Source organism: Dermacentor variabilis, chromosome 11 (genome assembly GCF_050947875.1).
Source record: "Dermacentor variabilis isolate Ectoservices chromosome 11, ASM5094787v1, whole genome shotgun sequence".
Lineage (NCBI taxonomy): Eukaryota > Metazoa > Arthropoda > Arachnida > Ixodida > Ixodidae > Dermacentor > Dermacentor variabilis.
In genome coordinates, this window is record NC_134578.1 from 30,562,991 (window position 1) to 30,706,727 (window position 143,737).

Here is a 143,737-nt window from a genome sequence, read left to right on the forward strand (position 1 = left end):
GACGTGACCAAATGCATGTTGCGCACGTTTGTGTAGTGTGTCACGCTGTTTCTTTTTTTTGTATTTTGCTTAATTGGACAATTATTCAAGATTGATCAACCAAGTTCTGAAGCAACGAAGGTAGGAAAAAATTCAAACTAGAAAGTTTCGGAGCGGTTTGCGAAACGTCTGAATGAACAGTTTATGTTTTTCTATCTATTAAGTATTAGTGTTTTTCCTCTTACTGCAGATGCCCGCGAAATACAAAAAAAAAATACCACGGGACATGCCCGCTTGCGCGTCGTGATTGCAACGCTCCCAAACATTTCTCGCACAAACGAACATAGCACCTAGCAGGGTGTGCTGCCTCTTAAAAGACGGCGGGGCAGGCGTTGGCTATGCGATTTACGCCACCGATGTGCTTTCCTCGCGGCGTTTCATGATAGCAATAAGCAGGCGCAGGGGCAGCACATCCGGCTAAGTGTTATGTTCGTTTGTACGCCGAGCGTTCGGGAGCGCCGAAATAACGGCGCGCAAGCGGACATGTCACGTGGTATTTTTTTATTTTTATCTGCAGTAAGAGGAAAAACACGAATGGCCTAATTGATAGGAAGTTATAAACTGTTTAATCGGGCGTTTTGTGAACCGTTCTGCAACTTTGTAATTGAATTTATTTTCTCTAGCTTTGTTGCTTCAGAAAATGGTTAAATAATCTTGACTAATTATCTAATTAAGCAAAATACAAAAAATAGCGCGATACGCTACATACAAATGTGAGCAACATGCATTTGGTCGCGTCGTCTTAGAGTGCATCGGCATATTTGTAAACTGTGGCTAAAATTAGTTGAAACACTCTGCATATTTCACTTCGGTTCATCGCAGTCCTCAGCCTAGTTTTATGTCCCCTGCAGCACAAAGGCCGCTCCCAGCAATCTCAGTCACCGCTGTCGTGCGCTAGCCGATTCCAAATAGATCCTGCAAATCTCCTAATTTCCTCGCACCCCCTAATTCTCAGCCGTCCTCGACAGCGCTTTCCTATCATTGGCGCCCACTCCGTAACTATGATGGACCACCAGTATACCTGCCCTACGCATTACACGGCCTGCCCAGCTCCAAATTTTTCCCTCTTGATGCCAACTAGAATATCGGCTACTCCCGTTTGCTCTCTAATCCCCGCACCTTGTCTTCCTGTCGCTTAAGGCTATACGCCTAATAGTTCTCGTTTTATCGCTTTGTTGCGCAGTTTATAACTTCCCCTCGAGCTTCTCTGCTAAAATCCAAGCTTCTGCCCCATGTTAACATTGGTTAGGGAAGAAGAAGAAGATGGACGATAATAAAAACAATGGTCCGGCAGTTTTGTTGGTTAGGAAAGGAAAAATATTCTATATTCACTTCCATATTCCAAGGACTGTTTCTCTGATATTCGTATTCGATTCGGTAATTTCGCTACTCTAACACCCCCAGATAAAAGTGACGCTCACTGCTGCTCTCGGGCAAACCGGATGGCTCGGTCTCTTCAAAATCGGTACTCGATCCGAACGCACTGGTTGACGTTGTGGGCAAGGTGCTTCCGTGTTCTGCAAGTAATAAAAGAAAAGTACCACGCTTTCGATCCGCGCCAACGCTATGCTCTCGAATACCACAAAATCTCACGTAATCACTTACTCTGCTTTGGGAGCACAGAGACGGGGGGCTCCACGAAATCGGCCATGGTGCTTCTGCCTCGTCGTCTTAACTCCAGGACGTTAGCAATGACGATGGCGACGATGATGATCTAAGCTTATGGTACGTGCTCAATGAGGAACCTAGGAAAATCATAAGGCAGCTCGTAGAAATGAAAACTCGTCCACACGTGGCAGACCAAAGGCCTCGCGGGTGAAAGCTCTGCAGGACTACGAATAAAGTTGTTACCAACCAACCAATTCTAAAGACAGACTTAACTGCACTGAAGGCTAACTGCGATAATATTTAGGGGCGCGTAGAACGCCCCGTTTCGAGTAGTGTCGATGAATAGCAGGCTCCATGCAAAATTTTAACTTTGAGGTACGAGTTGATTTGTGAAGAAGAGCGCATAAAAATTAACGTTTTTCATGCGGAAGCTACAAAGGAAACCTATGCGGGTTTCCGCTTCGCAGTTGACGAAAAATGTGTACTAGCTCGCGATTCTAAGCCGGGACTACCGTGCCCGGGACCAACGCCTTTCCGGAACAGTCGCTCTACCAACTGAGCTAACTAGGAGGCTAGCTGATCCCAGCTCGAGGGCGAATTAATCGACAATTCGAAGCACAGCGACACCCAATATGGCAAATCAGTTCTACAGAATGCCGCAATGTGGAGGAAGTATAATGAAAGAGAAAAAATTGTCACCCACCCAAATGCAGCACGAAGCTACAAAGAAAACCCCCACGGGTTACTCGGAGAGAACGCTTTGCAGTTCTGCTAGAGTGACCACCCCAGAAAGGCGTTGGTCCCGGGTTTGGGTCCCGGACCAGAACGACTTCTTCGTCAACTGCGAAGCGTTCTCCCAGAGAAACTAGCGTGGGTTGGCTTTGTAACTTCGTGCTACATTCGGGTGGATGACAATTTTTCCCTTTCGCGATTTCCGAGATGCGGGGGTGCCCACGGCTGTTGGCGATACACCGAGAATTTTCGGAGGCAATGTACTCAGACATCAGTCCTACCGTCTAAGCGCTAAGTGCACTTGTCTGCTTAGGCGCTACTTTGACTTTGGCTTTATTAAACTTGAAGACTCATTAAACTTTATTAGACTGAAAAGCTGCAAATTATAAAAAATGCTAGCAATTACCAGCTCAGGCGCTTCGCAAAGGTTGCTTGAGTAATATGGGCTTCTCATTTATAAGCAATTAAACCAAACAGAAACTTCCTTGCAAGTTGTACTTTAATTGCACATGCACCACGCATCGTGTAGTTTGTGCTGTCTGGCGTTGTGATAATCTAATTCTTGCAAGGGAAATTCAGTTCTGAGTATCCTTTCTTCCTACTAGAAAAAAAAAGGTCCAAGGCTTAGCCGAGCGCTTGTTTTTGGTTCTCGTCCATCTCTCGCCAGCCTTACTACAACGGGTCCCCGACGACTCGTCCAAATGTCAACCTGGACTGCTGCGACTTTCTGACACCCCTTTACGTCACACACCGAGACGCATATGAGCAGCCCCTCAAAAACGTCTCACTCCATTATATTTATTTGTTTGTGGTGGCGCTCTGACATGGTATGTTCAACTGCACACAAAGCTTCAGACACTCTGACGACTCAGCGTCTAATCGAGGCAAACTGCGTCCCATTTGCCGTGCTAAAAGAGAAAACGAGGAGAAAAACTACTGTTCCCTCAAGCATAACTTCCACCGCGCGCCAACCGATCTCGGAGGTCGTTCTTCACAGTATCTGCTTCCAAAGCCGTAGACAAGAGGGCGCCAGCACCTAACCTTTCCTCAATGAGAGGAAGGAGAGAAACTAAAAGGAAAGGGTTGACTCCAGAGTATCTTGCCACATTTAACAGGAATCCCTCAACTTATCATTATTTTCAGATATTTATTGGTCTTCGAGATGGTGTCGAACAGGAATGTAACAATTACTCGAACCCACCGTCGCTGAGCGTGTCTCGTGGAATGTTGAAACCACTCGCAAGACAGTGCATTTTCATATAAGCAGGCTAATTTCCTCATTCGTATTATTGTGATCCCGTTTGTTGAAAGTGCTATACATCTTTATTTTTTCTGGCGCTTCCAATTATCCTTAATTCCATGCATATCAGAATTTATAGTCGTGTTTGGTTTCTTTACATGAAAATACTGCAGTATTCTTACGCATGATCTTACAAATAACAACCTGCTACTTGTGTTTGTTTTCTGCATTGGTGCTTTTTACTGCTGCGTCACCCCCACGTCCCTTGTGTGTCTTAATTTTTTTTTATTATTGCTCCGTTGAAGGTCTGGCAAGTCTAAACCGTAGAAGAAATAGTGACTGGCCTCAGACAACAGTAAATAGTTTGGTATAACAGTTTTGTACAGACACTTTTGGTTTCATTTCCTAGGAGGATAGTGTTGTGACGTCATGACGAAGTAAGTGGACACGTGGGAGCAGAACATTGAGACGTTATGACATTTGCTTGGCCTTGCTCGATCGTCCGCTATGCTGCTACACCGGGCCCCTCAGAAAGGAGCAGCATACGAGTCTACCGAGCGAGCTGGATTGAGTCTCAAAAGGTCGCAATGTCCTTATCCCACGTGACCGCTTGCTTCCATCGTCATGGCGGATATTGTGACGCCATGATGTCACAGTATCCTCCTGGGAAACGAAACCGAAACTGGCTGCAGAAAAGCTATTGATGCGATTAGCCTTCTCAGTGCACTTCAGGCACTTTCTGTGGGCGGGCTGTCGGTCTGTCTATTTATCTGTCTATCGATGTATCTAACCGTTTTCGCATGGTTCTTTCACGGTTCATTTTTGTACAAGCCATATGCAGCAATAGTTACCTGAACTCTGGATACAAAATTTTGTACGTACGCACTGATGAAGCGTGGTGGTGTTGCCCACAGGGTCCCAAATACGTACGCTAATAATCACGAACTCCTTCGCCGTCTACAAGTGTTCGCTGCTGCTTCCAAACCTGCATCGGTTGCTTCACCGCGTGGTTCTAGACCATTGTGAGTTGCTCTTCGCCGCGCGCACATTCGTTGCATGGTGAAGCACCTTGTCGCGCATTCACTGTGTGCTTTTTTGTCAACCATCCTTTGCTGAAACGTTCACATGTTCAGGGGTCCGCGTGTGCATGTCCATGCTGTATGTGATTGATTGATTGATTGATTGATTGATTGATTGATTGATTGATTGATTGATTGATTGATTGATTGATTGATTGATTGATTGATTGATTGCTTGCTTGATTGATTGATTGATTGATTGCACACAGGCGGTTGTGTGAGCATGAGGTGCGGGTGCTTCTTGCTCATGAGCACATTTGTGTTTCCTCGTGTGCACTAATGTTTGTATACGCGCCCTTGTATCTGTGAGTCCGCAAATTTTGCACATGCGGCAGCATGTATGTGTGCCTCTGTTTGTGTGCTTGTGAACTTGACAATGCATGTGCGAGCGCAACCGCACGTTGCAGCTGGCCATGCGTGAAGACTGATGTGTTAGAATGTGCTGGAATGTTTTTATGAATATCAAAAGGTGCGATCTGTGAGGAATGCACAGGCTATACCGTGCGTTCTAACTGACGTTATCCAAGCCGTTCAACGAATACAATTGGTAAGAAAAGGTAGTGCAAGATGCACTCTTTACACCCACATTGTTGGGTCGTCAGCCGTCCTGACAAACGAACACCGTAGGACTCAAAGTCATATCTTATGCCGTGTATTTTAAATATTTTTTTTCTTCAAACGGCTTGGCTCACGTTAGCTGGGGCAACATTTGTGTAACTACTGTGGCATGCCCACTTCGACGGGCTCAAAATAATGTATAAAAGCACAAAACCTTGTCCAGCGGGCAAACACATTATGTCTTACGGATTACTGGAACATCCGAGATCTCGACCCTAACAGCGCTGGTAAGGCTATCTTGTTGCGCTTTCAACAAAAAAGCCTTGGGAACTTTTTTTTTTCGTTTTTGCAGGTGAAGCTTTGTTTACCCCTTTTCCGAAGTTAGGTGTTCGTTTCTAACCGCTGTTTACTTGATGCGTGCGCATTCCTTATGAACCACACATTCTTCAGCTTTTCCGTGCACTTAACTCGGCTCAATATCTAATCAGCATTTGACTGAAGGCTATGTGTCACATGCGTTCTTAGTACGCTAGTGTCATTCATTACGCATGCGCAAACTAGCAAGCGACCTAAACGTGCAGAAATTGTCAGAGCGCGGTATTCTGACAGTAGTAAGAACAGTTGGCTCCCGCCAATAATTGGAAAACGTTGCTCTGAACTACTAACCAATCAGGAAGAAGCAATTTACGTCATCAGACGTGTATAAAAGCTTGTAGAAAGCCCTTTAATTCTGTCGGTTACTTGTGAATGGCGCACTCTTGAGACCCACACAGCTGCCGAGCACGAAGGAAACAAACTTCCCGAAACCATGGACGCTTCGCAAGCTGTGCATCGAGAGAGCTGCACATTGTACGTAAGATGTATTGATTCAATGAGCCGTTCTCAAAAACTCAGAAAGCTTTGCCTACAAGAACAGACATCAGAGAAGCGTCGCGCTTCATTTTTTAATTATTCTTGTTTTTGGGGAGGGGAAATTTTATGTCATTTATCGCACTTGTGGGATAAAAGAAAAAAAATGGCAGCGGCTTAGCTGGGCTACGCCAGGATATACGTAGCACAAGCTAACGCATAGCATGTTTAGCCTTGGTTAATCTTGATTGCAAGTCCAGGTTAGTCTGATTGTCTAACTAGCTATGTTGCGGCGTTTAGCCAATCGTTCGGTGCGCTGTTCGTCCGTTTCCTGGGCGATTTGTTTCCTCTTCATCTCGTTCCGATGTCGATTCCAGGCCTCCTCCTGCTTATCAGAATTGTCGCCGTCCATACTGCCGCCTCAACTGCGGTTGCGGCGCACGCGAGCTCTCCTTTTCAATCCTCCTACATGTTATCAGGCATGCGACGCAGCTAATGAAGCGAGCGGAGGCGAACGAAACGACGAGGAACGCGTGTGACGTCATATCAAACGGCTGCGTAGGAAAGGCGCGGCGCTGCGCAGCGGCGAAACAGCTGTGGCTGGGTGCTACTACTGGTGGCGCATGCGCAGTAGTGACTAGGGAGCGAGGGAGAGAGAGATAAATATCTGCGACGAGGCAACAGCCCCGAGAGGGTGCTGGGCGATGCGTGCGTTGTGACGTCATGTGCCTCCTCGGAGCACTGCCACGGCGAAATCGCAAGTTCGCGGCCAGTAAAGCTTTCGCTTTAAAAGAAATTAAATCGACTATAAGCACATTGCACCGGTCAGAGGGCGCCACACGACGCTGTAATTTATCATCCCAGCGTTGCCGACGTCGGCCACTATAGATGCGAAGAAAATGAGGGTACGCTATAAACAACAAGGACTCACACTTTATCGTTCGTCTAATTGTTGAGCGCCGATCTTCGCCAAGCTGAAGGTCGGCACTGCTCACGCTTCTAATCTGGATCGCGAGCGTGCCGAGTCAAGTGGAGCATGCGCACTTGGGACATTTGCTGGTCTCGGACCATCTCCCCTAGCGATAGGTGATTAGAGATGTCGCAGCAAATGTTTCAGGTGCCCCTCCCATTTTGCTGCTCGGTATTGGCTGTGCGTACTGGTGCTAGCTGCTCTCAACTATGTAAAGCTTCCGCGCAAGGTGCTTGCACACCTACCAGCTGCCGCGAAGGCGCTCGCAGCAAAAATCGTAAGTCGAACATGGTCATTGCACTTATAATTCTCTTTGTGCTATAGTTAACGTCATGATCACAAGATTACGCCACCGGGGCTGGTGGACACGTCTTCAATGCTCAGACGTTCCGTGAACTGACACGCTTAGGAATTGGTTAAGCCTTTGTACTGGCGCGCTAACCTACGTGTCTATTTCGTGCGCCGCAATGATGATACGCCGAGAGCACCGTTCCTCTTTTTCTTTCTTGCTTTTTTTTTCTTGCTGATGTTTATTTTTCAATATGCACGTCAAGTACTCGACAGTGAACTTTGATATCACCGCTGGTCACATCCATTCGCACCTTAAACGTGCCGTTCTGAAACGTGAGAAAAAACAAATAGGAATTAAGGAACACTACGCGCTGCAGGCGCGAACATCCCGAGCTAACTGCAGCATTGCACGCTTGAAGTAGTGTCTCAAATGCAGAAAGAAACCCCAAAGCGCTCTGCCAGTAGTACGCCTAGAGACGGTCGACAAAACTACTCTCTCGCGCCCCCTGCTTCATCCCTTGTCAGAGTTCTACGCGTCGAGCTTTGCCCCGTCCCAATTCCAAGCTCGGGGTTCTTCGTTCTGCCATTTTCAAGCGCGACCGTGCTTTTCATGGCGCCACGGCCAGCATAGTTTAACATTTGCCGGTCTCGGGCACTCTTACCTATATAGGGTTGAGCGACCGAAAGCGAAATCGCAAATTGGAATTAAGTGCCTCAGATTTAGCTTCGTCCACTCGCTAGGCTATGTGGTGGGACGCTGCGGTTAATTGTGGAAAGCTTGAGCGCAAGGTGCCTTCAGGAATGTTTTTTCGGTGCGGCGCAACCAGTACGCACGCAGAGAAGGAATACACGCTGCGCTGTATGTGTGTGTCTTGTTAAAAAATAAATTCTTGGGTTTTACTTGCCAAAATCACAATTCGATCATGAGGTACGCCGTAGCGATGGCCTCCGCTATAATTTTGACCATTTGGGATAGTCATAAAGACAGGGAAGACGGGGAAGTACATAAAGACATTTCTACAATCGCTCCCGCTAGCTCGGTCATCTGCTATAGTGCGCGCTACTCATTGCGCGCCGCGACGTGGCATCGTACCACCATAACAGACCACCGAGAGAACTGAAGCGAGTGCCGAAACGTCCTGATAACCTGTTCCCACGTGACCATCTTCTGTACCGTGGTATCACAGCACACACGTAACTCCTACGAAACCGAAACCGAAAGTCGTTCGTAGAAAACTAATCTAATGAATCATGTAGAACGCTCTGAGACTTGCTAATATTAGCCTTCTTTCTATATTCATTTAGAGGGAAGGGGGTCATTGCCCCGTTACCAGAACACTTCTAAGCTCTTTCCCGCCACTATCGTCACTATCGTAATAATCATAACAGAGCTGACGCCTATCTGATGAAATCTATAGGCTCCCACGCGCACCTGCTGTTCAAAAAATACTTCCTGCTGCACAAGCGTGCACTCACCGCGAGCACGGCTTTAATTATTGGGTGGACGAAGAACACGAGTCTTGAGGAGTAGACACCGGCCGGAACAGGGCAGGTGTTGTTCCAGGGCTCCCCTACTGTCTTCTCGATGTCAGACTCGCCGTCACAGCCTTTGTATGTACTGCGCAGCGCAGTAGGGAGGGCAACGTTGCGGTAAACGAGTCAGGACGGCAGTCAATATACATTCTTAGCGTGACTGTAAATGATTGGCACAACTGTGCTCGGGGACAACTTTACCGAACAGTGGAGCCAATTGAAGCTACCAAACCGAAATACATGCTCTTCCTGCGCACACCGTAGTAGTTCCTTAGTATCATCCATAATCAGTGGCGTAGCAACGGGGAGGGGGGTGCGTGGGCACCGGGTGCGAGGGGCCAGGGGGGGGGGGGTAGTGTCATATACGCCTGAAGACACTCGGAAATTGTCGATATCCTCACCTTCCTCGACTACACCCGGGGGGGGGGGAGGGGGGAGTGACAGAAGACCTATGGGCCCCGGGTGCCAGACGACCTAGCTACGCCACTGCCCATAATCCTAAGGTTTCTGTAGCATTAAGTGTATACTTGCAAATTTAATCATTTCGAAACCAAATTCTGAGCACTCGTATATCAAGCTAAACACTTATTTATCTGACAAGCGGACTATAATTGCGTACTGATACACGTGCGCCAGCGCCGCCTCCGTAGTTTTGGCTTCATTGCCGAGGAAAGCTGCCCCCGAGTTAAGCGAACAGAATTTGCTCTAAAAACTCACTAATCTTATACAAAGTCGTGTGGTGCCATTCTTATAGTCTCAGCATCCATTTCTTGGCTAACTTTCCCGCGCTTTTTGCTGGTTCAGGATTGAACAGCCATGGAGCCAGCCGTCATCACTAAGGCAGACTGCAGCCCGTAGGAGCGATGAAATGAAAAACGTAAAAGTGCAAAGCTCAGTCATCACGAGCACCAGCATCGGAAGCATGATCCAGCGCTCTCAACGAAAATTGGCGGCTCATCCATCCTCTGGAGACGATGGGCGACGTTGAAGCGATTAGCAATATTGTGGTGGGTGCGTAACTAGTGATATATCATATATGTTATGATGACGATTGTGATCAATTTTGTGTCAACATGCCGTCCCTGAATAACAAGACATTGAGTGCTCATCAGCAGACAGACAAACGAAGTGGCAATCTCGCCACCAACCGCAATGCCCAGTGATCCTCCGGCACACTACATCTTCCTCTAGTCACTGGACCCTGGTTGAAACTTTGTAGCAACCACCGTATTCCTAGAATCTCGGCTGCAACTTCCTTGCAGTGGCTTGCCAAAATCACAATCCGGCGGCCGCACTCGAATGGGCACATACTATTATTACACACTTAGCGTCGAGAGAAAGAGAGAGAGAGAAACATTTATTGCTTAAAAGCACTTTCGTGTAATGGTGGGAGACCCTTTAGTCAAAGGCCCCACTGGACTCGGCCGCCCGCTTGACCTGTCCTTTGAAGGACTGTTCCGAAGTTGTCCGTACGTGAAGGCACCCGTTGGCCCATACCCAGTGACCCAAGTTGTATACTAGGCCCGACAGCACCGAGTTGTCTATTCGGGCACTTACCCAGAGACCCACGCTGCCTGTTTTGCAAGACCGCAGCCAGCTAGCTCGGCCCAGTGACCTGAGCTAGTCGACAAATTGGGGTCACTGGCTCTGTGAAAGAGAATAGATGCATACTAAGGTGGGAAGTTCGCAGAGAATGCTTATCTCATTAAAGAGGCATGGCTTCCGAGACTGGGCAGCGCGCACTCACGGATCTCCAAAGTCATTCCCGAACCGCAGAGTTTCCTACATGAATTATGCAGTAGGGAACTGGCGCAAATGTCTGCGGTAACTACAAGTGTTGCGCTTTAGCCAGTAAGGAAATATTGCAAAATGGAAATCTTCCGAAATTCAAGCAAGGAAATTTCGTTCCAAAATAATTAACGGAGAGTTCCTAAAGCTTCATTCACCAGTCTGCCCCTCGTGGTTTTCTGCGTGTCTGTTTGATAAATAGCCACAATCTTGCAGATGACGCCTTACTATGAGCAGAAAAAGAGATACAAATTTTTAAATTCAGCTATGTTTCTTATGCTACAGCGAAGAATACCCACCAGGAACCCATGTCTTGCACGCAAGGCATCTTCATTCCGTTCGAGTTCCACATGGTGAACTTGGTGATCAGCGGACCATGCAGTACTTCGTGGAGTTCGCCGACGTAGTGTATGGTCATGTTTCGGCCCACCTTGGCGTCCTCGATGCTCAAGTTGTGGATGGTGACCAAACTCGGCTCCGCTGCGTTATACAGACGGAGGTGAGAGTTCAGTATGCGAATATAGCGATAGGCAGCGCCGAACGCTCATGTAACCGAAGGATGTGAAAGAACGAGGGAAATGAAAAGTACATGGATGACGCTTCTAGCACTCCCTTCTTTGCGTCATCTCCTCGTTTCTTTGTCCTTTCATCAACCCTACTGTCGAGCTGTAAACAAGGAAGGATACCCTTTAAGCTGGCGCCGATGTATCCACGAGCGGAGAGCGTTAACGGCTACACTGGTCGTCCTTGCGGGTGTGCATTCGTTGACCAAGGCAATGATGACCATGAAATAAACAAAATTAACGTACATACACAACACATACACGCGCACAAACCCTCACATACGGTAGAATGCTGTGCAGGTGCCACGCAAACATCTGTTCTTCCCTTACTCGCTCACTCTTGACGAAGTCCCGAAGTGTAGTAGATGGGCAGGGGGTGCCGGTAGGTGGGGAATATAGAGCGCGTCTGTGTTTGCGAGCCTACCTTCAAGCACCTTAAATAGGCGAGGAGTGCTCCTTGCTGAACAGACAATTAGAACAGAAAACTTCAATGCTGGAACAGTGCTCCCGAGCGTTTGGGATCATGAAGTAGCAACCATACATAATAGGGAGCAGTGTTTCCCCACCAGAGTTCTACGGACACACGGGAATGCACAAGAGCGTTTTAACAAATACCAAAGGAAGCGCTAAAGCGATTATCGATTGAAACGCCGAGCAAAACACTGCAACAGCCATTTCAGACAATTGTGTGTCAAGCCGCCCCGTGATCTTCGATTCAGTAGAAACTGGGTTTAGGGAACGGAACTTGTGCGAAATCAAAATTCAGACACAATGTATCTGCAATAAGCCAAGACGATAGGCCCTTCTTCCCTAACAAAATTGCTAGCTCGAATCACATGACTACCCTCCCGCGTTTTGAGCTCGGTGAGCATAATTCGTATATTGCAAACTATAGTTTATTCGGCCAAGTTGAATCCGACGTGGTCATACGAGCCTCTCGAAAAGGCTAAGCCTGAGGTTAAATTATGGGGTTTTACGCATGCCGAAACCACGATTTCATTATGAGGCACGCCGTAGTGAGGACTCCGGAAATTTGGACCACCTGGGGTTCTTTAAGGTGCACCTAAATCCAAGTACACGGAAGTTTTTCGCATTTCGCCCCCATCGAAGTACGGCCGCCGTGGCCGGGATTCAATCCCGCGACCTCGTGCTTAGCAGCCCAACACCACAGCCACTGAGCAACCACGGCGGGTAAGGGTAATCCTGAGTATTGCCTTTATGCTACAATACCCGAATTACATCCGACGTCTTGCCACATCGCAATATTTGCAAATTGCCTGAGAAAATGTAGCACATACTTGTCGCTTGTCCCCAGTGCGACTGTAAACGGCAGACGCTGGCCTGTTCATTACCTCTAATTAAGAACAAGTTAATTGAGAAAGCTTTACAGGCATAATATCAACGAAGCGAGTATTCAAGACTTTTTTTATTTTTTGTTAACGCAGGCTTAGATTCAATGCTGTGAACGCGTCCTTGGGACGGAAATTTTTCTATCGTCGCATGCTGCTTATCCTCATCACCGCTCCTCAAAACATTGACTCCTTTTCTCCTCTTCCTCATCCCTATGGCAGAGCAGCAGGCTAGATGAATATTACATCATGCCGATTTTTCTGCGGTTCCTCTGATAAATTGTCCTGTCCTTGTAGCTTACGGAAAAATAGGGAACGGATAACTGGAGGACAGGGTGGATTACTCGGTTATCCAACTAGCCCACCTTTCAGATTTCAACTTGGCGCGCACTAACCAGCAGGCACCTCCAACTTTCGGGATAGATTTGCTCAGTTTATCGAAAGTCATGTCACGACATGAAGCTGATTGCACTGACATGGTTCACGGGGAAAGTACTCTTAAATTTTGCACGACGGTATGCGGTTTTTCTTCGCATTAGTTGTAAATCACGTCAGCTAACTTTAAGCACCTGTGTTGCTCAAAAACATTGAGCCCACGACTGAATGAGTCCAGGCCAATTAATCGTTCTGAGGCGCACAGTGCTCGCTCAAAATTGCTCACTGCTCAATTTTTGAGCTATCGCGGACAAGCGAAATACGACCAACTTAAGTTTTGACTAACTAGAACGCATTTATTTCGTTTCCGCTTTCGCCAATCTGTTTTATTTCGGGTTTGTACGCTTCCAGTCCGGTTACTACACCACCTGTGATGTCCGCATAAGCAACGGTGTGAAATCTGCTCTGGATTTGTTTCTTGCGAAAAATGAATAATTTTGCCAGTTTTCCTTCGCGTTTCACTTGACCACGGTGATGCATCAGTACATTATGTGCACAGGTATGAGCACGCGTGTATTCAATGTCTACCGGCAGACGGCGATAAAGACAAGTCGACAATGCTGCGATAAAGCACCTTGGGCTGCGAAGGTACAGTGCTGGTAAAGATGTCTATCAACGCGCGCATTTTTTAGTGAGTAGACTTTAGATCTGCGGTACCTTGTGCTGAATGACTCTTCATATATTACAACTATAACGCATAGGACAAAAGGCACGCTTGATTTACATAAGACCTGTGCACCTCTATTTTATTTATGAAGAAACGTCAAATACCCATGGAGCGAAAAAAGCCGGCGTCTGTAGCAGAGAAGTGGCACCTAAATTCCCATTGGCTGCGACGCCCCGTCACGTGGTGTTGCGTGAGGGCATCCCCACGTCACCCTCTCTCTCGGAAGCCTGCGTTATCTACGCGTACGTTGTTCGCGCAAGCTCACGCCTGTATTTCAACTTCGCCTGGGCAATCGCTAGAAAGAAATTAATGTATAAAAAGCAAAATAATTTCGAAAAGAAAAACGTTGCCAGTAATGACTTTCTACTCGCTCAGAAGCCGAGTGTCTTACCCACTGGACTAAACCCGCGCCTCGCAGATAGCAGGCCTGCAGTTGCACTCGGCTTTATGACATAATGTCACTTGGAACGGAATTTCCATTTCCAAGCCCGGCAGGACGAAAGCGGTGATGTCAAAATCACCGCGGCTTACTCGGGAGCGTCCCCATTAGATTCTATGGCAGTCGGGCAAGTAACATGACGTTATGGATCGAAGTGCACAGGCCTTGTACTATCTAGGAGGCGTTAGCGAAGCGTCTCAATGCACTCGCTTGCCCGCGAGGTGTTCATAACTCGAAGGACCGCTTAGCAGGGTTCAGTTGGACATTAGTGCTTTCGCACGCACAACTCATAAGTGTTAAGGTGTCCTCATTTTCTAGCTTTCTTTTTTTTTTTTTGCTTACGGGATGTGATGGACTGTGCTTATGTCCTGAATAGAGGCGTGTGTGCTTTGAAAGTTTTCCAAAAGTCGCAACGAACAAAAGTGTCACCACGCACCTTCCATGGTGAATATAGGTTCAGATCTGCGACGTCTTCAATCTAGTAATTTGCTCGTACACAGCAACTACACGTCACATAGTCAGTTTTACACCGTAAGCCGTTATGGGCTCATTACAGTAGCTGTTACCGCTGCCAATGTTGCCCGCCACCACCGCTACTCCCGGTGTCCGTCGCAATTATCGCCGGGAATGAGAAAAGAATACCCTGTTCCCGCCGGGATTCAGCAAGTTACGCGGCCACTGAGCAATGCCAGCGCTTGGCAGCTCGCGCCGGAAACATGCCCTATAAACGCGTCCTAGCGCGCGAGGAGCCACGCGATGTGGCATGCGCGCCGATACGCGCACACTTTGCATTGCAGTTGCGCATTATTACAAGAGGTGGCACGCCATGAAGCAGTTGCATAGCGTGCAAGGTAGACGGAGAAGGTTTGAGGAAGACAAAGAAGATTAAGGAGATACTATAGAAACATACTAGAATGAAAAATCATGTATACCTGAATAAAGCGAGCTGCCTAGCACTGCCCCGTTTCAAATGAGATGCCAATAGATCATTATCATCAACATTATCAGCACTGTATCGTCCAAATTATCTTGCGTTGCGAGATGCGCGCCGCATAGCGTCTATACGTGCACCATTTGCATCGCAGTTGCATATTATTACACTAGGTGACCCGCCATGTAGCAGTTGCATAGGTACAAGGCAGATAGAGAACTCTTGAGGACTCGCCGTGGTTGCTTCGTGGCTGTGGCGTAGGGCTGCAAAGCACGAGGTCACGGGATCAAATTCCGGGCACGGCGGCCTCATTTCGATGGGGGCGAAATGCGAAAGCGCCCATGTACTTAGATTTGTGTGCAGGTTAAAAAAAATCCAGGTGGTCCAAATTATTCCGGAGTCCCTCACTACGGCGTGCCTCATAAGCAGATTTGGGTTTTGGGACGTGAAGCCCCGTAATTAAATTCAGAAGTCTTGAGGAAGAAAAGGAAGATTTTGGAGAAGTATAGAAATTGCTGTAATGAAAAACATGTAAAGCATACCTGATTAAATCAAGCAGGCTACGTGATTGTTTGCCACCGTTTCATTTTAAGGTTGATTCCATTAAATCCTCATCATCACCATTGTCACCTTGATTAGCATCGTATCGTGCCACGCGTCACGTGATGTGAGAGGTGCGCTGCATGGCGTCGATACGTGCACACTTTTTATTGCAGTTGCATAATATTACGACAGGTGGCACGACATGTAGCCGCTGTATAGGTAGCGGTACAAGATGCATAGAGGAGGCTTCAGGAAGAAAAAAGAATATTAAAAAGATGCACAGAAGAATGCTAGACTGATAATATGTACAGAATACGTGATAAAAACAAACAGGCTTGGGGACTGTCAACGTGCCGTGCCTATGGGAATGCCAAAAATCATAATCATCATTAGCATTTTATCGTGCCATTTGCGACGAGATGTGACATGCGCGCCACGTAGCGTCGATACGTGCAAACTTTGCATTGCGATTGCATTGTTTCCCACCAGGTGTCCCGACATGTAGCAGTTGCATGTAGCTACTGCATGCTGCATGTAGCTTGACATGGTTAACTCAAGCAAGCTGGGTGAATATTTGTCACCGTTCCGTTTCAAAGGGGATGCAAATAAATAATCATCATTGTCAACAGCATCGTATCGCACCACGTGTCTAGAGATGCGACGTGCGCGTCGCGTAGTCTGGATACGTGTGTTTACTCTTCGGTACACGTTATGGCGCATCCTCGCATATTACGAACCACTACTGAAGAAGCGAGTCGTAGAGTTACACGCGCGTCTGCAACCAAACAACATCGGGCTCAGCAGACCGCTGTGCAGAGAGCGGCGCAAGCTGCAGCTCGCCGTCGACGCCAGGCGAACAGCTCTGATCGTTCTCGGGAAAACAATGCAAAAAGACATCACCGCGAAGACCCTCTAGTGCCTCCTGCCGAAAATGGAGCTCTCACCGTGACTGTGCGGCGTGTTCTGCGGAAGCCTGTGACATTTCTATTTTTTTTCACCAAAGGACGTAACGCATTCCTATTTCTTGTCTTCATTCCGCGTGCTCTTACTTCGCAGGAAGTGCTCAAAGTCTCTCGAGGATCTACCTATCTTCAAAGAAAAGTGCACCTGCCACTTTTGCGGGAACGACGAGACTGTTTAACACTCCTTGCGCCTTTGTTCTCGACGCGAGGTGTAGGGCTTCCCTCACCGGAACCGGCTGGACTCGGTACCACTTCTGGCGGCGAAGGTCCATGACCGTCGCCGTGCGCCTCAGTGGGGCGCAAAAAGAAATTAGGTTGTTGCTGCAGTGTGCCTCAGTCCGACAGGTCTCAGCGACCGCTAATGATCAATCAATGCGCGCCTTCACACGTGCGTGTAGGACGCCCGATTTCTGAGCCTTTATTTCTCTCTTATCGCCCCTTTAACCCTTTCAGCGAGTGCAGCGTCGCCCTGTTTTTCGTTTTTTTACTCTCTCTTCCTTTATGACCTTTGCAGCGTTGCCCACTACGTATATCTTCGTACATATATATTGTTTACGTACATGTATATCGTATACGTACGAATATCGCACACATTTTGCACGTATACTTTTCCCCGATACAAAAGTATAAGCACTTCATTTGTGTTCAGACAGCCATTCTTACAAACGTTCAAGTCCGACCCTCACGTACTGCTATTTGTTATGTTCTTCCCCTGTTGAAGAATCACACTTATGGAACCTTTCAGCATTACAAGGTCGCACAAGGAATGTTGCCGGCTTTGAACACAAATCCGGTTTTCCCTCATATATTGACGGAGTGTGTAAGTAATGCGTGCGTGGTATATATCGCTGCAAAATGTCTTCTGAGAGAGCTGCCTAAACACATCGACTTAGAATGATCCACGGCGTTTACTCCGGGGCAATGCCGTTCTACTGCGAAACACGAGGATCCGGGTTCGATACCTGGCCGCCGTGGTGGGCATTTCATTAGGGATGAGATGCGAGAACTTTCGTGCGCTTACATTTATGTGAAAGTGAAAAAAAAAAACTCAGGTCGTCATACTTAAGCCAGAGCCTCCACAACAATCGCCTCTCACACAAACTCAGTGCAATTGCTTCGGGACGTTAAACCGTTACGAATGAATTACCTAATTAAGCAATCAATAGGCTTACACTGGCACGATGACACGACGGGATGCTGCACGGAAGCCCAACAAGAACAGGCAATCAGCGCCAAAGCAGCGCAGCCCAACACCACCTCCTTTCTTCGCAACATTGTCAAGGTTTCTTGCCAGCGTGGCGTTGCAGACTCTCGCTGCAGGTCATTCAGGTGCTCTCTTTATCAACGGCATGAACACACACGCGATCGTGGCCTTCTTTGCCTCATTATTCTTGATTTCCAGGTGCGCCACGCAGAAGGCCTCATTTTTCGGTTATTTCTTTTATCTCCACCAGGCGCGGTCACACAAGCTCATCAAGTACGCTGCGCCGGCCCGGACCTTTGTTTAAACACGCGGCGTATGTACGGAAAACGCCATGTGCACACAGGCTGGCTTTCCTCGGCTATAAAGTTTCTATGACAGCTAAGAAAGAAATAAAAAGGAGGACGCCATCGGAAAGCGACGAGCACGACGACAACCTGCTCTAGTGGCCCCGAAAACTGTCAGACGAGGGAACAGACGGATACAGGCACACTTTCGAGCTGGGAGCGGTTATCGTCGCAAGGCACCGTTCATCTTTTTGACGCTCATCTGTTATGCGTCGTTCGCTACCTCCTTGATGTCGTGTACGGGCTTCACAAAGCCGCCCGAGTGAACATCGGGGCGACAACTAATGTGCACACACAGTAAAAGTTTATTCGCCCTTTTGGGTGCTGGTTTGTAAAGCTGTGAGAGAAAAAATCCTGTACACGACTACATCTACCGGCCAAACTACACCTGCGATGAGAAACGCTGCAGTTGAAAACTGTACTTGAGTTCTAGCCGCCTAGTTCGCGCCGAAACATGTGACGCAAACGAGAGTTTATATATTTAAGTTTATTTTATGCAGTTCCCGTCATCTGTCACTGCTATTACGTTTACTTTCAGCAAAGGTCCCCATCAAGCAAGCTGTATTTGTCTCCATCAACAATTCGATCTTACCCACGATGTTAGGTATAAGACAAGCCAGTGCCCATAAGGGCAACACCTGTTGGCAACACCTTTAAGGGTAACGATTAAAGGTGCCCTTAAGGTGCATAAGTTCTTGCTGCGCGTACATCTCTTTCAGTTCAGTGAACACATGCGCACGAATTAGATCATGCAAACCGCCGTATAAGTCGACATCAGCAATGACCTGATGACAAGCGTAGTTTTGAAAGCTTTTTGCAAACCACTGCAGATTTTTGTGAACGTGGATGGTGCGGCTTGACTGTTCTCTAGCTGCATAGGTCGTGCAGTCATGTTCACGGGGGACCTTGGCAAGCGGGTGCCACAGCAAAGTGGGCCGACACTGGAGACAGTGTTGGCCGAATGTAGCCGAAGCAACAGGAGTCTCAGAATGACCGCTACATATATAAATGTGACTTCAGCATCACAGTCTGTAACTACAATGCTTATTGCTAATAACATTACCGCAGACAGTAATCGTGAGATGGGTTCCACTATATTTTTTTTTGACGTAAATGTCGCTTTCTTTGTATGTCTCCTGAATGTTCTACAGGTGATTTAGAGTCATCATTGTGAGTCTCGAAATTCCGATCATCATTTCCTTAAATTATTTTTTCAAACAAACCTTTTTTTTTCTCTCCTGTTGTCTACAGGTGCTGGCTCTCTTGTCGAGTAAACGAAGTGTGTGGTCTGGCACAAGGTGTCGCTCAATAAAAAAATTTGCTTGCAAGATGAAACGATATGAACAAGAGTGCGTCAGCAAAATAACTCGATGCCCTACTCATCAGAGTACAAACATTCATAACACGAGTGAATTGAAAATAACGTTACCGCTCGCTTTGCCTCGCCACATCGAACCACCTTCGTAGTCGACCTAGGTTGTAATAGGACAAGTTGTAGTGTTCCTTCGCAGAATTACAATATATTACTCACCCGCCGCGGTTGCTCAGTGGCTATGGTGTTGGGCTGCGGAGCACGAGGTCGCGGGATCGAATCCCGGCCACGGCGGCCGCATTTCGATGGGGGCGAAATGCGAAAACACCCGTGTGCTTAGATTTAGGTGCACGTTAAAGAACCCCAGGTGGTCAAAATTTCCGGAGTCCTCCACTACGGCGTGCCTCATAATCAGAAAGTGGTTTTGGCACGTAAAACCCCAAATATTATTAATATATTACTCGGCACGCACCATCGCCATCGCCATTATGCTATCGTCGTCGTCAAGCCATCGTCGTCGTTGTGCCACCGTCTTACCACTGTCGGCACACAAAATTGCTAGCATAGACATAGACATAGTGCGCCACCTGATAAAAGTGCGCAATCCCAAACAATGCTAGATATTCAGCTATCTGCAAAATGCTTCGTGTTGGATCTGTATTTTTTTCTAAACACATTTAGGCCTTTGTACTCGCAACTTTACCCATGTGCCATAGAAGAGCCTGAGGTTGAGCGCAGGTATAAAATACTTTAGTACGTACACCGCTTTAGTGTTGCACCTCTTTCTCTCTCTTAAGCATTGTTGAATCGACAGTTCTTCGTCAGCGCTTAGCATAATAACAGCAACACGATTCAGGATTTTCTGTTCTATTTTTCTTCACTTTCTATCACGTCGAGCGTACCGCATTTAATACAATGTGTCGTAATATCAATTTATTCACGCGTATAATATTCTATCCTACGCGTGAATACCAGCGAAATTTCTTCCTGCGTTTGTTGCTCAGCGCCAGAGCATCAACATCATTGCATAGTCCAGAGCATCGAGTGATTCTGCATTGCGTGGGCTCAAACAAGTGAAATTGGTCTCCTTGTACATGACCACCTCTTCTTAATCTGCCTCTTTGCTTCCCACAAGCAAAACACACACACACTGCATATATGTGTGTTGTATCTGCGTCACATGTTAGAATGCTTCTCGCCGGCCAACGGGCGAACGCCATGTGTTAGGATTGACATTGCCCTCCTATGGCTTAAACTCAAGCTCTGCGACTGTCACAAGGCGCCCGCGACCAGGCGTGGGTACCCGTTCAAGCGTCAAGATGGTACTTTCCTGATAAGAATGAATTCAGTCTAAAAGTCTATTAATTTACTTTACACTGGTTTGTCTCCTCATAGGATTATCATGCGTGGATATACAGGTTGTCTCAGCTAACTTTAGCCAGAGTTAAAGAATATGCAAATGCTAGGTAGCTCGACAGAACAAAGGCAGTGTTGTTTGCCGTCGCTTGGAGATACTCAAACTATTTTTTCATTCCTCAAAATTAGATCATTTGTCTTAAGTAATTCATTAATCAACTTCTCAATTATAATTAGATGAAAAGTGTCAATAACAAAATTGCAGAGTTACATGAGAAACTCCCGATACAGCTTTCTGCTGTTCGATACGTGTTATGTAAAAGTGTTTTTCCAAGCGTGAAATAAGCCCGCGAGTGCACGCAAAGTGCCTCGAGCGGCCAGATGCTGGTGTGTCTGGCCCGTATTTTTTATAAAAAAAATATAAAAAATACATTTTGCATGCATTTACGGGCTTCTTTGAGGCTCGGCAAAACACTTTTATGTAGCGCGTCTTGAGCAACAGAAAGCTGTATCAGAAGTTTCTCATGTCGCTCTACAATTGTCTCATTGACACTTTTCATGTAAATAATATCTTTGAGAAGTTGATTAATTAATTAGGACTAATGAGGTAATTCGGCAGAACGAAAAAAAAGTAATCTTAATACCTCCAAGCGACGGCAAACAATATTACCTTTGTTCTGTCCAGCTACATGACATATGCATATTTTTAAACTGGCGAAAGTTAGCTGGGACACCCTGTATTATACGTAGCTTACATGCTACTTATAGACGAGACCTGTTGAGAAGTCTACTTTCTGCTGTCTATATTGTGGCCAACAACTCCTTTGTTTGCAGACAGGCTGCAAATATTGGCGCGTAAAAAGTGCAATATCACCCATCCACAGGCTGTGTATGCACAATATATAGACTTCACAAAAAAAAAACAAGCTTGTATAGACTTGCTGTAGAGTCTCAAGGTCTTCGCAAGGCTGTTAACCGCCTTGACATTTACGCTTGTGAACCAACTCGTTCTATACCCCTCCCCCTTGTTCGCTTGGCTTTCCGCTTGAGCGAAGCTAAAAAAAACTGCAAAGTCCCAGGAATGTCAGTTAAAGGATCATTATTTTTAGCCGTACTGCCAAACTGTCATATTCGATTCATTATCCGGGAACTCTCAAATATCACGTGCTTGCTTGAGATGTCTGCGCCTCAGAAAAAGTCCTCTGTGCACACAATGCCTGTCCGGCAAGGACACTGGCTAAACACAATTAGCGTCACACAAAATTAACCGCGTCCTTGATTTCTTCAGCCTCATCTTTTTCACCTTGACATGTTCAGCTTTCGAGCGGAGCTCACACTCGCATCGGTCACCCGTTAATTGCATGCACGATTTATTACGTGCAGGATTACTGTCTCTACTTCCTTCTTTAGATTTGAGTATAGGTCCGCCACCACCATCTACTGCGACGGCTAGATAGGGGATGATGGAAACGCTATAGATACAAATCTCGAAGGACATGTTTTCTTCATATTTTTGGGTGGCCAAATGGACCAGTCCGATCACGCCTGCCATTTCTAGGATACCATCTATTGAGATTACATGCGCCATTTTGCACATTCATTTCATAACTCATACTTCCTGCCGTTTTCTGTGTGCATCTTTTGTCAGCGCTATTAAATTGCGACCATAGCATATTTAACGGCGTCTTAAAGAATAGTTGCTTAAAGAGCAGTAGCTCAAAGTAAGAAATTATTTCCGACATCATACCTTAATCATACTTTGGTATGCCTTCCACCACACTCACCTGTTGTTTTACATCTTGGGGACTAATTTACAAACACCATCTAGTTACTGTTCAACGAATTCAAAATGAAGCTATCCATGCTATTACGTGGAGTCCTCGCAATTCTCATATCTCTCCACCTTTTCATTAACTCAGTATACCTAGGATTGATGATTTGGTTAATTACGATGTCGAAATATTCGCCTATCGTATCAATAACCGCGACCTTCTTCAATTCATCCATAATCATGAGAATAATAATTATAATATAACACCACATTCATTACGAAACAACCTACTTCTGCCAAAACACCGCATTACGGCACTCAATATAGCTGCTTTTTTTTCATTATTTAAGCTATGGAATACTTTACACTTAATGGATTAGGACTACGCTATCATTTTCATCATTTAAATGAACTCTGTCATACGTTTCTTCCTCTGTAGTTAAATTGTAGTTAGCACAACATAACTTCGTATACTTAGGACTTTAGTATGCACTTACGTCCATGTTGTATTCTGAATAATCGCCATCGTGATGTTCTCGTTAGGCATGTATAATCAGTAGGCGACCCTATTGTTAACCATTCCTTGTCGTTACTTAAAAAGATGTTGGCACTACCGTTCATTTCCAAATATTTTTTTGGCATTGCTTTACTATGGATTTCGTTTGTTTGCTTTAACTTTGCTGTTAACCTAAGTTAAAGCAAACAAACAACATTATCTCATTTTTATTTAGGCACTATTTATAAGAGGTCGCGTTACCAATATTTCAGTTTGGCGGCCTCTTCCTCTGTATAGTTTCTAACATTTATTTTTTGACAGGGAATATTGAATAAACTTCACTAGATAGCTCAAACCCTCACTCTTCTATATCATTATTCACAGTTTTAGTAAGTGGAAGTCCATGTTTGCAGTGCTCTGCCATTTACTTGTCTCGCGAAACATCGAAGTTTATTTGATTTTCATGATTTCAGGCGACATTCTAAAGTAGCTGAGCGCATAAATAATTTTCTTACAACAGGCAGTTGGCTTCTTTAGGTACAACATATTTCATGAGCGGTGGCCCGGTGAGAACATGTCAGCATTTCGAGTTTGCTACATTAGCACAACACCCACGCACATACCTGTCCTCATCATCATCAGCTTATTTTGTTATGTCCATCGCAGGACGAAGGCCTTTCCCAGCGAATTGCCCGTCTTGCGCTAACAAATTTCAACTTGCGCCTGCCCGCCTGTCATATGAGGTGGCAAATGGCACGCATGGAGAAGTCAGCCACTCGCACTTTTCGCTGGGCTCCTGCGCGCTTTGGTCAGCGGGGGGGGGGCTTCTCCTCGCTATGCTTGATCAACCACCTTGATAACCAACAAAGACCACCAAGACGTGGAGTATTGTTTCAAACTGATCTCCAAACGCTCGAGTTCATATCTCATGAAACACAGAATTCGACTCTCTTCCTCTGGCCTAGTCAACGTACGAGTACTAATTATATGACAATAGAATTTCCGAAGAAGCATCGATGGTTCTCATTCTAGCAAATTGCTACAAATAATCAGGCTTGTTTGTGTGTAATGAATGTCCCTTCTTGCATGCTACTACAAAATTTGGTTATTAGGGGAACACTACAGAACAATATTGGCAAGCTACATCAATGGCTTATTCGTCTGGACGTTTACGATGATTTTCAGTGACAATCGTTCAATTTTTTTGCGTACAACATTGCCGCCGAGGATCCCGCTCTTGCTCAATTTGGACCGTTCGCGCCAAAAGGGACAGCTGACGTAATCTGTCTGCCTCTTTATCCGGCGGTACAAAAAAGTCGCTATCATCATCATCATCATCATCTGATCTGTGGATTAGTCAGCGCTGACATCACATGAGATACCATTGTCCACAACAGGTCCCGCCACTCTAATTTTCTATTTTCGTCATTTTCTTCCTTGAAAAAGGCTTGTTTTCACCATAGAGTTAATATAGCAAACTCAAGAGTCAAAGCTCCCCATGGCATCCATGCATTAGAATCGGTAACCGCACGGGCGCTGCCATGTTGCAGGCGCAAGGACGCGATGCGATTTAGACGACACGCGCAATCAATTCGTTCCGAGCGTCCCTCGCTATGGTGTGTGCCATCTAGTTCAGCACCTGCAAGCGCATCCTATACTTATTGTAAATTTTACATGGAATTTTACAAGTAGCCATTGGACTTTTCTGAAAAATGGACGCAATGGACTTTACATATTCTTCATGCGCATGTACGTGTACATGCTTGTTTTTGCATCACAGTTTTATTGTTTTCAGCGTTACAAAAATGGGCGGTATCAACATGAGGGCGTCATTGTGGTTCCCACTTCTTTCGCCCAGTTTTTGCTCTACAGTCAATATACTAACTCTAGGGTTATTGCTATGAATGGCGGATTTCTTATTAAAGAAGCCTAATCTTTGACTCCACCTCAACTTAATATTTACTTTAGTGTGCATTTAAAGTACTTTCAAGTTTATGAACATTGTGAGGTAAAAGGCGATTTAGGCTGCCCCGTTGAAGCGAGGTAAAAAAGCAGCTGCCAAAGCAGTACTCGTTCAACCATAGGCTAATAAGCAGCTTTTTGTACCATTCTCATTTGAATCATGTGGTTCTAAGGATGAGCATAAACAAGGAACAGGCACATGGTAAGGAAACATTTATTAACAACAATGCTCATGAAGGACTCTTTTTTGTGCTTTGTGCATGATAGGCCTAGCAGACCAACATATTGAAAAAAACACGCATTAGAAAAATATCATCACATGGTGGGAAGAACAATGTTTATACACTGGACGTTTCAAACATTTCCTTTGTGTGAGCAGCGAACTTCACCCGATAGATTCAAGGCAAAAAACAGGAACAGGCACACTGTTCTTAAAACCTATGAGAAAAACTTAACATCACGAACAACTCTTTAGAAACAAAAACTCAACAACAAAGAAAGGTGAACTGTAAATACATTTGGCAATAAGTTAATAGCAGTATCAAAGGCACTATGGCTATTGCTTGCATGCAACACAACGCCTAACTACTCAAAAGTTATTCAGTGCTGCCAAGAAATCCCACACATAGTACTGGAGCCACAGTACAGCAATGGGAGTCATTACATCAGTCTACTACTTAAGACAATATACATAGCAGATCGAAAATTTAAACACGATGAAAACTTGCAAATTCCCAATGAAACAAATCTCTTACCTCAACATAGCACCTGAGATTAGTAAAAATATGAAAAAGTTTGCTTAAATCAATGTTTAAACAAGGTATGCTTTACTGCAGCTATGTACAAAAAAATGGTGAAAAAGTCTTTGGGACAGTCTAAGCCTCAACACTACCAAACAGAAGATGACAGAGTGACACTCATATGCAAGCAAAATGCTTGCAAATTGCTGCATTTTCATCACAAAGGAGGGACTTGACGAAGTCCATACATAACAGGGCAATTGACATTCCGTGAATAAAAAGACAACCACCATACAAACAGCTGCACAAAGAATAGAAACGACCGATGTGGTACAACTAATATTTGCTCATAGCTGCTCTTCTAAAGAATAAAGCAAGGCTTGTAAGAAGGACACTCATACAAAAGCAGATGGTATTAGGAATCCTAACAGATCAAGCCACTGTTGTCTAGATAGCCACCTTGTCTGCCTGTAGAAACGAGGGCAAAAGAGTTAAAGCATGCACATGCCCTTGTTCCTAACGATATAATATATCATCACAACAGAGAAATATGTATAAAGAAAGCACCATGATGCTCCAATACAGCAGTGAAAACAGCACTGGTCATGGAGTTTATGAAATGGTCTACAGTAAAAGGAAAGAGACATAACTTCCTGGAAAACAGTAGCTTGTTCTGAAAGTTGCTGTTACGCTTCCTTCTGAATATTGCACAAGTGAATCCTACACAATAAATGAAGCAGATCCTAGATAATGATGTGTGCTTCTCTTTGGGCAAGTGTGTGTTTGCTAGTTGTCCTTACATCAAAAGAGTGCATCTTGTCAAAAATTCTAGAATTCTGTACAACACCTAACAATACATGCAAAAGCACCCTGTCTCTGACTAGTCTCACCAACAGCAATAGCATCACAAAACAAGTTCCTTTTGGACGTGTTAAAGGAGATCACAGGGCAATAAAAGCTGTGCAGTGTGAAACAACAAACCTATTGAAAACAGGTGAGCAGATGTCATGGGTGAAATATAAAGAAGGTCCACTGTACTGAGACAGGGAGGGAGGCGTTTGCCTCAAAGCCATTGGACTAGCATGAAAGGATAGCAGTTTGGAACAACGTTGCAAGCTTTAAATTAAGAGCACAAGTTGGCAAATGCTTTTTCTGCTTTCCTTGATGTTTGAACAATTTTTCCAGAGTTAATGTGTTGGCAAGATCTTTCAGTTTATTGCATTGCTTATAAGTAAATGTGGAGAAGAGATGAAGGCAAGAGGGTGAGCGGTGTTGCAGAGAGGTTTGATAAGCAGCCCTTTGCTCGCTGTGGTGAATACCCCCACAGCACAAAAAAATATAGAGAGCCATGTGAAACACAATCAGTACTGTGCAGTGGAAAGCACATGCTTTAAGTTTCGAGTGTCCAATGAGAAAGTTCAGCTTCTCACGTCATATCTTCCTTGCGTGCAGCATCACAAACATCTTAACAGAGCCCCAACTGTGGCTTTGGCAGGGTTACTGGAGATAAGAAGACATGCTGAACATGCGCAGATCAGATTAAAGTGTAGAATATCACTCACAACAGATTGCCAACATGGCAGCAGCAATGACATTTTCACAAGTCACATACAGCCCAATGGTTTGAAGCATGGAAAATTATTTTTGCAATTGAGCATGTGAAGTATTCTACAGAAATGAGCAGCAGCTGTGTGGTGTTTGTTTGGTGCTGTGTGATGAAATAATAAGCACTGAATTATGCTTTCATTCTAAAAGTCCTAGTGTCATTTACCCCATACCCTGCATCAAAGGTCACACATATTGACATGGGCAGCTCAACTTCACTTCTCTGCCCTGAATAATGAAGCTTTTAATGTCTTTCAGATGAGCGTTATGGGACTAGGATTGCTAGGCTTGCTGCTCGAAGGCCATTACTTTAGTAGCTACTCAGGGATGCCATCAATGTCAGCCCCCAGTGAGCAAACGCCCAAGCCAAGCCGCATTCCACTTTGCAAGACTACTAGGCTGCGCTGTGTGTAATTGTAAACACTTCCCTCTTCCATGACTAACATAAGTGACAATGAATACACACTTGCACGTTAACAATTACACTGAATACCACACACAGTCCACTGCCTATTTTTCTAATCTAGAATACTAATTTGTCAAGACCACTGTTTGAAAACACTTTAGAATGCTTGGCATTGTTAAAGAATGAGAGTCAGCATGTGGTCGAATTGGCACAATACACAATATGTGCACTTTTAGCAAATGAACAAAGATCACTGCTTCACATTATAGAGTCCCTATGATCAGCACCCTAGCCCTTCACAACCTTTGAGACAAATGAAAGAATGAAACGAGCATCTAGACCCTGGATGGCACAAGAAAAGTTTCATGGAGTAGACAACACAGGTGCTGTGAACACCTTGCACCATCTGCTCACTCTGTCTTTCTCGCTGTTCACACCATAGGTTATAACTAGTATAAATAAAACCATCATGAAATGGTGGAGGCAGGCTATCCATTACTTCAAACCTGAAGGATAAGCACACACAAGCACTAGTGCCTCACAGCACGCTACTGCTTAGTCTTCATAGTATAATTACGCTTATGCCACACCCAATCATAAAAGTAAAGCTTCTCCATGGTGTTCATCAGCCATTTGTGGGCTAATTGTCAACATTCTCCTTAAGTATATACTTGCACGAAACATGAACTTAAAATGCATGTTACACAATTATCACTCCAATGCAAGCATCCCAAACTTCAAAAGAATTAAAATGATAGAAATTATACCTTTGCAAGAAGCAAAAAGCATCACTTAGAGCTGCTGCTCATAGTAAAAAAGTTGTTTTCAGTTGTGAACACAAAATTATTGGTCACCTTTACATAATCTATGTGTTCACCACAGGATTAAAACTGCATGACAACCACTGTGAAAGTGGCAGGAAAGAAAATGTGGGCTCAAATTGATATTTAAAATGAAGACTAGTTGAGTAAATATTAAGGCAGCTTTCCCCCATAAGCAATATCCTATTTGCGAAAACACGGAAAATATAAGAAAGGATCAGAACGAAATACACCAGATAAAACTATGTAAGCAGATGGCTGCTTTTTTTTACCTCCTTCATCACGCTACACTGGTTGAAATAAATTATTATTATTACTCAGGAAAAATCAAATACAAGGGGGGTCATGGCTTGATAACAAACACAAGACACTGTTGTAGTGGCTTCGAAACATAATAACAATTCAATCATTAAGGCCTAAATAGCCTCACAGCTTTTACAGGAGTACTCCTGTGTTCTCAGATTGATTTATCACAGAGAATGGTTTGTTCTCATGCAAGATTGTTCCATGTTTATTTAACACAATTGTCTTAGGGTCTCCAAAAGTGACTGAACTGGCTTTCAAAACTTAGCTACTTAGGTAGAGACTGCAAAAATTCAGACATAGGATAAACAGTCGATTTCAGATAAGGTAACTAAACAAAAACAATTTTGTTTTTAAGAACTTCGTTGAGCACATCCGGTCTCATTAATCAAGGCAATGTTTTTTTTTTAATCAGGGCAATGTACTCAAACTCAAGTTGGCTTAACACCAACATGACTTGAGTTAACCAAGCTAAACACTGTACAAACAAAAAAGAAACATTGTCCTTCAATTTCATGGTGAAATTCGTAGCACGGTGCCATATTTCTATTGTGGTAGAGAAAGTGAGCCTTGCGAAGCATCCCTGGCCACATCATCAACTGAGCTCCCAGGGCCAGGAAGTGTCTTAGGTGGAAGGAAACCCTTCCAGAGCTTGTGCACTTCTGCTGGAAGGTGGTGGTGCCAGCTCTTGAGGTAGTAGCGTGTGTACTTGCGAAGCTGACGGAACTTGCAGAAGGTGGCGTCACCATCCGAGACTTGCTTGGTCTTGACGAGGAAACCATTCTGCTTGAACGTGTCCTCCAGCTTCTGCTTGATCAGTGACCTCTGGCTCGGTTTGCGAAGACCCCGTGGTGCTTCCGAGGGTGACGGGCTTGTTGATGAACCATGGCCACTGCTGGTCCTCGGGTCTCGACAATTCTGCAGGACCGCCATCAATGCTGATCTACTGCCACTGCCCGAACAGTCTGTATGGGACTGTGGTTGAAGAGGGTGTGATGGCCTGACACCAGCACCAGAAGCTGACGTTGGTGTCGAGTAGAGGGCATAGCCAAATGGCAACTGGGTAGTAGGCACCACAGATGCGGACACCATAGACTGGTGACCCAGTGTAGCAAGTGGACTCGGCTGAGAAAAAGCACTGTAGAGTCTACGGTTTGGTGTAGTTGTGAGAGGTGCTTCCAATGCAACCTGGAGTGGAGACTTCTCGAAGCTGCCAGACACGGACGTCCTCGGGTCCTGGTAAGGAAAATGATAGTGCTCTGAGGGCACACTGGGCAGGTACGGTTGCGAGGAACAGGCCGGTAAGCAACAGGGCACAAAAGGCGACGCGCCACACACTGCAGGCGAGAAACAACAGCTGTCGCTGTTGCCCACTGTGGCACCAGCATCCTCTGTCGCGCGCACTCTTGTCTTCATAGACAAGTCCAGAGGGTGCGACGCATTGGAAGCTTCATCATTTTCCAAGAGGGACAGGTACTTTCGGTAAGGGACGACCCTGCGCGTTTGCGAGGGCTTTCTTCGGTGCCGCTTGGAGAGGCACTCGAAGAGGATCTCCGACTGCTTGACAGAAGTGTCGGCGCTCGCGTCGGCCACGCAATTCGGTGACGCGGGCGCCGAGTCAGTCCTGCTTGGGACGTCCTCGGAGCAGCACGATGATGACGCGAGCTCGTTGAGGAGCTCGCTGCTTCTGGAAGGAATAAAACACCCGGGCGTCGCCCGAAGCGCTTCTTCGTCCGCAGGCGCGGGCGGTGGAGCTGTGACCGCAGCGACCACGGGTCCCGCCTGATAAGTGACCTGGACTTGTTGCTGGGGCCGTGAGTCCGTGCTCGGTCCTGACGTATCTGCAGCTCTGTTGGTTGGGCTCGGCGCAGGCGGTGGGCAAGTCGATGCAGGCTGCCGCCGCGTCACCTCCACTCGCAACCTGGAAGCCAGCTGAGACGGCGTAGCTTTCTCAGCTTCGGTCGAGGCGGCGGTATCGTTCCCGGCCGAGTGCCTTGACTCCGTCGCCGCTTGTACGAAAGAGGAAGACGACGACGAAGGCGGCGGCGCGTCCGAAGAAGACACGGACCACTGGGACACCATGATCTGCTTGGTGCCATGCTCCTCCTGGAGCTTGCACTCGGCGTGCACCTTCCAGACGTCGTCGTGCGAGCCATCGTCTTTCTCCGAGGTGATGCTCTCGGAAGGGATGAAGTTGTGGAACTTTAGGCAGCGGCTGCCGCCACCGCGCCGGCCGCTCCGGCTGCGCGTGGCACGCTGGCCCTGCTGCTGCTGCGCCGGCTGGCGGCACAGGAACGCAGGCTTCATGGAGCAGAAGCGGCCGCCGCGCTGCTGCAGCGGTGAGAGCACGCTGAAGAGGTTCCCATTGGGGGCGTGGAAGAGTTGCTGGAAGTAGCCGCTGCCCTGACGCTGTTTGTCCGGCCTGCCCGAAGCGTGTCTGGTAGCGGCACCGCCCTCAGTTCTGCAAAGAGGAAGGCGACACTTTAATATAGGTGCTGTTGGTCGAATAACGTGTCAGGTGCGGGCAATTTAATGATGTTAAGCTGGCCGAAGTCGACACGGGTTAAGGGACTCTGTGAGCGGAACCTTCAACTGTACGGATACTATTAAATTTTGACTGTGTTTCGTGTAAAAAAAAGACCCCTCGCAGTTGAAGATAAATTAGTCTAGTGCTTACATTGAAATATTAGAGCGTCTGGTAGTTCACTGCATCTAGCTTCTCAGGGGCATAGCCAGGAGGGGGGGGCATACTGGGGTACGTACCCTCCCCCGTCAAAGAAAAAAAAATGTCTGCCAGGGATACCTGGAATCAAACGTGCAACACCCACCTGCCCTGCCATCCTCCTCCAATCAAGTGCGAGCCTCCCTTCTGCCCTTTCTTAAAATAATATCCTTGGCTAGGCCACTAAGCTTATTAGACCTGGCTGAGAAATGAGAGGAAACATCCGACAACACACACAAAGGCTGACTAGCAACGGTAATGTTTAATCGTGGCGAAGGGCTGCACATATGTAGGCATCACAAGGGGCCAAAGAACAAACTTTATATGTCACCGTCAACGTGGGGAGCATATCTGCACTTAAACACGTGGCTGTACAAGTGGCCGCAACCCAGAGTATTTAGCGGGTATGACGGTGAAAGTAAGATTACCTGATTAGACAGTTTTAGAATAGCATTTGTCGTCTCACGTACGTTAAACGCAAGCACCTTTGCGGGACGTTACAGCGCGAGTACCTTCAAGAGATTTAGAAGGACCGTGTGTCGGGCTAGTTGGTCTGACACTGTAAATTCCAAATGCAGCGCAGAAAATACACATACAGATAAAGAAGACACGAAAGACGCGGACAAACGCTACTAGCAACTTATCCCAATCGACACACCCTCCGATTTTATAAAGTGAACGACGCACAAACGCCATGCCCCTTATCCCATGCGAAGATGATAAACATAAGCAAAAACTAAACAGGTTAACAATACTGCTGCCTGCTTTAAATAGCAAATTCAAGAAATCCAGTTCGGCACTGGGCAAAAGAATAGGTGCTTGGCTTACACAGATAGGTGAATTTTTGTGGATATAGAATGCGCATAAAGCCCTCTTTTTTTTCTTAACTTTTAGCGCGTGCTCCCAGAGCCTGTCGTTGATGCATCGTTCGGTGCGGCCAATATACACATTTCCACGTTTCAAGGGAAGTGGATATACCATTCCTATCGCACACCCTACGTCAGGGTGTTCATGTCTGGTTTTGCAACATCGCTTGCTGTCAACGTAAATCCGAGGGCAGAGCCTGGAAAGCTTATTAGGAGCCGTAAAGGCCACGGGAATGCGATGCCTGTTTGCGACCTTCTTCAGGTTGTGCGTGACTTTATGCATAGAAGGCATTACTATAGGGGTCTCGCCGTCCATCGCTGGGTCTTCGCGCTTTCCGCTCCGGCTCTATTCTTCACCTTTTGCAGGAAAAATTCGTCCACTGCACCAACAAGGACTCAGGAAATCCCACTGCCAATAGGCGACCAATGTGATTATCAAAGCTATGCTGCATTGTATGCGGGCATGACTTTCGAAGCGCGCCATCCAAGCACTGAAACGCGATTGCCCCTTTTAACTATCTTTGAGTGGGCAGAGACAAGAGGAAAAAGACCCTTCTTGACGCATGGGAGGTACTCCCAGCATACATGGTCTGCCCGAATAAATATAATCTCGGAGGGTGTGTCGATTGGAATAAAGAGTTGGTAGTAGCGCTTGTCCGCGTCTTTCGTGTCTTCTTTATGTGTATGTGTACTTCTTGCGCTGTGTTTGGAATTCAAGAGATTTAGTTCGACGTATGGGAACGTAACTAAATCTCGGTACGTTAAATCAGGTACGTTACGCACCGCTGCGCACGTAAACCAAAGAAACACAATAACGCACTGACCATGCGCAGTGAGGACAACGCCAATTCTTTACCTATATGTAATGTATTTACGTTTGGTTGTAAACGCTATTATAAACTCTACTGATTCGAATTAGTGACACCTGGACTGTGACAGATGCGGTGGTCGCGTGCGTGAGAGATCTAGAACACGTTTTCATCAACCAGTGTTCTTTACTCAGCACCTATAACCTCGGCACAGGCTTTTCTTTTTTTACATTCAGTTCCTTTATGTACATATAACTGAGCTGCAGCCGAGGCTGGCAGTCGAACCCGCGACCTCGTGCTCAGCAACAGAACGCTACAGGCGCTGAGCAAGAACATATGGAACACTCGCCAACTGCACTCTGCCACGTGTTTCTCTAACTATACTCTCCACGTATATTTAGCGCAATAGGAGGAACTTGGAGCTACAGCCCCTTCCTGGTAGTCAATTTCTGGGCGACGCAACCAGCGTGGTACACTGTAAAATAAATTGCACCCTGAACGTGGGTGTAAATGGGCCTAGAACCCACACCCAATGAGCGCGTAAGGGTGTTAATTTATGCTACAGAATACCGCAGTGAAAAACATCCATTCGGCCCCATTCCGAGAAGCCACGCGCTTCGTCCGATTCATCCACGCACAAATACGTCATTCCCGGAGTTTGAAGCGAAGTTGCGGGGCAGTTTTGACTGCAGAATACGAATCCACGGTGCAGGCATGCCGATGCTGAATAATAATCTCTTCGGTTCATCAAAGCCAACCGATCCTTACGCTTTAAAGTTATGAAGAACTATGGCCGCTTCTCAGTGCTCTCTAGGTCCCACTGAAATGATGCATACGATTGCGCAACACGTACGAGTAGTACGGCAAAACAAATGATCGCTAGTACAGCAATATTCTGCAAGAAAATCGGTACATTCAAAAACTCCTTCGGCTTAAGTTCGGGCAATTTCCACGGGACAACACATCAAACGCGCGTACGCGCACAAGAACGCAAACGAAATCAAGCCTTTTGTGCATACTCTTGCTAAAATGTCCTAGCTGGACTAATATGAACATTCCATATATGAACGTAAATGTCAAAATTTGGCAGAAATGAACATATATGACATATAGAGGGGCCTTATTTTCCATGCATGGCAACACTTGCCCAATTTATGATTTGTCCATATATGGGCTTCTTATACGGTCACACTTGTGGAATTTTATATGGCTATATCCCCGGCTTCCATACAAAACCACATCTGTTTCGCTTATGTGTATAGCCTATAACTGAGTCTGCTTGGTTTTTTTTTTTCTTTCTTTCTCCGGGTCTGCCTTACATGGCACTGTGTGCTAAGTAACATTTGACTGATAGGTTGGACACATCCTCCGCTGTATAAGTCACATTTAATTCTTAACCCATACACTGACCTGGGGCATATTTAGTTTAGCGCGTTGAAATGTAAATATATTACATGAATAAAATAAGTATATTCACCGGCTTTTATTTGAAAGCGCTGCGGCTGATGACAACTCAAGAGTGCAGCACTTCGCAAATACATCGCTATTTAACTCAAAAGAGAATGTGTACATTTGCACGAGCCAATAACGTTCGCTCGTTTCCGTGACGTCACGGCGAAGGCGAGCTCACCTCAATGTCGGCGTTTCTCGAGAAATTGTACGTTCTGAAACGCGGAGGCTAAGAGAGCAGGTACAGTACAGTTTTGTGGGCGGAGCTTGCCCTGAATTCTTTGGTTGTCACAGAGTATAGCCGAAAACAAGAAACAACTATATACAGACTGCATATTGCTGACCTCTCGCATATTTTTTAAAGCAATACAATGTAACCATACTTTTTAAAGAAACCTAATTCAGTGCAAGTTCCGTCAACATAACTACAGTGCACTTGCCTAGCGTGCCTTAGCGTTCATAAACACATTTCCCCCGTGACGCAGACACTGAAAGAAGTTCGCCTACGCCTTGAATTAAGTCATAAAAAACGAGCGAACGTAATTGGCTGGCACATGTATAGAAATTATCTTTGAAATAGAAAGGCACATTTACAAGTTGGCTTATCTCCGTCCAATCATTGATTAATGCAAGGGAACTGCGCAGTTCTAAAGCCTGGAATCAAAATCCACAAATGTATCAACCAAACACGTCTGCTTAAAGCGTCACGACTTTGTCAAGGCACGCAGGCAACCAGCGAGTAACGAAGAAATAAAACACTGATCGACAAGAATTTTTCAAAAAACGGGATATATGTGCGACGCAGACGACGTCGGTGCAGACGGCGCTGTTCTGCGCACAGCGCGCGGTCGTCTACATTGACGTCATATGACCATGTAGGGTAACAACAACAAAAAGCGCTGATCACGCGCTTCTGCTTTAGTCACCGGAGGACCCAGGGTGCGCGGGCGAGTTCTAAATATGTCCCGCGACGCAGCGGTCAGATGGAGAGATGAGCGGGCCGAAGAAGCACCAAATTAATTTAAAAAGAAAAGACGAACATGGCAACTAAGCAGAAAAGTATGCCGGCGAATGCGACAAACATCTGTTTCGAACGCATCGCACACTTTTGTCACTTCTTGTAACTTTCTGTCGCTATCTCCCACCTGAGCATGCGATGTGGCAGCAGGCAGTAGCATCAGTATACCGCATAACGCTATGGTAAAATAGTGGATAATAGCGTTTAAGAAAGTACTCTGATCAAAGAAACGCTGGGTGCGCTTCCAAGATGACAAAACCATTAGGCTTATACGAGCTGAAGTTCAAGACCGACGATGTAAACGCAGAACCTAGGGAATCACAGTCAGTCACTGTTACATCAAGCGGTACACGGGTAGGTCGAAACATTAGGCGTCCACGCTGCTGCGAAGTCAGTCTGTACCACAGCTATAAGCAAAAGCGATTCAAGCGGGTAGCCAAAAGGACGCAGCCGCATCGAGGAAACACGTGTCTTACCGACAAAGCGAAACTGTTCGGTCGAAACCTGGAAACTTCGGCAAGTTTCGAGTGTCCGAGGCAAGCATTCCACATTCCGCGGAAACTAGCCGAACATACTACGCCGTCATCGCGTCCAGAACGTATTGATTCGGCTAAGTGTGCACACGACGTGGACAAAGTCGTACGGCACGGACACGAAATATTCGAAGAACCAGCAGCATGCCTTCAGCGAGGCCTGGGCACGCACGTCTGAGGATGGACGGAAGCAGGAAACCGAAGTGCGAGTCACGCGACAGACAGACGACCAAATATAGACAGACAGGCCTTGGCCCAATGTCAGCAAAGTCGAGTACCCAACTCCAAGCGGCGAACGCGAGAAGGAATTCGCGGGAAGATGCCTGTCTATATACCGCAGACCACGTTCGTCAAGAGTACATAATTTCACAATACAAAACGTTGGGCAGATTCCGCAGCATCCGTATACTAGCACGCTGAAAAAAATAACAAGAAGAAATGGCTACCAAAAATTAAGTTTCCTAATACATTACCTAAACTCATTTCATGCTCGTTAATTTGCGATCCAGTCTCCTGGACGAAGCGCGACTCGCAGGGCTCAACTTGACAAGGCCCAATCAATGTTAGAGTCAGAGCGCTCGATGCTGTATCGGCGATTCCTTGAAATCGGAACACATCACGACTACGCAGCCAACATCGGTACCGCGCCTGGAACCAGAGGAATTTATTTTTAGTTCCGAAAGTAAAATAAAGAAAGCTCACATGTCAAAGCATCCAAGCTTCTCAACCGTTAACAAAGCACGGGCCCAGAGGGAACTGCTACGCGACACGCCGATGATCACAGTGAATGTACTCGCAATGTCCACAAAAGGAAACGAGCGTGCCATTAGTCCCAGACAATGGAGGTCCTTCGCACAGATGGCGCGCCCAATCCGGAAGGACACAACATAATATCATCCCGTTTGGTCAGGAAAGGGCCACGTTTCGTTCTTGGTAAGCCTAGTTCCTTGTGACGCGCTCAATCAACAAGTTATTAGGACCAACAAACAACGCAAGGAAGAACGCGAAAAAAAAAAAGAAACACCAAAGTCTCACGCGTCAGCTCACCAGAGAGAGACACACGCACAAACACACACACACAAGAAGAATAACCGGTCCAGGACCGGAGGTCGGCATCGACCATTGCACAACTACGGTGAGAGAGCGAACTCACTGTAGAACGCAGGACGTGGAGCTTCAACGACACCTCTGGTTACACAAGCCTCTTATTTTCCGCGCTGCATAGCGCGGCCACACGATCACATCCGGCAACAACGGACATTCGGTCACCGCAGGCGGGGATCCCAACACATCACAGTAGCAGCCACGGGCAGCACAATCTTCCACAGAGAAGCGCAGTAAAGCCACTGACGTCTCGGCTTGCCAGTATGCGCCCAAACGGCGCAGTCATCCAGGCACCTGAGCGCATCTCGACCGACATGTAGGGACAAGATGAGAAAGCGAGCGGCAGGAGGGGGGTGTTGCCAAGAGCCAAGAAGGAAGAAGGACCCTGAGGAAGGGGGAAAGGGGGGTGCCGGGGACGAGTGACGCAAGGGCTCGGAGCCATCCCCCAGCCCCCCTTACAACCCGCCATCTTCTGCTTCCGTTCCCTCCCCTACCCGCGCTCTCTTTGCTCCACTGCGAAACGGCCACCACCGAAAACTCCAAACTGGGGCCAAATTTAGCCGCCCCACCGACACCACCACCGACCATCTTCTTCACCAACTGCGCAGACTCCTTCCCCTCTTCAGGCCTCGCCGCGCGCGGCGCAGGATCGTCAGCCAAGGGGCGAACGACGCCGCTAGCCTACAGGTCGCCGGGGCAAGAGAGAGGATCCAACTCCCCTCCTCCTCCTCATCATCATCCGTGCAGACACACACATCTCTCACGTTCCTCCTCTCTCGAGACCTCGAGAAAAAAACATGTGAGGGAGAAAGGACGGCTTCTCCGACGAACCAAAAGGGAAGAAGAAGAAAGGAAGCCGCCGATGAGCGCGAGGTTGCCATCAGTGACTGAGTGACTGAGCAAAGAAGGCGGAGAAAGGGGGGCGAGAAGGAAAAGGGGGGAGGGGATAGAGAAGGCGATAGAAGAAGGTTTCGGGCCCCGTGCCCGAGCTCCCGAGCCTTCACCGCAGCCAGGCGGCTCGCGCGCCCAGACATTCTTTCCCCTTACAAGTCACTTCGAGGGCTCCCCACCCCACATTGGCGTGCGTGTTTCAGCCTTCTTGAAAAAGAAAGGCAACGGCGCAGCGGGGCACGAGAAGGAAGGGGAGAGAGGGAGAGTAGGCAGGCTAGAAGCGGAGGAGCTCGGTGGCCCGGGCCCGTTTGCAGGCACTCTGCTACTATTCATAGAGCGTCGTCATTCTCGTTGCTTCACCTAAGAGGAAGCGAAAAATGTTAGAGAGGGGGGAGGGGGACGGTTGTTTCAGTCGTCTACAAGACGTGCCCATATGATGGGCGGTAGACCACTATACGGCGACAACGGCGCTGTGCAGTACGACGTGTGTCTGGAAGATCTTAAATGAAGCTGCGGAGACCACGGCCCGAAGCCCGAACGCTGCTGCCCTTAATTGCAGAATAAAATTGTAACATGGAACGAAATTTAGGTCACCTCCGATAGTAGCAACCTTTACTGTGCTGAAGGACGACTGCGGGATTCGGTTGTACGTACCTCGGCGAACCCCCTCAGCGCTTCAGATGAAAGACACGGAGGTTGGAATAGAAAGGTTCTACAATAAATTTTGGCTTGTGGAGACCCAGTCCCCCGCCCCATGTTAATCTCGTAACTTAACTGGAAAATTCCACACCGGCAGTGTCCTCGGCATGACGCTCAACGTTGCTCAATCGGTGTAATGAATGGTTCACTTCCGCAAAGACCAGAAACCGAAAGCGCGCATGCTCATGGGACTTTAGATAGAGTAAAAATAAAAAGAAACTCAAAACCGCATCCACGAGCGCCCGAACGTGAAAGACAACAATGAGGCATACACCGAAACGATAAATTATACTGCAGTTTACCTGCCGTGGTGGCACATTGGCTATGGCGTTGCGCTGCTGAGCGCAAAGACGTACGATCGTATCCCGGCTACACCGCTCACATTTCCACGGGGGTGAAACGCAAAAAAAAAACAAAAACATCCAGCTCCATTCTACCCTATGAAAGCGAATATACAACGAAGCTGGGGCGGACGTCAAACAAGTACCTCCAGCCCAACTGACGTTAGGCGACGTTACACAAGCACCATCACCACAATCGACGTACGCCAGGCGCGCACGGATGCGTGCGGAAGTGCAGCACACATCCTCATCCTTCAAAGCCGTCCGCCAAGCGCAAGTGTCTTATTGAACTGAATTAATGTTTAAAAGAAAACTGCGTCAGGAAATGCGTAAAGTACGACTTAAACACAAGCTGCAGACAAGATCGCTTCGGATGGTTATTCGAATATACGAGAAATCCTAAATTTGTTTCGCGGAAACTGAAAGACAAAGCTCTTTTCCCGCTGCCGTTTGAGATTTGCCTGAGTGGCTGCAGCCGCTAGGTTGCTGCAGCCGCTATGTGGCGATAGCGTTAGCACAGCGTACATTGTCATTTTTGTAAGCTCTCTGCCTATACAGCGCAAATGCGTTATTGAAATAATTTAATTTCTAAAAAAATATATGACAGAGAATTCGTAAAGTACGACTTACACACAAGCTACAGACATGTTACCATCCGACTGTAATTCGAATATACGAGAAAACATCATTCTGTTACGCGGAAAGTCAAACACAAACTCCTATTCCAGCTGCTGTTTTTAAGCAAGCACGCCATGAAAAATCCCAACCAACTAGAGGCTAACAGCTTCGCTGTAAAACACCAGTGTACCGCGCATTGGGTGCACGTTAAAGAACCCCACGTGGTCAAAATTAATCAGGAGTCCCCAGCCACTATGGCGTGCCTCAGAATCAGATCGTCGTTTTGGCACGTGAAACTCCAATATTTGATTTTCTAATACTGCAGTTTGTCAAGGCGCAAGAAATTTTTGCAGAAGAAAGGCGCATAAGTTGATCAGAAGGACTTCGCAGGTATAGATGTATGCACAAGGCTAAGGGGAAAATTGAAATTTCGGTTAACTGCAGCTATAATACTTAGGAGACCATGCTATAGGCCACGTGGTAACAACTACGAAACTACGGTGGCAAAGCTGTCCTGTCAGTCTCTTCAGTTCTGCAGCGTGTCAGGCGTTTTTCAGTCTGTACAATCTTATGTTCATAGTGTAGTTACATATAGTTTATTCACAAGGTAAGTCAATGCCTTATGAATAACACAGCAATATGTGGCAGTTTATATGGCAATAGTATGCATGACGCTTTAAAGAATGAAAGAAAGCTTAAGGATTTAACAATGAATCCGTTTGCGACGATTCAATTGTCTGGTATGTATGAACGCGTGAGAGCGCTTGCGATGCAGCTTACAATGTGCCGATTACGGGAGGACCATAAAGCCGGCAAATGGCGTGCCGGTATGAGTACCGAAACGAAAGCCGGCGTCGTTAGGGAACAAAACCAGTCGTACCAGTGAAAAACCGGCCAGGTAGCAGCACCAACTGTGACCAGCGTCTACCTTCTTGCTTACCAATCCAATGTTCACGTACAGGTAATTTCACCAGATTCCGAGGACGCCAGAGCGGGACACGGGAGGGAGAGGACAGGGAGCAGATTGATAGAAACAGAATTCAACATTTATTCCAAGTTTCGTTTACGTTAACAAAAGCTCTGTTCCAAGCTATTCAGTAAATTTGCACTAGCATTTCGGCATTATTCGACGTTCTGCCAACACCACACACGTGACACGCAAGACGGCAAGAAGACAGCGTGTTCAGTCGACACCACCTAGTGCTGGTTCAGTGTACTCTGGCTTGGCTGCTGCACGTTAACCAACGTATTAAAGAAGTCCACTCTTAACTGCATCAAGAAAATGGTTGTGCGTTGAAACCCTACGGTGCGATTTGAAAACAGTACCAAAAGCGAGCCGTTCGCTTGCCCTTGCCTCATTGATCAGAATCGCGCTTTCGCCAGGAAAGACGTCATTCTGGCAAATCGCGCGGGAGCAAGCGAAGGGTTCGCTTTCCGAACATTTAAAGGATAGCCTGATCGTGTGCCTCACTTCCGGTATTGTTCGACTTTTCCGCCGGCCTCTCCAGTATACTTAAACATGGCACAATCATACCCAAGGTAGTCTACAGCCAATTCTCAAAAGAGGGGCAAGCATTTCTGGACAACCAGAGGTCCGGAGAGGCCATAGCACGACAAAATAAAGTCCCACACGTAAGCCGCGGGACAGTGGGACCACGGCGTTAAAAGAGGGCAAGACCCGCCTAAGCCGGGACGCCCGGTCGGGTTGCGCATAGGCCTCATCTTTCTGAAAAGCGTAAACTGTCAAGGCAGCTGAATACTTCTCTTTGATGTCCATTTAACCTGCTGCAGCGAAATTCCACAACTTCCTAAAAGAAAAAGATCTGGAGCAAGTAAATTACCACTCAACACGCATACAGAAGGCAAGGTAAACAAAGCACCCTTAAAATCAACCATGCCGCCAACCATGGACCAAAGAAGAAACAATTAATCTGTTTGCTAGGAAACGAGAACTATGGAAACACACAAAAAAAAAAGGAAAGTGAGAGGGGAGGCATGTAGGCCTACGGCACAACACGAAGTAAACGGAGCGGAATAGCAGAAAAAGGAACCGAGATGAGACGGATGGGGAAGCGTGTTAATGGCCGTCGACGAAGAGCATTTGGCCCACATCCCGACAAACACATACACACAGACAGAGAGGCAGAGAGAAAGACATACGGACAGGGGGGCACACACACACACAAACACACGCGTGCGCGCGCGCGCACACGCACACACAGGGAGAGGGAGAGGCGAGCCACTTGAAAGAAGCAGCAGCAACAACACGGCGTATATACAAGGATAGCCCAGCCGGCAAGCCTCTATGGCAGTGGTGCTGCCGCTGACGCAGTTTGCGGTTCGTCCGGTGCCCGCCAGCGGCTCTTTCCGTTCCCGTTTAGGCTAATTCTGGAACTGGGTTTCGCGCACCCGTTCTCTCCTGGGGACGGATTTACGCGCATTCAGCGGCACGGCAGCAGCCGCCTGGCACGCGGCTGGGGCGGAGCCTGCAGGGAGGGAGGGGAGAACAGGAGGGTGAGGGGGGAGAGAGGGAGCCCGGCAACTCCTCTCCCACACCTACATGTGGCACTGAGTGCGTCAGCGAATTTGGCAAGATTTGGAACCGCGGGCGAGAGAAAGACAGACAAGAGGGAGACGTGCACCTCGGGCTCTGCAAGCCGCGCAACGGAGTACGGTGAGGCGCCCGGAAGAAAGAACGTGCGTTCCGCGAGACCGCAGACCCGCGGATCGGTGGTCGTCTCGAACAAGGAGATTATACGAGGCCAAAAACGGAGTTAAAATTTGCTTTGCTAAGATCTTTAGGTATACCGTAACGGTATACAATATATTCTGCCTTCCCTGATAAACAGTGGCATACGTATTGTCTCTGTAGATGGATTGGTACATGTAAGCCGCCTATTTAAGAAAAGAAAGCTGGCACAATATAGCTGATGTTCGATATAAGGCGGCCATGACGTCACTGGTCCATTCTCCGCCTACATCACGGCTATAGGTGCACTACGCAAGGTTGGTTTTCGTCACTGAGGAAACCATTGCTGGTTGGGCAGGGTGGGTGTGATGTGGCCGCGAGCTTTGGCGCATATTGGATCGGAGTGAACAGTGGCTTCCAGAATCTGTCCGCACTGTACGCAGGCAACCAGTCGTTCATTCTTTTTTTATTAATATTTGTAGTGAAAAAAAAACGCAGTTCTCTGTACGGTCGCAAACGTGCGATAGTAGCGTGTCCTCTTTAAAGACACGACCACTGAATCTGTCTGTATAGCACGTACTCCACCCTGGCCCTCGGCCAAGTTCCAAAGCACGGCGAGAGATGATACACTGAACACAGTGCATTCCTCCCTAGGCCTGCAGCCCCGCGTTCGTTGTCCCCCTCGACATCGCGAGGCCGCGTTGCCAAATCGCAGAGTGCGCCCCGCGCCGTATGACCTCGCGCCTTTGTTGTTTTCGCATCTCGAGGACTCCTATGGGCGCCAAGCGACGAAAGACGGTATACATCTCTGCCCAGCCCCTCCTCGGTGACGCAATTATGCCTGCATGGATACTCCTAGCCGTGACGTCACGTCAGTCGTCTGAAAGCCCCGAATACATTCAGAAGCGAGCTCAGGCTGCTTGGCGCCTTCATGCCTGTGTCGAGAGATACCACTTTAAAAAAATTTACTTTGCAAAGCTATACGCGTGCAAGGTTGTGCGCATTTACCTACGCAGTTTATCAGGCCGGTTAATTTCGATGCCCTGGTCATAATCCACACGAGCCGTTCCTTTATGGTCAATCCGTGGACTGAGATGAACAGTAGATGGGTCCATTTCCACGTACAGTCAACCACAAAACATTACGGGGCACAGAATCTCAGAAAAATCTGAGTAGCTCCGAAAGGTATTCGCCTTCCCAACATCTGATAGCATAAGCGAACAGTTAACATTGCGATGTACTGTTTTACCGGCTACTGTTACAGGATGTTCGGAAATTCTACGTTTTCTGAGATCCCGTGGTCCGTAAACGTTCGTGGTTCACTGTACAGCAAGTTCATCAAAGCTGAAGAGATCTTGTGGTACTCGTAGCACGAGAAGCGCGAAGGAGATCAGCGACACTGAAGGAACGAAGGAATCACGAAGATAACCAAACTGGCAGCATCAAGCTATCTGGGTCCCGGACTCGGGACAGTCCCTACAATGGCGCCCTACCTTGGGCGTAAGTAGTGTCCCGGGTCCACCTGTATAAACAATGGCTCGGGTGCGTGGGTAAAAAAACGCCACCTGCCATTCTTGCCGTCAGCGTTATATAAATCATACGTCACAGTGCGCCAGCAAAAGAACCTATAGTTTACTGCAGTAACAAGGTGGAGACGACCACGGCCAAAGCCTCCAAAACTGGATGGCACAAGCACGTGTTGGACATCTCGGAGGCCATGCTATGACAACAGGCGCACATTCTGGCGCCATCTGAATGAAACGTCGGCAGCCGCAAGCGACGGTAAGCACGTACGTCTGTGTCCTCGAGTGGAAAAGGGTCTGAAGGCTAAAGGAAAGAAAACGATACAAGGCAGTTTAGGCCGAAGGTCGAGTAATTGAAGTAATTTCTTCTCCAGCTCCTCGGACGGTGTTCTAACAGCAACATAGTGGCGCAACCCAACTGCAAGCGATGCAGCTGCTGCTGTGCAGCAGGGAGAGCGTCCTGGCAGCTACGAGGCGTTTCACAACGCTGGCGTAAAGCCCCTTTATCCATTGTCGTGATGAGCGCCGCCGCCGACGTTACGGTCGTTATACGCCTCGAAGGTGCATGTGACGGGACCGAGCAAAACCAAGTTTACCGGCCTCACCTCTGAGACCACTGCACGAGCCACGGTGGGGTCACAGCCGCGCTGGAACGTGAGCACTAGCGTTCCAGCGCAACCGTGGCAGGTAATGCACACGGCTGCTCAACGGGAACGCTATAGTCGTGACCACAACGCTAATGCCAACAGGGGAAGACCGAAATAACGCTACCCTGGCTCCGCTGCAGAGCCACTTGAACGGAGCGCTTTTCTTTTATAGCCAAAAACGCTGCGCCCCCTCCACGTGCGGACCGCGCATGCGCCGTTGATGCCAAGACAGCACGGCGGCGGCGCGAGCGCGCCTCCAGTGCCCGTATAATTTGTACTACAATAAAACCCTCAGGAAGGCAAGTATATAGGCCTAGAAACAGTTTGAGGAGTGTGTAAACATGTTTTCTTCTGGCCGGCATTAAGACGCCCTATGCATGGCATGCTAGCAGTAACGCTTATCCCGTTCATGCTTTGGTTAACCGTGCGTGCTGCAACGGGAACAGCAAGAAAGCAACGCCATGTCACCACTTACTCTACAAGCTGTCAAGCCTTCTATCTTCCAGGTGGCCTTGTTACACCACAACTATATGGTTACCGGCCGCTCGAGATATTACGTCAATGTTTCTTATTTCCCTTTTAAAAATCCTGAGCCCCATTGTCGCGACAGCAAATTAACCAAGACAGAATAAAAGAATGCATCTGTGACTTACAAACAAGCTGTCTGATCTTTAGTAAGGGTGCTGCAAGAAGAATCCAGTACCGTCATCTTGGCTTCAGGTTCCAATTCGTTAGACGAGCCAAACCCACTCTGCATACGTCAGGTCATGGCGTCCTGAGACTCATAGATAGGTGCTGAGTTGTAAGCCTTACCGGAATCTGGAACAAATTAGAACAGGCGTCACACAAGAGCACCGACAACATGCTGAAAATTAGAATGCTAGAAAGAGAGATGTGGGCACAATAATATGAGTGAACTGTCATTAACCAAAGAAACTAGCATATTTCGCTTGCATCATAAAACAACTTGAGATGAATATTTCAAATGACAACAAAGCGTGATGTAATAAGGTTCGATGCTTACTTGTTCCCATGACCATCATTTAGTTATAAGAAAAAAATTACAATGAGTCACAATACAAGAAAATTTAGAGCCATTCAACTCTGTCAAGGTGCAGACCAGCGAATGTGTAGAAAACGACAAAGAGGTGACACCAAATTTTGAAAAGAGGTACGAACACATTTACTGTCTTGATCGGTGGTCATCGTGACGAAAGGTACCCACACACGTTTATGCATTCGCATTCATTCGTGCTATGCATTCGTTATAAACATCCGTTATAAACATTCGTGTTTTTATTTCGTGATATACTGAGGCGAAGAATTTCACACCGAAATCACGGCACTAACGGGCAGTGGGCCAGTGCCGTAAGCGCCTCCGCAGAGGGAGGCGAACCATGGCAACGCTCGCATGATGAGCGGCATCGGAGTCAGCTGTGGAAGACGAGGACGAAGGTGCGAGCGATATATTAAAGGGAAGCTGAAACGGTTTTCAATTTCCATGAATTGCTGGGATTGGGAAGAAGAGACCTAATAATTTACGGTTCCGAATTTTTTTCTTCGTTTTGTTAATATAAGGGGCGGAAATCGCTTTCTAAATCACTCCCGCGGACACGCCCCCATCGCTTCCCGGAGCGCCGGGTGAGGTGGTTGCCAGAGGAGAGAACCGGCGAGAGTGACGTCATTCGCGGCGACCGAGCGGCCGGACCGGCGTGCTGGCATGTACTGGCATGCCTCTAACTAATTTGAGACCGAAATCACCGCACCGACTGGCAGTGGGCCAGTGCCTTCGCAGAGGGAGGTGCAGTATGGGAACGCTGGCATGATGAGCGCCATCGGAGCCAGCTGTGGAAGACGGCGAAGGCGCGTGTAGTGGCACGTGCGCGAGGGGCAGTATGGGAACGCTGGCATGATGAGCGGCAACGGAGCCAGCTGTGGAAGACGAAGGCGACGAACACGCGAGCAGTGGCACGAGCCATTGCTGATGATGATAGTTTTTGCTCGCGCACATGAAAATTTCACGGAACCCTAACCATAAACAACTTCGCTGTAAAACACGTAACGAAAGATTAGGCAAGAAATTGTCAAGTGTTCACAAGAAGCACTTACATGACGCCCAGATGACTAGAGTTACGATTGTTATGCACCGAAACATTTCATTAACCAGTTAAAACAGAACCGCTCCACTTAGAAAACTCAACAATCTCACATTTGTCACTGCCGCTATCACAGTGTCATTTCAACCTGTAACGCAATGTGGTGACTCCACCATTCCGCTGTTTCAGAGGTGCTATACTTGTCCGTGTCAGCTTCCGAGCGTTCAATCCTCTCCTTCACTCGATATGCTCCCTCTCTCTTAATATCTCTCCTGTTGTTCACTCACAATTCTTTTTCTATGTACATTTTACCTTCTAGAGCAGGCAGGCTTTCCACCCCTACTGGTAGCAGTTGCCAGCTAGCTCTCTCCCTCCTGTCTGTGATCGTTTTAGTGCGGTAGCCGTTATATAACTTCGAAGACGCTTCTTCAATTATTCTTTCCATGGCGTCAGTCCTGCAGGTCACCACGTCATCATCGAAACTGTAGCAGCTGCTTATGCCCTCAGAAACACTACTTGCTCCTCATATAGCTAGCAGAGACGCCTCCTTCAAGTCTACCGGTTTGGTCCTCTCGCTATGCCCGTCCAACAGGAGTCAATGGCGGTTTTTTACCCGCCGTGGTTGCTCAGTGGCTATGGTGTTCGGCTGCTGAGCACGAGGTCGCGGGATCGAATCCCGGCCACGGCGGCCGCATTTCGATGGGGGCGAAATGCGAAAACACCCGTGTGCTTAGATTTAGGTGCACGTTAAAGAACCCCGGGTGGTCAAAATTTCCGGAGTCCTCCACTACGGCGTGCCTCATAATCAGAAAGTGGTTTTGGCACGTAAAACCCCAAATATTATTATTATTATCAATGGCGGTTGCATAAGCTCGACTTAATCTAATAAGCCGTTCGTCGTAAGCCGATCATCTTTGTTTCAGTGTGTCTATTGGAAACCAGCCAAATGCCCACACATTATTCCTCATATCCGGAATCTCGGCATGACCGGGTGCCTTTGAATGGGCCTCTAATGTATATTACACCGAATTTTCTACTGTTAAGACAGCCCCCCTAGCGTTCTTGCACGGAGGTGACAGTAAGCGGCATATCTGTATTCTGTTCAGTGGGGTGTCACACTCTTAAAAAGGTTTGTACCCTTTGGTGCTTACCTTGTCTCATAACAATAATATCATATGCCTTGCTTGCGTTTCCTTTCTTGAAAAATCTGCGCTCGATAGTTTCCTGTCGAGAATCGTGTCACGCTGATAACGCTCATGCCGTTGGCGACCTGCAAGTATACCGGGCTCGCAGCGGTAAAGAAAGGAAGCGCAAGCAAGGTAGAAGAGGATTATTGTTATGGGACACCATAGGTCCCAGAGGGTGCAAACTTTCTATTTTTTTTAACCCAAGGCAATAAGACAGCGCGCACCTGCAATTGTTGCACGTATAACGTAATAATTTGTCGAGGATAATCACCTCGCAAAGTCACACAGCCATTTGAAGCAGTAAGGACGAAAGTTAGGCAAATCCCTGCACTAACCGTCATTCACATGCTGGCTAAGCAACCATGTTTGCTGCTCCCGCAGAACAATAGCGCCAGAGTTGCCTCTAGTTATTTTTTGTGCGAAATATATGTTGGACATGGCCTCCGAGATAAAGCGTGAATCTCGGAGGCAATGTGTTCAAGGACAAGCTAATCCCTTAAACGATGCAAATTTTTATTACAGTATACTTTTCATTTTAAGGGTAAACGCTTAAAATCTTCCTGGTATGAAATAATTGACTCAGTAAATTTTGAGTAAAACTCGAACCAAATTTTAATGAAAGTCCTAATGTGTTGAAATGGGATCGATATCTTCTTAAGGGGCAGCCAGAGTTACCCTCAGTGGTACTTATTAGCATTCGCTCCTGTGACCACTCACTGGGCTGGGTAAATTAGGATTCGTTCCGGATTAAGCAGGACAAATATGGCACCCAAATGTGGTATATCAAACAAAACGAACCATGAAATTACAGCGGATGTTTCGAACTAGGCTCTTGACTGTCCACACGTAACGCTCCACGTTCAATTCTATAGAAGAAATTCGGACCATCTCCGTGCAGTTAAGCACTTCCGCGGCGCGATCCCCTTGTCTATGGTCGAATGGCGAAAGCGAAGTACGCCAAAGTCATGGCCTTCGGGACTGCCAGATATAATGTCACACTCTCCGAGGCCATGCAAAACTGATGAAAGAAATTTTTTTCGGTTATTTTACCGTTCTGTGATGGCCATTCATTTATAGTACAGAGACGTGCGTCTTTCCCGGCACATCATAAAACAAAAGACAAATCTATTTTTTTTTAAATATCGCATCTGCCGCTGCTCTGTTCTGATGGCACACAACTTCGCAACATGAGCACATTTCGGTGTCCGGATCATTGAATATCACATTTAGCAGTGTTACTTGACTGCTTTGTCAAGACAAAATGCGAATTTGGCTTCCTGCACACTCCTTTGTAATGTCCAAATCACACTACCCGGCGAGAAGCAGAAACCAGTCTTGACCATGCTTCGCCGTAAAGCAAACGACGGCAGTAAACGGGTGACGTCATACCCGCCATATTTCGAATATTACGATTTTTTCCCTTGAAAATTCAGACAAGTAACTGTGCCAAGTGTTACTATGGACGACCTGGAGCATAAAATGACATCTTGCCATGAAAGGTAAGCGGGAAAGCTTTATATATATATATATATATATATATCCAGAAAAAGTCGCCTGTAAATGCACAGAGAACACTGATGATTCAGTGAGAGGTTTTAATATCTTCTGTCCCTGTAGTTCTGCGCATATCCAACACTATACAACAACACGTACGCACACATGAGCGCACTTGCGTTTTTAATCGACACATCTGGGCCACTGTGACCCTATTGCCCTGACATTCAAATATGTTGCATTTCGGCTTTCACATAAGTCTGTCTAAAAATGCACGTGTCTTCAGCAGAGCAGAAAAGCAGTGACCCACACATTGCTCCTGTAGCTATATGAAGAGCAAGTCCCATCGATGTTAATTTGGGTCGAAAAACTCAACGCAATTCATTCACGAGGAAGCTTTAGCTCGGGGTTTCCTATCTAAATACACGAGAACAAAGAAATCGCTTTGCTCGGCTGCACCAAATATGATTAGTTTTATTACAATTAAGAGAAAAAAGTTAAAATCGAGTGACTACAGGAAGCCAATTTCTACTTAGGTCGTCGATTTTTTGACTAAAAATTGTTGAAAATTGCAAAATTTAGAAAAACGATACTATCAAGTTCACAACTATGCAACTTGGCAATGAAAACCGATATAATAATTATGTAAACTGCACACAATAATAAATTTTAAGCGGACAAAATGGATTATTAACTTGTGAATAGGACTTTTGCAAAACCCTTGTACCCACAGCAACATATTCACATGATTTGTAAATTATTATATTAAGTTTGTTCGCTTCAGACGCACTAGTAGATGCATTTGACAGAACTGCGATATTTCTTCTTGGTATGGAGTTACGAAATTGTACTTCGTGCATATATTTCTTTCACAGTTACCAAAGAAAGTATCGAAATTCTGCTTCTAAAAGTCCCTATAATCTGACTTTCTACTTCAAATGCAACCAATGTCACCGAAATTGGTCCAGGAGTTATCTCAGAAAAACATCTCTGCTTTTTAAATCAATTTCAATATGCGACAAAGGCGACCACGTGATTTTCTGTGCGTTTATATACACTGTACACTCTAAAAACGGTTGCACCCTTTGGGGTGTATTTTTGTCCCACAACGATAATCGTCATCCACCTTGCTTGCGTTTCCTTTCTTGAAAACTCGGCGCTCGCTACTTTCCTGTCGAGAATTCTGTGTCACATTGATAACTCGCAAGCCGTTCGTGACTGGGAAGTGCCGGGCTCGCAGCTAAAGAAAGGAAACGCGGGCAAGACAGATGACGATTATCGTTGTGGGTCAAGATAAGCCCCAAAGGGTGTAAATGTTTCTAAGAGTGTACACTCTAAAAAGAGTTGCACCCTTTGGGGTGTATATTTGCCACATAACGATTTCTTTCCCGCATTTCCTTTCTTTAACGCTGCGAGGCCGACAGGTAAGTAGCGGGCGCGGCATTTTCAAGAAAATAAACGCAAGCAAGGCAGATGACGATTATTGCATGTGTGGTAAATATACACCTCAAAGGGTGTAAAAATTTTTAGAGAGTGTATGTTATTCCCAAAGATTGGAGTTGTGCAAACAAAAAAAAAAGAAAATGACCGAGTATCAAACAGAACTGATCAAAATGAGTAGCTCATTGCAAGAAAAATAATGTTCCGTTTGGGTCACTCACCGACAACGATTGATAAAAGCCGCACAATCAGCAGCAACAAGCCGCAAGCGCAAGTTTCGTATCTGGAAGAGCACGAATGCAGATAGGAGACGCGCCGCTCGCATTTCAAGAAAACCAGCTCCACGCTTGGCAGGTCACTCTAGCCCGGCATTTGCGAAACACGGAATAACAACACTGAAACAATGACGTTGTCGCACCAAATCCCGCGGAAATCGCTGCACCTGTTTATATATAATGACAGGCGTGAAATACGGCAGCCACGTTCCGCGCCAACGTTACAACAGTGCAACAATGTTCAATCAACCGTGCTTGCCCAGTATGGCACACATTTCTATCATTGCAAATGGGCAAAAGAGTCATTAATCAAATCTCGTTTCTATGAAGTCAGAATTTGCACGAGGCGTTGCAACGACAAGCATTTACAAAAATATATATACAATTTCGCAAACAAGAGCTACACTTGGTTTGATGCAGCGACTGCGCATTACTCACCTAGTTGTCTGAAGGCTTTGGCGCACCGACAACACTCCACTGTCACTTTGCGTCCGAGTCACTTTTCGCTAATCACTTAGCCGCACCGACCGCGCCGTCACAACAGACGCCACCGACGCGAGTTCGCGTATCACCGCACCGTACGACAAATGCACGCAACCACCGGTGTGCCCATATCGCAGTGCCCAACAACTTCGAGCGAGAAATGCCGCAAAGCGCAGTCGTGTTCGTCCTCAAAACGCGGCGGCCGCCTTGGTTCCATTACGCTTCGGTGCATATTAGGCAAGCCGGAGGTCGCCGACTCGAATTTCAGCCAAATTTGGTAATACCGAGACCGTTTCCTTGGACGTCACGTGCCCCCATGGTCTCAAAATAAAACGCGCGCGAGCGGCCAGACCTCAATACGAGGCCGCCCGAGACGCAAAGGCGCGTGCGCTGCAGCGTTGAATCTCTCGGTATCAAGAAGTAGGGAGAAGGAAACGCAATCGGAGGCAGGAACTACGTTAAGATTCAGAAACGTCACATCAGCTGGGCCGAGCAGCCCACCATGATTCTTGCCGATGGGGCGCTGCCATGATTGTTTACGTAAGATGGACGCATGAAATAGCAGGGAAAGAGTGCAGTTTTTTTTTCTTTGACGAGACACAGTTATGAAAGCTTGTAGAAGTGCATAGAACGTGCTATAACAACAATCAAAATCAAGCAAAACAATGTGAACAAGGAATATGTTTAAAAAGAAGTTTAAAAGTTCCGTGAAGCACTTAGCAGAGTGGCGCAGTGGAAGCGTGCTGGGCCCATAACCCAGAGGTCCGTGGATCGAAACCACGCTCTGCTACAATTTTTTTTTTTTTCTCCTGTGAAACTTTTTTTTTTTATCGGCTTCAATAAGTTTGTTAAGAAGGCGCATAAGACTGTGCATGACCCTTCATAACGTAACTGCAATGAGTGTTTTAGTTTCCTATTTTTGTAAACGGCTACACGGGTCTTGGCACACTAAATACCTGTGCAAAACGTAGGAAACACTCTTTTCTCTGACAGCATCTGAGAGTGGCTTCTTATCACAGCAGCAATCACAAAATTTGCGTCGAAATAAATGTTTTTGTCGCAGTGTTCGGATGAATTTTTGTTGACTACGTGTCGATGCATCAGATGTCTCAACCCGTTTCCGTGGTGTAGTGGTTATCACGTGCGCCTCACACGCGCAAGGTCCCCGGTTCGATCCCGGGCGGAAACAGATTTTTTTAATTGAGGTATTTTTTTTTTCTTTTTTTCTGCGGCATAGTCTGCACTTTGATTTCTGCAAATTATGAATACACCATAGTAAATTGCTATCTCATCGAATTAAAATGATCCCCTCCGCACTTGCCTGATTGTTGAATTATTTTTAATTCACGAAATCAAAATAGTCCTTGATGTTAGAGGCTCTAAACAGTGAACATCTGCCGCATAGATCAATAAATGCCGCTGCGGGGCCGCTAATTTTGACAAACATCGGAGGGGATAAAATTAACTTATATGTGCTGGAAACTGCTTGCCTTAGGCCAACTGGCCTGCGTGCTATTCCGCCTTTTGAGAATTCAATATGTACAATATAGTCTTCGAGATATTAACGATACAAGCAAACGGGATTGAAGCGTAAGGCTGGAGCTTCTTGTGGAGCACATATGCGTGTGGCATCGGTTTCAGAGCTTCTGCTTGAGGCGCACCTTCTGTTCAGAGTTAGCGCACCGTGGTAATCGATGTAGATTTCCGTGCTGTTTGCTTTGATTGACGATAACTAGCGGCGACGTCGACAGCGCTAGTCTTAGTTGAATCTTTATTCAACGTTTAGGCCAATGCGAGACTGATGAGTTGATGTGAAACGTCACCTCGCATGCACCACTGCTCTTTTGCTGTTTGTATGCGCAGTGCACAAAACACACAGGGAGACGTGTTTGCTTGAGGCGTTGGTGTGCGCCATTGTTCATAACCTGTGAGAGAGTTGAGCGTTGTCATTGCCTCACATGACACATCGCATCGCGGCAGAAATGTTGGCAGAACTATGGAGTTGTACGTGCGAAAACCACAATCGGATTCTGTGGCATGCCGTAGAGCTGCGCTCAAATTTTGCATTACGGAGTATCGTATACATAATCGGTGAATTTTTCACTACTTTATGTAACTTCACCCCATCGTTTCTGCGATTCCCACTAGAGGTAATGCAAGTTATTTGGATTCACTTCAAGGTGAATTGGCGCATTTATGAAATTTCAGTTGCGGTGCTTAGTGTGAGCGGTCGGTTTGGCGTACCAAGCTCATGTCAACGAACAAGATGGTGCATTTCTGATCGGGATCGAATGTATTGATTTCGATTGGCTCCATCCCGCAGCTTGCACAAATGAGCCAATCGTGATCGAGAAATTCGATCCCACTTGGGCTCGATCGCGACCGAATATATGCAGTCTGTGACACTGAATAAAACGGCTCACTTGCGAACGCTAATATATGCGCTGCGTGGTACCGCCATGGAGGAAGGAAACTCCATGGTACCGCAAATCACATGGTGGACTTATACCATCGCGATTGGCTCCTTTGTGCGAGTTGCGTAAGGGGGCCAATCGTGGTCCATAAATTCGATTCTGATCGGGTGTTATCACGATCGAAAGTGCACCCTGTGAGAGCGGTATCATGTCAGTCAACTTCAATTATACATGTTAATCCGTTCCCTAATAGTGAAGAAACTAATGCCAATAATTCAACTCGCGCCAAAGCAAGTTAAATTCAGTGAATGTGGCGTTATTTATTGAAACATTGCTTGTGTTTCCGCGACGTTGCTACACCGTGGGCCTTACTCCCGTCGGCTCTGAGGATACGCACCCGAGGCCGTGATGCTTTTAGGACAAAGTCAGCCTGCTCACAACTATGACGTCTGGCAACGTCAAAGTACAATGGCTGCGCCCATTGCAATGGCTGACGACGTGCAGTCAAGTGACACTGCGCGTAGAAAGCATCAAAAAGAAAGCTTACCCAGACCCAAAATCTTCAAAAAGACAAATGGAAAGTTCCATAACAATGTGTCGAAGTCATCGTTTGGCAGTGAGCCTCCGGAGGCCGTCAAGTTCAACCAGATGCTCGTCAAGCCGAACAAGAAGTGGTACGAGCAGGTAAGAACGTCGCATTTCCTCGTGTTTGCTGCTGATGCATAGTTCTATTCACTCTGCGTAAAACGGCTCCCAGGTTGTCTCTAGCTTGCTGCATATTACCTAACGTAGGAATTACGGGCAATGCGTACAGCCTGTCTTAAAGGATCACATCTGTTGTCAATGGATATCCTTTGAAAGCGTGGATTTTACTGATGGAATACCGTGGCGACAACAAGAACAATTCGCGTATTTTACACGTAAATCTCTCTGGACACTTGTAGAAGGTGTGACATATTTTTCATCGGTGATTAGCACATTATCTTATCAACAAAATATCAAGCTTATGTCTTGAAGGGACCTGTACTACTTTTTCTTGAAGTGAAAACAAACTATTTCAGAAATACTTTGCCGTTAAAAGTACTTCAATGCGTTTAGCCGAAGCGGGGTTATTGGCAGTCAAACACGGCCTCTGCAGTGCTCCCATTCCTTCTTCAATGCCTTGCACTGCGAAGGCTACGGCGCAGTGGGGCGTGCCCTAACGCTCCGCCTTCTAATGTCACCGTGGCGCGCAGTTCAAATTTCATTTTGGATGTTAACGTATACGCCACGACTTTCGCCGTTGGTCCCTACGACGCGTTAAACATAAGCCAAGCGTAGTTGTCCTCAGCTAGCCGCAGTGCGCTTAGCCAGTGGACTCGTGGCGGCACCCCGCGGCAGCCGCGGTATCTACGCCATGTAGCCGACCGCAGCTTGATGTCGGCTGTCGGCCAATAGGAGCCGTCTAAGGAAATGACGAAATAGTGCGTCCGATGACGCAATAGCGCGTCTAGAAGGGAGCGAGGACAGGGTCTTAGTTGAAAAGAGAGCGTTTGAGAGAGACTTCGCGATCCGCTTGCGAGCTCCAGGCACCGCGTACGACAGCAAAACTTGGCTGAGATGTCCACAAGAGCATGTGGTGCCCGCGGACTAAGTTACTTCACCAAACCCGCGGGGTGATTCAGGACCCCTTTAAGATCGTGTGTGCTTGAAAGCCATGTGGTTGTACTTTCCTGTCAAATTATAGTCAAATTTACCTGCGTAAATTTCTTATTGGTATCAATATAATCTTAATGCTTCTTTTCTCACTTAGCATATGTAGGTTTATCGCTTATTTTCTCCACAGTTGTCTTGTATCTTAAACTCTGAAGCCTGGTGCTTCCTAGGCAGTAGTGTAATTCGCTGTTCTTTGTGTACTACTAAACACATCCTTCCAAATGTGACTATGCCAGTTATTCAAAGACGAAGTGGCTGTTGACGATGTCATAGTGTCCAAGCAGGAAGAAGTCGTGGAGTGAGCGTGAATAAATGTCGAGGCTACAGCGTTTGAGCAAACTTTATTTCCTCGTCCTTCCTATTCAAGCCACTGAATTAGGCACACCATTCAAATCGAAGGTCATGCCAGGCACTTAGATGCTTTTCTGGTGTCCAGTAACTGCAGTTGCAGTAGTGTCTCTCGAAAATGTCACTAGAAAGTTTTGGCAATACGGAATGTTGCTTATGTAGACGTAAGCATCCAAGCTAGTGACGCTTCTTTGTGGAACTGGTTTAAACAAGGAGCACATAGCTATTATTGTGTTGACAACCCATATTCCACTTAGTTGTTGACATAGAACCATGATGGCGACATTATCATTTTCGTTACTATTTTTCCTTGGCGAGCACCCTCATTCAAAAAGTGTTTCTAACACTTTGCGGTTAAACAAAATGCTACAAGGTGCCGTAACAAGTACTACTGCTGTCATCTACATTGCCAGTGTTCTGGTAATCTTTAAAGGTAACGGGTAATACTTTATGGTCTGGTTCGCTGCAGTTCAATTCATCGCTTTTACGCTTCACTTGTTTCTTCTTTTTTTCTTTTTTTAATATGGAAAGCACTCAAGAAAACTGAACGTGGACTTTGTAAGGCGAGTGAAAGTGTTGGTGGACCGGCATACCGTGCCAGTAGTTGGTAAGGTCCGTGGGGCCTTTCCATGGTTGTCGCTGATGTGACCTTTCCGATCATTTGACCTATGCAGCTTCCAGAAGGGGACTCCACGACAGTTCCTGACAACCCTCCCGAACTGGTCTCAGCCAAGCGCAAGTTGGCGGAAGCCCTATTTGAGCATGACAAGGAACTTTACAAGAAACGTAAGCTCATTGACACAGGCACAGTGGTGACTTGCGACACAAAGTAACAAATTATTTTTTAAAAAGAGGGAGACAACGTTTTTTGAGATGAAAGAGCATAACATAAGGATGTTTTAACTACAGCTTTCGAACCTTGTGTGGGTCCTCATGTGGTTTGCTGCAACATAAGCAAGTGCAACATTGTGCTAGCTTTTGCTAACTTATGGACCTACCATCCATGGAGACTAAACGAGGGTTCTTTGGCTGGAACGACAAGCAATCAAAAGCCATCCTATGTTCCTGAGTTTTGAAAACTCTAGCGTTTAGTTTGGTGGCACTTGAGCAGTCGGGTGCACTCCTGTGCGGCTATTTGAATGTGTGTGTGTGTGCATGGCCACTCCTTGTGGAGGGGTAGTCAAGCACATGCATTGTGCTACACCAGAGGATGTGTCCTTTTCTGTGTGGTCTGGACTTGCAGAAGCCTGGCGACAAGCACAACAGCATGATAAATGGTATGATAAATGGATAATTGTCATAAACATAAAGGCATCTTTTTTTGTTCTTGTTGTAGTTCTGTTGTAGGCCCTAAATGTTGACAGCACCTCTATCTGTATTGGTAGCTGTGTTAGCCAGACAACAGCACATTTGTTGTTTTGAATCGTGGCGTGGTATTGTGACGTGGCAAATTTGTTGCATGTAGACTAGTGACATCTGGCACTGGCATAGTTGGCAATCGCCAGTTGCCTCCTACCTCTCCCCGTCCCGAGTTTGTCTACTCGAGAGTTGGCAACCCTAGTCTCACATAATTTGTCCCTCTTCGATAAAGTATCCCCTCCAGGTGCTCTGTGCACGATTATGCACGCCAAGGTGGTGCAGCAAAGGCAAATACACTAATAACAATAATGGTATTTAAAACATCTTGCATACATCTTGACACACTTATGGTTGTACCTGTCCTGCAAACGTGGATAATATCTGCAAAATGATTTAGTAAAATGAGTTGGAAGGTAGATGACTGGGTGTATGTACTTGGTCTCAGTATGTCATCATGTAGCAGGTTTGCTTCCTTACGTGTTCTTCACACTAACTTACATCAGGATTCTTTAAATCAAGAGGCTGGATAAGTGCTTTCCCAGTGTGCTAGACACAAAATACATAGTTGTTCTCATATTTGACATTCCTCTCGAGAGTTCCCGATGGCATGGAGCGCTAATTCTCTTAAGCTAACAAAGCTCACTGTATAATTATACTTAATCTGTTCCGCAGCTGTACACTTTTGTTTTGAAAGATTTTAATGGACAGGATCAATTGGCACTTGAAGGGGATATTCAAGTGTTCAGTGGTGGGGTCAAACCTCGGTCTCCCAGAACAACAGCCCGGTGCTCTAACTACATTTGAACCTTTCTGTACATAAAAATTATGAAAGACACAAAAATATGTTAATTATGTCCGATACTCGTTAAAAGCATATATTCGTAACACCCCAATATTGTCGAAAAACAGTTTACATTTACTTCGTTATATCGGACAATTTGTTATGTCCATGTCCGCTATATCGATGTTTGACTGTATTATACCGTGATTGCACATAGTTCTCTTGTACCGATGTCAAATATAGTTCTTTGATATGACTAGCCTATCCGTCACATTGCACAGCATGAGCGAGAGCATGTGTTCTTAATTGCCAGTTTTCATTCAACCAGACTTCCTGCTGTCTTTTGTGGGCCTCGCACAGCACATCAACAAGTTCCTTGTAAAAGTGAATGCATGCCAGTTTCTTCCATTCTTCCCAACTTGCCAGCTAGTACCTTGAGACCTTGTGTTAGACTACATCACTTAGGCGATTGGCATACATTTTCCAGGCTGTTACTTCAAGCAGCTAGTGCTATGCAAAAACCATGTAGCATCATACTGTCTTTGGGATAGGCTCAGGTTGTAATGGAGCAGGTTGTGTCATTTCTTTGCTGGAGTACGATAAGAATCAGTTGTCATGCTGTTGCTGCCATACTTTCATCATTATGATCTCTTTGCTGCTGTTGTTGCACACCCTTTGGTCCATCTGGAAACACATTGCAGGACCTCAAGCAATGCTACATAGCTGGCTACCTGGAAAGGGCTCCATGTAACATCGATGCTCACAGCGCGCAGGATCTGCATAATTCAAAAAGCATCTTTCTGTATGTTAGTATGTACATTCAGTGTGCAACAATCTGCTTTGGCCTTGTCGCTTTCTCTAAAAGAGTAATGTAGTGATGCGAGATATATTACAAGAGGAGGAATTAGTACCATTTCTCAGGGACCATGTATTCTGAGCATGGGGGCACAGAAAAACGGAGGCAGTGAGTTTGTGCTGAAAGCTTAGGTCATCACCAAGCACAATTCACAGATCTAGTTTGCTTGCCGTTCTTTCACAGATGGAGAGTCACGGGCCCGAGCCTCAGATATGCGGTGGGTGCGAACTGTGCTGGCAAAAGGCGTGCTTGCTGACAAGGTGGCTGCCCACACGCTGTTGATTCAGGAGAGCCCCCTGCACAACCTGGCGAGCGTGGACGCGTTGCTGGCCATGGTGACTCCTAAGGGAAAAAAGGAGTGTCTCCTCGCAATGGGTGAGCCGTAAGCATTGTGCTGTCTTTGAGTGGGAGATCTTTGATAGGCACTAGTCTCTTTACACTTTGATTGACACAAAATTTAGTTTCGACAACAGTGATAAATTGAAGTTACTGTATAGGCTCCCGCAGGGAGCCAGATCTGCGAGCCGCTTGCACAGCCATTCGCCACGCCCGGTCATGTCGAGCAGAGAAGCCAATTCTACAACGGCACTGAAACATTGAAAAGAGCACCAACATCAACACTGACCAGCGCCAGTGCTTACATATGTTTCTCAGTTGTACCCTGCCTTGTACCCTGCCTTTTGTGATTTAGTTTAGAGATGGCCGTCATTGGCGTGCTTCCTCTAAATCATTCTACACTTAATTATGATGTTTAATTGTTCTGTTCCACATAAATGAAAGCACAACTCATGAAATTGCCAGTGCAAAGGGTAGTCGCACCATCTATTGGTAGGTAAAGACATCCTAGATACAGAGACTAACTGTATTTAATAACACATTTTAGGCAGTCCAGTATTTTCAATCACTTTCTTTGAGGAGGTGAACTTTATATGTGAAATCAGTAAATATTATCTGATTGTCACTATAGTAATAGCGATCAACAATAAAGTGCCAGAGGTTGTTTCGATGCTCATTAACCTGTCTCTAGCAAGCACGAGGAGTGGCTTTTCCACATTAAAGAGAATCACAGCAAGGCAGACCTTTGTGCCTCTTTGCTCTCTGTAGGAGCATATACAGTAACTCAAGTGATGAGGTGGCAAATGATTCTGCCAGTGTATATCATAGGTAATGAAGCCTAGGCCACGAAACCACCTGTGTAGTGGATCTAGATTTGCTGTGGAGGCTAGGTGTGCATGTGCTGCCACGTTGAGATCACGACACATTGGCGATTGCTTCATCTGCAAAAAGCTGCATGTTTTCCTTGCAAGTGTCCATTTACGTGGCCGACTACAGTCAGGATGTGTATGTCACGGAGATAAGCTGCTTGGGAGCAAAAAGCCACTGTGGCACCCCAACTATCTTTCGCTTGCTTTTCTTGCCTGCTTAGCATGGGCGATCTGTTGACAGGAGATCAGTTTTCTTTTCATATCATGTATGTTGGGCACCTTGATTGCATGGGATCAAATGTTGCTGTTGTATTAGCATTTGGTGTAAGCCACAAGGAGTTGTATAGATCAATTTTGTGTAGTCTCTGCTCAGTATACTGGCTCATGAGGTTTCAAGCGACCTGGAAAAGAGGGAAAACCTGGATTTGTGACGGAAAGTTTGGGCAGTTGTAGAAAATATCCTGGAAATCTCAGAAAACCTGTCAGAAAATGTGAACCACACTAGAGAAAGCAACCGAGCGGAAGAGATGATATAAAGAATTTTGTATTTTGGTTTCCATTCAGAGCGCTAGTCAAGATAAAAAAAAATTAGGAGATTACAAATCTTTCGAACACAAACCTGGAGCTTTAAGTAGAAAAGTGGCATTGCTATGGTCCTGGGCAGCATTGAATAGTTTCTTTCTTTCTTTGTTTCCTTCCTTCCTGGACACTAGCCTTTTAATTGGTTGTAGCACAGTAGGACCTCGTTGATACGATCCTGTTCGATACAATTTGCCGACACGAACGTTTAGATTGAGAGCAGAAAAAAATGGCCCCGTTTAGTTACCCTTCTTTTTTGCCGGGTGATAGATCCCCAGAAAACACTATCTTTTGGCACTAATATTCAGCACATCACCAGACTGCAGTTGTATGATATGTTTTCTGGCTACTACATCCTATGTAAACAAGAAAAGGCACGAGGTGCATGCAATCACGAACAGTAGCAGCCCGCTGCAGCAGCTTCTGCACACAACTCACCCACCTGTGTCTTGTCAGAATGAAAAAGCTGCTGACCGAGGCTGAATTTGAGGAGCGCAAATATAAGCTTGCTGAAGCCGTAAAAATGGCAACTTGTCTCTTGGGCCGCTCGAGCCTCACCGGCTCAGCATTTGTCAGCATCTTGTGCCGCAGATGTTCGCGCAGTGCTTCGCGTTATGTAGATGTCAACTACAGTTGAAGCTGCCAGATTTCTTAGTAACTTTGGATTGTACGTTTTCCCAGTTAGTATGTTTTCTTTCACATTTTTAATGCACTGGTACTCTTAGGGTACTTCACGCACTTTCCAGAGGCTATCTATCTGTCTGTCTGTCCATCCGTCTGTATGTAAGTAACTATTTTCCCACTTACCTGGGTCACTGTTTAGCCCCTGGTTGAATGGTTAGTGCGTTGGGCTGCTGTGCTGAGGTAACAGGGTTCAAAATCAACTGTGGGACCAATTTGGGTCACTGAATATGTGGCAATGTGTACATATGTGCCCGTCTTCAATGAAGTTCTTTCACGCCACATAGGTCGTTGTAGATGCGAGAGTGGTAGATATGCTGTTTCCAAGGTACTCTTTTACGCTAACTTGGAGCACTAGGTAATAACGTCTTTCACGCCAGCACTTTAACAAGCTGTGCCATGCATGCACTGGGCACGTACCACTCTTCAGTGAACCTCTCGCCAACTTGAGTCAATGAGTACGTGCCACTGAGTATGTGGCAAGCGAGAGAACAATTCTCAGCGTTCACGCGCACCGGAGCACCCTGCATTTCGGAGGCCATGTGTGTGCTTCGTTGCAGCACCAGTAGGTGGTGCCGAGTGTTCTTAGGGAATGAGGAATGCCACTGCAGTGTGCAATTCATACATAACTTGTTTCGAGGGTGACAGTACATTGTGTCCCTATATTGCTTCAATGCTTAGCACATTACAAATGACAGTCACTGTGAGATGGGTTCTGTGGTTTTTTTTTAGATGTATTGTTACGGGGGATGGGGGGCAATATATGTATTTACAATATATGCAGCTACGAGGTTGTAGCTCAGTAGTCAGGGTAACACCATCTATGGATCATCGAGACGTTTCAACCTCCTCATCACCTCACAACGTCCTTTTGTCCACAGTGGCACAAACTCGTACCTGACAATATGAATGAGGTTCTGCTGTAGTTGGCAAACAACAAAGAGTGCCTCCTGGAGGTTGGCATTTCTTGAACTGTGTAAATTGTGCCTGAGTATTTAGACGAGACCCTTCTGAAGAAACAAACAGGGGGGGGGGGCTTCAAAGGGTGATTCAGGGAATTATGTGAATTCGGTGTGTATTAATGAAGTTCTGCTCTACTTATGGGATGGCATATATACAGCCACTACAGTCACTACAATAACGAAATTGACGGGGAATGCGAAAACATTCGCTTTAGCGAGAATTTCGTTGTGGCAAAATGAGACAGCCCAAATAGGTAATGTGTCGCAGAACGAAACTTAGCTGTCAAAATTTGGTTAGCTTACCTTGCCAAGTTTGGTCGAGGATATTGTCACATGGTAGTGAGAGTGAAAAGACACTGCAGCAAAACTGAATAGCTTAACTAACTTTTTAGGGGGTGAACCTGGGCCTATAAAAGCAAGTTACACTCAAAGCACAACGATAGCAGCGAACACAATCAGCGCTCGTCAAAATTTGATCAGCTGGTCAAGCGCGTTGGCTTCTATCACTTGTCGAAGGTTCTAGTGTAATCACTGGTGCCCGCGTGTCTTCTAGAAAGTACTTCACAATTCGCTTCGTGCATACAGTCAGATTACACAATGTTCGGCGACGACAAACGACGGTTGATACCATCGATAACATTAAAGAAACTTCCAATACATGGAGGCGCATCTTGCGTTGTGCATTTGAAAAGTGGTTAACCGAGAAGGATAAACAATTGCACGTGTCAATATAGAACCGCATTGCCGGCATTAAAAAGTGCGCCTCATGCGCTTTCTAAGATGCGATCACTTTTGTGAGATGTTGTATAGCTCGGCACCGGATGCAGAACAACAGCACTCCGTGCATGCATCAGCATTTCTTCAGCGCATGCTGTTGCCCGTACGCTCCGACGCTTCCGGCGCTGAGCGCGAAAGCGATTGCATCTCGTATACCCTAAGGCAGTCAATCGAGGTTACAGCACCTTCAGGCAAATCTACACCAGGCGCCAAATCCGCACACGATGCCTGTCGGATGGCACCAAAACCACTGTTCTTGAAGCAAGGGAGGCGTATTCCTGGACGATAGCTCAATCATGTGGCACTGATGCGTGGCACTCTATGCTGTGACCGCCATTCAAGCACCATAAACCATTACATGTCGGCGGTACATATATTTCCTTGTTTTTTGCTGCATGTTTCTCACCGAGGTGCACCATTACGCACTACACTAGGAGCCTGAAAATCGTCGTCACATGTCGGTAGCTACGTGTGTGCCACTTCAAATGGGCAATTAGCAAACAAGATGGTAACCATGATGTGTTTCCAGTGCACGCAATCGCTTCTGGCGCTTGGTTGTTTTTGTAAGCAAAAATGGTGGGGCCCACGCAAGTGTAGTGTGCTGGTATTTTACGCAATTTTGGTGCAAAGCAATCGCATTTGAGCACATTTCGCAGCCTGCTAGCCTTGTGCGAGTTGGTAATATGTGGGGTTACGTTACGTTATGCAGGATTGTAGTAAAGCTACATTTTGTTGTCGAGAGGTGCGAAATGCCTTGAATCCTATGCGCGTTCATTGGGGATACGGAAATATTTCGTTGTGACAGGATTTCGTTATCGCAAGTTTCAACTGTTCCACATATTCTGACATGACACTGTATGTAAGATGGTCGGCCCGAAAAGGAAGCCTACAGCTGCTTCAAAACTGCAACGTATTTAATACCAAGAACCTATGAACAGGTTTTTGCTGTTCCGGTAAGGATGCCATAGTGAATGTTTTCATAATACTGTACTTATGTGTTAATGTGTCGTTGCTTCTAGTGTGAATGTGCCTATTGCACATACACACATGCTATGATGTGTGTGTGCATGCAAGTATCTATACAATGTATACACATTTCCTATTGGTACTTTCAGATGCCCTGAAGGACCTGTTTCTGTCTGATCTCCTCGTACCTGATAAGAAGTTGAAGGCCTTTTGTCAGGTGAGAACATTTCAGAGCATTCGGAGCAGAATTGAACGCCTGTCAAACTTTTGGCAGACAGGCAGATGGGCGGGTCCCGCTGTCGCAGCACACGAGGTTGTCAGCCTGATTTGTGCATTTGAAGGGGGGCAGAATGCAAGATTTCTCATGTACGTGGCATTTGCGCAAGTCCCCAGCTTGTCAAAATTAGCCAGGAGCCCTTTACAACGGCCCTCTCTCTCAGCCCCCTGTTTTCCTTTGGCACGTCAGGAGACAACTTCATCATTTTTGAATCTTGTGTAGAGTGTTGTAGGTTCCTCTTCTTATGCTCGTTATTACCGTTAACCAACTAAAGATTGTATAGTGGATTTGGTGTTACGCTGCTGGTCAATAGGTCGCAGGATCAAATCCCAGCCACGCGGCTGCATTTCAAGGGAGGTGAAATGCAATAACACCCTTGTACCATTCATTGGGTACACATTAAAGAACAGCAGGTGGTCAAAACTAATCCAAAACCAATCCTCACCATGGCAGGCCTCCTAATCATATCCTGGTTTTGGCATGTAAATCCCCAGAATTTAATTTTTAGTTAAAGATTCTATACAGTTTATCTTGCACTTATACCGTGTAATTGTGGTCCTAAGTTAGAAACGCTCTTACTAGTAAACTATACTTATCAACAAACTGCATTCTTCCGTACCCGATTGCCTTGTTTGTTATTGCTTTTTATCATTATTAATTTGCCGAGCTGTCAATGAGAAGTCAGAGTCAGTACTTTCCCTTAAGCAATTCCTTTGGGCCTTTAAGGTGAAGATTGATACTAAAATGAAATTCGGGAAATAAAAAAGCCTAGTTTCAAGTAGCTTAGATATAGAGCAGCTTCCGTCCAGAAATTCGTTTGAAATGCGAGTGGGTGCATCATGAAAAGCACGCAAAAATGTACATTTCTTATATCAAAATTGAAAAAACAAAAGAACACGCCACCATTAAAACTTACCACGAATATTGAAGAAACCATAATATTGATAACGAGCCCAGCTGCTCGGCATGACTTCCGAGATTAGGCCGTGCTCGTGACACATTGAAAATACCGGAGGCGATGCCTAATTTATTTATGGAGAAGTGCCACTTTGAAATGATTGTGTGGTCTACTGCCTGCCGTGTGACCAGTTCACGCGTTCACGTCACGTGACCCACTGGCTACCCATGCACTCAGCGCCCCCTGGCGAGCCTGAATGGCAATGGCCCTCTCGAGTCCAGGACGCTGCTCCTCTGGCACTTTGAGGACCTGCTGAAGCAGCGGTATGCAACGTTCCTGCAGTCCGTGGAGACGGTCTCCTTCGACCAGGTGGAGAAGCTCAAGCTGCGTGCTGTCACGTGCATGTTCCACATGCTCACGTACCACCCTGAGAAAGAACTGGTGAGTATTGCACACGATTGAGGGTGAGTGGGACAGGGGTGTACCCTTAAAGGACCCCTCACCAGGTCTGGCCATTTTGAGCTGACAAGTGCAGAGCATACAATGCGCGCTAAGGATAGTGTTTGCAAAGAACTGCATCGCTACCTGCCGCGGAAAGATCTGAAATTTCAATCCGAACGCCGTTTTCCCTTTCCCTTGTGGCGACCGCACTCAAAGCTGGACAATGACGTGCTGGTGCCCCTGCTCATTGTCCCTGATTGTCCCTCATTGTCCCTGTCCCGGCCTACATACTTGGGTCCGCAGTGTGATGTCGCTCGTGGTGACACGTGACTTAGAGAATTATTCAAGGCAACATCTGTTATTTGTGTGATGTGTTGCTTGAATTGATGAATTGAGGTTTATAGTAATAATAAAACGCACAAACATCTGTTTTTTTTGTTTTACTTCGCACCGAAGCAAGAGAGATGTACTTCTGCTTTGTCTGCTTGTTCCCACAGTCGTGCAGTCATGTGCGCAGGTACCAAAACTGCCATTTTCTACCGTGTTCTAGCGCATGATCATGCTCTGCGATGTGCTTGTCCCGCCTCAGTATTTGTGTAGCACTGAATTATACCGCTAGTCGTGTGTCCTTTTGCACATCGCTCAAAATCTTGCACTGCACGAAACCAGACAATCACAGCAGCTCATGCGCAACGCTGTTAGCAAAAATGCGCAGCGCCGTAAAAAAAAAAAACGAGGAGAAAATATGAAGGCGGGGCCCGTGATGTATGCATCGTGTGATCCACGAGGTCCGGTATGGGAGAATGCAGGAAGGAATTTAGCTTGCGGAGGCTAGATGGGGCGAGTGGAAAGAGTGTCTCGCTATACAGTGAAGCTCTCCTCCTGAAATCATGGGTTCGCAGCACTGAAATATTTCTGCTAATAATTAGCCGATTTGGAAAATTTTTGTGGCAGAACGCTCCTTAGAGAACATGTAACGACTTTCAGCGTATAACCAAAATTTTCTATGGGGCCTGGTGAGTGGCCCTTTAAGATGGCTCTACTCCACATAGCAGGCAGCTTCGAAAGCTTGAGAGACTTATCTCACTCTTTGCATTCGCAACCCAAGAAGGGTGCGTCACAGGAAAGAAAGTCATAAGTTATGTGATTCGATGTAATGTTAGGTCTGTCACCTTCATGTAGCAAGATGTGATGCTACTATTATTACATTGCTGATTTTGTAATGATTTACAATCAAAGGAGCATCGTTCTTGGTGGTGGTGCTCTTGGTGGTGGTGTGCTCGTGGTGTGCTCGTGGTGTGCTCGTGATCAAGACATACTATGCTGCACGTTGGAAGCACGAAGTGCACAAATGATACCTGAGTTCACGTGAACTTACTTCAGGCCGCAATCATCAAAATCGACAAAAAACAATTGAAGGTAAAAGTTTCACATCACTCGTGAACAATCTTGCAAATCTCCTGCCCTACCTAGCCGAAGCGACATGTGCATTTGCCCTGAGATAAACACGTTCTTTTTTCCCAAGTGCTACAGAAGGAGCACTGACACAGTAATCTTTTTCATTAGAGATGCAAAGAGCTTCAGTAATCTCCCATTTTTTTCTGAATACTCAATTTGCACAACACCAAGCAACACCAACACCATCAGGACTCAGAAAAACTAGGAGATTTTTGATGCTCTTTGTATCTCTAATGAAAAGGATTACTGCATCAGTGCTCCTTCTGTAGCGCTCGGGAAAAACAGACGTGTTTAGCTCAGGGTAAACGTGAATGTCGCTTTGGCTAGGTAGGGCAGGAGGTTTGCAAGATGGTTCATGAGTGATGTGAAACTTTTGCCTTCATTTGATTTTTGCCGTCTTTGATGACTGTGGCCTGGTTCAAGGAAATATGTTTGAGCGGTTGGGTGCACCAGCACTGCTTCCCTGTCTACATACAGCCCTGTTTTCCGAGAATAACATTCAGTTGAAGTCCGGTGTTCTTGTTGCCCCTCTCTGCTCGTCCGTGTTTATTTGTGCGCTGGAACGATGTTTCATGATGCTGTCTGCAACTGTCTTTAAGTTGTGAGTAACACAGTACATATAAGGCAAGACCTCCAGCATCACATTCTCTGCGTTTGCCCAGCTCTTCTGCTGTGAGCAAGCACATAAAACGGTGAGATCGAAGGTCTCGTTGTTATCCGGCCACGGCTGCCGCATTCTGATGAGGGTGAAATGCGAAAACACCCGTGTACTTAGATTTAGGTCCACGTTGAAGAACCCCAGGTGGCCGAAATTCTTCCAGTGTCTGCCACTACGGCATGCCTCATAATCAGATCGTGGTTATGACATGTAAAACCCCGTAATTTAATTTTTTAAAGCCAGGAAGTGTCTATGCAGTGCTGGACCTCCCTAAGACTTCTAGCATATCATTAGTTTCTCTCTCCACCTTGCCTTTTTCAGTTCCTGCTGGAACGACTGATCAACAAACTGGGTGACCGCATGCATTCAGTTGCCTCGCGGGTGGCCCACTACCTGACGCAGCTGACCAACCACCATCCGCGCATGAAGGGTGCCGTACTGACCGAAGTAGACCGGTTCGTCTACCGTCCCAACGTGGCACAGAAAGCCCAATATTACGCCCTCTGCTTTCTCAGCCAGGTGAGTGCAGTTAGGTGGCTCTGCCAAAGGCATAGTTGAATTCAGCAGGGAAATGTTTACAGGGGTCTGTAACACATGTTCCAGTGCTGTTTGGTTTGCTTCTGTAAAGTAAGAACGAGTTGTGATCGCCGAACTTTGGCATTCAACCTACCATTCCTTTTTGAAAAATGTTTTCAATACTCAGTAACGCTTCTGACTGCAGTGTCTATCAATGTGATTCCTGAAAACTGGGATGATTAGAGAGTTGTATTCTAAGCAGCCCACTAATGTGTGCAAAGATGGGATTATCATTTGAAAGTTTGCGAGATTCTGTTTTGAAGCGGTGCCTTTCGTAATTCATTTTTTGTATGGTCAGTGAGGTATTTGAATGTTCTGTCTCCCGATGTTATTGATACTGCTTTTAATTCAAGTCTTGTTGATTAAGTTTTTCTGCTAACTTGAAAGTTCCCGGCCAGCGCCTGTACATTTCCATGTTCCCAATGTTTTGTTATTTTGATTCTGAAATGCAAAAACAATGAAGCCAAACGAATTAAGTATGCATGCTGTGCGAATTGCTCTTGCTTAACTGAGACGATCATCATAGATGGGTTCTGCCAAAATGTTTTGCAGTTTTGATTCTCTACTCGGTCTTATTACGCGTACCATATTTTAGTGAGCTTGACCAGAAAAAAAAGTGTGTGTTATGATTGAGTAGCAGATATGATAATTTTCTTCTCACTCCCGGTGCTCTTGTTCGTGCAGCTCCTTCTCTCGGACAATGATGTGTTGCTGGCACGTTCCTTGGTGTCCTTCTATTTCACCTTCTTCAAGAAGTGCGTCCAGCGTTCCAAGGTGGCGGATGCTCGTACCATGAAGGTGCTGCTGACGGGTGTCAACCGAGCGTTCCCTTATGCTCGAGCAAGTGATGCTGAGGGCTTGCCGGACGACCAAGTTAACCTCATGTTCCGTCTCGTCCACCTCACCGACTTCAACATCGCGGTACAGGCACTGACCCTACTTTTCCAGGTCGGTGAACAATCATTTAAGCTGGATGCACATAGCACTTTTTAACTCTTTTTAATGCATTAGCATTCTTATGGTGCTTCACACACTCTCTGGGAGCTAGCTATGTTTATATGTGTGTTTTTACCTAACCATTTTCCAGACTACCTAAGTCACTGGGTAGTCTATGGCCGAATGGGTAATGCATTAGGCTGCTGTGCTGAGGGTACATTGTTCGAAACCAATGGTTGGGCCAACTTGGGTGGCTGAGTATGTGGCAATGTGTACAATGCGTCAAACAAGGGAACGATTCTCAGCATCCAGAGCCACTGGCACGGCATGCTTCTCATCTCGGAGGCCATGCGCAAACTTCTCAGCAGCACCACTAGATGGCACGGCGTGTTACAAAAGGCTAAATAAAGATTATGAAGTTGTTCTAGTGATATTCCTTGATGGGGAATCATGTTTAGGCCTTCTGCAGCTATGTCACTCGTATTGAAATGCAAGCAACAAACATGTGGCTCATGATGTTAGCTGTTTAGCTGTGTTAGAAAGCGCGCAGCATTCTGATGCATTTGCGTCATTTCCCATGCTTTGGGGAGTGAAAGTCGAGTTTGCTTTATCGTCGGCCTCTCTGGCTTCTGAATGCTGGTTGTGAAGTGATCCGACGTATGTCTCCTGGGTAGCTCATGTGTCACATGACTCACATGTCGCAGTGACGTCCATCGTGTGAATACAGCTTCAAAGGGTCTCTGGGGCACCTATTTTTGCACTGTCCCATAGTTCAAGCCTCAAGGTTTGCCTTAAGAAGCCTCAGCTCTGAGCAAACTTTCCCAACAAGGGTGCGTGTCTTTGTCGGGGCAAAAGGAAGTTCCTTGTTTCTTTGGGAGGACAAGTACCCTTGTCAGAATGTTGGCTTGCCTTGTCAGCCCAGTGTTGATCAACTCCCTATTCTTTCTGTGGCACTTATGTCTTGTATGCATACACACACAGATTGTAATTACCATGTGTTGCATGAAATAAGGAGGAGGGAAGCATGAGACCAACAATTATTATACCCATTAATGTGGACAAGATCCAAACTCTTTATAATATGGTGGCACAACGTCTACGCAGTGCTTTCACATCTCGGCTAATGGCTGCCTTGTTTGTTCGCATCAGCAGGGTGAAGAATCACATAGGTAATTTTTTTTGCCGTAATCTCTTCACACGTTACTTTCCTCTCGGCTTTTGCTAGATCCTGGATGCCAAGAGCTCACTGTCGGATCGCTTCTACGGGGCCCTCTACCGAAAGGCGCTGGACCCGGCGCTGGAGCACTCAAGTCACCAGACCATGTTCCTCAACCTCCTTTACAAGTCGCTCAAGCGGGATACAGAGAACAATCGGGTCAAAGCATTTCTGAAGCGACTGCTGCAGGTAATGGCGTTATGATGGCCACGTTTCTTTATGCTATTGGGAGTGCATTTTGGGATGACTGCGCTCGGTGACAACCTAAGAATCCAGTAAACGATCCGTGTCCACAGAAGCACACTATACCTGTCCTTGTGCCTCTGTACTCCAAGGCATTGTTCTTAAATAACATTAATATTGAAAGACATTTGCCTCCAAGGATTCCTCAGCGACATTTCTAACATGCTGTTTTTGAATATACTTAAGTAACCCATTTCAACAAGCCTACAGAAAGATAGACAAGCAATTAAATTAAAATTTTGCAAGCTTAACGCGATTTTTGCACAGTCAACTTTTCTTTTATTGATTATCTAATAAAATAAAGTATACAGTGTAATCCTATTGATACGTTCCTCGTTGCATTTTTCCCAGCTGCTATGTCATGCTTACACAGTCCTGACCCAAATTACATTAACTCCCACGTATTATATTTTCATTTGATATGTCTCCATTTTGTAATCTTCCCGCAGCTTGTGTTGCATTTGAATGCAGCGGTCACGTAAGTTTAGTGGTGCAGAGGGAAATTTGCTCTCTCACATTGCAACAAGTGATTGATGTGTTGCAGCAAGTGACCAGCACATGGCAACAAGCGACTGATACGTTGTGACAAGCAACCGAAGTTTGCAATTCGTGGGCATCACTATCATCAGGAGAAAATGTGCACAGAGCAGGTGGTGAAGCACCCGAAAAACTGTACATCGGTTAAAACTTGCAGGGAACCACAAAGCACAGAGCTACATTTATTTTGGGGCCTGCAAAGATCATAATTAGATTACCACCAGTTCTCTTTAGCCAGCTTCATCTCAATAGTGCCTTATTATACGATGAATCATACCAAGAGTGGAAAAGGGACACTGTGACGAAACATTGTAGTGTCCCTTAATTGTGCATAACCTCACATGCCATCCCTGGTTACAGTGCGAGTGCAAGACATGTAATACAGTCAACGACTGAAATTTCGGACGCCCAAATTTTCGGACATGCCTGATATTTCGGACGTCTTTGCGGCACCGCCACGAGCCCCATAGAATCAATGTATAAGGACATCTGAAGTTTCGGACGCTCGAACCCCCCGCCGTCCAATTTTTCGGACTTTTTGATGGACGGAAGGTCTTTTGGCTCCTCGCACAGCGCCCTTGCGAAGGAAATCCACTTGCAGCCGAAGCATATCACCGCTTTGAACCACAACTAGCCGAATCTAGCCGTCACACACCGATTTGGTCTGGCCACGCTGGCTATGTTCATCGCCGCACTTCCGCCTCCGGCGAAGTTTCTAGAGCGGCGCCTTTTTTTTTTGTTTGTTTGCGCAGGCCACATTTTGGCTAGCGTGGTGTGTGGTTGTGCTGTTGTGTCAAGCGTGCTCTGCGACGCTAGGCCTAGGTGCTTCGACGCTCGTCAGCGAACTCGACTGTTCGCAACTTGAGGATTTCGCTTGCCTTTGATGGCGCCCACTCCGTCTTCGTCGTCCTCGCTGATGGCATCGAAGCGCGGAAAGCAGTACCGTCGGACGACGTGATCAATGACCTCCGCTCTGCTGGGGTTTCCATACCCACGGAAATAACTTTTGAACAGTTTGTTGACGCTGACTACGAGCTCGACTTCCGTGCAGAACTGACTGATGAGGAAATAGTCCGTCAGGTTGTGGGGGATTCAGAAGACTCCGATGTTGAAAATGAGGAGCCAATGCCTGCGCCGCCTACAAGCGCCGAGTTGACGCGAGCACTGTCGACTCTTTCATCGGTGTACAGTGCTGACATGACCCTTGCTCAGATCGAGGCGAATATGATCGCATGCAACCAAAACGCCCTCAAAACAACAATCAACAAGTTCTTCAAGCCATTGCAGCAATAACACCGGCTGCCTGACGATGCACATGTACATAATAAACCGGCAGTCGGCTGCATACAGAGTTTTTGAATGCCTCTTTTTATAGCCACTTCACTGATGCTGTGGCAGGGTTTCGGAAGCCTGTTACTTCGCCCTTTACCTCTAGATCTGAAAAAAAAAAGAAAAAGGGTGCGTTTTTTTTTTTTCGCATGCATTCATTTTTTCGGACTGCCTGAATTTTCGGACGTTTTTACGTTCCCTAGAGGGTCCGAAAAATTGGTCGTTGACTGTAACTGCGCTAGCAACCATTCAGAGCTGTTTCTGACATTACTGTGGCTATTACTGCTCTTCCTCGCTGTTATGCTTTCCTGTATGTTACATTTTTTTTTTTTTTTGTAACGTGGTCCCTTGAAGAACTTGTCAATGGGGTTCTACTGTAAATAATGCAAAGATAAACTCAAGCTTTCGAGAGACAAAGAAACTTAGTCACAGAATTACAGATGGCGCATTGAAATTGTTTCTTTTTTAGAGCGCAGCTCTTTGGCGTCTGTTCCTGGGTTTCGCGTCGTCGTCGGCGTTGTCGTCGGCCTCGTAACCAGCTCCGCCCCCCTTTCATCCCCCCAGCGCTAGCAGCGACCGACTGATACCGCTGGATGCCGCTGACGCCGCTGGAGAGTCAAGATAACGTGACTGCATAGAACACCGTCGCCGCCATGCAGAAAGAGGAGGAAAGGGTCCCCCCCCCCCCCCTGTTCTTGTGTGGCGGATAGGGTGCTCTTCAGTTGCCGACGCGCCGGTTATTTCACGTAGGCCCCGGCACGTCGACGAATACGTGACCACCTTCCCACGGCTAGACCTGGTTCTTAGCGCTGCGGAAGCGAGGGTATCATATTGTTTGTGTCGGCATCGGCGGCGTTGTCCCTGAAACCAACTCCGCAGCTGGGGTTGACTCACTATCGGCGTCAGCGGCATCAGTCAGTCGCTGCTATCTCTTCCCTCCTCCCTTTATCGTGTTGTCCGCTTGCTGCGCGCGCTTCTGCCCCCATCGTTTGCCGCTGGGTGTACACGCCGCCCCCCTCCCCCCTCTTCCTGCGAGTCTCCGGTTGTCAAAGCGCCGGCTCGAACTTAATTCCTTTCTTTGCTCCTCCTCCAATGCAACCCCTGTGCGGTGGCAATCAGAGAGCCAGATCGGTGGCGGCGGATCTGTATATGTGCACCGCCCGAGCCGAAACTGCCGCTGCCGTTCGCCACTGCGAAATTATCTGCCAGTTCTTTCTGAGCCATGAGCGAGACGACCGATGGAAGTCCTCCGTCTGCTGCTGCTGCTGCTAAACGAGCTGCCAGAGCAGAGGCCCAGCGCCGTCGCCGTCAGAATCCAGAGGTGCGTGCCGCCGAAGCAGAAGCTTGCCTAGTGGAGTCTTTGTTAAAGGAATACGTGTGAAAAATAAAAAAAAAATTCTGTGATAGCGCATACATGTGTTGCTCGATATCTTTGCCTCAATCTATCGAAAAGGTGAAACAGCTTATTTGCTGCGCTCAAATTTCACATTAGGAAGTAACGTAATCGTCGGTAATTTTTTATTTACGAAACAAATTGCGCTCGTGTTTTTTTGAGAATCATCCAGGAATGCTTCGAAACGAACATAACAAACTGCTTCAATGTAATGTGATAAACATGATGACCTAGTACATTTGTGGCAAACCGTTTTCAATTTTTGGTCTACAGGCGTGCCTGTACCGGTCTCCGCATCTGGCTTGTGGCATTCTCTTCCTCGTGTCTGAAGTTCTCAAGTTACGGCCAACGCTTCTCGATGCTCGGACATTTGATGACAGCCACAACGAAGCCCCTGAGTGTGCTGTGCAAATGGACAACAACGAGAGTGATGGCGAGCATTATGATGATGCTCCAGATGATAGTGTGAGTGTCACCGTTATAGTGCTTGCACTATCAAGTTATGCTTTGTCTCTGTGCTGCTTCGTAAAGTTTTTTTGTCTGAAGCCTTTTGTGTGTCATACGTGTCTCTGAGATGGGTAGTAGTACAGAAGTTTACTTGCGATAGCAAGTTAGAAAGTAAAACAACATTTCAAAGGACACTAAATGAAAATATTGCATGACTTAATATTTTACTTTTGTGACAACCGTAGCAGCGAGCACAGTTGGCGGTTGAAGCTAATCTGACTGCTCGAGTGTGCATCACTGTTCATTGCAGAGCATTCTGTGGCACTAGTGTCAGGTTACAAATTTGCAATTTGTTTGTGTGCTGCACGCTGTCAGTCGCGTTAGGGTGGGCCCATCATTTTATAGAAGTAACAACTATGCTCTCACAACCTTGTGAAGCCAAGGAAAGCATGGGGGAAATTTTTTGTTGTTTTAACCCTTTCTGTGTTACTGACCCACTAGTTTGTAACTGCATTTCTGTATCGCCATGTTCTTTTCGACACTCTTCTTGTCAAATAGGATTGTGAAAACCAGACCAAGAAAAGTATTTGCTACTATCTGTGTCATTTCTTGAATTTCACCAAAAATAACCCATTGTGTTTGTTTTACAATATTTGAGAGCAAGAAAAAAAAACCAACACTGCGTCACCTCTGACAAGAACCGGACAATGAAAGGGTTCATTGAAATTTGGGAAGAATATGGCAAAGAAAAATGAAAGTGAACGAAAAAACGGGCCAACTTTTATTCCCCTTTCACATCTACTTCCCTTTACCTTTTCTACACTTCAATAAGTACAACAAATAATTTGCCCTATGGTTTCCTTGACTTCGTATGGTAGTGACTACAAAAACTCGAGCCCCTAGGTTCCCCTTCTTGTTCGTAACTGTGCCCGCAGAGTTTCCTATATAGAAAGTGAGCGTTCTGCACCAAGTGTAAACATCGTTACCATGATAATGCAGTTAAAGTGATCACCTGCAGAAAGCAAAATAGTGCAGCTATGGCAGTGTGGTATAACAGCATAATCCTGAATGGTGAAGTAAGGTCTGTGAGCAAAGCAGCAGTAGATCTTCATTTACGGCATTCATATAAGGTTTTTGCGTATTTTTGACATGTAAGACATCAAGTGCATGCCCTTTATTCGTCAGGACAATGGGGAAGCTGCAGACACTGCAAAGCCAGCACGGGCAGATCCAAGTGTCCGTCGGACAGGAACAACCAGCGAAAAGCAAAGCACAGGTTCCTGGGTTCATACAAAGTTGACAACTGTTGACGAGTCGGGAGCCATGACAGTGGAGCGGCGACGGAGAACTGGGTATGTGACGCCTTCTGGGACTGTTTTCTGTGCAGCACTTGAGGGTTTGAGGAAGCTTTTTGATCAGTGGCTCTTTAAGGTCTGGAGGCTACATGTATCGCCATGTTGATGCAGTGAAAAGGACCAAGTGCAGAGAAGGAAGGAAGCTTTTGACTTGTGCGAGTGCATGTAGTTTATATTCAGACATGCCAACTGTTCTGGAACCTATATTTTCACATTCCTGAGAGCGTAGCCTTTGATTTGCACTCAGATTCCTAGAACTTTCTTTACCTGGAAGAACTCTCTTCAGCTATTGTTCCATATCAATAATGGTCCGACTTCCGATCCGATAGTTCTATATATCTTGATGCAGTCAGGAGTTCGACAAAACATTCTCTGGTCAGGTGACTGTACATCTGTACAAATCTGTACATATTGTAAATCATAAATTTTGGTTTTCTGACATCGGTCAGTTATTCGTTCAACTAATGTATCCACGCATCTTGAGTGCCAGGCTCTATTACAAATGACAATCACAAATTATGATCAAGAATGTTGAGGCTTACTGTCACAATCATGATTGATGCATTCATCGTGGCTCCACATAAAACGCTCATAATGGCTGAAGATCCCAAGCTAAGGCAGTACAAGAAAACCTTGTTAATTTGGAAAATCGCACAATTTGGTCTCGTCCTGTGGTCCCAGCATGCATACGCATTATTGAATGCTATCAAACTCTCGTTAATTTGGACGTATTTGGCCTCACATTGATTAATTTGGACAACTGTTGGAGCTTGGCAATCGCGGAGCGCCGGAAATGTGTGACACAAATAACCAAAACAGTGCTAGCGCCCAACTTAAACGAAGTGGCGAAGTCTGCAAAGCCATAGCCATCAGCGGAAATCATGTAAATGATGGAAACGCCGGAATGCTTCGTTCCTATTTGTGCCAGTGAAGCCTTTGTAGGCCTTTATTCTTGAATTTACTGCCACTCATGACAGTGTGTCGGCTGTGTGCCTTCATAACTGCATAGTCACCATCCATGATCGTGCCGATAGTGACCGCTGTTTTTTCCGCAGTTGTTGCCACAAACAGTAGTTTCGTTTTGACTCGGTGCACGCATTGGCGACGTTTGTGGCAAAGAATACTTTCATTTTTACTCAGTGCAAACCTGTCAAGGATGAAGAGCACTGGCTGCATCTTGATGAATGGACGATCTGTTGGTGACCAGTCCACTGGCCAAAATATAATCTTGCGTGGTAGTGAAAAAGCACATCTCATAAAGACGCATGCACCGTGGCTGCGCTGGGAAAGAAGTCGCGAGGCCTTCACCGCAGCGAGCGCTAATCAGTCACGAGATTACGAGAATTGCAGCTTTTGCACTGATATTGTGCCAAATAGAAGCAGAATGTGCCGGTTCATTCAGTAAATAAAAGTGTGCGGACATAGTACGCATTCGTTTGTTTTCTTGATGGCCTCGATAATTCGACATTCGTTTAAGTCGAACATTTTTGTCGGTCCCATGAAATCTGAATTAATAAAGTCTTACTGTAGTAGTCGAACATGTGCATTAAAGTACAAGTCCAGCTCTTTCTGTGAAAGTTAGAGTTTCTCTTGCAGGACTTCACATTATTCTTATTTTGCAGGTATGACCCTCTGGCTCGCAACCCGCTCTACTGTGGCGCGGAGTTCTGCCCTGCCTGGGAGTTGCGTCACCTCAGTCGCCACCACCACCCGTCAGTGGCGCTGTTTGCCGAGCGCATCCTGCGAGGGCAGCCCGTTGCATACCCTGGGGACCCGCTGCAGGATTTCACTCTGTCACGCTTCCTCGACAGGTGAGCAACAGAGTGTGCTCTGAATCACACATTAATGCTCTGGCTGATCACTTTTCTAATGTTTGTGAAACTACCGTGCTAATCACCATCACTAACATGATGATAACCATTATCAGTGGCAATCGCTTTCAAGTCCATGTTGCAGCAAAATGCTTCTCAGGGGTGGTATTCCCAGCCAATCATTTTTGGAGATATAGCTTCAAATTCACAAGATCTTGGGTGAGTCGTTGCCAAACGAGTCCACATATACTGCTTACAGCATTTCTGGTGCTGTAGTCTCTGCCGGGCTACCATTAGGCTACATCTCAAGGCAAAATTCACGCAGTCATGAAGCCACATGTCATGGTGAAATTCACATACAACATTTACCCCAACTTTGCTGTTTTAAATTGCTTGCATTTTTGGTGGGGGTTATAAGAAGTACAGTATTATCTACTGGTTTGTGATGTATAATGCGTAGAGCCTTAGTGCTATCTTTAATGTTAAGCCTAACAGTTTTCTTCAAAAAAAGGCTGCAATAACTGGCCATTTGGTTTCAAAGTTTTGTGTTTCAATTTTGCAATTTTGTTGCTGCTACAGGTGCTGTTAGCATGGCAGTCAGTGCTGTCAATTGCTATGCCTAAATGCTGCTGTATAGAGCATGAAACACTGAATCACTGGTCCATTATTTCATCATCAGCATATTTTATGCCCCTGCAAGATGAGGGCTTCTGCCAATGATGTCCAATTTAATCTAGTCTCGACTCCACCTTACACCTGGAAATGTCCTAATTTTATCACACAACCGAGTTCTTTGTCATCCTTGACTGCGTCTTCCTTCTTTTGGCACTAGTTACGTAATAAACCACCAATATTCTGCTGTATTTTCTTCTTCAAACTCCATTTCTCTCTCTTAATTAATCTCATCTAGAATATCGGCGACCCCTCTTTGCTCACCAATTCACACACCTGCGTTCCTGTATCCATTAAGCCTATCATTTTTTTATCCATCACTCATTGCACGAGCCCTCAGTTCGCTCCTGTGAAAACACAGGAGTGAGATCCTGCACCCTTTCGAATACCAGCGGTTAATGCCTGTTCTTTGTGCTGTCCTGCTTCCCTGTTATTCATATTCTGTCTCTCTCTCCTTCCAAACGCTAGGTTTGTATACAGAAACCCCAAGGCAACCGGCACCAATGAGCCCATCATGGAGGACCAGGCTGCCAGCGTGTTTGGCAAGCGTAGGCAGTATGTGCCCAAGGGAGTGCGCAAAATGGACGTGCTCAGTCGCCAGTACCAGCAACAGGTCGAGGCCAACATTCCACCTGAGGAGACGTTCCTGTACAGGTGAGGGGCTGGCACTCTTGAATTACAAGTCTGGCTGACTGGTCTGAATGTACAATTCAGTTTGCTGTTAAATGTTACATGTGAGTGTTTTTAGCATGCATGAATTTCTCCCTTTGTTAAAACCCACCATAATAGCCCACTGGTTGTGGTGTTGTGCTGCTCAAGTCAAGGTCATGGGTTCTATCCTGGCAAAGCGTGCATTTGTATAAGGACAAAATGCAAGGAACGCTTGTGTGATGTAGGTGCACGTTGGAGCACGCCCATGTGGCCAAAATTGATGTGGAGCCATCCACTGTATCATCCCTTATAAACCACTGTGCAGTTGAGGAATGTTGAAGCCCACAATTTTTATCACTGTTTTGACATACAGACCTAAAATTGCTTTATTTTCTTTTAGGGGGCATATGTTAAAGTAGCACACACTGTATTTCTATAGACATTGTTACTGTGACATAGCACTCCCTCTGCAAAAAAGGAAAACCTTTTGTTTCTTAAATATAAAACAGTCTTCCCAACTCTGTAACCATGTTGTACAAGGGTCGAGCATCTGCCCCTGTCAAGTGAATCAAACGGTTGCATGTTTTTTTTTTTTCTTTTTTCCTTCTCGGTAATCAGGTACTTCAAGCAGGAGCGTGAGCGACGCAAGGCCGAAAAAGTTGGGGATGAAGACAAGAAGAAGAAGAAGAAGGAGGCGGACGACGAGGAGCTTGCATCTGATGCGGAGAGTGTGGCCAGCGACGACGTCGGTCGGGTCCTAGACATGTTCGAACCAGGCGTCGATGGAGAGCTGGACTTTGCCTCGGCCTTGTCTGAAAGCAAGGTCAGTCTAGATTTGGCCTTGTGTGAGAGCTTATTCTTTGTTTCTGCTATGGCAGCATTTAACGATCTCTTAACTTTCCTAGTTCAGTGATTCCTGAAGGACTCATAATGCTTTATAAGTAATATCAAATGCAGAAAAGAACAAAAACTGATACTAACCTGAGGATCAGAGTACCAGCCACTATAATTGTAACATAATTTACGTAGACTTAGTGGCGCACACGATTTAGACAATCGTGAATTTTAGACAAAGTCTACATGTTACCAAATGTTGAGATTAGCTGTCTCAGCTATTCTTTGGAGCTTGCCCCCTATAGTGTGCAAAATGCCATAAATACAGCGTGCAAACAATCTTTGAATTATTTGTGCCCATTCTTCGCACACTACTGATTAAATTTTAAAACCTTGAAGGTACATAAACACCCGCAACATAACGAAATTGTAACAGGTGGTTCTCGCATATCAAGAAAACATGCTAAGGAATTGTTATTTTTCTCTGGTTCTTCTCATTTCATTGCACAGAATATAATGTTGTTATTTGAATATGAAATTTAATCCAAAAAAAAGGATAAATGTCTGCTCTGAAATTCTCAGTACATCACATGTGCTGCAAAAGTCCACCTAGAATAGTATTCTGGAAAGAATGTGTTAATGGAGTAGATACTTCTTTTCACTAACGTATTAATCACAGAGGACAATTGTGCAGTAAACCCTCGTTATGACCAAGTCAACAGGATTGTGAAAGAATTCGACACAGTCAGCGTCCGATTTTTCGGACTTCCTAGGGGCCACGATAATGTTTGAAAAATCAGGCAGTCCGAAAAAATGAATGCATGCCTTTTACTGCCCCCAAGGTGCTCAAATCGCGACAGGCCCGTCCGAAATAGCTCTTAAGGCTTGCCAGTACACTTATTAGGCGTATCGGTGTTCGTACTGTGTTATAATCAAGGAATACATACTGCGTCCGACGATAATGGACCTTTCCCACTCTTGGTGTTTACACCGCAATACTTTGTGTATGCTTCACCGCCTAACAGTACTGTATTGAGGCGAAGCCGTCTTTCGGGAACCGGCATTATGCAACGCGTTGTGCTTTCCGAGCTTGGAAGCCATTGGCGAGGATTAAAAAGGCGGAGTCAGCGCCATTTCTGACAGTGGCAAATTCTTTAAATGAAAAACGTGGCTCCGAATAGCAAGAAGCCCGTTAGCGAACGTCGAAGTAGCTAGGCGTAGCGTTGCCGCGGTGGTGGCTACTGCTGCCAGCGGATCTGCGTGCGAGAGCGCCTGTTCCGAGGCGGCGATATAATCAAAATAGGGGTGGTGGTGGCTTCGATCAGTGCCGGTTTGGACCTGCGGTCATGGCAAAAGGTCCGCAAAATCAGACGGCGAAAGGTTATTGCGTCGGAAATTTCCGACGTTCTTATGCATTGACTCTATGGGGTACTGTGGTGGCGGGGCGAAGGCATCCGAATTATCGCGCGTGTCCGAAAAATCGGTCGTAGACTGTATAAGTGGTACTTCAATAAAAGCTCAGAAAAGTTGAGGTGAGATAGCACAAATCCATAGAAGTCTAATACGGGTGTCACGCAGCGCATTTTCGATCGCGATCGAGCCAAATCGGGATCAAATTTCTCGGTCGCGATTGGCTCATTTCCGCAAGATGCGGAATGCAGACAATGCGGTCTTGGATCGGGTGGGTTTGGGCGCGCCGAAGCTCGCCCGTCTGCTTAGTCGACTTGCCCATTTACTTAATCCTTCCATGAATCTTCCATTCCTTTGGCTCAGGAAAATAACAGGTGGACAAGGGGTTCTGGCTTGCTGTTCTGGTTGGCTGGCATGATTCATAGCTTTCATCACACGTCATGGTGTTGGTAAAACATGTACCCAACTTTGTTCCTTTGTTGTTACTAGTGTTATAAATGAAATTGATGGATTTATTGATGGAACAAAAGGCTGATGTTTGATTGTGCCAGGCAAAGTGTAATTGTTCTTTGCATTTTGAAACACTTCTCACCTCACCTTGCGTGACTGCCACAATAGCCCAGTGACTGTCACGTTGCACTATTGAGCTCAAGGTTGCGGGTTCAGCACCAGCTGCTGTGGCTGCATTTCGCTGGGGGCACAATGCAAGAACACCTTTGTCTCAGTTTTAGATGCACATTAAAGAACCCCAGGTGGTAAAGTTAAATCTGGAGTCCTTCACTATGAGCCTCATAATGAGATCTTGGTTCTGGCACATAAAAGCCAAAAATATAATTTATTTATTCTTGCCTTGGGGGGGTTTTCCTATACTGAAGTGTCTCATAGATGGAGCTGCATGGCATATATTTTTGCCTAAAGCTGTGCTCTGCAGCAATAGTTCTGAAGAAAGATTACCATACGTATTTACCCATATCTAACATGCCCCCTAATCTAACATTCAAGCAGTCTCTATGGGTTCAAAGTCAGAAAAGAGTGGGCTCCCAATTTTGATAAGAAAAAAGTAACATGCCTCTGACTTTGAAATCAGAAAAAAAGAATGAAACCTGGTGAACTTTCACAAAATGTAAATTTATTCACGCGTAATGTTTGTCATCATCGCTGTTTGGCAGGTCTTCATTGCTGTGAACCACAACATGTCATCCTCCGTGCTGTTGTTCACTGCCTTTGATATTCTGCATTTCTTGACCCCTTCCACTACCTACTAACAATTCCATGCCTGCACTAATCGCTTCGTCAGTTTGTCCTGCCACACATGAAAGACTTTGATATGGTGAGAATGCGTGATGTGGTTCTGTTGCCACTAGCCTGGCATATAAAATATTTTTCCTTTTGAATGAGCTTTCGCAATGGAAGCGGCATGTCATTGTGAACACTTGTTCTGCGGCTGTCTTGTGGTGACAAAAGAAATGGCACTTGCTCTTAGGTTGCACTGTTGCAACATCGGGGAGGCATCTTTTATTTTGCATCGAACTGTTCAATGCACAGGCTATTTCTGGACCCATTCTCCTGGAGTGTGTACTGGACCCGTTCTCTTGGAGTGTGAGTTAAGATAGGGTAAACAGGTTAATAAATGCGTGCTAGATGAGTCATCTCATGTTATTAAATTATGGAGTTTTACGTGCCAAAACCACTTTCTCATTATGAGGCACGCCGTAGTGGAGGACTCCGGAAATTTTGGCCACCTGGGGTTCTATAACGTGCACCTAGATCTAAGTGCATTGGTGTTTTCGCATTTCGCCCCCATCGAAATGCGGCCGCCGTGGCCGGGATTTGATCCCGCGACCTCTTACTCAGCAGCCCAACACCATAGCCACTGAGCAACCATGGTGGGTATCTCATGTTATTCACTGTCAGCCTTACTATTTCTTCCCCAATTGTAGAAACTGCAGAAGGAGTGTTATTGTGAAATTTGATGGAACTTCTGACACAACTTTTCTATGGCAAATTGGGAAGTGGAAGCCTTAGCTAACTGGGTTCTGCTTGGAGCAACTTGCACAGTGTATATTGAGAGCTTCTTAAAGCGTAAAGTGTTTATTCAGACTCAGGTAAGGAATTGCAGATCATACCTTCTCTTCAGAAACGCAAGAAAGGCCGGGCAGAGTCTGATGATTCTGATGACGAAGAGTCAGATGAAGATGATGATCTCGAGGGGCTTGAAGATGATGAAGAATACCAGGAGGCCCTCAAAGGCCTGCCCATTGGCAAAGGTGGATCGGAGATTCAAGAGGAAGACATTGAATTTTCTGATGATGGTAAGCTCATTATATTCAAGCTCGCGTAAACTTATTAGGGTAATTATTTGTTGCTGATAAAATAAATAAAAGTGAAAATATGGCAAGCTCATGTCAGACTTGCATAGAGCACACAAACATTATGCACCGAAATGTGCTGATGAGACTTGCCAATGTCTGCAGTCAAGAGCCACCTTTAGCTTGAAGCTAACTCCTGCCTCGCTTCCCCCCCTCCCATTTTTTTTTATTATTAGGAGACTTTTGTTGACGAAACAAGAAGCCTAATGTGTCTATGCACCACTTTTGTCTGTCAGTTGGAGCAGCTATTTATTTATAACTTGCTGGGCTGTCGAAGATGACATTTTTACATTATTGAAGCAGTCACGTTAAGTTCACAAACTTTTGCAACCCGAAACACGTGCTATGTATGAATATTTTGCTGCCGGCAAATTGCCAGAAGAGCATGCGTCAATAGCAAAGCTTTGTTGATAGCAGAAGATGACGTTGACTCGTGAGGGATCTTGTTTGTATTGTTTGCATTGCACGGTATGGTCACTGTTGAAGGGAAAACCTAACCAGTAATAAAGCGAGTATAGTTAGAACAATTTTTTGCCTTAATATTAGAAAGATGTGACTGATACAGGTAGTTGGACACACATTTATATACAAAAGTATTTGTCTGTAAGCCTTGCACAATATCTCCAATCGTTGGCAGATTACAGGCTGTGCGTTCCCTATAATAGTGGGATATGCTCTCTGATATGAACCCATTGAAATTTGAATCTACGAAATGCTCTGCCTAGTAAAAAGCAAAGGGTGAAAAAGTGTACGACTAACAGTTATGCGTCACAGTGGTCTTTGTGACACATCAGAGTTAGTCATACATCTTTGTGCTGTGTGTTTCTATCTCGGTTACACAAAATCCACGCACTCCACTGTTCGTGTTTTGATCACTGATTTCAATTAATGAAGTAGAGTGTGCAAAGCTGAAAGAATCTGTGAAGGCAGCAGTGAATGATGTGGCATGTGGTGCCACTTTTTTTGTACAGATGACGAGTTCAGCACAGGAGGAAAGAGGCCTCTCAAAGAGTTACCTAATAGGGGCAAGGTCAAGAGTAAAGGGTGAGTACATGTGCTGCACCAGAGTCCTTCTGACTAGGACAGTTTGTTGTTACAACATAGTAGGTGGACCACGGAAGACTGACCACGGGCATCTAGAGTCGAGGGACCAGGGAGTAACTAGATGCAGCTTAGCAAAACTTGATAGTTTGTATAGTACATAGTGAAATTCAGAGATGAGAGAGAGTAAGAAATGTGGAGCTGCTTATTTTATACACACTGCTACACCCCAGAAATGTCCCCTGGTTTCTCCAGATGGGCAAATCCCAATACTATTCCTAAAGATCCTTTGTGGTCGACGATCCTGTCAAGCACTGGAGATCTGAAGTTCTCCTGCCACATAGAACGGCAATCACTTGAGGGGAAGCAACAGTGCATCCACTTATACCCTTAACAGAGTTCCATCAATGTGCAGTCACTGAATTTTGGTGATCAATGGGGTGCAGCTGATCCGGAGCTCAGGAGAGGCAGGTGCCTTGGGTGGAACTGCAAAGTTCAATTTCAACGGGTAGAGCTGCCCCCCCCCCCCCCCCCCCTCGTCTTGCCTTCTTGAAACATCTGGGTGTCAGAAGCACTTCATATAGCTTGAACGGCGCGTCATCTTGGGCGAGTCATAACAGTGTGCAACCAAAGAAAGCACTGTAATTATTGCAGTCATTACATTCTATCAGTACTTGCATATTGTGCAGATATTTGGAGGTTTACAAAAAGCATGAGTAATTAAAAAACATGCAACATGCAATGAAAGGAACTATGCTAGGCATAACATTAAAGGGCAGGAAGGCAGTGGTGTGAATTAGCAAATGGGAGTAGCCAATATTCAAGTTGACATTAATAGGAAGGTATGGGGGGGGGGGAGTTGGGCAGGCCTTGTAAAGCATAACATGTAGTCTCTTTTAAGTACAGAGTCAGTGCCAACTAGAAGGGAACGCAGTCAAAGAAGGCAGAGAACTAGAGGGTCTGAAGAAATTATGAAGTTTGTGGGCATAGAATGGACAATGCTTATGAAAGACAGGGATAATTGGAGATCACTGAGATGCACCTTCTTCCTGCAGCAGACATAAGAAGGCTCATGATGATTTTTCATCAAATGTTTTTCATTATGACAAGGGGAATAGTAGAGAGTTTTAGCATGACCAGTATTCTGGTAGACGCAAGTGGACTGGGTGTTCTACAGGATGAGTGGAGGCACAAATGTGAATGGCCTTCACAGTGTCATTCACCTAGTGGCTCGGAGCTCAACCAGACAAAGACAGCTAGTGTTGTTGTAACCAAGTGTATTTCACTTCTCTGCTGGCGTAAACTTCCTGCAGTGGTGTAATCGTGTTGCTGCTGGAAATTTACACCAGCAGTAAGGTAAAATACACTTGGTTACTGCAGTATCAGCTGTGCTTGTCTGGTTGAGCTCTGTGCCTCCACTCATCCACTAAAATGGCCAGTCCACTTGCATCTAGCAGAATACTGGACATCCTAAATCTTTCTAATGAAACTTAGCAAAGCACTGGTTTGGTCTAATTGGTCTTTATGCTGCCTTTTATTTAGAAATGAAGTCACTAGAAGCTCATGGTGTGTTTCTTCTTGAAGCAATTTGCAGCCTTTCTTCTGTCATCTGTGCTCTTTAGTATGCTATGCACAAACCATGTAGCCTGATTTCATACTCTCATACAGCTTGAATGGTGCAGATTTGCAACTGTTATGCTGCATCCCTGAAATTCTCAGTGACAGGATACTTTGGAAAGTTCAGGATTAGAGCTTGCTTCTTTACCTAGACCTGAGCAATAGCACGTGCAACAGCAGCTAGGAAGCACTCTCGATCTGCAGTTGTGCATACAGTGGCTTCATTTTTTTTTTTTTGGCAAAGGCTGTATAATGTGAAAGTGTTGCATTTAAATTATTCTTAGGAGATGACATAGAAAAGAAAAGTAGACCGAGACGGTACAATACAGGCAATTGATAAATATAATGTACTTACGTGGAAAATTTCTTCATGTTTGTATCTGTTCATGTTTGTTCAGGGAGCAATTCTCCTCATCTCGTGATTGATTAGTGCTCGCAGCGACGAGGGTATCGCGACTTCCTTCGCAGTGTGGCCCATTTGTCCATGCTGCACGACCCGTGTCTTCATGCAAGTGGGCAGGTTTTTCGCTGCGGCGTGCACGTCCCTATAATTTTTTTGCCATTGAGCTGGCCGGCAACAGATCGTCTGTCCACTGCAATGTAGCTGCGAGTTTGATGCCGTAGTACGGGCCGCGGCAGAATCAGTCTTCATCCTCGACAGTTTCCGTGCCTTGTTTCTGACGCGGCGCATGGATTGCGCTGAGTCAAATTGAAACTACTGCTTGCCGCATGCGCTGCGGACGAAACCGCGATCGTTGTCGACACGATCGTAAATGGCTACCACGCAGTTCTAAGGCACACGGCCATGGAGTTCACTTAATCATCTCTAGAGGCAAAAGCTCCCCATAGCGGCCATTCGTTGAAATGGGTAATTGCTAGGGTGCCACCATGCGCAGGCACACACTACGAGATGCGATTGAGATGAGACGTGCAATCAACGCGAACTCGAGCCTCCCTCGGTGTGGTGGCGCCATCTATTTCAGGGGCATTCAAACGCACCCTTTCATGCAATGGGAATTTTACATCGAAATTTTATAAATAGTCATCAGATCTGCCCGAAATAACAGAATGAGCTTTGCACATTGTCAATACATACATGCTACGTGTAAATCATAATTTTAGCATCATATTTCTATTATTTTTAGTGTTATAAAAACGAAAAGTAGCAACATGGCGGCGTCGTTGCAATTTCCACCTTCCCTTGTTTTGTCCAGCTTTTCCTCTAAAGTCAGCACAGTAACCCTATGCGCATGGCCAACGCGTGCACCGAGTTAAAACGAAACTTCTGTTCGCCGCAATCCCTGCGGTTGAAACCGCGGTCATTATCGACGTGATCAGGAATGCCATACACTTCTGAAGGCACGCAGCCAACTGCGCGCACTGAATTAAAATGAAACTGCCGGTCACCGCAACCGCGGTTGTTATTGATGTGATCGCGAATGGCAGCCATGAAGGCATGCAGCCTACGTCCACACTGAGTCAAAATGAAACTGCTGTTTGCCGCAACCTTTACGGACGAAATCGCGATCGCTATCAACATGATCAGGGATGACGACTATGTAGTTCTGAACCCGGTATCGTGTGTAGCATTAGACGTATAAAAGTACAAATAGGCACTACGCGTTCCAAGTTTCGGTCATTCCCCTATTGTTTCCACTGGTGACTATGACAATGTGGACTCTGCCGCTTTGTTTCAGTTGGCCGAGAGCATGGCTTTTGCTCTTCTACATCACACATTCGTGGTGGTCCGCGCTAGGTGTGCTCCGTCGTTTGTCCCAATTAACCAGTTTACGGCCAGATACGTCCCAATAAATGAGAGTTTGATATAATTAAATAATGCATATGCCTACCGAGAACAATGGGCGAGTCCGTATTATCCAATTTTGCTAATCAACGAGGGTTGGTATGACGAGGTTTTATTGTATTTGTAGCTGTTTTGATTCATTCTGTTATGGAGTGTGACTAGAGGTCTACTGAAAATTGAGATCAATTTCATTTGATAGAGGTTCAAGGCTGTTATTTAAGGCAAACAGCAAGATTAGCAACCCTATTTATTGCAAATATTTGTAAAGTAAAAGTGAGAATATTACCGTAATGCTCGCACTTTTTTTGTGGACAGTTTGTGCGAAATTGGGGAGCGCAGTAATCATGCATGGAAATTTTCTGAGAGATTGTTCTTGGTGCTAAATAGAAAAATGAAGTAGCTGTAAATCAGCTTCTCATTTCACTCTGTAAGCTCAAAGAGCTACTCCTAAACAGCCCTTGCATTTGTAATGGGAGCACAGGTTCCACACAGGCAGCAACTGCAAACACCCTTATTTGCTAAACTGATTGCCAAAAGTAATCAGGTTACCATGTCAGGTTACGTAACGAAATTGTACATTTTTCGCACTCTCTGCATGTTTGCGTTGCTGGACTTGGAGAATGTCGAGCATGTGCATGTTGTGGTGGAAAATGTTTGGAAAAGGAAATGGCAGGAACCTTCGCTGCTCTGCGCAATCATCATCACTAGTCAGGATAACTTGACAGCAGTTGGTGCAGCATTTTTCACGGGCTTTAAGATTGCTTGAGGAAAAACAAATGTTCTATGTTTTTGATGTCCAGTGTGGTACTAGTTGCAAGCATTGTGCAAGTACATACGGTGCATGCAACTGAAGGCGTATTCGGGCAAATGAGGACACATAAAGATGTAATATTTCACATGCATTTAGCCTCTAAATTCTGCGTTTGTATGCATAGAAACATACATAGAAAAATTATGTGCAGATGGAAACAGTGCAACAATTTTACAGATAAATAAAAGAAACTTTAGAAGTAATTTAGAAGTAATTGGAAGTAGATAATTTTTACATTTTTCATAGTTTCTCATTTGATCCTGTTTACATGATGCACACTGCTTTCCATGTGAATTTGCATCTTTTGTCAAGTGAGAAATATCAATCCGTTTGATGAGATTTGGTGGCATCATTTCAGAGGCATGTTTTTTCATTTGTGTCTTAATTTTGTCATTGCAAATCAATATTAGGTACATGTGACAGAAAACAATGATGGCTATGTTTGGTGTTTCTTTTTGCATTTCAGTTTCGACTTGTCCAAGCTTGTTGCTTCTGCAGAAGAGGTAAGCTGCACACATCTCACGTTTACTTCAATATCATAGGGATTTTATGGAGGCTAAACTGGCTTGTGAGCAGTTACCCATTGAAGCGAATGCCTGTCGCGTGTGAGTGACTACAGGAGGGCATGGTGTGGCATTGCCGCATAGCTAGTTGTGAGACACCTTTTAGACTAATACGCTATGTCTGAGCATAACTCATACACATATTGTGCATGTTGGCGAGCATAGAAATGAAAAGGTGCATTTTGGTTTATCTTGAGCTGTTAGCAGAGGTATCACTTCTCTTTATTGCCACGTTACTGTTGCCCTGTGAAAACAACATTGCACTGTGAGAACAAGTGGCTGACAGTAAAATGCTCTGGCAACATTATGTGCTAGTATTGCCCGATTGTTTGAGCTACGTCTGGTAATTTTTTGCTTGTTAGTGGCATATTTTATTAGTTCTGTCTGTTGGGTTTGGAAACACCCCAAGCTATAGAATTTTTGTATGGTAACTCTTGCTTGATTTTGTTGTGATGCAAGTGGGAAGTAAGCAATCTCTTTTTTTCACCTAACCCTTAAGTTTTCACATCTGTTGGAAGAAAATGCCGGTGGCGTGGACACAACGACATCGCAAGCTGTATCAAACAAGGACAAAGCAAGTAAGTTTGCACGGTGGAGCTTTCGGTTTGAGCGAATTACTGAGGCATACCATACTATATTGTCAAGCCCAGTTTTAATGAACCTATATAGAGCGAATTGTGTTGTATAATGAACTTACAGAAATACATACAAAATATATTCCTCTTAACAAACTCCACATGCGATATATCGAGCTCTAGGTGCCTACGACTGCTGCCAGAACGTGCCAGCCGTAAACAAAAACAAAATGAAACAAGCCGGCAGTTCTCTTGCGGAGGAAAGTGGGGTTGACTGCAGCCGCATTAGGCAGATAAGGGTTGCTTGCACGCCAGTCATGTGACCACACACCATTTGGTCACCTGGTCTCGGTGCAGCTTGCTCCAAATGCATATACATAATAGCACATTGTAAACAGAGGACTGTGTCCGTCGTGTGCCATGCTGAGTGACCAAAGTGGGGCCGTATCTGGGGACGTGGCTACCAGCAATGCGCATGGAATGGTGGCGAAGCGACGACGAGCTTCGCTGCGTGTCGAGAAGCTAGAATTTATTTGCAATGGGGAGAGCGTTTTCAGTTGTAACTGTGCGTTGTCAACGGCTGTGACATTGACTTTAATGGGCTTGAGTTAGTCCAAACCACTTCTCGTATCGACAACGCTGTTCTCATTGATGGAAACCACGTCTCGTATCGTGGTTTGGAAAGTGCAAGCAAGCAACCTTGTGTGCGAAGTAGCTAAATTTCTTGCAATAAATGGTTTTCTTTTTTTTCATGGATGGTAAGTGGCAATTATAGAGCATGTCTGAATTATCAGCATTTGAATAATCATTCGTCAACTGTATTTTATTGTTGCTTGCTGTGCGAGAATTATCCCGTCTACAGTGAACTTGTGATGAAAATTGGATAAAATTTGTTTAAAGTTGGTGCAGCTGTATTGAACTTTTGAATATATTGAAATAATTGCGGCGCATGTTGCGATTCATTATAACTGAGTTCCACCGTGTGCCATACATACCATGCAGAAACACCATGCATAGTATATGCAAGATAAAACCCACGTCCCCTTCGTAACTCACAGGAGAAAAAGAAATGCTTAAGTTACTAAGTATGCAGATATTACCTGAGCGAATTAGGTGCATGCAACAACATTCTTGCCTTTACAAAAGCAAACTGGCACAGTTATCTGTGCAACACAACACATGGAAGCAATTTTGTTTTTGTGTGGTCTTCTCACCATCCACCATGTTCACAGTTGCCGACTGTTGAATGACACTAGCCTTCTGGCTATGGGTCTAAACAATTATTGTCTATTTGCTTGCACATTGTGTGCATAATAAATAAAAAAAGTGTGTTGCAGCTTCAGAGCAATACCGGCCTCTTGGCGGTGAAGCCTTACCTGACAGCAAAACACATGCTAAATGTACACATCTGTTTTACTCTTTTTCACTGTGGTTGGTAATGGACATCCACACGTGTTGCATGTCAGCTTTCCTCTTTGGAATGAGCAGTTTCAGTAAGTTTACTGTTGGGCGTGGGGTGGAAGGAAGGCAAAGCAGGATTCTTCATTTCGTTAGTAGTTCATGGAGGTACTCCAAGTTAGCAGGAAGGGGGTGAGGGGGGATACCAGGAGAATATACGTTGGGGGTCAGTACACTGCTCCACGTCGTCCCTCTTTGAAGCTGCCGATAATTCATGAGAAGCTCCTGCTTTGCAAACTCCCACTGAAATGTGTGTGCTCAATGAAGCTTGAAAGAAGCAACATGTGCCTGCATGTTGCATGCTATTGAACTGTGGTTTGGTCTGACATTTGGTGCCTGACCATAGTGCCTCCCTCCACTATACCTCAGTAAATACCTTACCGTGATCAGTGTTTTGATGACAACAACGCTGACACTTAATTTTACTGCCACCTCAGCTCTTCTAGTGAGGAGGAAGAACAAAGTGCAGTCCCGTGTAGTTTTAATGAAAACAAGTTCAAATTCAAGGATGCTGGGTCTCGACATCATTGTATTCGGGTCCCAACAACCTTATAAATCTCAATACAGTCTACGCTCGTTACGACAGACCCACGTACTTTCGGATATAACGGACCATATTTCAACATTAGATTGCTCTACCTATTTTATTAATGCAACAAAGTTTGCTTTTGACGCACTGCACTACGACGGACTATCAGCTGCAGTGGACGAAATTAGCAGCAATTTTTTAAAAATCGGTCGTACAGAACGGACTTTCGCCGTGCCGATATGGGCTGGCATCTGACTTACGAGGGTCAGCCGATGATTGCGGCTCAATATCGTGCGCACGCGAGAGAGGGAGGAAAGCGGAGCGGAAGCAAGCCGCCTTTTGCGTGCAAGGCACAGGGAGGAGGCGAGGGAGAAGGGTTCCACTCCAGGGGTTGCGGTTAGTCACGCAAGCGCCGTATCTTGAAAGCGATCTGCGATGTGAATAAAGTGCGTACCCGCTCCGGCCTCATCTTCACGGCAATCTGCGATGTGGACAAAGTGCGCCCAGTGCTGGTAGCTTCATATGTGCTGTCCTTTCGATGTTTCGTTCGCGTTGAAGCGAGAGACAGCACGAAGGTCAATTCGCTCGCTGTTGCTGCCTCGCTTCCTCACTCTAACGTTTTGACCGCAACTTTCCGCAGTCATCGAGCTAAATGTGTTGAAGTTTACCTGCGCTTGTTAATTTACAGTTACAGTGCTTGTTAATTTAGTAAGCTAATGTTCACAATTTTATATAGCCGATGAAACTGCTATCCTTACTTCGCTTAGCTGTCTATTAATTTGCTTCGCTTTTTGGGGGAAACTTTGTCAGATTATCAGGGTCCGTTGTAACGAGAGTCGACTGTATACCATATTTTTTTAACCTTTTTTACGAGTGTCTTTTTGTCAGCTGTTTATCGCTGCAGTTTTCTGCCCATAAGAATCTGAAAAGGATTAGTTAAAGGGGCCGGCAACCATTCTATATGGTAATTTTTTTTTCTTTTAGTGCAGCTGAAAGCTTACTGGTCAGAGTGTCTAGCCTTGCATTGGTAATGTGGGAAATGTCGTGGAACATTTTTATCAGAATTTTTCTTTCTGTTGTTGGTGGTTGCGTGCATTCAGTGCTGTGCTGGAAACAGGGACACGTGTGTGAAATAGCAGTTATATGCCGGCGTTTGTGGGAAGGAGACAAGTCGAATTTTGGTATAACAAATGCGGATATACCTTGTTCGTTATAGCGAGGTTCTACTTGTCTGCGTTTGTTTGTCGATGTTATCAAGGTGTCACTGTTCAAGTTAACATTTCTCTTTAGTATCCTTTCGAAACTTCGTGGATTAATCAATTGATGAATCACCTCTCTAGGATTTCCTGTGGTTTCTATTCAACTGTTTGTACATCCAGTTTTGATATTGTGTCTGTTAACTTCTTCCCTCCACCAGGTGCAAAGCAGCTCAGATGGGAGAGAGACCGAGATGCCTGGGTCCGGGGAGAAGACTGGAGAAGCCGAAAGCGGAAGCCAGTCACTGGTTCTGTGCCAAGACGCGGCAAAATGGCTGGAAAGCGACAAAAACGGCGCTGATGGTGTTTGTTGCATTATTTGTAATAAAAACTGCACAATACGTGTTTTCTTGTCAGTGTGTGTTGCATGCTAGCACTCTACAGTTCATTTGTTGTAACCTAATTTAATTATTTTATATCTCCTTCTAAGTAGCAGCGCTACACTGACAAGAATGAAGGAAGCAATGGGACAGGCGCTGCACTCGCAACTAATAGGTTTATTGAAAGCAAAGCAATTGTACAAACACAATAAAGTTGTGAAAACTGCGGGAACACGACGCATAAGCAAGAACAGACATGGTACTATTTTTGGGTGCATGCTCACAGGTCCCGGACATCAAAAATGTGCGCGTGGTAGTCGGGTGTGGTCCTCCAAGGCGACGTCAAGAAATTTCAATTCCTTACCTGATAATGACAGCAAAGTAAAATTCGCAGTATGCATTCGCTTGCAAATTAATGGGTAAGCATAGTGACACGCGCAGAGGCAAACATAAACACATCTAACCCGAAGACCGCGAACACTCGATGTCACAACGTTGACCTGACGAAAAGCATCGGTAGCGGCAAGCAAGCGATTCGTGATGCGTCTCGTTTGAACGCGCCTCCGAGGCTAGAAACATGCCAAACCTCCAACACTAGGCGTGCTAGAAGGCACTAGGCGTGCCACTAGCCATCTTCGCTCGGCTAAACTTTGTACCCGCCGCAGATTATCTCCATAATAGGGCCGCATATTCGCTCAGCTGCCCCATGCGCAGCTACAGTCTGGCTAGACTAGGGAAGGCACGCTCTCCGCGAAACCATTTCTTTCGCTTTTTCACTCGCGGTATATCGGCGCAAGACGTGATCTCTGAGACTTTGCGAACTGGCTGGGAATGCTTCGCCAGTTTCGTTCTCGGTTATGTTTAAGCAATGCGCACTTGTTCAGCAGCTGCACCGTAGTTCAGAGTGGGAGCACTAAAACCTACCGCATGCTCTCACGTGACGATCACATGTTGGGCCGATAAGTTTTGCTTCAATCGTTTTGCACAGTGCGCTTTCTCAATTCTTCCCTTCCTCCATGGTCAAAACGGTGACTGTACCTTTGCCCCTGTGCATTTTGGACAGTGTCAAATTCCGCAATGGCCGCCTTTTCAGCCAATATAGCAGGCCTCTGGGCCAATCAGCTGAAAATATGGGGAATTCAACGATATGGCGGAATCTGACAATGTGCAGATAGCAACCCCTGTCCACCTGCGCTAACATGCCTTCCAAGTACGTTTACCAACATGCCCAACACACAGCTGTCCATGAATGACCAATGTTTCCGCCTCGACTTCGCGCGCCTTTATCAATCCGTGATCTTCCTTGTGACGGTGAGGCGGAAGCAGACGCGCCACTCATCCACGTTTTGAGGCAAAAGTGTCGTAGATCTTTTTACAGCGATTCCGTGGCTGCCGTCATGTTTTATCACATGGTGGCACGTCATTGCTTGCTTCAGCTGCCTCCATGTTTAAGATTGATGTGCGTGATGCTGATGCCTCTCAGCAAACCTCTGCTCCGGCGGATATCGTAGATGGTGAGTGGGTGGACTGCCAGACGCTTTGGCTGCAGCTTCGGAGGACGTAAGTGCTTTCGGTTCAAACAGCGTGTGCAGCATATGCGATGCTTTCCCTAAAAACAGAGCCAAAGATGTATTCGAAGCTGGCGATACTTTGCACTAGTGAATTAAATCAGGATCAGTGTGTGTTACTTTTCATTCTTTATTCGGAAGACACTTTGAAGCAGCGGTTTGTAATGTTTCTGGCTCAGTAGCGTTTCTCGCTGCATTCACAATATATCTAATCGTTTATTTTATGCCTTATCGCTACAGATTGTTCTCGGTTGCGATAGATTTGTTCATGCTGCACACAAGGCTTGGAGCGTAGATGTTCCGCACTTTGTGATAGCTTGTAGCAACGACATATCACTAATTACTAGCTTATACCCCTGTGGACCCTCACAAAGCGTTCAGCTTCGAACATTAATTCATCTGTAGTCGGTGACACGGTGCAGTCGTCGTTACCCTTGCTTCCGCCGCATATATTGAAGTGTGCGGCCATTCACTTATTCTTGATAAGTTGGCGGTATAGTGGGTGTAAGTTTGCGTGTAAGGTGGACGTGTGTAAAGTACTGCAAAGTTACAATGCCAGGAAGTGGCGCTACTCCCTTTGTCACAGTGTAACAAGCTGTACTCACCCTTACCGACGTACCAGAGCTGAAGTCCTTTTTTGGGGCTTAGCGATACAACTCTGGCGGAAGAGTGACATTTTTTTTATAACCTCTGGGAAATCCGCCTGCATCGCGAAAGGCCGGCAACACGGGCGGTGCTGATGTAGCAGCGGTGTCTGTACTCGGCCGGCACAAATTCCTTCAATTCCTTAAGATGCCAGTCACTATTTTTACAGCCAGCCGCTGCACACGTCTTTCGTCTACCGTTTCACATACTGCAGCGCGAATGAAGCTCAGTGTGTTAGCGAACACTCAGTTGCGTTTCCGTCAGCTGATCGCACATTAGCAGGGCAGAAGCGGTATAATGGTTTCGTATTCGCGTGCTTTCGCTGAGGCAACGTTAGGCGCGCCGCCGAAAGCACCATCTCCTTCCTCAAGAGCAAGCTGCTTCGCGAAAAGGGTCTGTGCTTTCAATGAACAAAAGTTTATTGATGGTGCCATTTTCGTGCGTTTCTTGAAGAGTGTAATGTTTGAGGCCAGACATTCACGGATTAAAGGCTACGGCTATGGTCAGTGGGGTAACCGGGGCGGGGAGCGGCACAACAGGCACCTGCTCCCCCGCCGCAGCATTTTTAATTTTTTTTTTGTTAGTATGGTGGTCTGCTCAGGCTCCCCATCACCCTGCCTGACCCGTCCCAAAGGACCCACCCCCGAACAAAAATTCTGGCTACGTCACTGAGTGCGCTACCTTCAAAGACTCGCTGGGAAGAGCATCGACTTCCTGTCTACATTGCTGGCTGCATGGCAAATTCGAAAGGAAATCCAGGTGTGCCGTATCCAACCATCCCATATGGCGTGCTTTAGGAGAACGGAAGTCCGCTCCACGCAGTATATGAACCTGGTGCGTATGCCGGCCAGTGTGGACTCTGATAACTTCCTATGTTCGCGTGAGTCTAGCATTTACAGGGCAAATATTGAAATCCGTTCATAGCTTGCGAAAATGGATGTTTCCTTGTCTGCGGACGCTAGCCCTGGCATTTAGTGTAACGCATTCATGAGCGTTACGTTCGATAAAGCGCACCGACAAGAACGATCGCCATAGGCGTGTAACTACTATACATGTATGCTATATATCGAGGGATCATAAGATGGGCAAGAGTGCAGACGTGTACACGCATTGCTATAGAGATAGGTGGCATGTTTGCATGAACACAAGACGTGTGAAACGTCACTTCAAAGGCGAAATAAAGCTAGCTACTCCGCCGCTCGGGAATCATTTAGCCATATATAGTTGACTGTTAAGTAATTACCGCGCTTCCTGCTCAGCCATTACGCCCGTATGACGTTTCCCCAGCCTGCCAGATTCGATCCGAATCCCATCGTAACAAGTTGAAATCATTCGGAAATCTTCCGCCACACGTTGTCGCTCTAGCTGATGCTGCACATTTGTTTCCCAAACGCGTTTGTTATTTTGAAAAGTGAAAAATGGGCGAGTTAATTGATATGGAAGCATGGCTATATTCAGAGCGCGAACTACTGGGACCCAAGGTAAGGCACAAGAAAAGACAGGACACGGCGCTACTTGCAACTGAAAGTTTATTCGAAAGGGTTTTTTTTTTTTACTTACTCTTTTTCATGATGTTTGATGGCATAGGACATGACGGGTTTATAAAGCCTCTAACCTTTGGAATAAACTTTCAGTCGCAAGTAGCGCAGCGTTCTGTCTTTTCTTGTGCCTTAGCTTGCTTCCCAATAGTTCGCGGTCTGAATTATATAGCCATGCGTTTACTATTGTACAGTTCACCGCAAAAGTTTACGGACCGCGCGAGTGCGTCAAACCGTCTGTCCGCGCCACCTATCGGTGCGCCACCTGCCGTCGACAGCAGCGCTAGGCCGGAAATGGGTCTTCTTGTTATTCGCTTGCATGTCAGCTTACTGCTGCCGCGCAGCGCACTGTTAGTTGGTTGTTATCACGCTAAGCGCTCATATGCAGTAAGGCCGCCACGGTTCTACCTCGATAGCAGTATCATAGCAATCACCGCAGGCCTCGAGTGGTGTGCCGATGGGTAGATATAAGTTTGTGCGAAGAGTTGCGACGATACTTATTTGTTACGCAACGTCTTTTGATCGCGTCTTGTTCCAAAGGGTGTTGCTGCTCTGTCCATGGAAAGAGAAAGGGTAAAATGGACGTCTTACCGCTATCAAAAATAAAAAAAAGAGATAAGGATGCAGGCACAAAATTTCCTTTACGGACGATAGACACACCTGAGCGCAAGTAGTGTGGCGTGCCGCAGAGTGGCATCAGGCAACGCAGAAATTCCATATTGCGAAAAGATCGGTGGAATGGCGCGGTTCAGTAGTAAGGGAAGATGGCACCTCGAGTTCCGCTATAGACGAACGAATACACATTGTGCGCTTGTTTCTACAAGGATCTCAACGTGAAATTCGTCGCCGAACCAATAGGAGGCAAACTGCTTTGACTAAGGTAATCCATGCTTTCCGTGAAGACGGTATACATTCACATATATGCGGAGCGCAGTGGACGCGTACAAGGGCCACGACTGAGGACGAGGACCGCCTGATTACTGCTGCAGTCGTGAATGACCCCTTTCGAAGCGCGAAGGATATCCTCGAAGTACCCTCTCTCACGGCATCGTCGAGCACAATAAGACGGATGAGTGAGCTTGGTCTACACTGTTTCATAGCATAGCAGAAGCCCAGTCTATAAGACATGCAGCCGCTGGAAAGGCTTACGTTCGCTACTGTCGTAAAAGATTTGACAGCCGAAGAATGGGGTGAGGTGATCTTCACGGACGAATCGACTTTTTCCAAACGCTGGGACCAGCAGCAGCACGTTTGGCGTCGGCTAAATTGTCGGTAAGTTAATAATTTGTGCATAATTTGAGCATAAAAATAATCGCGGCACTGCGAATAGTCCTGCATTGCAAATAAGTTTCACCTAAATATGCCTTCAAGAATTTACCGGATTTTTCTGTAGTGGTGGACTGTTCCGTCAGCTGCCAATGCGACTTTCCATGGTGATTCCACATGATGATGTGCGCACTGCTTTCATTGCAAATGATGTTGTAGCTGTAGTCGTACGGAGTTCGTACACAAGATGAATCCCTAAATTTTTTGGACGCGTTATTGTAATCGAATTTTATGCCTTTTCCTGCACATTTCTGCCTAAATACGAACAAATTTTTCTCTCCAGTGGATGGTGTTCCCTGAGCGTGTGGGAACGAGCGATTTGTAAAGATGGCCTTGGTGTGCGCATAGAACGACCCTTTACGGCATCGAGGTACTACGAAGTTATCGTCAGGCCCCTTATTCCTTATTTTTTTGGACGGTTCGTTCAATGACGGTTGCTACCTTTTCCAGCATGACCGCAGCCCGGTATTCATAAAGCACGGGTTGTCGGCTCATTGTTCGAAAAACTTGCTGTGCGCCAGCCTGAGTGGCTTCCATGTGGCGCTGGCCTGAATCATGTATAGAAAATGTGTGGGGCATGCTGAAAAAAAAAAAAAAGAACGCCTGTTGACACGAGTCAACCGCGGCCGCCCTGCGGGCGTGCTGTGGCAGGCGATCGCACAAGACTGGAAGACCCGGCATTCTCGAACTTAGATTATTAACTCTCTCTGCGAGTCGATGCCAACACGCATTAGTAACGTGACCGAAAAGGACGGGTACTTGACATCGTACAAGAGTTTTTTTTTTCTACATGCCCCGTAGCATTTCTGTATGGGTGTTATGAATGAATTTGTCCGGAGAGTCATTGCACCCGATTATTCCTAATTTTTCAAGCGGTAACCGCTGTCGAGGCGTGGTGGCTTGGGCCTTGCGCTGCTAAAAGCGGGGACGTGCGATTAAACCACGGCCGCCGCAGAACCGCAGAAATGTCCATGTGCTGTCACTTTATGCGTGCAACATAATAACGTGGTCTTTGGCCAAGGGTTAAATTTTTTCTCTTACAGTGCCGGAGCACTCGTGCTGGCGGTGCCTGCAAAACGTGGAAGTGCGATCAAAAGAAAAGGTCAAAGCAGTAAAGAGCAGCAGTCAATGAAAAAAAAATAACCGTCGTCGCAACCCGTAAATCACAGTGATGCCAGCCGAAAGGCACGCGACTGATAACAGTTGTCTTGATATACTGCTCTCGAGACAGACGCACGTAGGCATGGCTGCCGAAGAGCGCATCGCGTTAAAAAGGAAGAGATAGAGAGAGAGAGAAAATATTGGTGCCGAGGGAGAAAAATAGACAGGTCATGGATTATGGGAGGGATGCGTATTGGGCGTAGCGCTGCTGTCGATTGTCTGCGGTTGTGTCTCGAGGGGGTTGTTGGCCACGCGCTCGCGTGGTCCGTAAACTTTCGCGCTCGACTGTACACCACAGAGTGGGCGTTATGAGAAATTCCCGAGGTACCAAAAATATCGTGTTTAGCTCCAAACTGTAGGCAATGTGCAAAAAATAAACATGCAATTAAAAATATTCAGATCCGTAATCCGCTATTTACAGCCACGTATGGTTTGCCACATCCGATATTATAAGCGGAAAGGTGTTCCGCGGTATAAGCCGAATATGTTTCGGTTCTACCAGAGCAACGTGTAGCGAGTATTCTGGCATTGAACGCACTTATGCGGTGTAAGCATAGCACATCACATGTCACGAGTAGTAGTATAGAAGGCGATCGATGCGTTTATTATGCCTCTTAGTAATAATAAAAAAAAAGGTCATGAAGGCGCGTCGCCATTTTCACGCGCGCTTTCATCTGACCATATTCTGGCCATCGATCGGCTGGAAGGCGGTCTCATCGGCGATGGTCTGCAATATCCACTCCTTGTAGACGCTGACGGGCACGTAGATTCCCGGCATGCCCTGGGCGCAGCCGACACCGTGCGACACGATTCCCACCTGGATGTAGCGGTGCCCCTTGCGGAACATCACAGCAGAGCCAGAGTCACCCTGCGCACGTATAGTAGAAGCAACTGCCGCCTCGGAATGGTCGAAAAGTACTGCGGTTCCATCTAGTGAAAACCCCCCATACGGACGCCTGTTTCAAGGCCTCACGCCACCTTTTGACACTGCAACCACACAAGCGCGGCGCGTGGACCACGCGTTGACGATCGCGTATTCAAATTAAGTACCAAATTACCGCTGTTGCGCGCGGAATTGGCTCAAATTTCAAATGGCAGTGCGTGTGACCTTTCGCTCCAGGGACCAGTGCTTTCTGGCGGAGAATCAAGTTCACACGCATACCTCTTATACGTCAGACACAGCAGTGACAACAAAGGCACAACGACACAGACAAAGCGCGATCATTCTTTGCCACGAACAAAACAGCTGCGAAGTCGAAGCGGCTCCGCATAAGGCGTGCGAGACACGCCTCAGTTTATCTTAACTGGGTCACACTGTGCGGCGCCGCCTTCAAGACAAACCGGCAGGGCAGCGTATCCCGTTCCGTCGATAGCTCAGTTGGTAGAGCGGTGGACTGTAGAGGTTTCACCCAAAGCGGACATCCATAGGTCGCTGGTTCGAATCCGGCTCGACGGAGTTTTTTTTTTTTTGCGAAGAGTACAAAAGAGAAAAAAAAGAGTGGGATCGACGAGTGAGGTGCCCAACATAGTCACGAATTATTGCACGCGACTTCGTTATCCCAGTTAAAAATAAGTACGCCGAACCTTCACTGGAGATGCGCAACGCAACAAGGAAGAAAATAACAGGGGAAATACAGGTGCATAGCTCTTATGCGATGATTATTCATGTATGCCAATGGCCGAAACGCGTCATATGTGTGAGGCGTCTACTGTAGATGCGCTTCTCTCTCGCCCTTCCCTCTGGACACGTTGCGCCATCTAGCGCCACCGCGTGGTCTTTTGCATGGCCTCCGAGATACGTGGCGTGCCAGGGCCCCGTGTGAACACTGCGAAATTATCCTTCCCTTGCCAACGCGATAAAAGAGTTGATTTGTTGCTCTTGAGGAACCCGTGTGACGCGGCTTCAATACCGCCCAGCAAATTTTAAACGATCTTTTTTTAAATGAAGAGCACTGTGAACGAAGTTAGGTCCACATTTTCATGCGAAGGCATCAAAGGGTCCATTCAGTGAACAAACAGCCGTCTGTCAACTGGAGCAGCGAAACGGCACCTAAATTCCCATTGGCTGTGGCGCCACATCTCGACGGAGCAGAGCCGCCCGAAGGGAACGTCTGCTGCCGCCCCAGGTGTTGCGTGCGGGGAGAAAGGGCATCGCTGCGACACCACATCATCTTCGCTTTCACTCTCGGAAGCTTGTGTTATCCGCGCGTTCCTTGTCCGCGCAAGCTCTTGCCGACGTTCTAACTTCGCCTCGGCAATAGCTTAAAGGAATAAATGTATAAAAAACAATGCATTCGAAATGAAAAACGCTGGCGGTAGTGAGTTTATAAATTACGACCCCACGCTCTCAAGTCGAGCCAAGTCGATCCACTGGTTAAGTAGCGACAACCGCCTTTTCCCCTCACACCAAATCCGGTTCCGGCATTTCCGCTTCCGGCATTTCCGCTTCCGGCATGTCCGGTTTTAAGATTTCCGGTTCCGGCGTTTACGCTTCCTGGAGTTGCGCTGCGAGAATTTCCACTGTGATTGCAGACGATGGTGAGACGCCCGTGCTTAGCAACCGGTGCTAATTTGAGTAGCTCGCTCTAGCCATTCCACCAAGCGTCATTCGTGTGCATCTACGTGCTTGTTTGCGTACGCTGCGCCCGCAAGCTTTGCCTGTCGTCCCCTTTCTCTGACAAAGTGCAGAGAGCCATGGGCTGGGGCACAACACACGAACATAATTCGCCGTACACATCTGCTCGCGTCACAACCTAACACAATTCGCCGTAAACCTTTGCACACGTTACAACACGCGCGCACGCACCAATTCACTGCACACCTCCACTCATATCGCACAAGAAAAGCACACTTGTTTTCACCATGTCACTGAATGCCCTCCACGCAAATTTGAACTTGTTATATTTCATAGCTTCACGTCATTGCAGTTCTTCACGCAGTGCACACACTTGGGACGTTCGTTACCTTCGATCTGCCGTACGAGACAAGTTCAACCTCAGAATCAACAGCATAAACTCTATGCGTCTGCCGTACAAATTGGCGTCGCGAACTCCTTCACTAAAGTCCCTCCATACGTGCTGGCTGGAGGGGATGTATGCTTCAAAACAAGAATTCAAAGGGGACAAGCTGTTGTATTCCGCTGAAGTAGTAGTTTGCGGTCGCTGTTTTCCAAATGCACGAAAAACGGGAGCGGTCTCCAAGCACCCAGGCACTACATTCCACTGTACGTTGTCTCTCGTGGCACAACTTGTCGCAGGTTGACGCGAAGCAGCGAACACGACCAGATCGCCGATTACAGTAAGCGGTGGTTCTTGGATGGAATCGCATTAACAGTTTCAACCGCAGCTGGTGCAATTAAAGCCTCTCCGTAGACGCGAAAGTAAACAACGCTAAAAAAACATATGGTCACTTCCACTCGGAACAGGAAGCTGAAGCTACGTAAGTTCCGCTTGACGCCGGAAGCTGAGGGGGTGAGTGGGAGAGGAGCGTGGAGGAGGAGGGCAGGTTGGCGGTACTTAACCTGGTCGGCGGTGACGCGTGGATGTAGGGGCTTTAGTGCAAACCAGCGCCTCCTAGATAGCAAACCTGTGCACTATGCTTTATGACGTCATATTACTTGAACCACCGTTTCCATTGCCAAGCCTGGCGTGTCGAAAGCGACGACGTCAAAGTCACGGCGGCTTACTCTGGAGCGTCCCCGTTAGATTCTATGGCACTCGGGCAAGGGAGCATGACGTCACGGACGGAAGCTGTGCTATCTAGGAAGCGCTGGCGAAGCGTTTCAACGCACCCGCTTGCCGGCAAGGAGTTCATAACTCCAAGGACCGCTCAGTGGCATTCAATCGGACATCAATGCTTTCGCATTCACAACTCATCAGAAGTGATTATGTATCTTCGGTTTTTTTTAGACTTCACGACACTACCTTCGTGATCTCCGCACATTTTTATAATGCGCCATCTTCGGAATCGGCCCACGTTTTCTGTTAGTTAGACAGCCAAAAAGAAAACTGGTCCGACAATGGAAAAAAATGCTATTGGCATTAAATGAGGCGGCGCTTGTGTGGTAAATGGGACGTAATTCCTCGGCCCCGCTATGGGCGAACGCCGAAAGGGAAAGTTTTCAGACGCTAGACGAGGCAAAAGGAGATAGTGTCTACGTTGGCAGTGAGGCTCGCCGGCTAGCAACATGGCGAATATGCATTCAGGTTACTCCTATCTTCTTTATTAATAAAGGAGCTAGAAAAAATTATTGCGATGCAACTATCCACGGCCGTCGCGTCAAAACGTCCAGTATTTAAGCAAGATTTTCGATGCTGCCTGGTGAAGGCCTCCTTTAAAGCTAGGGAAGATACATTGACTAAGCAATTTTTGCGGAATTGCTGTTACCGCAACGGCACTTATATTTTAAAATGACTCGTAGCAGTAATTAGGCAACTAACTATGAAATTAACAAGTAATATACTTTAAAGAAATGGTCAGGCGATTGATTTTACTGGAAGACGTGCTTGAGGCTCGCAATTCGATGAAGTCATAGCTGGTTCCAGACATCTAGCGAAACCTGATGTTTCTGATTTCTACGGCGTAGTTAGTTCCGCCTAATTTTACCCAGAAACACGAAATCGAATGGTCGAAGAGCGCTAGTGCGACGCGTTTAGCAGAGGCCCGCGAGTGACGTCACTGCTTAGGCCTCACCATCGGGCCAACACGAAGTGAGCGAGATCGCGGCTTGACGAGCATGCTCGTTATACCACGCAGAAGCGTACCTTGTCTATTGTAGGGCTTTTGTGCGACCCCGGCCGATTATGAAGATCATGAAAGACTTAACGGCGCTCCATGCCGCAAGACACGCAGCTGGTTCTCGTTCCTGATTGGGTGACGCTGCGCTACGCGGAATTGTCGAGGCGAAATGTGTGGGTGCAGTTATGGCATCCTCGACAAATCGCGCTGGTGCGCGCCGGGGCGCCATCATGCGCCGTTTTATCCTATCATCATCGCACCAGGGCGGCGCGGTGCGCACAGGTGCGATTTGCCGAATTCGCCATTAGTTTTTGATTAGGGCGCGAATGCAGGTACGTGGTACTCTGCAATTGCGGCGACGAGAAAGGAGGGAACCTGGGCAAGTCATGTAATGTACAGGACAGATAACCGATGGATAACTAGTCCTACACAACATGCACTAAGGGAACGTAAACGCAGTCGAAGGGCAAGATATTAGGTGACGTAGTGAGATTATTAAAGTTTGCGATATGGGGATGAGTTTGCTTGACGAGGGCCAGCGTCAACAGTGCCATTGGGGCAGATACTTTTCAGCTGACTTAGGTGCATGAGCACGGTATGATCATGATACTGAAGTGTTTAATAAAATCAGTCATAGCTATAGGCTGACAATTTGCTCACGTGCTTTGGAGGACGTTTTCGTTCTTTGCGAGGGTAGGGGGGGGATGCAGTGAAACCGCTTCGTATCTTTCACTTACTTGGCAAGCGTCTGTGTCTTCTCCGTAGGCGCACATCATGCTGGACTTGTTGAACTTGTATGACTGCAGCTTCTGCTCGCACACGGACTGCTGCAGTATTTGCAGCTTCGTGTAGCGCAGCCTATCCGAGGGTCCCCGGCCTGTTTGGTAGTGTGAAGGGTGAGGCGAATATTGTGACCGCAGGTTAAAAAACAGCTGCAGTGCTGAAGTTAGTTCGGGAAGTCATAAAACTTCGCGGTCGTCCTCAGCAGGAGGAACATAAACTAAAGGATAGGTGTTATCGGTGAAAGAAATTGCGACTGAATTGCGCATTCTATAGACTTTGATCATGCTGCGACGTTCGCAGTAAGCTGTGTGACAGCGCATTTTGTTACTCTCAAATAAGGGACAACAATGCATCTGTGTGTATACTTTGTATAAATTTTTTTTGTCAACCGATCTTCGGACGGTGTTTGGTATAAAAAAAAATAAAGCTACCATCTTACTTAAAACACGTTGGCGGGCTGGTTGGATAGAATCCATGATAGACTGTATAAGCGCGACTGAACGAGGACGTAGAAAGAAACAGACACACAGAGAAGCGCTGTCTCTGTGTGTCTGTTTCTTTCTACGTCCTCGTTCAGTCGCGTTTATACACTCTACCATCTTACAATGGAAAAGCAGCAAAAGATGCGCCATGCTCGAAGCCGCTGCACTCACTGCTCTTTTGAACTCCCCAGCCGGCCACAGTGACGGTCCTGCCGGTCAGGTCACCGAGATCGAAGTTGAGGCAGACAGGCCTGAGCTGGGCGCCAAAATCGAACGCCCGGGGCACCCTGAGTACGGCGATGTCGTCGTGGTACTCGTCCTCGGAGAAGCGTGGGTGCAGAGCCACTGCAGCGATTTGTGTCTTGGTCGCGTACTTCGACGTCGTGTCCGCTGCGCCGTATATGCCTTCGATCTTCGGTATCAACTTGTGGTTCCTGCGTGCGGTGTTGTGCGTCTGGCCATTACAGGAAATCGTATCCGTAAGGTCGGAAGAATAAACGTAAATCGTTGACTTACTCACATGATGTAAGCATAGGGCTCACTCACACTATATAGCTTACCAAAATCCGAATAAAACGCGCCCACTCAGACTCGGACGCCCTGAGATCTGGTCCAGCCTGCCTCTCGTATAGGTTGGCTCAAAGTGAACTCAGGGGAAGCTCATTATGGACTCAGTCATCGTGAAGTCACTCGGACTCGGACGCACCGAGATCCGGTCAGGCCTGACTCACTCGGGCTCGTGCTCATCGAAAACATTTGCCAGTTTCGGAAAAACGTTGGCAAGGACATCAAGGTAAATTTTAGCGTTGCGCTCGAGCTATCAGAGGGTGCGGTCGCGTACAGCTAGAACACCGTTCTGGCGTGTGAGACTCTGGAGAGCTCATCGTGGCCTTGTTTTACGGCAATATGAATTTCGCTGATGCTCGAGGTGCCGAAACGCTGTCACCGCCGCCGTTCAGGCCACCGTTGAGGTGGCCCTCTTGACAGCGCATATGGGGCTCACGCGCGGAGAGCTAGCTCGATGGTCTCCACAGACGCGGAGTGCGTTTGACTCCAAAAGCGACGAAAGGAAGGGGACGACCAAAGCTTTAGGACGACATGCATGGTCAATTTAATCGACTCTGCGACAGAGCCAGGACAGTGTTCTGCCTTTCGCATCTGTCACGATCGAGCGTTGTGTGCGCGATTACTGTAAGAATCACTCTGCTTTTCAATAAAGAGCTTTCTCTCTCGCTCTCTCTCTCTCCTCACACTGCAAACACACTGCTTTCCTGCAGAGCTGCTGTGTGTGTGCTTTGGTCCGAGCAGGACGGACAAACGGCAAGAGAGAGAGACAAAAGGGAAGGAAAGGCAAGGAGGTTAGCCAGTGTAAATACCGGCTGGCTACCCTGTGCTGGGGAAAGGGGTAAAGGGAATAAAAGGAGAAGGAAGAGAGAAGAAAAAAAACAAGAAAAATGCACACCGTAACGCGATGTTACGCGCAACAATAGTCAAAGGCGTTCGCACAATTCACATGTCCTTAAGAACTTGAGCAAAGCCCTTAAGGCCTTGAGTGCCGAAACCCGTCTGGACCAGTGTCCTAGAACTTTCTCTTCTGTGAAGGGGCGATTGTCCAGTTTTTCGAGCACGGTCACGAGCACTTTTCTTTGCATATTGTAACGTGGACAATCACAAAGGAGGTGCGCAATCGTCTCTTCGCAGCCGCAGGTGTCGCAAGCAGGGCTGTCGGCCATTCCAATGCGGAAGGAATAGGAGTTCGTGAATGCCACTCCGAGCCATAGGCGGCACAGAAGTGTTGCCTCCGCTCGTGGCAACCCTGGTGGAAGACGGAGTTGCAAACTTGGATCCAATCTGTGAAGACATGTGTTCGTGAATTCACTGGTGTTGCACAGAGTTCGCGTAAGCTCGCGTGCGAGGGAGCGAAGAATTGTGGCTGCATCTGTTCTTGACAGCGGTATGGGTACAATCTGGGCACCATCATAGGCCGACCGAGCAGCATCATCTGCACTGTCATTTCCCGAAATTCCGCAGTGACCCGGTATCCACTGGTAGATGTCCCTTTTCGATAGCTTAATGGTGGAGTAGTCGGATGTCTGCGACTAATTGTACATTTGGTCCGTAGTTGAAAGGGGACAGTAGACACTGGAGAGCTGCCTTTGAATCACAAAAGATGGACCATGAATGTGGTGATTTGGGACCTATAAACTCCAGAGCAGCACGGATAGCTGCGAGTTATGCAGCCGTCGATGATGTAACGTGAGACGTCTTGAATTTGATAGTGACAGATTGAGCGGGAAGTACCACTGCTCCAGCTGAACTTTTAGAGGAGACAAACGGCAAGATATGGTAACGTTATCTAATATTATTTGACTCGGTGTCGACTGACGCCGACGGTGTTACGTCGGTCGTCTCACCTCCTGCGCCATGGAGGTGCAACGCCTCCAACGTCACTGGCGGCGCTGCTCACCCCGACAGCGTTTTGAGACGCCTGGCAACGGCCAGGGTGCTGTTTCTTCAGCCCAGCAGTGGTTGTCCTGCGCTGCGTCGCGCTGCATCACGCTAACATGTCGCACCCGCCTATAGTTAGAAAACAATCTGAGGAGTTAGAGCTCAATAATAGAGCTTGCCGTCGCTGTCAGTGCTACGAAATTCTGGCGAAACTTCCGTAATTTTTTTCCTTCTTTCACTTTCTGTCCCAGCCTTCCTTCGCTAAAGGGGGTTCGATCCCGCCCGTGACGGCTGCATTTCGCTGGAGGGGAAGTACAAGAACGCCCGCGCACTTACATTTAAGTGAACCTTAAAGAATCCCACGTGCAGTGTCAGAACTACTTTGGAGAACACCCCCCCCCCCCCCCCCCCCCCCCCCGATGGCGTGCCTCGTAATCGGATCGCACAGTTTTGGCATGTAAAACCCAAAACGAATCTGTTTTCTCCTTCAAAAGGAAACGAGGTCATGAAATACTTTCAAATATAAAGAAATTTAATTTAACTTTCTACAAAACAGACGCTGCTAGGCTGTACTTTAGACTATTCCCGGCGCTCAAACTGTAGAAAACTTCATGCCTGTAGGAACACGGCCGCGCTTTAACGCTGGACCATGCAGTGTGCGGCTGCGTTGGAGCCGGCCCTGGTAGGAATAACACGTAGAGGGGCCTTCGTAACACCTTGTTGAGGGCTGGCTAGTTGGTTCATCTTAAGAAGTATGCTCTGTGTCTCTATATACTTGTGTCTGTGTGTTTTTGTATCAGACGCGCTGTTATAGTATAGTTGAGGGGCCCTTGTGAAATTTTTCACAACAGCAAATAATTGTTTCTTTTCAAAAATATCAGTTGAACATTATAACTCCTGATCTGTTTCATTAACATTAGTTTAATAGGCATACGTTACTGACGGAATTGTTAGCGATGAATTGCTACATATTACAGTTTGCTCTAATCTTGATGAACAGCTTTCACAAAAGTGATGAAGCTGGGATGAACACCTTCGACGGTTGAGTAATGTAGAATTGCCATGTAAAACATAATGCAGGGTTGCCATCCAAAGTATTGCTTTACATCTTCTATGTATACCGAGGACAACTTTTTGTGACAATGGAAGGAAAGCTAGCGAAGACAAGCGCGCACAAGTAAGAGCACTTCTGAAAAAAATTCCCACATCCTCATAGCGTTAGCTTAAGCTGAGAAACAGAAAACGTAAATATATTGTTTACAGCAAGAAAATAAGACAGAATCAACCACAGAGCGTTAAGTCGATGATTTATTTTCCTGTTTTTCTTTTCCCGCGTTTGGGCAAATGAGAAGCCATCACCCGTTCAAGTTGCAATCCGTTTCAAGAAAGGAAAAGTGCCGCGAAACGCTGCCGGACTACTTGGCGCAGGAAGACGTGTGCGGCAACTCCGCCCCTGTGGCTCTTTCCCTTGATTATCGCAGATAGTTCACGAGTATCGAGAAAACCGAAACTAAGATGCGCGATTCGCTATAAGGCTCGTCGTCACATGCTTTCACTCATGAACATAGAACGGCCGACTGTGAGGTTACACACACACACACACACACACACACACACACACACACACACACACACACACACACACACACACACACACACAGACACACACACACACATATATATATATATACACATATATCTATCCATATGTATATATATATATATATATATATATATATATATATATATATATATATATATATATATATATATATATATATATATATATATATATATATAGCACTCACTGTCTCACACTCATGTGTGCACCCACACTCATCGCTACTCACTCATGTCTTTACTCGCACCTATTAATACCCACAGACGCTACCTCTTGCTCATATCAGCGTGCGCTCCCATTCACCCACAATCACTCCCTGTTCAACTCACCAGCACTCATCGATTCTCACCTCGACAGACACCCTTCTTCACTCTTTCTTACACCTTTGAAAAGAACGTGGAGTGGGTATGAGTCAGCGTACACGTCGGTGTGTATTTACTGGCGGGTTAGTCCATAAGTGTCCGCAATAAACGGACAGTCTGCTTAGTTAGGACGTTTAAAGAATACGCCCCTCCCCCTTCCGCCGCCCTCCATCTTTTCTACCTGCCGCGGCTGATCAGCGGCGATGGTCGTTTTGCCGCGGAATACGTAGCCTGCTTGTGTGCGCGTTGACGATACGCTAAAGTGAAGAATAGGCAGTTAGTAAATTACGCTTTCATAATACCAAAACAGCCACTGCTTCCGTGAGTGGAGATGCGGTGTATACGTGTGAAAACACGCAACAACGGGCAGGTGGTCGTGCCATCTTAATAAAGATCCCACTCCAGCTCACTGTGACGTCACAGATTTTTGACGGCGTCTGATTGGATCTAGTTAACAGTTAATTGTCGAAAATGCCGTACATTGTATACTAAAGGAGGCAGAGATAGAAGTTGGCAAGTTTCGATAACTACTGCGCCGAAAGGAGCGGCCCAAGTGCGAGAAAACAGTCTGAAATCCGTGACGTCACGCTGACGAGCTGCCGCTGAGGTTCAGGGTGGGGCGGGGGGACTTTAAAAGTAAGTGTGGCCATCATTTTCTCCTCCATAGTAATCAACCCGCTAGCGCGAAATGAGGAAAAATGGAGTTTAGAAAGAATAGTTTGCAAGTCTAAACTTACTCAGTGCGTTCTATACTTAGTGACCCATTAGGCAACCTCAAATGCTCAAAATTAACTCACAGTACTCCAGTACGGTTTCGTTGAGACGTGAACATTCAACCAACAATAATCAATCCCACCTTTCTGGCATGCACGTTCATGCTCACTAATGATACGCGGCGGCAGCTTCGAGCAATAGGCATGCGGTGGCGACCACAAGATCGGTGGGAACGAGCTCGGCAGCGCATGACTGCCACCATCGCCTCTTTGTCTCGCTTTTGCTTAGGAGCTCCCCTTTCGGTGCAGGATCACCATCCCTAGGTTTCTTCTACGCGACGAGCGCTTTTCCTTTATCTCGAAGGAGTATGCACACGTGATTTTCTAGTTCCTAGAAGCTCTATACGTAGCACAGGCTTTTCACACGTAAAAAGGATGGCGGCAAAATATATCTTGAGTTGGTGCTTTAAGAGACGCTAAAGGAAAACATTAACATCATGACGCGTACTCAACATGTGTACCGGCACTGGTTCGGAGAAATAAGTGTTATATGACGAGTAATTTATGGTGCTCTTAGGCTTGTCAGTGTTTCGTGTGGAATACAGAGGCTTTGAACCTTCACAACGCGCGAAAAAAAGTGAGGCAACCTTTCGCGACCCGGCAGAACCGCGACACAATTACTAGCGAAGCTGTTTACTTCGAGCAGTGGTAATAAATGTTTCAGTTGCCTGTAATTAAATCACACACTTCAAAACTTTGCCCGCATATGAAGCATTGCCTGCATGTAATGCTTTGCAGCGCTTCATAAGGAGTACTTACGTAGGCAGTTTTCCAACCGCACACAATTTGCTTCGCCTAAAAGTTCGCCACAGTGCGGATTTCCCCTTCCCCCCTCCCCCACACTTCAGTATTGGCTTAATGTGACCATCTTCAGAGTTCTTGCAGGGCCGTGGCTTCAAATAGACGTTAGTCGTAAATCATTGCACTTAGGGAGCTCTTTATGGCCTGCATACGTAATTTACTGCAAAGGCAGTTTTCGGTACGCTCACTTTAAAGTTTACCTGCACATTACCCATATGGTACCCTTTATTTCCAGCAAATATAAACCAGGTATACCTTGTTCATTCCACCGAGGAAATAAGAAAGAAAAATAAGAGGGTTCAGTAATTATTTGTGACGCTTTTAACTGGGCCGTGAACCTGAAAGCTTTTTCACAAATTGCATTAGAATGCAGCACACACACACACACACTTTTTTTTTCTGATAAATGTAAACATGGGTGTAGCCGGCAGTTACTTTAGGGCATTTCGAAGCATAGGCTATGCCGGCCGTACTACACTTTCTAACACTTAGTTAAGATTTTTTTTTTTTTGCTAATGTTGTATTCGATTCACACCCGCCGTGGTTGCTCAGTGGCTATGGTGTTAGGCTGCTGGCACGAGGTCGCGGGATCGAATCCCGGCCACGGCGGCCGCATTTCGATGGGGGCGAAATGCGAAAACACCCGTGTACTTAGATTTAGGCGCACGTTAAAGAACCCCAGGTGGTCGAAATTTCCGGAGTCCTCCACTACGGCGTGCCTCATAATCAGAAAGTGGTTTTGGCACGTAAAACCCCATAATTTAATTAATTTGATTCACAGCTATGTAACTTGCCACAGAGATTTGCCGTATCTTTCAACCATTAATAATAGTCAGTAATACCATTACCTGCCCCTTACTGTCACCAAGCAAAGGTTGTGTCAAGATATTGCCCATGGTAATAACGGGCAATACCCATTACCTAGCCCTTGCTGTCATCAAACAGATGTCAAGATATTATTCTTGATAATAATCATACCTGGCCCTTACTCTCACAAAACATAAAGACGCTACCTTGTTTATTTCACCGAGGACACCAGGCGAACGTCATATCATGCATAAAAAATGCAGGGAAGGAAAGGGTTCAGTAAGTATTTGTAATGTTAATTCTAAAGCCAAGAGCGCAAAAATTCCGGGCCCCATTTGAGTCAGCATGCGCCGCATTTCTGCAGAATTGAATATTTTTTTAACGCGGTGTTCTACAGCGATATAGGAAGTTGTAGCTGAAAACGTCAGCGAGATATTTTTGAGCGCTAGCTAAATGATTTGTTTTAGAAAGCCAGTAATTTATGTGCGCGCGTTCAACTTGGCACACAGATTAGCGATAGTCCTTGCTCTCAGCTCACTGAACTTGGTCTTGCAGGCATTTGTAGTAAAGCCAGGGCAACCGGCAAAATTTCTTGCTACTTGTAAAACATACTCATTAAGCTCCGGAGCGCTTACATAGGTAATTTATTCCGAAAGCCATAATTAACCCACCCAATTTGAATTTTGCGCGCATATTATCCAGCACCTTTTGCTTAGTTTCTTCGAATATAAACGACGTGGCTTGTATAGTTAATCGAGGACACTGCAGAGACAAAGTTTATTGCATGTTACCAAGCGTAAAAAAAGAAAAAGAAAACGAGCGTTTAGTAATTATTTATGGCGCTTTTGTACAAGCCAGAAATACAGGATTTTCGCCACACAGTACACCTAACACTCCCGCTATGTTCACTGAATTTGGTGTATTTTGCAGTTGCTTTATCTTACTTGGAAACAACGGTGGATATTGGAAGATAACGGTGGATAACGGAAGCCTGACTTTCTGGAACGCTTGGTAAGTAAACTTCTACAAAGGCTATAAATAACCTACATAGATTAAGCGCTTATTGTTCATGATTCACAACATGCTTTCTAGCTTACAGAAATATGCACACTGTGACTCGCATAGTTAAGCGATGAAAAAAGGCAAAGAAAACGACGTGCCTTTATTAATGCATAATATTTGGGCGAAGACGAGTATTGAATAATTTTAAAACATATAATAAACATAAACACCTCAAACCTCATTTGCTGTGAATACTAAATTTTAGTATTCTCAGGCAAGCAGAGAAAAATTTTTGAGCCTTTCATATAGCGCTTCTACACGGCCACATAACGACGGTTTCGCAGTTGTCATTTAACCCTTAATTGATTCGTAAAATTCACAATTTGCCCGCATATTACCGCTATCGTTCATCACATTTTCTCCAAATTTAAACTTCATGAGTTATGCATCTTTCTTTCGGAAAATCATCGAAACCGGCCATATAACTATTTAGAGCATTCATGTAGTCGCATTAACAGCTTCACTGTAAAAATTAAGCAGACCCCACGCACTGTAGGAGTCGGCGAAAGCGAAGTTTTCGCGAACCCGCAAAGTCAAAACGGCCCATATGCATTACGACGAAAGACGCCCTGCAGATTCCGGCAACGAAAGCGTCCTTCAGCGCCAATGATGGCCCTCGCACAGGAACCAGAACTTCAAGAATCAAGGCGAGTTGAATCACGTGACGCGACGTGCTCGACCACGGCAGCGCTGAAACGCTGGCGTTACATTGCGGCCCGGGTTCGACTTTCTCGAAACACGCCGCAGAGACACGCAGCGAATTTCGAATATATATATATATATATATATATATTAATTTGGCACAATTTACACGAATTGTGAGAGCACGTCATTTTGGCTTCGTGCGTTCCTGAGAAGTCGATTGGGATTAGATTATCTCTAAAGTGCAGGAAGAGGCTAAGGAAGAATCGGCTAAACGAAACTCGGTACTGTCATGTGAGCCCTCCTCTGACGAAAAAAAAAAGCCATTGTTGGTAAATTTAAGACCGATTATCGTAATGTTGCAAAACGACACGTTCAAGGCTGAGCTTTGCATAGGGAACTCCGATCTGAACGAAATGACTACGGTGAAATTGTTTTGGGCCGTGTCCGCTTGTATTCCTCGTAGCACGATAGCTTTACCTGACGACGCAATGGCCGGCAGTGAGGATGTGCCACCGTGTGATGACAGCGCCTCCGCAGGTTGCTGGAGACGATCCGTTGAGGTAGACCAGAAGCCGCACCTGTGGGTCATTTTCGTCTATTAATGTTATTATATAAGTCATTATAAGTTGCACGCGAAAAACACACCACGTGTAGTTTTCGTACACTCTTCGTGATGCTCCATTGCGCACTGTAGACGAAACGAAGTGTCTCGGTTTGTACTTCGACAAAAGGATGTGCTTTTCCTCGCACGTTTGATGTATGAAACAACGTGTCCTTCGCGCTCTTGGCACTGTTTGTCGAATAACGCATGAATTCAACTCGCCGACTGCTTTTCTGAAATTGTATTCTTCTGTCTGCCTTCCGCTGTTAGAGGATGTTTCTGCAACTTGGGATCGGAACGTGCAAATGTTATTCTCACGTCATCGAACGTGTTCATAATAAATTTAGAGTATCCGCTTTGAAGCACGGCTTTTGCCATTCTAGCGACCTTAGTCCAGCCCTTTCAGATGTGCTTAACTTGGACCTCTGAAATCAAGACGTCTTAAACGGACATTTTGTTATTTTATAAGGCGGTACATATCCAATAGTATACATTGCCCCAAGATTCTCGATCATGTACAATTTTCTGGACCGCACAAAGTGTACCAAGCGGCATTCCGCGTTTTCTGCATGACCTTGTTGCACCAGTCGCTGTCCTATGGCTCGATTTCATAAAACACGTAGGGCCTGTATTGACGCATTTCTGAGTGCATTGCCTGTGTTCTGTACACGTGAAAATAATCACGTTGCATGATTGACTTACTTTATCGCCCTCCTTCTCATCTTCTTTTTCCCTGTTTGTTTCCATACCTCAAATTGTTTTGCACTACAGCAACGAGGAAACTATCGAACACATTCATTTCCATTGTCCCCTATGCAGCGCGCACAGGCAGTTACTTGAGACCGCACTGGCGCCTCTTGACGACTTTGTCGTCACCACCACGAGACACCACAAGACAGTAAAGACTTGAAATTTTTGCGTTCGACTGGCCTGTTAGAGAGACTATAAATCTCACGGACGTTCCCAACCTCCTCTATTTATTTTTAGTGCTTTTGCTCTTTCTCTCCTCAATTTTTTCCCTCTGTCACCTCCCCTTTACCTTCCACTGAGCAGGGTAGGAAATCTGAATCTCATCCGGTTTCCCTCCCTGCCTTTCTCACCCCTTTCATCTCTGGCTCTCTCAAATTGTTTTGTTTACCACATTTGCTATTTCTGCACATTGTGTTTTGTGCATCACTTTTTAAGGTCACCAGAAGAAAGGCTCTTTAGGTGCTGCTGGTCACTGCATAAACGCTTGATTGCTTGCTTTACTGGTTTATTATCGCTACAATATAACAGAAATCAAAGATTCTGCGTTGAGAACTAGAGCAATAACTCTTATTTCGATTTATAAGAACGTGAAATATAACTTTTCTGCAAACGGTGACACCTCTGTTAATATTCTGCCCTTGATTTTCATTGCAGCTAAGCTGCATTGAGTGTTAATCGCATTGGTATATAAACTTCCTTTATAAGCTCGCAAGCGCAAGCCTTCAAAAGTGCATTCATAGGCACAGGGCCCTGTTTTCATGCTTCCTCTCTGACGACACTGCGGTACGTTATCTGTTACCTGCGATAATTTTTTTTTCTGTCCTCTAAAGTTGTTTTCTCTACCACATTTGTATTTTCTATGCATGGTGTCTTGTGTAATGCTATTTAGGTGCACGAGTACAAAGACTCTGTATCTGTTTGTGGGCACTTCAATGAACATTTGATGGATTGATTGATTGATTGATTGATTGATTGATTGTTATACTCACCATCCAGGGGAACATCCCCTGACTGGCGCGCATCCCGTTGATCACCCTGGTCTCGAAGAACACACCGCATTCTATAAAGCCCGCAGTGCGAACTGGACTTCGTGAAGAGGTCTACAGCACTTAAAGAAAGACACACTAAAAAAAACAAGTGTCAAGTTCAGCAACGTCGCTACGCCACTTTTAATTGCCTTATTGGGAGATGAACCGCCTTTACTGATAGTTAGCTCTCGTGTTAAGCTACAAAACGTGACGTTGGAGTGCAACGTTTCCTACCCCGTGTAGTTTTGTCGCGTACGTATATGTGTAATTGTATGATTCTTTAATTACGTGTTACACCGTGAATGTCATAATCTTTATTTGAAGGTACCTGATGTGTGAGAGTTCCTGACGCCTTATCTGCGGGGCTTCTTTTTGCGAACAATTACATTGTTTGAGAAAAATGACAGGACCAAGATGGAACTGAACGAAGTGCAAGGTTTACCAATGAAAAAAAAAAAAACTCACAAGGACGGCGCACTTAAAATTATTCATCAATGATATTAATATGATGGGTGCAGAACAATTTTGTAATTAGGGATGATTTGGCGCAATGTCAGGGCATTTAGCGTCCTTATTGTCACCTCCATCCCTTACAACCGCCAAGTATAAGTTGTATGCCTGCCTGAATGGAATTCATTCTGTTAAGGTAGGCCTAAAGTTTATGCACGTTGCTTATCCACACTTTGATTTATTGTGTCTACATGAATTCAATGCAGTCATTAAGGTAGACATATTAAACAATTGTGATGACGAGGGTGACGTAACTCCAGGCTAGTTCCTCGCGTCGCCTTAGAATGAGGTAGCATTGCCTGGAGGAGGCAAATAAATTGTTCTTGTTGTATAACTATAAAACTGCACTAATCATAGCCTACAAATTGACGGACGAACGTTTGTTTGTAGGCTTTTCCTGCATGAAAGTGTCGCAATTATGAAGGAGCAATATCTGTAAGTAATGGTAGTAATTAGAGGCATGGCTGAAGAACGCGAAATAATGCTAAGTCTCCATTTTTCTCACTAAAAATCAAAAACACAATAATTATTTTGAGTGAACAAATACTAGGGAGCTAACTACGCACTGAGTCCCCCTGCTCGTGCTACTTCCAAGTATCGGTTTATGGTTTGAAGTAATGGATAAGATCGGTTTGGGGTTTTACGTGATGTAGTGATGCCGCTTACAGTACCTTTGGTACTGAGATGCCGGCGTTGTAAACTTAGTGCTTCTGTTTCTGAAATTCACCAATTTCGGGAGAAAGAGGGGGAGAAAAGGCACAAAAAGAAAGACGGGCGATCACGCCGCCTTGAATATACCACACCAGCTCGCTTTGACGTGATGAATTGTGACGGCGCTAGTTTATTATAAAGCTCCCCAAAACAACAAAAGTGAAAAAAAAAATTGGAGGACGCTTAAGCTTCGCCTTCAAGAGTGGAACGCGACAGCGTTCCCGTCGACCCGCCAAGGGGTGTAAGACAATGGGCTACGGCGCAGCGACTACGCGCCCCGCATCGGACGCGGTGAGCGTCGAGCAACGCAGCGTTTGGCGCGACAACGAAATGTGCGCCTGAGCAAGCGACGCACGCCTGAGCCTTAGAAACAGCTCGTTTCTAAGGCAACACCGCGTTCACTAGAGGCGCTTTTGTACCGCTTTGAAGCATCGAATATCCTCTTTGAGTGCCTTTTAAATATGTACAGTCTCTCGAAGCGATGTAATATTATTTTTCTGCACCAAATGACCTACTTTGTACGCGTTTGAGTGGTGTTGAAATCAAGGTAATAAAAAAAAAAAAAAAAACTCGTGGCTCAGTGGTAACGTCTCCGTCTCACACTCCGGAGACCCTGGTTCGATTCCCACCCAGCCCATCTTGGAAGTTGCTTTTTATTTATGAAGTGCCTGCCGTGATTTATCGCTCACGGCCAACGCCGCGGACGCCGACGCCGACACCGACGCCGACGACACCGGCTTTTCTGCGACACGAGCTCCTTAACGCTATCGCATTAAAAATCTGCCTCCATTCCGCCCTGTGTAGTAGGATATACAGCGATGCTGTTGCTGATGTCAGACGACGTTTACACAAGTACCACTATCACAAGCAACATACGTCACGTGCGCACAAGCATGCGTTGAAGTGCATCATGCATACTAATTCTTCTTGGCCCTCCATCAAGCGCAAGTGCCTTATTGAACTAAATGAATTCTTGAATGTTAACTGCGTCACAAAAGGCGTTAAGTACGACTTACGCGCAAGCTGCAAACACCTCAGATTTGAATTGTTATTAGAATATACGAGAAAACCCAAATCTTTTACGCAGAGACTGAAAGACAAAGCCCTATCCCCGCTGCCGTTTGTGGTCTGTCTCAGTGGCCGCTAGGTGACCGAGTCAATTTACATGCAATTGAGCGTGGATGGTTCGCGTATGAAATCGGCGAAACTATGTTCGTCGCCGCGAGGGAAGCGAGTGTCAGTGGAGGAAGGCGCCTGGAGGTGGAGAAGAGAATCGCCGCGTTCGCGTTCCTTTCCGTTTGTGCTTCGACGCCACGGTGGTCGCTGTGCATGTTCGCGGCGTCTCTTCTTTGCATGTGTAGCAGTAAGCGCTTTCCCTGTGGCACACCAGGCGTTGTATCGTCGATATCAATGTGGCATCCGCGACCGTGTTCGTGTCCTTTCCGTTTGCGGTTCGACGCGGTGGTGCTTGCTGTACATGTTCGCGGCGTCCATACGCTTGCGACTAACTGGCGCTCACGAAGTGAAACGTCACTTTGACTTTCTGAGCAGTGTGTGCCGTAATGTCAATTACAGGTCGCAGCATGCGCTGCGCGACATACGCATCAGGCAGAGCCCACGCATCAAGGACAGACACATCTTCTGCACGCGCTTGTCAAGCGAGTGCGGAAGTGGGTTGAAGTGCCGCATTCATCGTCATTCTAGTAGCTAGGCCCTCCGTCTAGCTCAAGTGCGTTATTGCAGAAGCTGAATTTCTCAAAGTAAAATGCGCCACAATATTTGCAAAGCACGATTTACATATGATAGCATCGCATTGTAATTCGTATATACGAGAAAACATATTTCTTTTACGCGGAAACTAAAAAAAAAGCAATTTCGCGGCTGCCGTTTGCTTTGCAGTCAGCACAAATCGAAAAAATTGGGACCAACTAGTGTCTATCAGCTTCGCTGTAAAACAGAGAAAGAAAGAATGAAACCTTCTTGCCTACGGGGATGATAAAAAAATTTTGTCTTTTGGGATGCGGGCTCCTGCTTTTGTATATCGAATGAAAGAACATAAACTTACGGCCGACTGAGATGATATCCATCACGTTTCGAACATGTGGACGTCCAACGTCAGAGCATGCAACAGCATGAAGCATGACTAAAGGAACGCGCTTTGCGCCCGCAGCTTCGTCCGGCAAGTTAAGTTAAGCTGCGATCCCGACCTCGCGAATCAGAGTGATTTTCTTGGCACTGCCTTTTCAACCACTTAAAACGCGGCCGGAGATGACAGAGCTATGGAAGACTATAACGGCTGTATGGCGGGCTGGACCTGAATGGGTTTTGCTATTTTGTTGTCGGTGTTGTTGTCGCTGTGAAAAAAAAAAAGAAGAGGGGTTAAGTGCCTCGTCGCGCTTTCTTTGGAAGAACGCGGTGTGAATCGCAAGTGGAATCACACTGGGGCGCTTCCTGCGGGATGAAAGGCAAGGGAGTAGAAGCCCACAAAGGGAGTGAGTGGTAAATCTCGGCTTTCCTTTGATCTGGTCGGGGAAATGTGCGGCTGATGCCGCACACGCGTTCTCATATACAATATAGAGGGCGTGAATTCATCTTCTGCAAGACGTCTTACAGCTTTCACTGCTGCCTCTTCTTTAGACGTGAACCCTTGCCCTTATATTTCCGGAGACTTTTCCGACATTGAGAGACTGGATGGGGCCAGAGGCTTCCAGGCAGATCTCTCAGCCCTGACCTTTAAGTAACAAAAGCTTTTTGACCTCCCGTACAAAAAAAAGCTCAAAGAAAAAAAATACTAAAAACATAAATGTAAAAAAATGAATAAAAAGAAGGAATTTCCAGTGGTTTCATCGTGGCAGCTCGAAAATACAACGCGGGAGCGCATTTAAAAGGGTTTTCGTCCATACGAGATATCTGTCGTGGGCCGGGTGCCTTCACTAATATCTCCGAAATTGCGATCGGCTGGCATATACTTTTCCATAGAGTACTGTAACGTAAGGACTTTTCTGGTGAACACGCATTTAAACTTTTGTTTATGACGTAATGCCTACTCATGAGGTATGAGCATATCAAACAATTGCTCTTGTCACTGGAGCAGAAAGCGAAGAAAAGTTCTTCCACATGCGTAGGTGGAATGAAATCTTAATGCTTTCTTGGTACTAAAAAGAACTGTTGCTATGAAATCTTAATGCTTTCTTAGTACTAAAAAGAAGTGTTGCTCAACTTACGTTTTTCGTTTTGAAACTCTGCCGCAGTAAGAGTCTGCAATACAAGAAAGGAGCTCTTTAGGCACTATTGGACCCAGTAAAACACTAATATGCTCCATCGTTCACATTGGGCGTAGGAGGTGACACAACAATTGCGGATTTTTCTTTCAAAAATACTTCGCGCTGTTGTTTCTACATTTTTGGCTGGTGTCTTCGTGGCTGTTTGCCGCGATGTCTCAAAGACCGAATGCCGTACAGGAAACGTCACCGCTATTTAATGTAAAAAGAAATCTTGGATCCCCTTGTTCTTCCCTCTCAATGCAGACTATAGAGGGCGTTGAAATAGGTGATGCATTTTTCTTACACTTTGTACCCTTTGTATCAGTGTTATCGCACTTTGTATTTTAATACCGTGAATAAGTTTTGGACAGAGCAGATGCAGCGGCGTGAGTCTTGAATCCATTGCACAAGTTCCTACACTTTCGGAAGGAGACACCGACGTGTCTGCCAGTGAACCTCGAATAAACCTCTTGCAAAAGAAGCCGACGAGATATTGTTTTCAAGACGTTAGAGGCTCGTTTATGTTCTCTAGGTGATGCATCCATAAACTGATTTGTCAGGTTATCCGGTCCCAGTGGATACTTCGCTATTGGCAGAACGAACGCCTATCGATGGTATCGCGTATCGCCTGTTCCGTGCCGACATGTGTCGTGCCGACGATTCCTTTTGCGAGTTTGCGACCAATAAAGACCATGGTCTCTTTAGGAGTCAATATTTAGCAGGAAATGCTACACGCGAGCACATACGCGTGTTCTCCACATTGACACATACTTTCTCGCTACCTGGTCATGACGTATTTGAAAATATCGGCACATAAAAAAGAAAACTATGTTCTGTGTCCCCACCCATTCTGTGCAAACAGTCCAGAATCAGCGCGGGATTCCAGAAGCCGTCAAGCGACTGATATTAAAGCAGCCGCCGCGGCGTGGGGGGCAGGACGCATTACAATGTATCGCTCGAGATCGATCAAATGTGGCACGCGCGCATCTTTTTTCTTTTTTCTTTTTGAGAAGCTCCAGCAACCAATCTGAAAACGCTTCCCAACGATATTCTTCCACCGGGGACAAATGTAAGTGCGTATAAAAAGGAGCCTTCTGTGTACTCACCGATACGCTCAGCAATATGACGGCCAAAGTGACGCAGGATCGAACCGCTTCGCGCACCACGTGCCCAGCATCGGCAATTCCGCCCACCATTGACGTCGCCGCAGGTGGATCGGTGCGTTGACCTGTCATGTCGCTTCCCCTGGCGACTTCGTTTGGCGTTTCCTTTGTGCCGGCAGGCGGTCGGGAGCTGCGAGAAAAAGGAGCGCCTTCATGTCTCCGTCTTGTCGGCCACTTCCGACCTCGCGCCGCTTCTTTGCTCGGGGCTGACTTTCTTTCTCGAGTCCCGTGGCTTTCACGCGTAAACGATGACGGGTGAAGGCAGCTAACGAGGCAATACAGTGGCTTTTTCCCCCAGACCCCGCCTTCTATACTAATCAGCGTTCCCTAACGAATAATGCGCTGCGCGCCCTCTTTTTTTTTCTTTTCTTTTTCGAACGACTCTTGTTTAGCGCGTGCCGCAGCTGTTTCGAGGGCTTATAAATACGTCCGGCAAAGAGGGTTAACGGACAGCCAATCCGTGTTACGCTATAGCCTCTGGGTCACATTTCGGCCTATTTCCTGCGCGACTTCTGTCGTGTTCGCGGTGCGTATGCGAATATGTTACCCAGCGCCAGGAGCAGCGCGTGTCAAGACTACCGGAGCACGCAGCATTAGCGCTCGAAGTTTTGGCAGGCTGTGAGTGCGAGGAAGCCGTTTTTACGTTGTCGCCCTTTTAACGCGCCGGCGCGGCCGGGCAGCATTGGGATGTTAACAGGGCGCGTATGTTAAAAAGGTGATCCAGCCAACGCGGCCGGAACGCTACCCGGCAGCGTTGGCTCAGGCAATGCGCCGTCATACAGTTCTGTAACGTGAGAACTTTTCTTTTGAACACGCCTTTAAACTTTTGGTTATTACCTCGTGTCCGATAAAAGAGATATGATATAATATGATATGAGATGAGATACCAGGCCAAACGTTCGATTCCCTGCCGCGACGGTTTACATACCAGTGGAGGAGGACTGAAAAAAAAACAAACAAACAAAGAGAAAGATACCCCTCGTGCATCCTGATTCGGGTGAACGCCAAAGAACAAAAGTTATCGAAATTATTGCGAAGACCTCCACTGTAGCGTCATCCAAAGCTTAACTAAGAGCTCGAGACACAGAGGCAGCTTAGAGACTTTACGTAAGTTAATTATAAACATTCAGTTTCAGAGTCCGCTTACGCGACTTCTTCCCGAAGAAGGACTGGCACGCATTTATTATGAAAGAAAAAGAAATGCACGCAGACAGAGACGAAGCTGAAACGAACTGTCCTTGTGTTTTTGCGGTCTGCGCTTTTAGTTTAGCCATGCAGCAGGTCTCAGCAGGAGGAAGCAGGAATACAGGGAGGTTAGACAGTTCTCAGACCTGCTGCCTACCCGGTGTTGGGGAAAGTGCTCGGCCAGTGTCCCCGGACCCTTTCATCCGACAAAAGTTAGAAATATCTGGAAAAGGTGAATTAACTCTCGACTCAAGGTTAGAAGAAAGCTACTTGACCCAAGAAACGCAGGTCAGGATGGTGAGAAACTCACAAAACATACCGAGAACGCGTCCCGACTTTATCTGCGTGGGAGCATAGCCAGCTGCGACGTCTTTCCTAGACGTTCCATTCAAGCTGCCAGACACAAATGCAGTCAGCAAGACGTTCTGTTCACTATTTCCTGAGTAGAATGTGTGGATGACGGATGATGTGTGGATTACGGGTGATGTAATCATTCCTGATTACATCACCCATAACACCTGTGTCCAAGGATGACGCTACTTTCGGGTTGTGCAGAGATTACCGATTGATAAACCGACAGACGTGCTTCCACTTCGTATGCGCCGGATCGATGACATAACCAGTGAAACTGGAGGATGTGAGGGCTTTTCGCATTCGATCTCTGCGAACGTTATTGGCAAGTTTTTCTCCAAGAAGAATACAAGAAGGTTACAGCTTTCATCACACAATTTGCAGTGCACGAATACAACACGCTTCCATTTAGCTGCACAAACTTGGGTACCTGGCTTACAAAAAAAAAAAAAGAACGATGAACAGGGTTCTTTCTACTTTTACTGGTCAATTTTGAAACTACCTGGATTATAATATTACGTAACTTGAAACAGAGTACCAGCATGTCAATCATTCATGACAGGTTTTGGAAGCCCTGAGTAAAGTCGCGGTGAAGATAAATATCAGAAAAAGCGAATTCTTCGAACGATTTGCAGTAATTCTGTGCACTGTGTGACGGCCCCGCGAAAAGTACCAAAGTTGAGTCTGTCGCGAGCGTAAAGACATTGCCTAGGCCGCACGATTTGCATTGCTTGCAAACTTTCCTAGGTCTGCCGGGACACCTCCGAGCCTTCGTACTACGCTATGCCACCATTACGAAGTGCTTGAGATCTTTAACACAGAAACGTATACACTTTGCTTGGGGTGAACATTGCGAACAAACATATAAAGAACATGTGAAAATCATGTGTTCAGTTCCAGTCTTGGTATTCTGTGACTTCGAAAAGCCTTACGAGCTCTGCACGGACGCATCACTTTACGGAACTGGGGCTGACCTCTACTAACGGTATTACTCAGAGCCACACGGACGCCAATTAAAGTCTGTGGGTTATTGCTCATACACATTTTACGAAAGTGCAAAACAGCTACTGAAAAGGAACCGGTTCCAGTGGTTATGGCTGTCTGGTATTTCCGAACATACCTCGAAGTTCGACAGTTCAAACTACTTAATGACAACAAAGCAGTTATCTATCTACTCAATTTGTCGCAGCCAAAAGGTAGAATTGCGAGTTGGTTCAGCGAACTGCAGCAATAACACTTGAAGTGACCCATAGACCAGGCGCAAGCTGCCAGAACCTGATGCATTATTGAGGCGGCATATTTCATCAGCAGAAAATACGGATAAATGTTGCACCATCGACATCTGGGAGGCCATATAAGAAGTTAGACCACAGACCGAGGAGTTTTAGGTGCCAGCTAGGGACATGCCGGACAAGAATCTTGCGACTTCACCACGGTAGCGCCTAATCAGATGAGCATGAATGATCCTCAAAGAGGTTCACAAAAATGAACCAACGTTTTACCTGGGAAAGTGTCAAAGAACACGTGCATGAATATGTCAGCATTTGCCACCTGTGTCAAATGACGAAAGCTTTATTCAAGCCTAAAGCAAATGAAATGGTCAGTCTCACGTATTGGAGCCCACTCTTTGAAGTCCTTCACCTTGGAATCGTTGTCAAAAAGAAGAGGAACGGGGTGCCGAATACCCAGTGTTTCCTTGCCGCCATTGACGAATGTACAAGAATACGAGGAGCTAAATGTGGAAAAGAGGATTCCAACTGTGTAATTTGCACTAAAGGAACGAGCCATATTCAAAGCAACTAAAGTATTGGCTTCCGGCAACGGACTTGCCTTTCGTAGCGAAAAAAACTGAGAGTGGGCAGAACAGAGAGGTATGCCTCTAAGATTTTCGATGCCTTACCACCCGGAAGGCAACGCAGTCGCAGAAAGGTTAACTTGCGACTCCAAGAGGTATTTGGAATCATGCCCTACCTTCCCTGGTGGGTGGAAATGTGTCTTGGAAACTGCAATGTCTCGCCAAATTAACACCTCCGCGAAGAGCTTCGAATGCCGTCCATACTTTTCTGCAAATGAAGCAAGTCCTTGGCACCCTGCAGATTATCAGTTAGGAATGGTCGGTCGCGTTACTCTTCCAGGGACTCCCAAAATAGTTGAAATGTAAGTTTGGAAGGAAGAGAAACGTCGGCAACAGGCCAAGGAAGCAATCTGGCTTTTGACGTGTCGACGTGTAGCGGTTGAAAACAAGTGTTTGCGCGCAGTACTACACTAGAAATCATACAAGAACCGCCTCTCGCGCAAAATATTTGAGGCCCACGCAATCCACAGAAGAGGCAAATGCGTCAGCACCCCATCAATCGATCTAACAGATAAGAAGCTTGGCTACCTTGGATAGCAGATAGACTCATGCATTCGTGTCAATATACAGGGTGTTTCAGCGAACACATCCAAAAAATTTTAAAGGTTGTCTGTGGCAGATAGCTCAATTCTAGTTTATGAGCCGGTATACTCGACGCGGCAGACACTACTTGCACAAAAATTAAAATGCGAAATTTACTAATTAACAAGAAATCGCTAATTAGCTCCCCGGTTAATTATCTTATGACCAATATTGCAATTTACAAATTCTAGCAGTGGACTTCGCAAGGCGGATCCACTTGGAACGAATCCTCAGGAAGACACCAGTTTTGATATATAAATTCCCTAACTTTGCGGAGAAATGCATTGGCGTTCCAGTTACTTGTGTGCTTCAGTGCATGAATCGGCGTTTTGTTAACAAATTAACTGGAATGCCAATGCATTTCTCCGCAATGTTCGGGAATTTATATCTCGAAACTGGTGTCATCTTGAAAATTCGTTACAAGTGGATACGCCTTGCGAACTTCACGGCTATAATTTGTAAATTGCAAATATGGGCCATAATGTAATTAGTTACAAATTTAATTAGTGAATATTTGTTAATTAGTCGAATTCGCATCTGATTTTTTTGTGCAAGTATTGTCCGCCGCTTCGAGTAGACCAGCTCAGGAACTAGAATTGTGATGTCTGCCACAGGCAACGTTCAAAGATTTTTGAAAGTGTTCGCTGGAACACCCTGTATATGAACTGCGTATTTTCAGATAAATCGTATGTGTATAGTCTGCGCTGGTGCTTCCTTTCTTGACCCGTCCTCGCGCAGTTTACCCACAAGTCGACAACAGGCACGATCGTAAGTTGCCTGTTATTGAAGCTGGAAGTTTGACACTCGTCAAGACTCAGCGACCGCAAGTGCCAATTTAGCGGTCCATACATGTTCACCAAGAAGACAAGCCATCAAGGAATCCTGAAGTCAGTGTACTACGAGCCTCCTGCGAAGACAAACCAAGCTAACTCCGTTGGGAACATGATCCCGTACCGTTCCAGGAGGGATGGAGTCGGATATCCCGGAGATTGGGGAGTGCCGTCAAGACGAGGACGAAGTGGCGCAAGTGCCGGAAGAGAAGGAAAGGAAAAAGAGGAAATTCTATAAAATGGAGGGATGGTTTTATCTGTCTTCGTTGAGTACATTACAGTTGTATAGCCTCGCCACTTTACTGCTCAACACCGCATGAAATAAATTCCAGCATGTGCGTTAAATGTGCGTAACATTTTTGGAGATAGTTCGCTACACCGATGCTCCCGCACTCGACGAAAGAGTGTTCTAGAGAGATTTTCAGGGCTGTCGATCACGACGGAAAAAAAATCTTCGGCTAATAGATTATATGCAAAAACCTGCGAGCGCGATTCTCCACACACCTCATCTGGCCTAATCAGACGGCGGACCCCAGACTAGAATTGTAATGCGTGGCGCACAGATTGGGCCCCTAACTTCGGCTCTCTCAAAGTGACGAATGGCAATCTCGAAGGACTGAAGCACTAAAGCGCCAAACAGACGACACAAGAGGAGACACGGTGTCGTCTGTTTGGTGCTTTAGTACTTCAGTAACATGCACCAACTAGCCCAATAAAAAGTTCTGCTGGAAAATCTCGAAGGACATGTTTCTTTAGAGATTAAGCTTCACCAGCTGGGTCTTTTAAGCGACTCTTTCTAAGCGAAACGACCTGCCCTTTGCTGACCGTGCACTGCTGTTGCGTCCGCTGGGTGCCGCTGTCTTATCGAATAGCTCACATAGGGCAGCGATCAGCGGTTCGGCTTATCTGTAGCCTCGCCATTGCCCTTACAGATGTGCCAGTGACTGGCTATATCCTGTACGGTAATACACGGTTAAACAATGATCGCTATCTAAATATCTTCACTACGACAACGATATGCTTTAGAGCGCATAAATTCCTGGAGATCCACGGAAGGTTACTGCCTCTCGGATCCACACCGAAGTATTCTTGTCTCTTAATGTTACGCCTAAAATTTTTCCTTCAATCGTTTTTGCGCGGTCCTTAACTTATTCTCGAGCTTTTTTTGTTAACCTCCAAGTTCCTGCCTCATATGTGAACACCGGTAGAATGCATTGATTGTACACTTTTCTTGTCAATGATAGTGGTGAGCTCCCAGTCAGGATCTGGCAATGCCTGCTGTATGCACTCCTACCCATTTTTTATTCTTCTTTAAATTTCCTTCTTATGATCACGGTTCCCTGTATGTAAATGACCTATAGATACGCGTATTCCTGTACAGACCCTACAGAGGCTGACTGGCCATTAAGAATGATTGTTTATTTGCCAGGCTATTAAATTCCATCTTTTCCTGCTGCATATTAACCTTCAATCCTACTCTTACACTTTCTCAGGGAAGATCGTCAATAATTTGTTCCAATTCATCCCCAGGGTTATTAAACTGGACAATGTCATCGGCAAACCGAAGGTCGTTGAGACATCCGCCGTTGAACCTCATTCCCATGCCTTCCTAGTGTAATACCTTGAACATTTTTTTTGAGCATGCAGTGAAAAGCATTGGAGAGATTGTGTGTCCTTGCCTGACTCCTTTCTTCATAGGTAACTTCCAACTTTTTTTTGTGGACAACCAAGGTAGCTGCGGGATGTGTAGATATTACCCAAGATATTTACATATGTTCCCTGTACTCCTTGCGCCAAGGGACGGGAAGCGCAGTAGATGACGGCAGAAAATAAGATGGCGTGATGAAAAAAAATAGCAATCGGGTAGCGCAAGACACGGATAATTGGAGATTATTGGGAACGGTCTGCGTTTCTCGGTGATCCTAAATATAAGCTACTGCTGCTGCTGCTCATGATGATGATAAAAATCATTGTTAATTTGCATTGCTTTAGTTGTATCTATACTTGTGGCAGTAGTTTACTGCATCCGTTACGGGCTATTTTATGCGAGAGCCATCGCACAAAGTGCGAGGAGTGACAATTTCACGCAGATCTTACCGCGGCGGCATAAAAAAGCGCGCCACATTTAATGGCATGAATGGAACCACGTCACTTTTTTCTGCCCATCGTATAGTATCCGAATCATGCAAAATTTCTATTTTTTTTTGTAACAACTACAACCGACAGAATGAAAGAGAAATTAAGATATTGTTTTTGTCTACGAAGGTTATTATCGCCTGAAGAACTGGTCGGTTGTGTGAAGCAGATTTGCTCAGTATCACTGAGAACACCTTAGAATGTGCAAATATGGCGCTCATATTCTTCCCAGGTTGCCAACGCTCGCTGCACGCCTTAGCAAGCGCGCTTTTCAAGTGCGCAGGATGCCGTAAGGCTCACAAAAACTAGACTTTGCATGCCTATACTTCGCAACTCTACACCGCCACGTTACGGTACTGACTGCGAGAGATGTCGCTTTGGTACAGAAATAAGCGTTACTCATCGTGGCGTGGGCGACCACGATGAATGCCGGCATCGTTGGAAATTTGTACCGCTCCTAACTAGGGATCAAGCGTCACCGTATCATCTATATCATCATATCATCTATACTGTAGAAGCACTGCATATACAACGGAAGCACTTTCCGCGTTTAGAGCACTATTGAAGAGAGAGATAGAAAGGCAACTGTATATGAGAAAAGTACTAAGCTACGCGCACACGAAACACGTTCATAAATAGGGACAGTGATATGTTCCATGTGTATTCGAACAGGAATTGCAGTGGCAGCCCCCTTTAACAGCAAAGGCGGTGGGGTTACCCATCTACTGCAGCAGGTGGTTTTATACTGGTGCATTATTTTAGTACAAAAGAAAAATAACACATAACGACGCTTAAAAGCGGACTAATTATTATTGCATGAAGAGTAGAGTTGAAACACGAATTGGGGGCCCGACAGGTATGACCAGGGCACATCGAGACAAGCGCTATGCTTCTAGTCTTTAGAAGTGCTTCAAGGGATACTACTTCGTGCGGCACCTGTTACGGAGGTTGGGCTGCTCAAGCAGAACTCAAGTATTGAGACATCTGTGAATGTAAGATGTACACGTGTCAGGGGAGGGGGGTGTACGGGGGGAACGTATGAGTCGCCTGACCAGCCCAAATTATAGAATCCAAGGCATACTTTTAGCGCTTTTATGTACAGTCACGTTCAATATGAGCCGAAACTCGGTGTCCGTGGTCGAAGGGGCTCGAAGACTGCACGGAGACGCCGACATACGAAAACGTTGTAGAACTTAACACTCTTCAAATTGCTGGTAGTTATTAAACCAACTGTCCTCTTGTCGGCGGTCTTGCCGATCCTTCGACCACGAATGCCATGTTGCGGCTCATATCGAACGTGTCTACACATGCCTGTCCTGACCATTCCGTGGTCCTGACCCATCGCGCCGACTCACGACCCATCACGGCGTCTATATGCCCGTGCTTATAAAGATTGCGGGTTATGATATATGTGTTGGTGGACTTATTCAGATGAGGGCAAGAGAGAGAGAGAGAGATTAAGAGAAAAGGCAGGGAGGTTAACTATAACTAGATATTAGGCTCCGGTTTGCTACCCTACGCTGGGGTTGGGAGATAGGAGTTAGAAACAGGGCAGAGACGAAAGGGTTTAAAAAAGGGGCGGGTAAAACGCGAAAACGCACGTTTACCTAGATTGAGGTACATGTCAGAGTACCCCACGGGGTCAGAATTCAGAATCCCAACCGCTGAGGCCGATCTCGAGGGGTGGGTGACACTAGGGATTTCCATTTAAAGTTTCGGTACGCTAGACCCCAAGATTCGACATTTTGACGTGTCTTTGTCGGTTGTCAACGCGTCCTCTTTTCTTTCGCTCTTAAGAAATTGACTATTCGTATTTCAAAATAAAATTTACAAAAACCCATACTCACTTGGCCACTGTTAGTCTGCGACTTAGTCAACAGAGTTCTCCGAAGCGAGCTCCTTGTCTCGCCTGCTTCGCAGAATAAGCGTTGCGTCGGAAGGATTCCAGGAGGCTATAGCTACCAAGCTCGCTTCCCACACTTCACGCTTGTTACCATACACCGATGCGAGAGGTGAGGCGGAGGAGGAGGAAGAGCACGATCGTCGAAAAAGCGCACTAATTAGGCTAGCAGCATTACCGCGCCCTGCTCTCGTCGACTCCAATTAAAGTCAAGAGTCATCGCTTTTAAAGGCGACGACGAAAACTGCACGCGGGAAATTTCGTCGCCAGTTTCTCGAACCGACTTTCTCCCTCCTTGTGTGTCTGTGCGCGCTGATACCCTTTAGTTAGTCAGCACTTGTCTAGCGGCATTGGTTGCTAAGCAATGTGGAAAGTTATATAGCTAGGTCACCGCCGGCGGTTAACGCTACATACCAGGCTAATAATTCAAGTGCGTGTGCCCCTTTCTTGTCCTGTCTGGCTGTCGCGCGACCTCTGGTGGCGTAAACGGCTGCGAGCTTTACCTCATGCTCCTTTTCTGCTGTCACAGATTGAACCGTTAAATGTGATATGAGGCTTCTCGGCAACGCAGACGTTGCTGCCTTCCTCTCTCGCCTCTTGCTTCCGTACTGATCGCATTAATTAGGCCTAGCGCGAGACCCTTTATAGACCCAATTTACGCCGGAATGCCACGAATCGTGTTAAGGAGACCCGTCAAATCTTTGCGGCTCCGAAATTGCTGCGTCCTCGTTTGGGCTCTTTCTTTTCGCTCGGAGTTCGTGGCTTCTCGACATACGAAGGCGTCTTTTTTTTTTCTCCACGGCGCAACGTTAATCTCGAAAGGCATGGGACATGTTGCCCTCAAGATTGCGTTACAAGGTGCGCGAGAAGAGAAAAAAAGCTTTTTGCTCCTGCTGCTGCTGTCTTCTGTGGCATCGTAAGCCCGCAGCGAGAACTGCAGGCACGTGCTTTTGTAGCGTGTGTTCTTGTTGTCGGGTCGTTACGCGCTTGCCGTGGCTGCGTGAGAGCTTCGTACGCAGACCGTGGGGAGATGCACGACAGAGGCTTTGTCACTCATTCCCGAAGGGCACCAGGCGGGGCTTCTGTTGGCGACTACATGCGCGCTGGCCGGCTGGCGCCTGTGCAACTGTGGATTGGTGGCGTCACGACCGCGGCATGCCGCCTCGTCACGGGCCGCTAACGTAAGCTGCCAGAAAGCGGATGTCGCAACAAAACGAGAGCAATACGATACGAGAGCTTTGCTAGCGCAGTCACCGTTGAGTTTCATATTCCACGAGAGGTCATTGAAATGTTAAATTAAAAACGACCTTAGAGAAGACAAGAAATAGCGTTAGACGCAATTAAAAACAGGGCTTGAGCACATTTGCATATGTACAGGGGTTAAAGCATGTAGGTATGAATCAAGCCTAATATCCGCATACTGGGGAGAAGCAGGGATGCCTTTGGCACGTGAGTAAATTGAAGTACATGACATAAAAAAGAAAAAAAAGAAGCATTTATATAAATGATACGTCTGTGACTCTGTGCATAATTGAATATCACTTCATGGATTACAATTTAGAATAATCATGCACGAAACTGAACCTCCGTGATCTGATTTCCTTGTGAAAACGTGCGGGACAAACGGGCTTCCTATAAAACGTGAACTTGTCTGCTATGAAAAAACTCAGGTGCGAGCAACGCCCCACCTGTCCTGTTATTACTTCACATTTTTTCGCTTCGTATTACACTATAACAAGTGTGAACTAGTCCAGCAATAAGTATCCATTCATTAAAATGCCCTCAAAACATAGAACCTCGCCGTAGTATTGGCATATTGAATGAGCAAATGATTGCAAAGTATTTGCTACGACATTAGCTCTCGTTCGCGATCAGCGCATTCTACCCCTACTGGCACGATCTCGACCGGGTGGGGTGGGCCTTTACCGCAAGAATCAGGAACCCACGACGAAGGCGGGCATTGTGATGATGAAAAAAAAGCAGAAAAGATTGCATTAAATTTATTGGTACATGGTTGTAACTCTCATTCGAGTCTCGAGCGGTTCTGGTTAGGGAGTCAGGACGGCCTTAAACCACCCCGTGCGGTATTGTGGCTGTTGACGGCTTCATCGGGAGCCTGTGGAAGTAGGCTCTATCGTCGACAACCTCCTGCTCTTCGGGTTTTCTCTCCTTTGTCTTCCCTTTGGGGTGACGCTGTTTCGGCGAAGAGGGCAATTATGTTGGCAGGGGGATGCCCACTTGAACGCTTTTCACACCTGACTGGTTGATGTCCAGGCTTACCGTAACGGCCCTTTATGGGACGAGGGAAATCAGTTTGTCATTGGAACGTACGCCTAGATGTCTCTCACCCGCCTGGTCGATCATAACACCATTAACAGATGGCGTAAAAGGTTTGAAGATTGCACACAAGCTTGAGAAGTAAGCTAAGGGCCCCGCAACAGCTGATAGAACGAAGACCGACAGTAAGTTGAGCTAATTGGTAGGGATTCATCGTGAAATAAGGTAAGGCGGGCAGACGCGGACTCAAGAGAAAAGAATCAGACAGCCGAAACGCCGACAATCAACGCGACTATCAAAAGTGATTGGCGGCGTTTGTGTTGTCTGGTTCTCTTCAGTCCGTGTCTGAACGCCTTACCTTCTTTTACGATAGAACCAAAAATGATTAGAACAATGTGGTATCGATAAAGAGCGGATAGTGCAGCCGATATTATTTCTAGTTCATAACTAGAGTGAAGAAACGGAGTGGAGCAGTCTGTTTATTGTGTTGAGCAGATAGTCGGTGCTCCGTTAAAAGCAACACAGTGTGCGCCTACGGATGGGAAATGAAGAAGATGAAGGCGGAAAAATGAGCGGTGTAATGTGGTGAAGAAAAGACCAGGCATGTAGATGGAGTTGGCTGACACACCAGGAAGCGTTAGCAGATGTCCAAATCCATGTCTTAGTGGCCGTTGTTCTAAAGTAACAAGAAATTGCGACAGAACGCATCTCACGATGACTGTCGAAGGTGATGAGTTAGTTTTGAATCAATACTGCGACACAACATAATACCACCGTTGAAACGAATTATGCTTGCATTGCAGTTCCTCATTGACTACGACCATTGACAGCCCAGTGACTCATGTGACTCACTTAGGCTGGAAAACAGATAAAAAGCTAGGTGCATAGCCCCCAGAAAGTGCGTGAAGTACCCTAAGAATGCTAAGGCATTAGGACAGATGTAAGAGGCTATGTCTTTTCGAGCTGCATGCGCCGGAAGTGGTTGCACACCAGAAAATGCGTCATAACCGCATGTTTTAGATATTACTATTCGCAAGTCAATGGACATCAATCGGCTGATGGTGGTGATGTCGATGCTGATGGTTTTTGCGCATTTCTGTTGTGAAGTACGAAGTCTTGATAAGTAGACCATTGAAGCGTCACCCATCTCTTGCAAAAACATTAAAAATAAACCGCAGTGAATCATAAATGTGTAGCGTGCAAAATCATTGATGACGGTGGGCCGGAATAAACAAGAGCACATTTTTTCTGAGCAGGATAGATAGATAGATAGAATAAACTTTAATGTCCAACGGATAAGGTGATCTACCCACCCCCCGACACGCAGGTCAGGGGGCGAGTACCGCCGCCTCAGATGCAGGCTGGGAGGTCTTGGGTCCCAGCAGCCTCTTCAGCCAGTTGGACGAGCCGGAGCTGGAGCTCAGAGTCCGAGCTGCGCAGCAGGGTCTCCCAGGTGTCTCTACTACCTATTTTGTGCGTTCCCCCGGGAGAGTACGGACATTCCCATATTACGTGGTCGAGGGTCCCTCTCGCCCCACAAAGATTACATCTATCGCTCCTGACCTCGGGGAACATGTGGTTCGCCATAACCGAGTGCGGATATGTATAAGTTTGTAGTCGTCTCCCCGCGGCTGCTTGTCTGTTGTTTAATTTTGGGTCTGGCGGGGATACCAGTCTACGAGCCAATCTATAATGCTGCGTGATCTCCCCATATTTTAGCAAGAGGACTAGCTGACGGTCATTCCTCGGCGGATAAGTTTGCCAGCCACCTCGCGCCTGCCACGCGTGATCTGAGCCACGCGCGCGCTTCGCTTCCTAGGCAATGGCCTGTCCCAAGCCAGCCACCGTTCTCCTCATCTTTCTCGACGTTGATGCTGCTACAAGAAGTACCCCTCAAGTAACGGAACCATGCAGGTATCCGGAACGATACTTTGAGGAGTGTGGGTCGGGGTGCTGGGAATTGCAGTGCGTTTAATGATTGGCGAGGATCAACTGGCTCTGGGTTAATTGGATTATCCGGTTACTGAGGGAGTGGGTCCACAACCAAAGCGGGTTTGCGACGATCGATAGGGATAGTGTCCTGCGGGCTATTTAAATCCACAGTGAAGTGCTTGTCGGCACGATGAATGACATGATGTGGAGCGTCCTAAGGGCCTTGCAGGAGTTTCCGTACAGAGTCACGGTAGACGAAAACAAAAGAGGACGTCGCCAGCTCTGTGGGAATATGGTGCTGTCAGCGTGGTCCAGGAGCACTAAGCGTTCGGAATGAGGCTTGCAGAGAGAGAGATAGAGAGAGAGAGAATATAGGAAGGCAGGGATGTTAACCAGTCGAGAGTCTGGTTGGCTGCCCTACGCTGGGGGAAGGAAGAAGGGGAAGAGAGAGAAGGGAGAGAGCAGGTCTAGAGACGTGTACGGACAGTACTTGAGTTAAAGCCGCTCGCGCGAACCAGACGTTCTGAGGAAGCTGAAAAGTGCCTTCACTGCCTTCTGAGCCGATGATCGATGGGGACGGTGCTCTAGTACTGTCTGTTCACTCAGGGGACGACCATCTAATTTCTTCAATTTGTTAGACAAAAATTGTCTTTGTGCTTGAAATCGAGGACAATGGCACAATAAGTGGTCAATGTTCGCCTCGCATCCGCAAACATCACATGCAGGACTATCAGCCATTCGAATTAGTGCTGAGTAGGTACTAATTGGCGTAATGATAGCTAAAATATCGCTACAAGCTCGAACTAAATAAGAAATCTAAACCTGCACTGCAAACGTTGTTACCCTATAGCATCCGGTTAAATGGCATTGCGCACAGAAATATCTCCAGGTTATTAAAATCATACGGCAAATTCAGGTGTTCGTGACTTTTTTGTGGTACCTTTTGCTTGATTGTGTATTTTTTCGTGTGGCGTTTTACCCTGACTCTCTGTTGGCGATTCTTGTGTAACATTGGACTATAGAATTACTGAATACAATCCTTGCAATCGAACTTGATGTAAAGGGATGTCACCCAAAAAGCATTTGTGTCGCGGGAGTGCAGAGATAATTTACTGACGATGGTATTATTTAGGTACGGGTCCTTAAGTTTACTCTGGTTATGTAAGAACAGCCCTGATTTGCAATAAACATGTCAGTGTACTTAACAAGTGACGTACCGGAATCTGCTTTTTTAGAGCACTGCTCTAAGGCACCCGTTCCTGCGTTGAGCGTCGGCGTAACCGAGTGAACGCAGAGCGCAGCGGGGAAGGAAAGAAGACGATAGCGAAGATAGCGCGAGGAGAAAAGCGGCAGATGCTGTTACAGTGAAAGCATGAGGCGGAAGGCGGAGGAGTAGAGCATGGCGAAAGAGTGAGGAGAAAAGCAGAAGGCTGCGACAGCGAAGAGAACGCGAGGAGGAAAACGGAGGAAGCCACCTTGAAGCGCCACTAGATGGCGCTCACGTCCACGCATCCGCGGCGGCGCCGGCCGTCTGAGAGAAAGGAAAAAAAAGAACCAGAAAGCTCGCCTTCGCACACCGCGCTCGCCGAAAGCGTTTCCCGGTAAAAATTACGGTTGCATAAGCTGCAGTTGCCGGGAAGCAGCAACTGCGTGGGCGGCCTATAGAGAACGCCGCGCGCCGCGTCTCTGCCATTCGGTGCGGTGATCCGTGCGATGCCTTAATATATCGCGGAATCAAAATACCTGTAGAGCTGCGTTATAATTTCGGGCCCTCGGTCTTAGCAGCACAATACCAAAGCCACTACGTCACCACACCACCGTGACAGGTCTCGGGGATGGCTTTGTATGTTAGACACCTGTATTTTATTTTTTCAGCGCTTTTGGGAGTGCGGTTACTCTTTATTTATTATTATAAAGGACACTCAGGGCCAGAGGGAGTGTTCTTCTTCTAGATCTGCTCCATTCTGCAAAGCGACTGTGCATACCCCTTTCAGTCCAGGTGTGTTTATACGGATACGAAAACTTACTTGTGGATGTTACTACTGGTGACAAGATGTATCTAGAACACAGCGCTGAATCTTTCTCTCCTAACGAAGAAACAATGCCCTAAGCCATCTTATTTTGAAAATAGCCCAAAAAGTGATACTTTAAGAGAAGAACTATATGGTTTGACGTGAAGTTCTCCGTCTGGCTTTGCGTCACTGGTAATGATTTGTGTTCCTTTTGTACCAGAAAGCCGACAGCTCAATAACACCGAGTGCATACAGTTGTAATGAATAATTTTGTTATTTTCGTGATGTAACGCATTATTTTTAAGAACTTAATATTCGTAATTTACACTTCTTTTGTAGTTATGACGGATGTCTTCGTGCGGCTTGGATATTCATAGTAAAGGTGAAGGATATTTTAAATATTGCTGCGTGTTTTTTTAGAAATGTAGATACATTCTGGCGTTTAAAGAACACTAACCCATAATTTGTTACTGAACGGGATACGATTGTTCTGTATCTCTTTCTCAATGGTACACCCTGAATTCTGAGATAAGTTTACTCGGAACGATAAAGCCGAGGCAGTTCGTGCGCTTGGTATAGCATGTTCTGCCGCGGAGATGCGTTGGGAAAGTCGGCGTAGCCTTCGTCTGACGTCACAGCCTTGGTCAGCCATGAAGCAAATGCATCCACCCGTGTGTACACGCCAGGTACGCCTTCTTGAGCACAGCCAATTCCATGAGAGATTATTCCAACTTGCACGTATATACCAGTAGTAGTTTTGATCTTAAGCGGTCCACCGGAGTCACCCTGCATGTGGTTTGGAGACATACAGATAAGAATCCCTGTAATTATAGTAACATCTTAAGTTTGTTTGTTTTTGCTGTAAGTCACCACTCAAGCATAGTTAGGAACTGGAAAGCAATGCCAGAAGGAGTGGCAGAAACGATTACAGATGCAATATCTTATGGCAGGCCAAGAACAGTTTCATTGGTCACGTTAGTGTCCACGTTCGTCAATTTAGTATTATCTGAGATGTAAAATTTAGAAATAGAGAGACCTTAATACTCTAGTAAAGGCTAGCATATTGCGGGCATATCTATAGTTCAAGGCAGAGATTATCAATGTCACTACGGGCGAAGTCTCTGCCTTGTAGTGGCATTGCCGATAGAGATCAACCATGGCGCTAGAAATTTGCGAGAATTCGTGGCAATGAAGTCTTTATTTTGAACTGAAGCAAGGACAGTTACGAAATGGTCCATGAGATCATGAGAGAAAGACGAAATTTTTTAGGGGGGCTGGATATCTTGGCGATGTGAGATTGAAGTGAATGAATGAAAACGTAGAGGGAAGTGAAGCGACATGGGTGACATTGTGCAGAGTAGCACACAAGTATAATTTTATCACGCAGGTCGTTCATAACTTTTGAAGTATTTTAAATCTTACCTGCTGTCACATGTGCAACTGCCCATGTACGAATGTCTCGTTGTGGAAACGAATGACATCCTTAGACAACATGAATGGGCAGGCAGATAGAAACAGGTTACTGCTATAGTGAGCGCTGAAAAACTGTGCTCAAGAATTGTGCAGAGGAACATCTTGGAATCGAATTCATGAAGTAACGTTAACAGATTGAAGCTACTTCATCGAAGATTGAAGCTAATTGACCGGAACCCGTAATATGGCGGTCGAAAATAACATCTGAACAAACTTCGCGTGAAACTGGGACTGAAAGGTCTTCTGATCAGTTGTTTCTTGCGCACGATGGTCACAGACGTAGGCGCTGTTTAATCTTCAATCGGCACTTGAGGTGTGCGTTGAAGAACTAGCGCTAGCAATGCGGAGCCCCTATGCGCCTTCGCGTGGTTTGCTGCTACGTGATTATGCGGCGCCATCTAGAGCGTATAGTAGGTCCATAATGGCTGTTATGTCTAATATTGTCGCTCACGACTTTGCATCTTTTCCTATCTTTTTACTTTGCTTGTTTATTTTTGCGTTAATAGGCATATGACGCACAAAAGGATTCAGACGCGATGACAACAATGCAAATACTAAATTTAACTTGCCGTGGCCAGTAAAATGCCAGTTGAGTGAACATCTTGAAGGCCGATATGAGACGCAAGAAAGCTGCAGACCTGATGCTTCAAGAACCAGTGCGAAGAAAAAAAATTGACGTTTTATGCCAGTTTTATGCGCAATAAAAAACATGGAATCAAATAAATAAACGGATAAATAGATTGATTATCTAGCACAAGACGTTTGATCTGTATTTAAGCTCTTACAGTAACGGCATACGCAGCATAGTATCGCCATATCATGGATTGTGCCATGTCTTGCCGTTTATGACGTGTTTTACGCAATGTTTTGTCACCTCCATTTGATGAAGTTTTGCCTGCGGCCCCTACGCCACCTAGGGAGGGGGGTACCAAGTCATTGAACTGAGTGCTAATAGCGTCGAAATAATTGACTGTGAGTCGGTGAGAAATCACATGTATATTAGAGTGGAGAGCAAGTGTGGCATACCTGGCAGGTGTCCCTGTCTTTCTGGTACGCACAGTAGTTCACATCCTGGTTGTAGTTGAAGTACACACCCTTGCATGCGTCGTGCGGCAGAACTCTCAGTGATGTGTACTGGAGGTAGTGCGTTTTCTTCCCGCCTGCAGAGAAGCAGCAAAGATCATCTTCTGAATTTGCTAAATTTGACCTGCGTCGTTTAGTGACCCAACGATAAGAAATAAGTATGTATAGTAAATTGTTGGGCCTTCGTGAACAGTTTGCGCGTAATTGACTGGAAACATGCATCTGTTCTTTTCTGTTTTCTAACGAGTTTTAGTCAACTTGTTTGTAACCTGTAGTTACGCTGTAGAAAGGACTGGCAAAACACCTTGATCATACAGAAGCGACAGCTAATAAGAAGGATTATTTAAGAAAGACTGGGGACTTCGGCTTGACCGGAAGCATGGTGTTCAGAGGCGGGGGTAAAGAAACCAAGCATACACGCAGCGCCATTGAAAAATAACGTGTAAATACGAGATGGCTCATTAAGTCTCATATATATAGAGAACAGTGCTAAAGCATGGAACAAGCAAGAAGCAGTACACAATGTGTTTTGTGTGAGTATCGCTCCCTCACTCGTCTCATCCTGCACAGCTCTGTTCCCTGTAACTGTGACGCCTTACTGAGGCTTCCCACTCTTCATTTTTCCCTGGACAAATTCAGCGTTTGTTTGTGACCACGTCCAGTGGCCTCTACTGTTTTCTTGCCTTTTCCCGTCCCCATGTAAGACGTCGGATGGCAATGATCAGCAGAGCAACCACTGTAAAGAGAGTGTTGATGAGTTCGAGGGTGCTTGGGGCTTACAAATGCGATTGAATTTTTTGGGTACCTTCTAGGCAAATTTTCGTCGTCTCACATCTATAAACAAAAGAGCTCTATCAGAAAAGTAGAGAATGTAAGACCTGATGTAAAAAGTTGAGAAGAGGCAGGAACGTCATGCCAGAGCCAACGATATCCGGTGGAAAGGAGAAGAAATAGGAGGGGAAAAGGAAGAGGTGTTCTTGGTTATACGGTTGACTGTGCCACCATTTTGCTTGCTCATTTTAAGACTGAGCTTTCTTTTCGAACCCTCCCAGACTTTTGTGACCATGCTGGGTGCAGTTTTCTTGCTTAATTGCCCACGCGCAGGACAGCACTACCATCTTTTTCACCCTTACAGCTTGAGAGTTCTTTATTGTGCATAATAATATTGTGCCCTGGTTGCTCGCCCAGTTTTCTACATAGTTACTTAGTGATAAAAAAAATCATGGCTAAATATTCTCATTGCAACAAATACACGTCGTCACGAGCGAAATTTCTTGATTAACGCAAACCTTTCTATGCGTTATTTTCGAGGGTAAGGGGTCTAACGCATCTGCTTCGTTGACCATTTGCCGAGTAATGTGCAGTGCACTGTTGCACTGTCTCCATGATCGGCCTGCGCTGGTCTGTATGCGGACCCTGAATGCAGTGTCATAGCAAAGGCGACCAATCCCAGAGACAGTATACTGCGCCCTCACTTCGGTCACGTGGGGGGGGGCATCCATGTCTTTCCGTCTTCACTGGCAGGCAGGAAATCGCGCTGATGCCAATCGCTGTGAACCTTCCTTGTTGGCTTCGATCTTGAGTAAGCTTTGAAGCCTGGGTGGGTATACACGTATGGCCTTTGTGATAACAAAAATATGTGGTGCACCGCACGGCAGTAATACGAGGAAGCAAGATGCAGCATTCTGTTTGTGGGCCGTGTTCGACGCTGTGTTTTGCACTGTTGCTTTGAATAGAGAGCTCTCGTTTCGCTTCGCTTGATCGCGTGCACCATTTCATGAGCTCATTCAAAAGCGCAGATTCTGGAATGTGGGGAGAACGCCTCTTGTGAGGATTCGTGATATTCGGAATTCTGTTGTTACGGAAATGTTATCATGGAATTGTCTTTCCTTCTACACTGTTATGTACAGTGGTGAAAAATTACGAGAATATGGAACTATTATACTTGGGTAGCCACTCCAAGTGACGACATATTAAGCCACAGCAAACTTATGTTTCGGCAATGCTTTGCGTGCTTTTATATTCTGTCACTTGTGGTGATTACGTTCCACAAAACGTCGAGCCCCTTGGATCCTCGTATTTTTCTCGCTCATGGACTTATACAGAATGTTAAATTGGAGGTTAGTAAAATGGCCTGGGTTCTACTCCATCAGGAACTCTAGCTGTATCTTACGCGACGTGAGGACGCGGAAGGTATCGGAAAGGTGTTTACGATTAAGATGTCACGCCGATTTTGCAGTAGGTACCTTCTGCGAGACGTCCCCACCCAGCGACCAAAGCTTCAGTGTTGGCGATGTCAACAGGTTCCAAGAGAACGCATACAGGCCTCACGTTGTTTCCAAACGGGAATGGCCGTTCCACCTAAAGAAAAAGTTGCAACGCAAGTTCCAGTGAGAACATTGAGAACATTGAGAATTATTTAATGTTCAAGTGAACGCAACCGGTCAAAATATGGGAAGGTCATTTATTGGGCACCACTGTGAAAAGATGAGAATTTAGGTTACCAATTCTCCAAATTTTTTTATGCTTGTTTTGAAGAACCACTTTTTACAGTGTTGCACATGTACTCAGTCTGAGTAACCTGAAATAGACAATGTAATCTATGCGTATGTTTGTTATAATATAGCCCCGGTCTTTGCATCTGATTACGTACAGTGTTCTTACATCTTGATATTTATAGTTGTCAGCAGAAATGAATTTCGGTGCCGACATGCATCAATTTGCTTATTAACTCCTCGATGTACCTATATGTTGCGTATTCTATCGCATTGGTTTTGGATAAGAGGGCTTTTGTGTTTATTCAGTAGGTTGACATCCTATGGTACATGAAGCCATTATCAGAAGAAATAAAGTAACGCTCACTTGCTTGAAGTATACTCTGGGACAGCGGCCGTAGAAGGTGCACTCGAAGGACGCAAACTCTCCCATTTTCGATGCTTTTCTAACACCAGTATATGTGTGTGACGTAACACAGCCAGATTGGACTACATTCGCGCTCCAGTATGGTTCGATATTTGTTCTGCGCAACGACTCTGCAGCCCTGGAGCTAGTGTTGAATGAATACATTTCGTCAATGGTCAAACCCTATCGATGATTTACATTGACTTCATCCTATCCACCATCTTAGATGACCAACACGGTAAGAGGCTACGTCTGTTGTGGACTCGTGCAAGCTATCTATAGCTTTGTCTACAGAAAGTCAAACAATATGAGCCTACACCTTTTGTGATGCTTTCTTCTTACAGGTACCTAAAGCATGTTCCATTTGAACTTTCTGATGCGCTAAGTTTGATGGTAATAAAACTAAAAGTCAAGTAAAATCTTGAGTTCCAAAAAATTCGTCTCGCATTTACGTCTTTTTTGCATGGGTAATGGACTTAAAACAGTTAAATTTTTCATGGAAGATGCCCATATGAAAGATAGGAGAAACCTTATGATAACTGTTTCT

General features: G+C 46.2%; 5 protein-coding genes and 3 non-coding genes across 14 annotated transcripts in view; 4 read left to right on the forward strand and 4 right to left on the reverse strand.

Annotated features, from left to right (window-relative positions):
* Positions 1 to 7,498: 7,498 nt before the first annotated feature.
* LOC142563550 (uncharacterized) lies at positions 7,499 to 17,933 on the reverse strand. Its single transcript, XM_075674123.1, has 4 exons — positions 17,749 to 17,933; positions 10,987 to 11,167; positions 8,843 to 8,984; positions 7,499 to 7,692 (listed from the first exon to the last, which is right to left on the reverse strand). Exons 1-4 carry the CDS (start codon positions 17,849 to 17,851, stop codon positions 7,606 to 7,608), a joined length of 513 nt encoding a protein of 170 aa, XP_075530238.1. The 5' UTR covers positions 17,852 to 17,933; the 3' UTR covers positions 7,499 to 7,605.
* Positions 17,934 to 29,161: 11,228 nt separating this feature from the next.
* On the reverse strand, positions 29,162 to 52,302 carry LOC142564115 (uncharacterized). 4 transcript variants are annotated; one of them, XM_075674971.1, is made up of 3 exons: positions 51,736 to 52,302; positions 45,459 to 45,624; positions 29,162 to 31,357 (listed from the first exon to the last, which is right to left on the reverse strand). In XM_075674971.1, exons 2-3 carry the CDS (start codon positions 45,560 to 45,562, stop codon positions 29,443 to 29,445), a joined length of 2,019 nt encoding a protein of 672 aa, XP_075531086.1. In that variant the 5' UTR covers positions 45,563 to 45,624; positions 51,736 to 52,302; the 3' UTR covers positions 29,162 to 29,442. The 4 variants fall into 4 exon arrangements, with proteins under 4 accessions (XP_075531086.1, XP_075531089.1, XP_075531090.1 ...); XM_075674974.1 differs by lacking the exons at positions 45,459 to 45,624; positions 51,736 to 52,302 and adding an exon at positions 37,447 to 38,261; XM_075674975.1 differs by lacking the exons at positions 45,459 to 45,624; positions 51,736 to 52,302 and adding an exon at positions 37,414 to 38,261.
* A 196-nt stretch (positions 52,303 to 52,498) lies between these two features.
* Positions 52,499 to 52,570, forward strand: TRNAM-CAU (transfer RNA methionine (anticodon CAU)). The gene has a single exon. It is a non-coding gene; the product is annotated as a tRNA-Met (tRNA).
* A 326-nt stretch (positions 52,571 to 52,896) lies between these two features.
* TRNAV-CAC (transfer RNA valine (anticodon CAC)) lies at positions 52,897 to 52,969 on the forward strand. Its single transcript has one exon. It is a non-coding gene; the product is annotated as a tRNA-Val (tRNA).
* A 1,678-nt stretch (positions 52,970 to 54,647) lies between these two features.
* On the forward strand, positions 54,648 to 93,914 carry Noc1 (Nucleolar complex protein 1). The gene is made up of 18 exons (XM_075675408.1): positions 54,648 to 54,878; positions 56,912 to 57,023; positions 59,417 to 59,608; positions 64,553 to 64,620; positions 65,816 to 66,019; positions 68,457 to 68,654; positions 69,396 to 69,659; positions 70,873 to 71,052; positions 74,639 to 74,830; positions 75,998 to 76,164; positions 77,790 to 77,978; positions 79,119 to 79,304; positions 79,920 to 80,124; positions 83,683 to 83,857; positions 84,886 to 84,958; positions 89,654 to 89,690; positions 90,250 to 90,328; positions 93,730 to 93,914. The coding sequence occupies exons 1-18, from the start codon at positions 54,663 to 54,665 to the stop codon at positions 93,867 to 93,869; spliced, it is 2,877 nt and encodes a 958-aa protein (XP_075531523.1). The 5' UTR covers positions 54,648 to 54,662; the 3' UTR covers positions 93,870 to 93,914.
* Positions 93,915 to 100,720: 6,806 nt separating this feature from the next.
* LOC142563785 (venom protease-like) lies at positions 100,721 to 122,797 on the reverse strand. The gene is made up of 7 exons (XM_075674403.1): positions 122,617 to 122,797; positions 121,472 to 121,505; positions 116,988 to 117,058; positions 115,125 to 115,225; positions 106,300 to 106,562; positions 105,601 to 105,740; positions 100,721 to 100,994 (listed from the first exon to the last, which is right to left on the reverse strand). Exons 1-7 carry the CDS (start codon positions 122,743 to 122,745, stop codon positions 100,797 to 100,799), a joined length of 936 nt encoding a protein of 311 aa, XP_075530518.1. The 5' UTR covers positions 122,746 to 122,797; the 3' UTR covers positions 100,721 to 100,796.
* TRNAY-GUA (transfer RNA tyrosine (anticodon GUA)) lies at positions 101,490 to 101,582 on the forward strand. The gene is made up of 2 exons: positions 101,490 to 101,526; positions 101,547 to 101,582. It is a non-coding gene; the product is annotated as a tRNA-Tyr (tRNA).
* Positions 122,798 to 137,903: 15,106 nt separating the features above from the next.
* LOC142564826 (venom peptide isomerase heavy chain-like) overlaps positions 137,904 to 143,737 on the reverse strand; it is a 15,038-nt gene continuing 9,204 nt past the window's right edge. Inside the window, exons 6-8 of one of the 4 annotated variants that reach the window (XM_075675999.1) lie at positions 142,536 to 142,650; positions 140,233 to 140,366; positions 137,904 to 138,519 (exon numbers count right to left, since the gene is read on the reverse strand). In XM_075675999.1, coding sequence (XP_075532114.1) covers positions 138,268 to 138,519; positions 140,233 to 140,366; positions 142,536 to 142,650 — 501 coding nt within the window. In that variant the 3' untranslated portion in view covers positions 137,904 to 138,267. The remainder of the gene's footprint in view (positions 138,520 to 140,232; positions 140,367 to 142,535; positions 142,651 to 143,737) is intronic. The other 3 variants (XM_075676001.1, XM_075676000.1, XM_075676002.1) reach the window with 3 other exon arrangements.

What these genes read in the sequence shown, in the direction of transcription:
- LOC142563550 (XM_075674123.1), bottom strand. Translation starts at nt 17,851, where the DNA reads ATGTTGCGAAGAAAGGAGGTGGTGTTGGGCTGCGCTGCTTTGGCGCTG. An exon ending in GTGCAAGACATGGGTTCCTG is followed by an intron (nt 8,985 to 10,986) that starts GTGGGTATTCTT and finishes TGCGCTGCGCAG; the next exon opens with TACATACAAAGGCTGTGACG. An exon ending in TAATTAAAGCCGTGCTCGCG is followed by an intron (nt 7,693 to 8,842) that starts GTGAGTGCACGC and finishes CTCACGTTTCAG; the next exon opens with AACGGCACGTTTAAGGTGCG.
- LOC142563785 (XM_075674403.1), bottom strand. Translation starts at nt 122,745, where the DNA reads ATGACAGGTCAACGCACCGATCCACCTGCGGCGACGTCAATGGTGGGC. An exon ending in TCATATTGCTGAGCGTATCG is followed by an intron (nt 121,506 to 122,616) that starts GTGAGTACACAG and finishes CTTGTATTGCAG; the next exon opens with ACTCTTACTGCGGCAGAGTT. An exon ending in AAGACACAGACGCTTGCCAA is followed by an intron (nt 100,995 to 105,600) that starts GTAAGTGAAAGA and finishes ATACGTGCGCAG; the next exon opens with GGTGACTCTGGCTCTGCTGT.
- Noc1 (XM_075675408.1), top strand. Translation starts at nt 54,663, where the DNA reads ATGGCTGCGCCCATTGCAATGGCTGACGACGTGCAGTCAAGTGACACT. An exon ending in ATGATGCTCCAGATGATAGT is followed by an intron (nt 74,831 to 75,997) that starts GTGAGTGTCACC and finishes TTTATTCGTCAG; the next exon opens with GACAATGGGGAAGCTGCAGA. An exon ending in CGGCCTTGTCTGAAAGCAAG is followed by an intron (nt 80,125 to 83,682) that starts GTCAGTCTAGAT and finishes CCTTCTCTTCAG; the next exon opens with AAACGCAAGAAAGGCCGGGC.
- LOC142564115 (XM_075674971.1), bottom strand. Translation starts at nt 45,562, where the DNA reads ATGCAGAGTGGGTTTGGCTCGTCTAACGAATTGGAACCTGAAGCCAAG. An exon ending in AAAGATCAGACAGCTTGTTT is followed by an intron (nt 31,358 to 45,458) that starts GTAAGTCACAGA and finishes TCCTCTTTGCAG; the next exon opens with AACTGAGGGCGGTGCCGCTA.